Consider the following 144179-nt stretch of genomic DNA (forward strand, 5'->3'; position numbering starts at 1 on the left):
CCGTGTCCACCCGGTGCGAGGCCCAGCTAGGAAGGGTAACCGCCTCCTCCCTTCAGTACTCCCGCCCGCCCAACCCGCGGTGCCACTGGCCTCCTTCGCAGCCCGCCAAGAGCTCGTTCCGCCTAATACCAGCGGATTACGAGTCTGCGTGGAGACACAGCCACGGGACTGCAGGACAGCGGCATCCCGCCGCCCGGAACCGCGCCCGGCGAGCCGAAGAGGGCAGGGGGAAGGCGACGCCTGCTGCACACCGGACAGCCTGCCCGGTGCTGTGGCTCGCCTGCAGCGCTCCCAGGCAGCCGTCCCTCTCGTGCAAGTGTCCAGACTGCCCCGGTGCCACCCCCGACGCCCACCTCACCACGCAACTCCCCCACCGAAGAGCCCAACCCCACCGCACCCCTCACGAGCGGCGGCTGCTGGAAACGGCCCAGCAAGAGGGGGCGGGGCCAGAGCTCCCGCTGTGACGATTGACTGGAGCTCCAACCAATGGCATCGGGGCGCGGGGGCGGGCATGGCGCGGATTGGCCGTGGGGCGGTGCCGGCGGGGGGTTCTCCCGTACTGCGCTGACGGCTGCAGTTGCAACTTCGGTATCGTGTGCGAGGCTGGTCGGTGGTAGGCGTTCGGGCAGCAGGTACTGGCGAGGAGTGGGTCCTCGAGCGCTGCGACCCGCAGCCCTGCCTCCCGCTGGCGGGGGACGCGGCAAGAGGGCGCTGGGCAGCCGCAGCGCTGCGGCGGAGAAGGGGGGCGGCTATGCGCTGAGGGGCCGCTTTGCCCTGCATCCGTCAGCGCTTTCCGCCGTCCGATGCGGGATGCGGGGGCTACGGGCGGGGCCGGGCCGGGTGATCGTCCTGTGGGCCGAGTTGCCCCCTTTCTCCCGGCCCCGAGCGGCTGCTGGGCGGGTGGGAGGTCGGTCGGTCGGTCGGTCGGTGAGGGCTGTCAGAGCCGGGGACGGCAGGGGGCGGCAGCGGCCCTGAGGAACCGTGTCCGGAGCGGTGGCCTGGGTGGGGGAGATCATCTCGGTGCCGCAGCCCCTCCTCGCCCTGGGGCCTTTCACCTCTCCTGGGCGGACAGGAGTTTCTGAAGGGGCCGGCTTCTCCCTCCCGCGTCTCCGCCACGGGTTTGGGCGCTACTTCCAGCGAGTTGCGCCGCGGGCAGCAGCTCCTCGCCGCTCAGGTTCAAATCTCCCTCGCGGGGCTGCCCCGGCGGGCACTGCCCGCCCGCCGCTCTGCCCTATGAGCCTGCCGGGGCAGGGCCCGTCAGCGCTGGGCGTGCTCCCGCGGTCCCGCCCGGACTCGCATCTGCTGCCGTGTCGCGTCCGCCACTTCCTCGTCAGAGACAAGGAGGAGAGGAGGATTTTTCCCTGAAAATATGTCCCGTTTTCTGCTGGTTACTCTCCCGCACCCGTCGGTGCGAGAGGAGTGTTTAATTTTTTTTCCTTTTCCTGCTAGAACACCACTCCTCATTCTGATAACTTCATCTGTTTGCATCTTGGGCAGTTTCTTTCAGCTCTAAGTGAGCAACTGCAGAAAAATGTGCTAAATAGAATTCTGCACTAGAGCTGTTTATCGGTAATTAGGTAGGGGATGAAGTTGAGGAAGACTGTGCATTTGTAATTTTCTTAAGAGACTGAAAGTCAGCTTAGAATCCTATTGTGTGTGTTCTTTATCTATTGTTATAAAAAGTTTACCTTTCAACATGTGATGACCTGGCCTCTGTGTGAACATTAAGCACTGACAGCTTTAAAAAACTGAGGTGTTATTTATAAATTTAGGTCCAAAGTTCATCTCCTATTATTGTTCTTGGGGAGGCTTTGATTACAGGGCAGTAAAGTCTGAATACTCTCAAAAGAGCTATTAACTCTGTGGTAACATTTTTAGTGCATCATTTTTCCACAGATGAGGATACCGCTGAGTTGAAGATAATGCCTTCTGATGTTAATAGTACTGTGCATGCATGTGTATGGCTGGAATGGGCTTAAGGGAGGTTACTGTATGAATGATCGCCGATTGACAGAAAGGGAGTTGGTTTGAGGGTTTGTCATCTTAATGATTAGGATTTCCAGAAACAGCTTCTGAAATAAATCACTGACTGGGAACAGGTAATAGCCAGCTAGGGAGTAAACTTAGGTTAAGGTGCTTTGATACCTGTAATGACTAGCAAGCAGATCAGTTAGTTGTTTTTTTTTTTTTTGTTGTTGTTTTGTTTTTTCTTCATGTAAAGCTGTCTAAGACCGATTTTTAATTAAAACAGTCTAATTTATAGCCTTTTCATTGACAGGTAGTGCTTTACTTGGCTTTGCTGCCTCATTTTCCAGTCTGCTAGCATGGGTGCTTCCAGAGTGTTAGTGAAATGCAACAAGCACGTAGTTGTGCAAAACTTAGCCTTCAGCAAGATCTCACAAAAACACATTTCCAGACCTGGAGTGTTTGGAATAAAAAGCGGTGTGATATTTTTAAGTTTCAAACATCAGATAAATTCAGCTCCTAAGCTGCAGAGCTGTCCGGTTATAGAACAGACCTAGTTCAGAACCAGTTTTGTGCCATCCTGGGTTACACAGAAGCAGTCCTGAAAGGGTGTTCAGCTGAAGCATCCTGCTTCAGCCTACTCTACTCCTTCCCAACAAGTTTCCATTTCTGCTTGCCATGCTGTTTTCTATCTGGTCTTAACCTCTACGGTGGGAAGTTAAACTGCTTTCTCTTGCTTAAAGTTCTAATGAGTTTGATTCGCTTTGTGCTTATGCTGTGACCTTCCCTTTCATGTTCTCAGAGGTTATGGATCTCAACGTTTGTATCAACAGTCTGTACCCATGGCAGATGGGCTTGTATTGTAGCAATATCATTTAGAATGGTCCAGACAAGGCTTTCAAAAATTGTACATATTCTGTGCGCACACATCTTGCAGTAAAGAAGAGGGAGAGTTCAAACTGAACAGTCAGGGCCATGTGGAATAGACTTCCAGGCTTCAGTTCTTTGAAAATATAGCTGTTGTTCCCCTTCCAGTTTGATAAATCTCCAGCAATTGCAGTCAATTCATAACAGATTTTATTACCACTTTTTGATACGACTTAAAAAGTAGGAGGAAATGCAGTCCTCTGAAGCCCTTCTGACTTGTTGATGTGAATTAATGGAGTTTCAGCAGCAACACTGAATATATCTCATTTAGAGAGGGTAACCTGAAGAATAATTGCATTTCTTATTGTATTCAATATAATCTGACTAATTTAGTGAGGTCAGATATAGTCAAAATATGCATTTTTCATGTAGCCATCTCCTAAGCATACATTTAAGGATGAACAACATGGGTCATAGAGAATGAGAAAGTGTTCTGGGAAGTAAATACATTTGAAAGACATATTGTGGGTTGTGAATAATAATAATTTGCACATAAGTTCTCTGTAAGTTGTTGTTAAAATTAAACTAGGCATATAAACAATTTATAAAATACATGACAAGGTAATAAAACCTGTCTGTAGTTGGTGCTTTTGTGATTTGTTTTGGAATTCTGTGTTCACTTTTGGCATTAAACTTTACAAAGTGGAGAGTAATAACCTGAAAGAATTGCAGAAGTTACATGAAGGACTGGAAAGCATGTTTCAGTACAAAGATTCATCTATTTAAGGATTAAAAAGGGATGGAACAAACTAAAATGGTGATAGTTGTGCGTGTAATGTGAGTGACAACCATTAATCATGGCTATGAAAAGATTTAGTGACAGGAAAAGGATCTAAATGGTTTACATTAGTAATAGTTATGTCTCTAGTGCAGTACTCTAATTGTTGAAAGAGGACAGGTTTTCTACATTTTGTTTTACTGTGTGTAAATTTCAGTAGGCTCAAAATGGTTTTACCGAAGGTTGTTGTGTATAGCATATTTGCCATTAGATATCTTTAAAGCAAGATTAAATGCTTTCCTGAGAAAGATGTACTAATTCTAGTGGTGTTTTCATTCTGGAACTGATCATAAGTTGGGGGGATCAGGAGGAGGGAAGGTGGGCTTTCTCCTCATTGCATGCAAAATTAACCCAAGAAAAGTAGTGCTGGAAAATGATTTGTTGTATACTTGAACAATGGCGGGACACAAGAAGGGAGGATGGGAGCAAGAAAAGGGGATGTGGAAGTGTCTGATTGTGTTATAGCCTAGGTTATACAAGAAGTCAAACTACATTGTACGGGGTTATTTTCCGTTTTCTGAACTGAAAGACTTGACTTAAGAGTGTTAGACTTTACAATTAACTGCCACACTTCCATTTTTTTAGAAGGAGAGATAATCAAAGAGCAAGTTAAATGACTGTGTTGGTGGTTTGTTTTTTGTTTTTTTTTTTTCTTCCTATGAGAAAGGTCGTTCACATTTACAAAAGGTATTTCTCATTTTAGCACAGTTCAGTTTCACTTTGGTTTTCTAATTCACTCAGTGGGTGGGATAGTTTTCGATGTAATTTGACTCCAAATTTAACTCTTTCTGACAGGCAAAGAAGATATTGTGCTGTTACCCAGTTGTCACAGTTGACTGGATTCTACTAATTTTCAAGACTTCTACTGGAGTGAAAGGTAACTTGTGATTAATTTTTTTTTTTTAATGTCAGAAAATTCACTGTAGGAATTTACTAAATAGGTGAAGTTCTGTGTTCTGTTTCAACTTGTCCAGTATTTCTACTGTTGTAATAAATTTACATGGTTTAAATTGTCAGTTTTGTAATCTTATAGAGGAAAAAACATACTAGCGATACAGTAAATATTTAGATTTTTAGCAAATCTTACTTATTAATTAAAATGTTTGTGATATAAACTCTTCCGTGAAGGTAATTTTACTGGTAACTTATTTCCTACATAGACTTCACTTTGAGTGCTTTGTGAAGATTTACACTCTTAAGTGTAGGCCACATCAACAGATCATTGATTAATTAATATTGGGTAATCCAAAAATAGCCATTCTCTTTGGCTAGTCAAATAAGAAAAGAATGTTCTGTGTATGGTATGAGGTTATAGGCTTGCATGTCATGCAAGTGGGGCAGCTCAATGGGAATACAGGCTTGTTTATTTTAATTGGCATGGAGGAAAAAAAATGTTTGTTTCCATTGCAGTAGTGACTGATAGGTTGGTGGCACTGTGCAAACACTACATTACAGCAACTATGCAAGTGCTGTTGTCTGCCCAGCAAGCTGTGTAGGCATTGCTGACAGTAATGCTGAATGGCACTGTCTGATTTCAGTTTCCAGCTTCTGACTTCGTTTCTCCATTTTATATTATTCATGTAGCTCCTTATATCTGATATACTACCTTGAAAATAGAAGCAGTCAGGAGAAATCTATGGACTAGATATGTAAAACTTGAAACCCAAACAAAACACGAATCCTTTTTCCAGTAATTCTTTTCACCTTCTTGCCTTCTACGTTCCTGCATTCTGTGTTATCTTCCTAGTTCTAGGGGAAAACTGGGCTGCATCTCCTTTAATTCTTCACTCAGTTGTAGGTAATCTTTATGAGGTCTCATAAAGAAGAATTTCAGATGCTTACCTTTTGCTCTGCACATCACATGTTTCATGACTGGACTTACAAGATTCTCTGAAGGCCTGACCAGCTAGGTTGGCCTCTTGTATAAAAACTGATTTTCTGGCTCTGAATACTCTCAGAAGCAGGTAGTTATATTTTATTGGTTTTTGGTTATTTTTTTTGTCTCTCTAATGGAGATAAGGTCCTACTGCCGTTCATCTGTGTAGTGCTTTCATTAATAGTACCTTGGCTCTTCAGAGACCTTATTGAGAAGGAGCATTGCAGGAAGATACTCCCTGTAAAACTGGAGACTGTCAGCGTCTAGGGGGTTAACTGGATGTTTTACTTGATACTGCATCTACCATGGTGCGCATATTCATTTGTGTTGGTTTCTCTTCCCTGCATTCTTTCTGACCTGTCTTCTAACTTACCTTGCTGTTAAGTGATGCAGCCTGTGTGCTCTATGAGGTCATTGTTAGAAGACTTTGATACTGAATGGTAAAATAGTGTTGGCCAAGGGCAGTTTAAAGGGAACTGTGTATTGCCTTGGTGCTCCAGATTTGAATTTTCCTTTTGCTTCTACATTGTCTATATGGTTTTCTGTTTGCAAAGTGGTAGTTCTGGAAAAAAGTTCCGTAGAAGATGTTCAGTTACCAGAAAATAAAAATAGACTAAAAAAGTGTGGGCTCTTTGAAAGATCAGTTTCATCTTAAATTGCTTACACTGATGACAAAGCAGAGTTTAACCAAATATTTATTGTTGAAATTACTCTATAATTAGTAGTGTTGTACAGCTAAATGTAACACCAGATTTTACTGTAAATTACTGCTATCCCATTACTGTGGCTTGAGAAGTATAGACTTTAACTGTGGTATTCTTTTTAGTGGCCTGAATAAGAATTTGACTACAGTGTTTTAAGAAGATAGTTTTTATATTTTTAATAACATTCTTCAGTACATATTTAAAATGCATGATGTGCTGTCTTACCACAATGGAAAATTAAAACAGCTTTTTCTAATTCGAAACATTCAATTGTCCTGTATATGGGATTAAAATGTATATTCTTGTTGCAGGCTTTTGAATGTGGACTAGGCAAACTTTTAAATTCTGATTGACTCAGCATATATCCTGCTTCTTCTGAAAATCAAACCAAAATTAGAATATGATGATAAAAATACGTACTTAGGTTTCATGTTTGTGGAAAGCAAGAATTCATTAATAAAATATTTTAGAGTACACTGAGTCAAGCTCCTTTGAGTTTGAACATTTTGACTTTGGCACTGCAAGTTCTTTTTCAATTTCCAAATTGAACAAGTTTTGTACTTTGTAGTCAGTATATATAAATGAACTGTTTGCTGTTTCCTAAGCTGGAAGAAGCCTCTTTATCCCCTGTTTGGCTTACTCCTTTATGAAGTTGTACTTAAATGCTGTACTTAAATAATACAGTAACTGCTGTTGTTCCATCATCAATTGGTTAAAGAAATTTGGTGAAAGAGCAAGCCAGTACATCACTGATACTGTCTTAGGGCACTGGATCCTTTTCCTTGAATAGCTTTCTGGGTACTTTTCCTTTTAGGATATTACATTATTGGACCATGAATCTGAAGCAAATGTCTGGAGGAAATGAGGTGGGGAAGTGGAGCAGAAGCCACTATCAAAACCCAAAGAATGTCACAGCATAAACTTCATACTTAAGTGCATGTTTGGTCTTATGGCTGCTTTGTCCCCTCTGTAGCGAACGGTTTTGTGTTGCAGTGATCTTTGACAGCAAGCTACCTACCTAATGGTAAGAGGCAGCTGCTTGGATCAAGGCTGAGATTGCTACATATCAATACTACTACTTCTGTACAAACCCCAATTGCAAGTGATATAGTATTAAACCTGTTTTGACCTGTAGTTATCTCATGTTAATTAACTTCAGCTGTTGGATATTTGAACTCAGTTTCAGTGTGCTTTCTATACTGTTTGTGTACTTAAGGATGTGTCTTATAGAAAGCAATTAATGTTTAATGAGATCTGTGCACTTACAGTTTTTCTTTCCCCTCCTATCCTTGAGTATGACATTTGCTTACAATGAGACCATTGTAACTTTTTCTGAGTAGATTGTAATATTTTCATTCAGAAGGGTAAGACACATTTCTGAAGACTGAGATCCGTATTCTCAGACTTTCTCTTAATTCCATTCAATAGAAAAGGTGAAACATGTAGCATATTAAAACAATTTATTTTTTTTTTCTCAGTTGAATTTAGTCAGAATGTAATTTCAGAAAGTAAGGATGCTGTATGTAAGTGAATTTGGGAGTACTCCAGTCCTGCATTGCAGGTGAGAAAATGCTGGGTCGAAAAAGGTGCCTTCTCCATAAAAGTGTTCTATAAAATGACTTGCATCACTAGAGGTTTATGTTTAAAAACCTCATCCAAAACTAAAATGAAATCTTAATACAGAGCATGGTAGTGAATGACAGTGTTCTGACTTGGGGAGAGTGCCAGCATGATTGATTCAAATAGAATAGTTTTAAGAAACCACATATAACAAATTTAACTGGATATTCCTGCTTTTTGAAGACCTGAAGGGGCTGAAGATAGAGACCTTTTTACCATGGCACACCCCCATCCATCTCCCCCCACACCTGTGCGGACTTGTTTTGGCAAATTTAGTAAAACATAGAACCCTACATTTTACTTTTATCCGTCAATCATTCCAAGATCAATAATTCTGATAGGGTATTTGCAGTCTTAACTGAGTTACTGGCTGGGCTTAAACCGTGACAACTAGAGATAAAGTATCAAATGTGAGACAGTTCTTTATGGAGGAAAAGTTTGTACGATTTTGGCTTTGATAGAAAAGCATGATGCTGGCAGCTTCATTACTTGTCTGTTACATATCATAACTCTCTTTTTTGTGTTTCAAGAAAGCCTAATGAAGCCCTATAAAAATACCGATATGTTAGCTGAAGTGTATTTTACTATGCTGACTTATTCAAAAGTTGAAATAATTTAACTGTTCATCTTGAGGAATCATGGGACTTGGAAGTACTGGGCTAGGAATGTTTTATTTGTTGCCTGCAAATGGATTTTTAAAAGCCTATGTGAAAAACCAAAACATGCTTCCCATATATTGGGAGCAGATTTGATTCACTTATTTTTTTGCTTTTATAGAAATGCAGCTTCTTTGCTTTTTTTTTTTTTCAGACTTTTGTTCAGTTCCCCTGGTTTTGTTTTAATTTTTTTTTTTAGTTTTTTTTTTTTAGTTTTTTCTTCATTCTCTTAACTTTCATCACAGTGGAGCACCTATGAGGAAGGTGGTTGGTTTACCATAAAATTCCCCAGCTGTTGGTACTGGTTTAGAGTATGCCATATGCTTTAGATAAAGGATGAGACATATGCCATATATAGCAGCATTAAACCTTTGGACTGGGACCACATGAAAACAGTTTTTATTGGATGAACTGTTCAGTCACTGTCATGAGCCCTAATTTTCTAGAAACATCTTGTCTACATAAACTGTTGAATGATGTGGGAAGATTAATTTGCCTGGTGAAGTTTTTTTGTTGTTGTTTTAAGGTTGGTGGTTGGGTTTTTTTTTATGCGTTAGAATTTGTATTACATGGTGTATGAGGAAGTTATCTTAGTCCTTGCTTGAAGTTTTAAGCATCAGGAGCTAGCACAAGATGATATTATAAAATGCATTGACATTGCCATGGGATTTTTTTTTTTTTTTTGTCTCTTCCAACCTTAGTAACGGCTTACGACTTTTTTTACTAGGAGTTAATTGTAGTTTTCTTGAGTGCTGGTTTCTTTTGGTCTATTTGTTATTGGATGCTGTTCTCTGTTAAACTTGAATCCATTTTTAATTAAATTTTGCAGTTTCCCTCTTTGAAGTAATTTTTTAGTAGAAAAGGTAGTTTGTTATATATGTGGGGTTTTTTTGGTGTTTTTTTTTTTTTTTAAATTTTAGTCAAGTTAGTTGACTTAATATATATATATTTGAGCTGAAGCTTAGTGGTGCAGTGGGCACTTAGTGCTTCTGGAAGTATGTCCAGCTTTATCAAATTTTTGAATTGTACTGTCTTAGGTAGTTCTTGTGTGTTACCCACAGTTTCTGTGGCAGTTTGTCAGATCTTGATCTTCCACCACCCTCTTCTTTTTAGTATAAAGTGGATTAAAGATGACCCCTTTTTTTCTGGGGGGGGGTGAAACAAAGTAGTTTGCTTGTTTGTTTGTTTTGCAGGGGTATGGAGTTCGTAATTTCTTTCAGAGAAGGACAGCTTCTGCTTCAGGTTCTGCCTCCAACCAGTGTACTGGAGCTGGTCACTTATCTCCTAGTCTATTGCTGCTACATGTATGTGTGGGGAATCTGCGGGACAGCACTGTGTCATAACGCATTTGTCTGCTGTCAGCACCAATTCTTGAAATAATCTCTTCCTGATTTGAGGAAGAGGGTTTCTATATGCTTATGGAAAGCAACAGTGTTTCATGACACCTGTGACTCAAATTGCATCTGCATAACAAAATCGGACTAAAAATGTCTGATTTTGTACAGTTAAATCTTCTTTTTTTTTTTTTTCCCTAGATGATTTCATATGTAGTAGTAATCTCTGATAGTTTCTGATGATTCTGATACTTGAATGTGGAAATTCTCTTAGCGATGTTCCTTTAACTTTCTCACATGGCAGAACAATTTTCTGTGCAGAAACCAACTTGGAAAGTTTTACAGTATATACTTCTGTTATAAAATGAAAGAATAACAATTGTAAAATAGCAACTTTTACATCTGTTAAAATAAAGTTTTACGACTACTCAATATTCTTATTAGAACAGCAAGATTCTGCTATCATGGGAATTACACTTGTACCGTTTTTCAAGTTGCTTGTTTGCTGTTGTTAGGGTATTAAAAAATCTTTTTATAGATGACAAACCATGTTTTGCCAGTAGATTTTTGCAAGCTTCAAATTATTTCTACAGTATCATAAAGTAAAATTACAGAGATTTGTTTTCTTTCAACATATTTTTGCAGAGCATTATTAGTCTCAAATGGTATGTAAACTATGACAGCATGGAGGGAAAATGTGCCACTGTGTAGGAGTGAATTGGAACTGGAGGTACTAGAGACATTTCTAACTATGACACTATTTGTTTGCCTGGTTTATAGCAAAGACTGTGATTTTTTTTTTTTTTTTTTTTTGTACCTTTGGTCATACGTATCTGGTAGGTACAAACAGTAGAACGACAAATGTGGCCACTAATTAGATTGTAACTTTTTTTCTTCAATACTTAACTTGAGCATATTGAAGTTGTGGTATCGGTGGGAAGCTCTGTGTCCATGGATCCTTCAAGGACGGTACGTTTGAACTATTGTTCCTATCATGGGACCTTTAAAACAAGAATGTACTTGGAGATGCCTTTAAAATAGGAGGCTGAGTATATCTGTAGTCCGTATGGAGGTTATGTTACGCAACTGAAGTTGGGCTTCCATTTTCAGCAATAGATGTACTGTTCTGAGTGATTTCCCTCCCTTCCACTTCAGTTCATCCTTTAAAGGCATGGTTCCCTTCATCCTTTCTGCTCCAAGCAAGCACTTTGTAACCTTTCCTCCCCACTTCATTTTCTTCTGTTCTCTTGTCTCTTTTGGTCTCCCCTTGAATTAACTCTGAAGTAAACACTACTGTCGTTTACAAAGTTGTGTACTGCTGAAGAATTGAAGATGGCTTTTCCTCCGCTAGTCATTGCTAAAGAAACATTTGGCATGAGTTGAGAGTGGTCTGATAATATGATGCAAAGGTTGCAAAACTTTGTGTCTACTGTGAGCAGTAAAATGTTACCTGATCTACAGCTGCATTTTTAAATGGTACACTAATATGGAAGGTTTCCTGTTGCTTTATATGAAGGTAGTCACATTCAGGGTTTTAGCTGAAATTGAAACAGATGCCTCAGAATTCTTTGTTTAAACATAGGTAACATAACTATTGCTGCAAATGAGAACCTAATACAGACCCTTACATCAACATAATTAGAATATATTCTTCTCCTGCAAAACCAGGTTAAGTTGAATATCCTCCCATGCAGGACTTGTAAACTTTTGTTTTGAAAAGAGTTGTTGTGCCTTTCACCTGGCTAGACTAAGGGAGATGCCTCATTATCTTCTCAGGTATATCTTCCTTTGCATGAAAAACCTTTCAGTTTACTGACTTGTCTCTATGCTTGGGAACCACTGCCATAGGCATACTTACATTTCAACAATATGCAGTCATTCACATGACAAAGCTGTCTTTTGATGCTGATACCCTGAAGGGCTGGTAATTCTGCAGAGGGCTAAAATATTCTGCAGGAATTTTGCCAGAAGTTCAGTGCTTTTCAGCCAAGAGAATTTGTGTACTATATTCAGTTTTCCAATTTGATCTGGAAATCTGTCATCAGACATCTAGTGATTTGGTTATAATTACTTTTTTGAATCATTTGTATGCTTTATGTTTTTGTTGCTGTTCTTCAAAACACACTTGCAATTTTAGTGTAGAAGTTTTGAGGAACTCTTGTTTAAATTCTTAGCATGCTGCAGGACAAGAAGGGATGGCAAGAGAAAAGTCACTAGTGCGTGTGGAATGAATAGGTACCAGTCCTGGACTTTGACTTCCACTAGCTTTCGATTTCTGATTGCAGTGCTAAAGAGGGTGTTACTTTGGGGGTGATAAATGTGACTTCTCAGTTAAAAAAGTTCTTGCATGAAAATTGTTATTTAGAGTGACATTTATAGAGTGATTTTATAATCTATCACTCATATATATGAATCTGTAAGTTCACACAAAAGAAGGTGCTGATAGGAGCTGATAGGCAGACAGAAAATACATTTTTGGGAAGGATTTGTTGTGGTGAAAATCATGCTTCTTTTACCGCCAAAATGCAAAGACTTATGTATTGAGATACTTCTGAATGCTTTTGAATGATTTTATTTTTGGTGGTCTTATGAGTATTGTATCTATGTCATTCTGCAGCTTACATAAGCATTAGGAGACCCGAGTGTTACTAAATATGAGGTATCTCCTGACCTTTCAGAAAAGGTTGAGATGCCATTATGAGAGTTGTAAATCAGATGTGCTGAGTTTTTGTAATAAGATGCCAAAGATCCGTCACTTTTTTCTCTTCCCCAGAGTCTCAAGAGTATTGTAACTTGATTTATATTGTTTTCTTCCAAGTCAAGAAATTTATTTAAGCAGCTTAAGCTCTACACAGGCTGCAAGTGGACTTCTCTTATGTATTTTACCTCTAACATAGCCTACTGGACTTTGTATTTTCTTCAAAAGAAAAATATATGGAAGTTGGTATAGTCGGTTCCCTGGATGAGACTGAAGTGCTCTATGAATTGTCTGTATGTGAAGATGAGTCTGTGAACTATCACTGCAGTTTTGAAACTGTCCATTGGTGCTCAGATCAGAGGTAGTTGGACTACCCAGCTGTGAGTAAAGGTAACCTTCTGATTCAGGCCATGACACGTGTTTCCATGCACAGTGCTCTCTGTTTCCAGTCTAAGAGGTCACCATGCCCAATAAACTAAACTGCAGCAAATTCTGTGCCCTTGTGATGGGGGGTAAAGAAATGATGCCATAATTTATTTGTAGTCTGAATTGCTGCTGCCAAAATTCCAGAATGACTGTCTAAAGTTTTGCTTTCTCAGATTTGTGAGCTGCAGCAGTTAAGGTGTGTGGGTAACTTTTCTGAAGTAATTAAATTTATACACTGTGATAAGATCACCTGATCCCAGGCCTTCTCTTTCCCAAACAATCTCTGCGTTCTCAGCCTCTCATCATATGGCAGGTGCTGCAAGCCTTGAATCATCTTAGCTGGGCTTGTTCCAGTATATCCTCAGCTCTCTTGTATGGGAGAACCTAAAACTGGATGGACCTGCAAACTGTAATTTGCAGTGGGGGCATTGTGGCAGATAAGTCTGCTGTGAATCTATAGGCATCAGTTAGATATGGGGGAGGGTCCCACTAGTTTGTCTTGTAATGCTGTATCATGTATGGTCTGCGTACCTTTTGCCTGTGATAACCTTGGCACTCCTTACAAGAACATATGGTTCGTATTTGGTTCTCAAGACCAGCTTCCAGGCTCGTATAAGGTATGGTAGTAATAGGATACGATAGGATTAGTGAAAAGACAATCAACACAGAGAATGGGGTTTACTTTTAAGTATGTGTGTATGTATACATAAGAAGTTTGCCTTGTGATTTGTAATGGTTAAAAATAAAAAGTTACATGATTTAGCTTCTGTTTTGTTTCATTTTGATCATTACCTGTACAGGAATATCTTCAGGAGATGTCAAGTGGGATTTGAACTCTGTATGTGAGGATCAGTAGTTAGATTGAGAGCAATTATGGAAATTTTATGACTGGGAGACAGAAGTTAATGTTTCCAATTTCATTTGAGAATTCCAATTCACTTCAGCAGGATTTTTTTTTAAAGAATAGTGAATACTTCTGGTAAAAATGAGTAATTAGAGTGCCTTTTGCTGTCAGGCAAATTTTGCTGCTATACAAACTTAATCTGTGAGTTCTTGGAATCATAGAATCACTTAGGTTGGAAAAGACTTTTAAGATCAAGTCCAAGCATTAGCCCAGCACTGCCCAGTCCACAACTAAACCATTCCCTAAGTGTCACATCTACATGTCTTTTAAATACTTCCAGGGATGGTGACTCAGCCACTTCCCTGGGCAGCCTGTTCCAGTGCCTGACAACCCTTCAGATGAAGAAATATTTCTAAAACCCAATCAAAACCTCCCCTGGTGCAACTTGAGGCCATTTCCTCTTGTCCTGTTACTTGGGAGAAGAGACTGACGCCTGGTCACTGCAGCCTTTGTTCCAAAAACTGTCAACTTTTTTGCTATATCCTTTCTAAGCTTTTAAGTTCATTCATCTAAATATATCATATTTAGCAACTGAAATTTCTGACAGCTTGTCATGAGTAAAACGTCTTAATTCCTCCTCTCCTACAAATAGGAAAAGATGTTAAGTAGCAGAAGGATGTTGCAAGTTAGGGGAAATACAGTCATTATTGTTACCATAGCAGCACTTAAGTCATTTGCTGGGCACCTTTTAGTATGTGGAAAACTCTTTGTCTGTTAGACCTAAATCTCACCTGATTCTTCTTTGGAAACCTTATTATGAAAGTAAGAATTTTCTTAAGTGCCTCAAGATTATCTTTGGCGCGGGGTTTTAGAGTAGTTATTAATACCTCTTTCACATTTATTCTCCAACAAGATCTTTTGAATTTACTGTTAGCTGCTCTTAATTTTTCTTTAATGAGGAGTCTTCTGAAATCGTAGGGTGGGTTTGTCTTGTATTTTGCTAGTATCAGTTGTTCGGCATTACACTAAACTAATTACCAGAACAATTGCCTCAGTGCTGTAATACTGTCTGTTAGCTGATTCCCTGACCTTTGTATTTTTCTTTTCTACTTACTATCTTCTGTTGCCTTTTAAGCATCAGAAGTTATCCATTAATTTATATGTATCCTGTTATTTAATTAAAACATCTGGCAGTGGAAAGTTTGTAGCAGGCTTCCCTTCTAATTTTAACCAAGGGCATGTCATGATTCAAGTGCAAATCCTTCACGTTTATTCCTTTACTATTTCAGACCAGAAGACAACCTATTAGTAGACCACTCAGTAGAGCAGACCCAGCAACAGCTGGGGCCATATCCGAAGAATCTAACCCCCCAAGGTGTTTTGAAGTGTTTCATGAGTAACAGGAGACAGAGTCTCTGTGTTAAATTACAAAACTTGTCCTGGTTGTTGTCCTGAGTTGCTAAGAAAATACGGAATATTCTTAATCAAATGAAGCTGTGTATTCCAGGCAGAGAATTAACTAGGCTTCTTTTAAATGTGGAAACTGTTGTTTCTTTTTCTCTGACCTTAAGCACGTGGGAAAGAAGACAGTTTCTAAGCAAAGGGAAAGGGAAATTGTCTCATATTTATTAAATCCTTTTCCTATCAGGAAGTATGCACCAGGATTATATGCTTGGCAAGCAAGAGTACTTATTTTGGCTCATGCTTCTCTCTTTGTAACTTCAACAGCCTGCCAGCATTGCAGGCAACACTAGCAGGAGTCTGTGTCCCAGGCAGTTTTGATTATAAATCCCAGTCCCTGCAGTGGGGCAGAAAGCTCCATGGGGATGGGTACTGTTTGGTCTCCTTGTCTCCTTTTCCTTCCTTCGTGCACTTGGAGAAAGAGAGGGTAAGGGATATCTGATGAGGGCAAGAAGATGGTCATGCTGATAGTAACCCCTCTGCATCTTTGTTAAATATCCCGTGAATATTGCCTAAACTTGATGATGTTCCAGGCTTGTTGTGATGGAACCAATGATCTGCAATCTAATTGTATCTGAAAGATCTTCTATAAACCATTGTTTGAGTGCACCAACCGCCAGAATTACAAAGGGCATTGCCCACACAGGCATTCCAGAAATTTTGTATGCAGTCTTTTCTTGGTTATCAAATACAAAGGTGATTGTTATTTCAAATTCATAAATATATGGCTGAATCTTTTGTAAAGTTCCTCTGGGGCCAGCAACAGTTACGTTTTCTGTTAAGACTTCATGTGATAGTGATGGCAATTCTGTTAAAGTATCTTGGGTATTTTAAATGAAGTAAAAAATTCTTGCACTACCTTCACTTTCTGAAGTGTAAGGAGAGGCAAATGAAGAGAGTAGATGCACTTGTATGGGAGAGAATCTGAGGGGAAGACTGGGTGTCCAGTTTATGTGAACATTCCATCTACAAATATGTTTATCTTCATTCTGTGGAATGAATATGAAGGGAACCAAGAGAGGTTGTGAATGCTCCATCGCTGGCAGTGTTCAAGACCAGGTTGGACGAGGCCTTGGGTGATATGATTTAGTGTGAGGTGTCCCTGCCCATGGCAGGGGGGTTGGAACTAGATGATCTTAAGGTCCTTTCCAACCCTAACTATTCTATGATTCTATGTAATCATGTATGTCTTTATAACTGACGTCTTCAAGCAAATGTTATTGTATTTAAAACTTTTTTTTTTTTTTGTAATTTAAAAAGCTTACATCTTAACATCTAGGATGGTCCCTGTAATATTAAAGTTAATTCTTCTGGGGACTGGAGACAGATGTGTAAGGAATATTTTGAATAACTTACTTGACTGTAAACTGCTTTTATGGAGCAGTTAAATGCATACTCTGCTTTTGGTCAAAATGTAGTGATGCTTTTGGTTTGTGTGTTTTGTTTTGCTTTCTTTTTTTAAGAAAGGTTTTTAAAGCCAGTTTTCTCAAATACTAAGGAGGTATTTAGCTTCTGAATAGCATCTTAGCATAAAATATAACCTCAACTACTGACATTCTTTTTAACCTCATATACGATATGGATGGTGCTATATCTTAGTGGCATGTGAATTCCCTATCTATGTATTTGGTTGTGTGAAATGTCTTATAATGCTCCATCCCTGACAGTATTCAAGGACAGGTTGGAAAGAGCCTTGGTTGACATGGTCTAGTGTGAGGTGTCCCTGCTCATGGCAGGGGTTTGGAACTAGATGATCTTAAGGTCCTTTCCAACCCAAACCGTTCTATGATTCTATGTTTATAACAAATTCTCAGTGCTCAGCTCAATTTTATCACTTATCTGTTAGGCTGTGGTTTGATCTCAAATGCAGCTTTTTAAGACTGCAACAAGGAAACCTGAAGCTACGAAGACTGAAAACTTTTGTTGCTGTGCATATAGCAGCTACTCTCCGTAATCCAAAGGAATTGGATTAACACAACAACGTATTTGTTCAAGGGAGCACTGAAGTCCTGCCAATAAAAGAAATGTTGAAATAGCTGCATAGTCTTCCACAGTTTCATTTATATTGCCACATGCAAAGTGTTTAGTATCTTACTAGGATCAAGGTATTGAATGTGACATAGTCATGAAGATAAAGGAGGGTTGTTTTTTTTATCTAGCCTGAAATCTGAAAATTGAGTTCATAACTTCTGTAATGTCTGTGCTGCTTCCTGAAAATAGTCACAAGACTAGATTTTTCTGTACAGAGATACAAAAAGTGGATTCCCAAAGCCGGTACCACAGCTTGTAAAGCTTGATCTTAACGTCTAGGTATTTATTTTGAGTCAAGGATCCTGAATTTCTTTTTTGAGGACTTTGTATTTCACAAGCCATAGGCAAACAAAAACTACATTGCTATTACTGCTAGCTTTGATCATATCCTATAGTTCATTTGTTAGGTTGGTATTAATTAGCAGAAAAGGGTTATTGTTTATTTTTCAGATTGCAGCAAAGTCTCTGTTGTCTTTGTAGCGTAAAAACAAACAGAAAGGTTTGATTACTTGCTATAATTGCTTTGGCAGCAGTTCTTATTTAGGAAACTTCTGCCATTGTACAGTTTCCTGGTATCCCCCCCCATTACCACAGAAGAGACTGCTGCTTCAACTTTTCCTATTCATCCTACAAAGACAGAGTTATTGTCCCTTGTTTATTTAGCTAGCTGTTTAGGTAGCTTCTCCCTAAACCAAGGATGTGAAATATTTGATTTCTGACATCAGCTGGGGAGATGCATCTTAAACCAAAATTACACCTGTAGCCTTACTAGATGGTACTTAGCATGCTTCTTCCAGTTATGGAACTGCTTTTTATTCAATTTGTTATAATCCAGCTTAGTTAGGAATGGGCACACTTGATATGCATTGCAATGAAAAGTTGAATGAAAGAGTATTGTAAATTTACTTGTTTTTTCAAGGTTGCAGGTGATGCAAGATTTAACTGGATGAACATCATAGTTAAAAAAATGGTGCTATCATATGTACCAGTGCACTTGTATACCTGTTTGGTATTCTTGAATGAAAGTAGTAATGCTTCCTTCTTTAATAAGACACAAAAATAACACTTAAGAATGAGTCTATGGTTGAGACGTGCTGGCAAGTTGCAGATAGTGCGGGTATCAAGAGCAGTATTGAAGGGGAAATGCAGATGTCAGGCAATAGTTTTTAAAGTACATATATAGCCCGAGTCTGTGTAAAATGCAGGTAGCTGATGGCAGCAGTTCAGTTAAGTGGAACTGTAAACTGAGGGACAGCTGTCATGGGATGAAGAACTTACAGCGTAGCTTTGTAGAGTAATTGCAAGCTTAACACAGAAGAATTTCTCCTGAGGCGCTTCAGGAGGTTCAAGTGAAATAATTCCCAGTGAATTTAGCTATAGCTGGAAACATACTAATTTCTTTTTGTTTCAGTAGTACTATTAACCTGATTGCCTTGTCTACCCACTCTCACCACCTGAAAAATGTTCAACTGAAATGCTTAAAGTAAACCCCTGTAAGAGCTGATAGGAATGATTATACAGGTTTGCCAAACAGCTGCTTGGTTTGAACCAAAAGTTAATGTTGGGGACAAAGAAATAGTTTTAATGTTTTTGGAAGGAGAAAGTATAGACCAAGATTGCCTTTGTTATGTGCTTTGCTTAACTGTCTTTTGTCAAAGAACTGATATGTTGCATGGGGGGCTGATAAGGGCAGCAAAACCTCAGCATAAAACCAAAAGATGAGATTCTCTGGGTAGAGGCTCTGTGTTTTGGCCTGCTTTGGCACAAGGGCTGCTTGAATTTCTCAGGGAGCTGACATTAATCGAAGCATGCAGCCCACTCCTCTGCATCTTGCTCCATCCTGTACTGGCATTAATTATGGTAACAGGGGTTAAGATAACAGTATGTCTTTGCAACAGCGCTTGGTTGTGAGAGGCAGAGGCAAGTGAGTGGGAAGCTTGATTCTTGTCGTATCCTTGGTTCTGTTTGTGTTCTCCTGGTGTAAACTGGACAGATTTTTGGGAAGATGTCAAAGGTCAGAAATGCGGACAGAGAGGATGCAGTAACACGGTGTGACAGCAGTAGGACTGGAGTCACTGTGCAGTGAGGCTAGGCGTTGGGGTTCCTAAACTATGGGAGGAGGGATGGAAGTGGTACTGTTGCTGAAGAAAAAAAGAAATTGGACTGGAAAAGTTAGTCCTGTCAGTGCTGCTGAGAAGCCTTAAATTTGCACTGCTCTGTCCCTAAACTTTCAAATTAATTAAATGGTTAGTATTCTTGTTCACTCACATGACTGGTGACTTTTAACAGAATAGACAGATCTTAGAAAAACTGAATATCAGCTATGTTTAAGTGTCTGTGCGGTTTGCTTTTGAAAATGCATTCATAATAAGTGATATCATATATCTCCTCTGATAGCTTTGCTTTTCATTACAATAAGTTTCCTTTTAATTCTTTGGCTTATCGAGATGCTAGACATAGGATAAAATGTTGAAGGAAACTTGAAAAGCTTTAGTGTTTCAACAACATGTACAAAACTTAAAGCTAAGGTAATTTGAGAAATGTGGTGCTTGACCTGTGATACTGCTGCAGCTTGCTGTTGGAATCAAATGAACTAGCCAAACCAGTAAATCCACTGTGTAGAAAACAGTAGTCTGAAAAAAGGCCTCCTTCAACAAATAAATCAAATATGTTAACTAGCATGGAAGTCTTTCCTTTCTTGAAAAAAGTCAATGCAGAATAAGTAGTTTAATAATGGGATAAAGGTGGTTTCGTCATAACAATAAAAAATTTACCACTAGAAATTTTCACTTGTCATTTACTTCCTTCTATCTCTGGAGGTACTAGATGTTCACCTTTAAAAAAGTTTTCTACTTGTTCTGTAGTACAGCTGTTTGAAGAGAATTAATATTTGTTATGCCTGACATACTACTTGGAAGTCAGCCTTAAGGCTGCCCTGACAATGAGTTCTGAAATGGTGCATCCACTGTAATTTTCAATGCCTGTAGTGCCGTAGGAGGATATTTCTCAGATTCAGCAATACAGTGTACCTCAAACGAACTGACTATCGACTTACACTATATTCCAAAGGCAGCCTTGGCTTAGAGATACTGAAAAGTCAAGTCATTGCAAAGTAAGGTGCTGTGTGTTCTTGGATAAAATAAGTTTTCCTTGAAAATTTTATTTCTGTGGAATAATTTTCTTATTGTCCCATGGAGTCTGATGCAAACAGTTGCATTGTGTCAGTCTGTTAAAATTTTGAAAAGTAGATTAGGAATCTCTCTTCAGTGCAGGTATAGTCACCTTTTTTTTTTCTTCTTCCTTTTAGTTAAGTATTCCTTTATTTTGAAAATTTCAGAAACACCCATCATTTTAAATAGACATTGATTAGTATTGAAGCAGATCTTGATTTAACAGAAGGAGAGGGAAGCATCAGCAGTAGTTAATGGATGGGAGTGCTGAGTACAGTGGATCCACATGGGTCCACTGTGCCATTGCAGAGTCTCAGGATGATGCTGTAATGTCCCTGTGACTAGTGGGGATTCAGATGACCATGTTTGCCCCTGTGATAGCCCAGCATTGATAATTGACTTGGAAGGGGAGCCATTTCTAAGCTGCGAGAAGCTCCATTTGCTGTAGTTGTGGACTGGCTAGGACCACATTGTTGCTCAAGGGGTAAAGTGGAGTTAATTATACTTTTTATAAGTCTTATATAAATATGTTTGTCTTACACTTAAGTCCGTAGAGACATATCTGGAAAACAACATTACATTTCAGATTTCATTTTGAAATTCAAGACTTGATGTTTCTGGGAGTTTGTAGATAATCTTATTAAATATCTCTGTAAGGTGTATGTATAGTGAGGTACACAGTCTGGTTGCCATCACTGTTTTCTCATGACAAACTTGCAAGTCAGTGAAGTAGCGGGAGTACAAAGTTAAAGGTAAGCAAACAAACAAACCCCACCTTTTTTTTGTAGAGAAGCCTGCTAGCCTAATTTTGTGGATGAGGTTGCTGGGGTGGATTTTTGTGTTGCTTTGTCTTCTTCAGAATTTACATCTATTGACAAGTGTCAGGATTACATTTTCAGTGCATGAGTTCCAAACATGAGCATTTCTGAGTTAGAGATGCTAACCATGGCAAAGACTTGGTGTATTTGCTAGTTTTTGCTGCTTGAGGTGGTAGTGTGCCTGACCTAGTTGGGTTGAAAATTCCAGATTTGGTTCTCAGCCTTTTTCTGAGTATTTGGCAGACTTTTAAACTAAAGACTGCATGAAAATTTACTTCTCATTGACGCCTTTGGAAAATTCAACAGTAGTAACCTTTGGAGCCTTAAAAAGTTTCCCCTAAAGTATTGGCTTCAATTAAAATTACTTCAGTTCCTTTAGGCAGTTGTACTCTATTAATAGCTTTGCAGTTTTGACACCCAGAAGGTGAATGGTATTGTGGCCATTTGCCTTTTTTTTGCTTATAAAGAGAGAACTTAAGTTTATAATTTTCAGTTCACTGGGAAAAGTCATATTTCATGATACCAAACACTTCTAGAGGTTAAATTAAGTATCTTTTAATAAGGAAATAGGCATGATGCTTTTGGTATCAATTTTGATATAGATGTATATGTGCTTAGATATCTCTGATATGCTGTGGATTTCTTACGTAAGTCACTTACTAACTTTCATTGTGAAAGCAGTTGCATTCAAAGCAGGTTTGTTTCAATAGCAGCCAAAAATTTACTTGAAGGCAAGAAATATTGAAGCAGCTGCCTAGTACATTGGTTCTATTAATTAACTGGAGTGCATTGTATTAAGTGATTGAGTGTCTGTGTGGATGATTAATTACACTCTGACTCATAGTCAGATCTTATTGCAATAAACAAGAAACTTCTGCAGGTTTGTCTGGGAATCCTTGCTGGCAAAGTTCAAGAAATACCTAGTATCTCTACATTGTGACAATTACATTTTTGGTTTGGTCAGGTACATTGCAGAACACAGGGTAAAACAAATTGTCAGCATCTGCAGTACTACTGCAGTTTTTCTTAAGATAAATATGTGGGGCTTTGGCAGGATGTCCAGTGATGTCTGTTATGTGTTCTGTGTAGTTTAGCTCAGAGCATGATCCTGCTGGTGGGTGAGGCTTCTCTAGTTTGCCAAGGGTCTTTAATGGCTGAGTGTTCACAATGATGCTGCTTTAGTTGGCTTTCTTTTTTAAGTCTAGTGGTAGACCACTTCTAGTTTTATCTATACATCCTGATTGAAAATATTAACTCTGTAAATCTGGGCTTTATTTCACCACTCTGTTTTTATTTATACTCTTTTTAAAGTGGAAGAGATGACAGGACTTTAAGGAGCAAGGACTTGTGCAGGTGTTCTGCATATGGCACACAAGAAGGCAAGATTCAATGAATTACTCTATGTAAAATGATGTGTTTGTTTGTTTGTTTTTTTTTTTGTCGACCATACAATTTCAACAGTTACCAGTTGAAAACTGTTACAAAGCTTTAGTATTTATAATAATGTGAATGATTTTTCTGACCAGTCTTTATTATAAGGTACATTTGTATAACTTCTCATGTAGGAGGATATTTCCTGAGGAATCCTTGGCTGGTCAAGAGAGACAAGACTATAGTATACATACATGTGTGTGTGCAAACATTAAAAAAAAGTGTGTATGCCTGTCGTTTTTTGTGTGTAGCTTCTGTGGAACTCCTGTCTGTTAGTGACTACTGGACTGGCAATGGCTGCATTTCTGGGTGCTTGCAGCTATTACAGATATTACTTGCATGACTTCATTAACCTCACTGTGAATAGGGCTTGTTAAATGCATGCAGGTGTACTGATCTGAATTGCTATTTTGCACTTCCTGAATGTTTTACTGTGTAATAGCTCCTAAGCCTTAGTGTACCTCCTGCAGCCACAACTCCTACACTTACAATGTAAGCTGTGGTTCTGGTCTTTTGGCACAAACAGCTGTGCTGCTTATCTTGTATGTTTTGTGAGCTACTGTGATGACATTAAGATGCCATTTTCGTCCATGAACACCTGACTTGAATGAGATGATACTATTTCTGTAATTTAGTATTAAAATTTGAAGTTGTAATTAGCCATGCCTCACACGATCTGTGTGAGCATGCTTTGAAGCACTAGAGCTATTGCTTGAAGGCTTTCATTTGTTTCTGCTGTAAAAGTAGTATGAAAGGCTGTAAGACTTCTAGATGTAGCCTATGGATAATCAGAGGAGAGCAACTTGTTTGTTCGCAGACTTTCCAGCAGCTCTGTAATGAATCTCCTGTGGCTGATGCATGTGACTATGCTGCTCGTAAATTGACCATGCTTGAGTGCACTGATGGTAAAATAAATGAGTGGATTATTTTTCACAATAGGCTGTTATGACTGACAGTGATTAAATTATGAGAGATTGCAGAACACATTCTTTGGGTGGCTACAAAGAGCTGTCTGCTCAAAGCAATAGAGAAAGTACATTGCGTTTCTGTGTTCTTATTCTGACAGTAAAGTGGTGCATAAAGGAGACGCTGAGCACTGTGACAGCAGTGTGTCGACAAAATCCTAGTTTGAGTTTTGGTGAGTGTTAAGATATTTGAATTATTAGCTGTTAAAGACTTAGAATAGATTCCTTGGGTCATCAAGACCAAAGTAAACATCACCTGTTCCAAGACCTTTGCAAGTGCCATTGAGGGATTGCTTTGGTTTGTTTATCTTGCCTATGTTTTTGGGAAAGTGGCCCGAAAATCTCATTCATGTGTATGAAAAAACACTTTAGTGACTAATTTTATCATTTTTATTCAGAAGTAATGTGATAAAGAATATTCTGCAAGTCAAACATATTTAGAGACTTGAGAATTAACATTAATCATCTTAAATTTCTTGAGCTGTTTCAGTATTTTATCTTTTTTGCACAAATACAATTTTATTTTATTTTGGATACTACAGTGTATGATTTGCTGAGTAAAACTGATTGTTGTTGTGGTCACTAGTGGAAAAATACCATGACGGTTAATATTCATCCTTTATGAACTTTTATGTGGTTTTGTATTTTCTTTTCCCGTGAAACTGACAGAAGCAGGGCAAATGGAGTTCTGCACAAAGTGGGAAAATACTGTAGTCTGTTAGTAGAGGGTATTACATGAGCTAGGGAATAGATATCTAAGTTGGTTGATGTGGTATACCTAGAGTAATATTACTGTCACAGATGTGACTTAATTTGTCTTAGTAAGCATTTGTAAATAATTTTCTTCTGCTGCCATGTCTATTTTTTTTTATTTTTTTTTAATTTAACCTAGACAATGGGAAGAAATAGAGCAGAGCTTGCATGCATTTCTAGGTAAAAATGTTGCAAGTATAGAGTAAAGCATGAAAAGCACTCTTTTCATGGGGAATTACTTTTCCAGTGTATTTCCTGTCATAATGACTTAGCATGTGTTATGTACAATTCTCTGCCTAACTTGCTTGCTATTTTGTAGATGCTGTAGAAGTGTCAGGCTTGATGCCTTCAGTGAACTTTGTATATTACTTTTTTCATGTTCTAGATCTTGAGCAGACTGACAAAGATGTCCTTCCTAAAATTACTTTTCCAGTTTATGGGTATAAATTCAGTTCAGACTTAAACAAATGATGTGGGTCAGAACATGAGTCATGGTTGCTGCTTGGGGTGAGCCTGCTAGGCCTGGCACAGCACTCCACAGGCTGCTTTGTTGTGTGTGTCAGTCTCCATCCCATCCTGAGACTTCACCTTTCAGTTCCTGCAGCAGAAATGATGAAGCAAGAGGTGGACTGTGCTGTCCAGCACCTTGCCTTTCTCCTTTCTCACTTTTGTGAGCCATAGCATGTGTGCCATTTGGTGAAGTGCTGGAGCCAAGCTCTGCTGTGTGGAGAGGTGCTGTCAGCCTTGTGGAGAGTTGTGCTGGAGTCAGTACCTCGAGGTACTGAGGTGACATGAATGGAGGAAGGGAGTGCACTAAGGAGAAAGAAACAACCAACTTTTTTGCCTGGAATGTGTAATATTATTGATAGCTCTGGTGGTTATATTTTGATGTAACTGTTGGGAAATGCTAAATTTGTGTTGCATATTGCTAGTAAGGACTAATCTGCATGGTTTTCTGCACTGCACAGAGCACTAGAACTGCTATAGGAACATACGTGTTCTAGAGCTATGTGAATTTAGAAAGGGAAATTTTAAATAAGAAATCCATGGCTTTAACTTATTTTCAGCAGTAGCATTTTTTATTATTTTTTTTTTAATATGGGTAGATCAGCAAAAAAGCATGTCAACTATTCATGCTGTTCACTAGGTACCAATACAAATACAAGTTCATGTGCTGATGTAGGTGTTCAGAATAGCACTGTAAATTGTGATATAGCATATTCTGTTTTAAGCTGTATGTGGTTTTGTTTGGGAACCAAATCCTGTCTGCTGAGTATGACATGAATATAAATATTCAGAATGGCAATAGCTCAAAGTTCTGTTGGATACATCTGTACTAATAAACTAACCCATGTCAAGCTCCTGCAAAGCCTGGTAGAGTCCGTAATACATCTTCTTTCCCTTCACAGTAGGGTGACAGACTGTTAGTGCAGTGCCAGAGCTGTAAAGAACCACTGGAATTACCTGATACTTGTGCTAGAAACTAGGGAGTAGGAGTGGAGAAAAGACCTTGATGGTTTGTTAACTGTAAGTGATCATGTATTAAAATACTGTTGGCACTTTCAGTGTAGACAATTTTTAAAAGCATGCTGGAAAGCAAAAAGGAGAAAACTTCATTTTAAAGCTCTTGCATAATAGTTTTTATTTTTGACCTGTTGAGTTTATCAAAGCTAGTTTACCAAAGAGATTGGAGTGGAATGATTTAATATGAAAGTTTCTTGAGAAAAAACATATATGTGCAGGAATATGTACACAGTTTAATAGAGCATTACTGTCAGCCAATTGAAATCAGGGGATCTATTCTTTATTCCTGAAGGTTAGACAGAATACTGTAAAGGACTTCACAATGACAACACTGAACATTTTTAGAAAGTGGCTTTACAGAGTCTTATGGTCACTTCATTAACGAATTTGGAGATTTTAACACTTTAAAACTGGCCTTCAGAACTGTTTGAGCACCTGTGACTAAAGCAACCTAAAAGAATTTTAAGAACACAGCAATATTAACAGAGCCATTTCTTAACCAAATTACCTATTTTTTTTCTAAACAGCATTTATAAATATTAGCTTTTTTCCATCAGCTTATTTTTTAAATATTAAGGGCTTTTCTTGGATCACTCTCAGCAAAGTGCTCAGAAGAAAAACTTGCTCCAACTCCACTTCTTAAAATTTATTTGCATTCCTCTTATTCTTGCTGTGTTTCCTGAAGGGATTAAAGACTGAGTAGAAGAAATATTGCACAATTTCCAAATGACTTCAGTATTCTTTCTTTTTCCAAAGCCCCGTAATGCTAGGAATCACTGAAAAGACAAATGGCATCTCTCCCTCTAACAGTTTTTCTTTTGAGAATTGATTTTTTTTTTTTTTTTTTTTTCCTGTTGGGTTTATTTTCATTTACTAAAGGAAAGGATTAGTTAGAGCCAGTTTTTAAGATAGTGGCATGGTCAAAATTGAGAAGAAAAAGGTGGTATTTCTACCACCTCTCCATGACTTCTACAAATACTAAAACCTACTCTGAGTAATGCAGATGCCCTGGGTTCAGCAGTAGCAGTCATTTTTCTCCTCCTTGGTAGCTGGTGCAGTGCAGTGTTTTGACTTTCAGCTCAGGAACAGAGCTGATAACAATGATGTTTTGGTTTGGTCAAGGACTTTGTGAGCCTCATGCTCTGCCAGGGAGGAGGGGAAGCCGGGAGGAAGCAGAGACAGGACACCTGACCCAAGCTAGCCAAAGGGGTATTCCATACCACAGCACGTCATGCCCAGGATGTAACTGGGACTTAGCCAGAAGGGCTGGGAGACTGCAGGGTTGGAGGAGGTATCGGTCAGAGCTTGGTCGGGCTGGGAGGGGGGGGGGGGGGCAAGTTATCAGTCAGCTGGTGGTGAGATGTTGTATTCTGTTCCCTTGTTATTTCCTTTATCATTATTATCATTGGTGGTAGCAGTAGTGATTTGTGTTATACCTTAGTTACTAAACTGTTCTTATCTCAACCTGTGGGAGTTGCATTCTTTTTGATTCTCCTCTCTGTCCCTCTGGGAGTAGGGGGAAGGCAAGAAGGGGGGAAGTGAGTGAACAAGCTGTCTGGCTGGGTTTAAACCATGACAGCAGAGTGTATATTTTTCCTGAAATTTGTATATACATTTGAAATGGAAAATTTACTCCTTAAATAAACACAGTGCTTGACTAGAACAGAGATAAGGAATATTATTTGTCTGCTGGGCATGGGCAGATTGCAGCTCTCCAAGTATCTTAACTTGTAGACAGATTAACGTGGCCTTGTGCAGCACAGCATGCTGCTTAAACCCTGGCTCAGATTGAGCAGTCATAAAATGGATTGGTGATTTAGGCTATTCATACCAGCCATGACAGTTAAAAGGAGGTCACTGACAAAGTCAACAGAGCATACAATCCTTTTCTTCTAGATAGGCTTTGCCTTGGTTTTTTTTTTGTCAGGCAGATTCTTGCAAAAGTATTTAGGCCTTCCGCTTTCATCTCCATTAATAAGGGGTTGTTCTGGAAGACATTCCCTGTGAAAGGAGATCTAGTGTTGCTTTTCGACGCCTGTGATCTCTTCAGTTAGAGAATGCAGAGGTCTTCATAGGCTGTGGATCAAGAACATAATCAGTCCGTGTTTTTCAGAACAAGATATTTTGGGAGGTAAGAGCAGAAAAATCTGGTTCTCAGATTTTATTATTTCTTTGTTTTAAGAGGATTTCTCCCACTTTCACAATTATTTGGGATGTTGAAAACACTAACTGGAACATATGGTGTGCTCTACAGAAAAGAAAGAACTGAATTGCCTTTGTTTCAGCCTCTCAGCACATCCTTTTGATATATTGGCTATAGTGGTTTTCAGTTGCTTTGGGCAGAAATAAATCCCCAATCTTAGGTAGTATAGTTGTCATTTAAAAAATTAGCTGCAGAAATGCATTCTCTATTTCTGAAGCTGTTTCATATTATATATTTTGCCTGTGGCATAATTTGATTAGTTGAACAACTTTTAAGTACTATGTTGATTTTTTTTTTTTTTTTTTTTTATGATCAGTTGACAGATAAAAGCATTCACATAATTTCACAAACAGCTTATTTTCCTTGTTTTCCTGTGGATATGATTGAAAGAAAATTCCAGCTTGCTTTCTGAATGGCTTATGTTGTTTTTCTTCAGGTGAGATCCTAAACTGTCTGGATGTAAGTCAGGCTTTTGACAAAGTTTGGCACCTTGGATTTCTAACAATGGTTATGGAGTTGAGTGGAAAGTATAGGACTTAATCAATAATCAAGAAGGTCCTAAAAAAAGGCAAATAAGATTAAGCAAAAGTACAAGAGGGAAGGGAGAAGAAAAGAGAATGAAAGAGGGGCTTATATACATCAAACTGAAGAGTGTGTGTATTGCAGATGGTGAAGCCCACACATCACAGCTTAAAACAGCCTTGTTGCAATGTTCCTGGGAATTTTAGGGAAGCTGTGTCCCATTATGGAACGTTATACTCCAACATAATGTTTTTTCACCATTTCCATCTAAATGTCTTTATTGTATGGCTATATATATTTAAAAGGCTTATCTGTGCATCTGAGTATGGGGTATAACACTAGCTGGTAATGCATTTTCAGACTAAGAATTATTGATGTAACTTGCCAGCTTTATGGAAGTCTTTTGATAGCTTACCATATTGACATTTTATGTGAAATATGGTGTAATATCTTGGTTCATATAACCTTATGGGATGAAAAGTTATTTTGTCTTTTCAACAATTTGAAACTCTTCTGTGGAAGCCACCCTGAGCATGCTGTATTACTTATCTGTATATCTTGAAAGGAATGCCTTCAGTTTCATTTCTTTCCCTTTTCCATTAAGTTTGCTGTAACGTTTGCAACTTTTATTTCAAGTGTTGCAGTGTATTTTATACATGTGCTGCCTAAAATCCATTCTCCTTTGTTAAAGAAGACAATGAAACGTTGTTTTGATTGGCATAAGAAATGCATGAGAAATGCTTCAACTTTTCTTTGCAGAAAAAGGACAGCATATTAGTTTTGCTTTAAGTATTGAGTCGTTTCTCTGTAAATGTGCTCATGGAAATTAATGAAGTTGTAGGGAGTAATTTGATGACAGCATTGCCTCGTAAGAGGAATCTGCCAACTTAAAAGTCTTCACCTGATGTGGCTGAGAATTTGGTTTGTTTGTGCATAACTGTGGTGAATTCTAATTCAGTTGAATTGGAATGTATAGTTAGTGGTGTCTGTCTCCTCCAGACTTGAATTTGACCTCAGAATTTTAGTGATATCATACAAGCATTAATCAGCTTGGGTTGTTCAGCAAGAAAATGTTACATCACTTGACAAGAGCAAACTTTTAGCTTCTTTGATAGTTATTTTAATGGAAATTTGAGCTGGGAATACATGTGTTTCGGGGTTATAGTTTTAAAAGCAAAAAAGCTCATTTCAGAATTTTCTGTAGGTTTTGTAACGCCCACATAACCCTACTGACACTCTGTAATGTAATACAATTTTTGTGCATGTCTAGGGGGTCTAATAATAAAAACAGATCAAAAAGACTTACCGCAACTTTCTCTTTTCTGTATTGCCGTTGAAGTATTGCTATTGTCTAAGCAGTATTAAACTCTTCCTGTAGTCGATCACCCTTTTGTTTTGGAGAGAAGTGGCCTCTAGGTTTTGAGTGAAAAGAAATGAAAAACTATGATGTTGTCTTCTTACGTGGAACACCTAGGAGTATTTGATGTCATGAGAGGAGGCCTTGAGACCTGTTTGTGTTTTGGTTCTACTACTGTCCCAGTGTAGAATGTCTTGTATGTCACTTCCTCTGTGTAGTGCCCCGAATTTCTTTATCTGTAAAATTAACTTTTTGCTAAAATCAGAAATACTTTTAGAGAGACAATTTTATAACTACTGCAAAGCACTCGGGCTTATGTTTTCAGATAGTTATTTTAGACAGGTGGTTGATCTTTGAGTTCCCCAACAAAAGTAAATGGGGTATAATTCATGATGTGTTTTAAAACCAAGAAGAGGCTTACTGTGTAGGAACTGGTAAGCCAAAGATGTAGTTCAATTGTTGAATCATTATGCCTCAAATCTTCCTATTGAATGTAACCAAAACACTTATGAACATGTGGATGTGCCTGAGAAATGACGTGAACTAATGAGAATCCTGTCATTTAGGGATTTGGGAATACATTAACCAAATTTTTCCAGGAAGTACGACTTTTTGCTTAATCCAGGCAATCCAAAACAAGCATTTGCTGCTTAAAAATAAATACATAAATAATTAGAAGTGCAAAGGAAGGAACATTCTGTTTAAATCTGACAAGAGAAGAACAGGTCCTGAAACTTGTCAGGAAATTAACATTCAAAAATGAAGAGGCTACTGGAAAAGGGTTGAAAGTATTGCCCTTTGTGAGGCATTTGATTACATAGAAAAGAATTCTTTAGGTTCTTAAAATAAATTCTTCTGTGGAAACAGTATGGCATAAAGGCAACAGATTTAAGGGTTTTGCTTTTTCCCAGTCCTGTAGGTGGGTATTTGCCCTTTCTTGCATAAATTCTTTTGTGGTTAAATTTCTTTGCTGGGTAGGATTTTATATGTGAGGGTGAAATGACAGTTGCTGGATCTCCTCCAGCCAAGCGCTTGAAGATACAGCAGCACTTGGAGACTTTGTGGTCTGTCTGGTGCGCTCTGCAATATAACTTAGCCCATAGTGGGATTCTGGTGTCTTCCCACCCCACTCCCCTTTTGGGCCTCACTGCAGTTTTTTGGCTATTACACAAATCATGACCTTTTTTTTCCTGTTTTGTCTTCAGTGTCTGTTTCCTGTTTTCTCTTTCCCTCCCCCGTCCCATATTTTACTTCTGACTTTCTCTCCACTGGTGTCTTTACGTTCTTTAGCTTGTTTGTTAGCTTCTTTTTCCCAAGGTGTTTTTTTTTTTTTCATAATAAAATGCATAGAAAATTGAGAGCTATTCCTTTTTGCTGTGTTTCTGTATTGACACTTGTTACTGAATTTATTGAACATTAATTCACATGGTGTTCCTCCTGTTACCCAAAACTCACGTATATTATATGTATGTATTTCTTCCATCTTAACACAGATACACAGATGTACACATTTTCCAAGGGCTAGAATTTTTCAGTCTTACTTGTCTGCCTAAACATATGAGCTTCTACGTCTTAGACTAGCACATCCCAGACTTCATCTGGATGAGAGCTCCAGTTGGTCTCTTGACATCTCACTTTGGGAACTGTTGTTCAAGTGATCTTGATTTCTGAGAGAACGTGATGCAATTTTAAACAAAAGTCTGAGTCAGGTGTTCTTTTTGTCAATTTATACTTTCCATTGCTTCCACACAAGAATATGTTCCTTCAAAAAAATTTGTTCACCAGTGTACTATGGTCAAGAAGAATTTTAAATGAATTACCGTTTTTCGCTTTCTTGTTGCTTTATATTCTGAAGTACTTAAGAGTTAAGGAAAAATTAGATATTTAGGATGGAGGAAATGCATAACTATAGATTGGCTATAAGGACGAAGTTCTTTACTGTAAGGGTGGCGAGGCCCTGGAATGGGTTGCCCAGGGAAGTTCTGAATGCTCCATCCCTGGCACTGTTGAAGGCCCGGTTGGACAGTGCCTTGGGTGAGATGGTTTAATATGAGGTGTCCCTGCCCATGGCAGGGGGGTTGGAACTTGATGATCTTAAGGTCCTTTCCAACCCTAACTATTCTATGATTCTATGAGCTCTATTGTGGTGTTGGATCTAAGATTAAATGTGAGAGAAGCGTACCCATAGAGAGCAGTGTGGTAAATATGCTTTCAAACATTTGGTCAGTCAGCCTGAAACTGATGAGCCCAAAATAAGGCAAATAAAACCCCACACCAATGCAGATGGGGAGTTTCATTCAAAGAAAGAAGTATTTTTGATACGGTGTTCATAATGCTGTGTTGTGTGGTTTGTGTAATAAAACAGGTAGATGATGAATTGCTGTCAGCTTGGATTTGTGTTTGCCTTGGACTGTTTCAAGGCTTTGAAATTTTTCGGGATATATAGAATGAAAACTGAAAATATAGCCCAAGAAGGCAGAATAAAGCCTCTACTTAAATTGGCCTGAAAGCTTACTGTAATAATACAGCATCCCCATTTGTATGTGGTCATTGAAAGGCTTTCCTGCAATGGGTGAGGCCGCTTCAGTAAACTGCAGTTTTGATGTGTATTTACATGGGAATGTCATTGCAGTTGTGGTTTGGCAAGTCACCATCTTTTTTTCTTTGTCTACAGTCCAGTTCTAAATACTCCTCCCCACCTTGTTCTTGGTGTTCACAAATGAATTATTCTAAGTCTCTCTTATCTGTTGTCTTTCCCTAACTCTCCAAAGAAAACTTTGTTTAAATAGTTACTCCCTTGGGACTTTCATGCATATCCTGTTATCTGTTTTATATTACAGTCTTTCATGCTGGGAATGTCCTTCCAGAAAGCACAAAACAGCTAAAGCACTTAGATGACTAACAAACATGTTAAGTGCTGCAGTCGAGGCACAAACCCAGCATTATTAACATAAAATTATTTTGCTTTTCCCCCCTCTCTTTGTATTATTAGACTTGTTTCTGACCTCTGTGGAATCATTTCACTTTGTCTAGCCTGAAGATGTTGCCATGGCTTAAATGTTGTTAGTTGCGAAACCATTGCCATGAAAAGTGGGAAGCTTTTAGAAAGTTGCTGATATTTTCATTCTTCTAATCAGATACCAGCATTCGAAGAGCCTATGGGATTGATGAACTTTAGACTGCCAATTTTATTCGCTCAGCTAAGAGTCATCTCCCCGTCACTGCTTTCTGTTGCTTGGGATTGGCAATGTTATGCTCCCATAGGAACACCAGATGCATACATTCCTGAAGAGCAGTATTAGCTGTAGTTTCAATACTTCATTATATATTCCAGTAAACATAAATATGTAGGGAGATGTTTGCATTGTTCTGCTTTACATAAATCACTTTACGTGTATTATAATTACTGGGGGGGATGGGGGGGCGGGCATGACACTGGGCAAATTGGTTCTTCTGTTTCAGTGGAATACTTCTGTTCCAGTACCACACGAAAGACTCGGCTAGTTTGTGCTAGCTGCAAACATAAAAATGAAAGCGCCGACACAAGACATCTCAGATGGCTAACTTCTGAGGTTTGTGGAATGTAGGATGGCTGTCAAGGAATACGAAATACCATTTATTCTTTGTAGCAGCAGTTGTAAATTACCATGCTTTTAACTATTGTTTTTTTGTTTTGTTTATTTTCTATAAAATAATGCTGTACTGTTAGCAGCCTGGGCTTGCTTACTTGCATGTGTGTCATGATCTTTGCAGGTTCTTCAGCAGTTGATTCACATACTGATACTGACATACCCAGTACAGAGAGAGCTGCAAGTTAGCTGCAAAAACCCTGAAATACTTCACTGTATAGCTTGAAAATTTGCACTTACTTGGAATTTGGATTAAGCTTGTTTAAGATTAATTGCCAGGGATGCCATTTAATCAAGTATTTGAAAACAGACCTCGTTATTGGTAGTAAGTGGTGTCTTATCAATTTTTGTATTTCAGCTGGCATCCTAATACAGGAAAATTGGTATTAAGAAATAGTAGCATGAGAAGATCCTACATCTGTCACCTGTATAAAATAATTTATTATTTTAATGTCACTTTCATCCAAGTTTTTGTTTCCCTTGGTAATGTGCAAACATCAGCCAGTATTGTTAAACTGGGTTGCCAAAGAGAGCTGTTCTCTCTATAGTGCTTATCTTTGACTCAAGCAAAGATGAAGTGCACTTTGAAGTTGAAATACAGAACTGATGTTGCTGCCAAAAAAGGCACTTCTGTGTCTGTTTACACCCTGAAGCTTTGTAAACAATGTTTGTCTATTGAACTCTATTCTTGTACATGACAGAGCAAACTGTCTTAATGCATTTTTCAGTTGGTTTCTGGCCATTTTTCTTATGTTGGATTGGCTGAAATAAAAAGCTAACAGGAATTTTGAATGTGATCTTGATAGTGTCTGTATGACATTCAGCCACGGCGTATTGGTGAAATAAAGCTAATGGTTATATCTGCCTATGAAAACTACTTACAAATGTGTTCTGCTTGTAGGGGATTGTCAGTACTGTCACCAGTGTTCTACCAAAAGCACAGATTAGTTGTTTCTCATTTCTCTTCCTGACCTTCAGTCCTGGTGTTGTGATTATTTCCCTCTTTTGCATGCTGTTGTACATTTCCTAGACATGCGAGATGGTAATAATTTTCTGTATGACTCCCACTGAAGAGGAAATGGATACTTGTCAAAACAGTGATATGCGTCTGGGATTCCAGCATCTAGAGATTTATTTCACTGGGGCCTCTCAGTTTGCTGTTAAAAAAAAATTCTCAGGTAATAGTACATGATTTTTCAGCCTGAGTTGGAAAGTGCTTTGATTGCCCATGTTATTATAAGTGCCTTGGAAGCATACCTTATGCAAGAGTAAACTTAATGTTGTAAGTATGAAAAGAAACTGGTTTTAATCTTTCCAAGAGATTATAAACAGAAAGAATAAAAGTTGGAAATGAGAAATTTACTGTGGCATCTAGAAATCAATTACCTCTAAATCAGAACAAGCTAAATAATTTACAGAACAGAGATTCCTTCCCCACTCCCCTTTAAAAGGAATTGGAAAAAATTACATGTTTGCCTGTGCTTCAGTGGAATAGTAGCGCTGTTATAGAAACAGCCATTTGGAGAGGTCAGATGGGGTGAAAGGATAGGAATGGAGTTTGGAGGGGCAAAATTGCTAAAACCAAATGTTCAGTGCTGGTTTTAATCTCTAAAATTGTGGCTATTGTGAGGGTTTAATGTGAACAGTGAAAACTTGCAATGTTGATTTTAAAGATAGGGCAGAGATTTTTCTCAGACTCTGTTGTTCTTTGTTTGTTGGACAGATAACAGGAAAACAGAGCTGTCTCTTGACCCATGTTCATTTTCTGGCTGCTGGAATGAATTTGGAACTTAATCCCAGTTTTCCACTGAGCATGTCCTTTAGCAGTGTCAGGGCCTGGGTGGGGTCACTCACTCTTGTTCAGTAGAGCCTTTTTCAAAAAGGCTGTTGGGATTCTCATCAGCTTACAACATTTTTTTTCAGTTCTGGGGAACAGCACAAAACCAGTTTGATAAACAACAGATTGTATATGTGCATGTGTACTCTGGCAGAGAGAGATTTCTCAACTTGAAGTTGCTGTTTGAGATTGTTTTTCTTTTTTTTTTTCCCCTTTTTTTCCTATCAGAGTATTTGTAGATTGAAAATACAGAAGGAACAGTTTCCTGTTGCCTCTGGGTATGATACAGCTAGCAATGAGAGAGCTGCCGGATGTATATTTGCTTAAATGCAATCTCAAAGAAATGTTGATGTGGGCATCACAACTTGGCTGCATATAGAACTTGAATGGTATTTATGTTCTGGTTTTACTGAAAGTTTTGGGGTTGGTTTTGTGGTTTATTTTTACAATGAGCTTTTCATGTTGCATGAGTGCTATTACACAGATGATGCAGTTTCTCAATGCATTTCATTTAGTTTGGGACACAGGACTTTCTAATATTAATCTGTGTTTTTTTTACATGTTTTTAGGCTGCTACCCAGTGTAGTAAAGCTGTTTAAAGAACTGTCTTTCTCTTTTTAAAGAATTCTCTCTTGGTTTTGTGTCTCGTAGTATTGTCTTTGCTTTCTGGAGAGTTGTATCTCTTCCACTGAATTTTCCTTTAAAACAAATCCTTTTAAGTTGTATATGGATTGCGATAACTATGTTATTCACCAAACAAAATAAAGATGCCCTGCAGCAGGTGTTTTCTGAAAAGTTCAGAGCACTTCAGTGATAGGATATAGATACATGGTGTTGTCCTGCTGCTTTAGCAGGAAAAAGATTCTGAGAAATAGCAGTGTTCCTGGATTCTGCTTTCACTTTGCAAAGAGTTGAGGTCACTTCCCTAGAGATGGCTTTATAAGAATTTGACACCTTAATTGAACATTTTCACAATAAAGCTATCTAGATTGCTGATACTTGGCAATTTTAGAGAAAAATAGCTTTGTCTTCTTTCATTTGCTGTCTATAGCCTTGATTTTAGTTTGTTTTGTTTTCACAGTGATCTTCAGAATTACTCTACTACTTGTCTTATATTGCTGTTTCAGAGGTATCTTTTAAGTTCACACCACCCTATGTAGGGATTTATCAGAGTTTTTCTGGAGAGTCCCTGCGTGTTCTGTGTATTGCAGGGAATGATGAGACATCTGCAGTAATTTTCTAGCACTACAAAAATTAGTTTTAGAGACTTAATGATATTTCAGTATTTATATAAGAGTAAAAATGTTTTCCTAGTCACTCAGGTAGGCTACTGTATTTGGGAGGGAAAAGTGTGCTTGCAAACATCCAACTGTGTAATGGTTGTTATGAATGTAAACGTGAGGGCTAACAGAATACCTGTTGTTTTGAATAGTGACTTCACTATCTAGGTAAAAGGATGATTATCAGTGTAGTTGCATTAACTCTGAGGCTGCTTGCCACTGTGATGCACCTGGAATTCTCTGGAAACTGTATTTGATAGACATAGCACCCTTAGGGGAGACACCATTTTGTGCCATTTCTGCTCTTGGAGATAAGCTTAGATGCTGTGTGAATATGGGCATATACTTAGGCACACACATGTTCATGTACACATGTAACTAATTTTTTTTTTGTCATGGAGTAGTAATTCACTGTTTGGCTCTGAAGTTATATTTATTACAATATGTTACGTTAATACTCCTGTGAAAGCATTCGATTACTTGTCATAATTTGGGAATTACAGTTGAAATTGGAGTATTGGTGCTGTTGAAAAGTTCGACCTTTGAAATGTGGTACTGATTTTTAGAACTGTTATGGCACCATCTGCTGACCAGTGTACAGACTGGCAATGGCAGCTTGCTCGCCTGGGTGCCTCCTTGCAAATAAGCTTCCAGTTTAGGAGGCAGTTGGACCAGAATCATAAGGAGAAAGGGTGATTTTTTTTTTTTTTTTTTTTACTTGTCTTTGTGTTTGGGAAAAATATTTTTAGCAGGAAATACTGTTACTGCGCCAACAGTTTGAATTATAATAAGAACCTTTAGTTCTCTAATCAGCTGCATTATTGCATTAGGCTTCTCTGTGAACTGTGAAGCTTTATAAGAAATAATTTTTGGGTGTCTTTGACAATATGTGGCATAGGATTGTTCGTGGTAGTCTCTTGGTCAATGCATTACCTTCTAAGCCTCCAGAGAAGAGCTGTGATGGCATGAGATCAGTTCAGGCCCCAGCTCCGGTAGTGTTGTCACAGCATGGGAAACGGGTGGGCTCTGACAGGCTTCTGCCCTGTGGCTACTACTGAGACTCGCAAAAAAAGCCGAGTCTGCAGTCTGTTCAGTGCAGGGAAGGGCACGTAGACCTGATACTCCATTTCTCAAGGGGTGCATAGTTCTTGTGCCAAAATGAAACTCTAGAAAAAAAAAAATAATGCCAAGCTCGTGATAAAGAAGATACATATTTTGGGAAGTTTGGGAAGACTATCTCTTACACTCCTGGTCATTGCTCTTGTTCAGTAAATTCATCCATCACTTAAAAGTTCATTCGTAGACTACAGGGAGTATAAAGAAATCTACAGGCTTAGCAAAGAGGTGTGCTTTGTACGTTTTCCCTCCCTATTTCTAACCTTTTTTTTTCCCCTGGAAAAGCACTGAAGTTGCAAGCTTACAGGAAATAGAGCTCTTAAAAGAAATCACCTCCTGCTGTTAGCATCAAATAAAGGCATTAAATGAGCATGGACAGACCTGGTCATACAGGAGCTGTAGCAAGTTTCCCTTGCTTCTATAGTATAATGCCAAGTTCTCCTTTTAACTATACCTTCGATTATGAAGCCTGGACACTTGGAGATGCAGAACCTTTCTTTTATTATACTGAGCAAGTTTGTATCACCCACTGCTATCCTGTCTAGATTTAATCAGTTAAGATGTGTAACTTGGTATCCTCAGTTTCTTTTATTGTTAAAACAATACCATAGGGACATGCTTACAGGGTGATTTAGTTTGCTTAGTTCTAAGGAATTCTCTGGAGATGCCTCCTATTTGACTGTATAAACAAAATACGATCTTAATTTTGAGAGTGGGGTATAATATTATTAGTGTGTAAATTTATTTGTGCATATTTTGGAAAGTAAAAAAACCATGCAGGGAATGCAGTGATTTTTCTTTCCTGTAGCTTCTTTTAAGATTTATCACTTTTTCTAAAAGTTTTCAAGCTACTTTTGGGAAAGAAATTGGCTCATTCTTAGAGGTGCATGAGAAAAAAATCACCACCATGTCTGTTAATAATGAAATCTCCATTTGATTTTATTAAGTGGAGTGGATTGCTAATCTCTGATCAGCAGAAGTTTGGATTTTTCTCTTAGGGAAAGTAGATTATAGCTCTCTATATATTATTTTGATAATAATTTTTTACATTATTAAGATTGATACCTACCATTAGGAAAGGACAGCAACAGTTATGTGTATATGAAAGTGACAGCAAAATGGAATTTGACTGGTAGCAGCTTTAAAACTAACATACTAATATGTGGCTTTAAATAGCAAATTCAACAGAAACCTGCTTTTCAGAGGTCTATTACGTCTGAGATAAATAATACTTAAATATTAATACTTTATCACAACTAGCTTTATTAATAGTATTAAAACTTGAAGGGTTTTTTAAAAAGTGAAAGAAATGGCTGCATAACTAATACTTAAGTTTGACATGTGTTCAGAAGTCTAGTGTAGCAGTAAAGATACTAACTTTTCCTTCAGTTTCCCCAGTTGGCAAATGTTTTGCTTTAGACAGTGAATTTTAAAGTAAAAAACAAATAAATACCCGCAGCTTGTAGTTACTTTTGGTCTCAAGATGTTTGCTTAATGTGAGTTTGCCTGCAGATGGTTCAAAGTTCCCATGTCTAAGCTTCTTACTAAGGTAACTGTCAAGTTTATTTCCTTTGGCTTAGTATTGTTCATCCCTTTTGCCAGAAGGGCATATCTCTTGTATATTTAGGCATCTGTTAGCTTCCTAATGGCTTAGTCTAACTTTGTCTGACTACTTATGAATATGCTTTGGAAACCTGGAGGCAACGTGTTGCTGCCACCTCGTGATCTGAACTAGTTTCCAGTTGGCATGAAGTGCAGTTTAAAGTGTTATGCAAGTTAACTGCATCAAGCCTGAATTAGGCTACTCTCTCCTTGACTTTTTTTGGCAGGGGTAAGGGCAGCAGCTTTTGCGTTCTCAGCAGGAGTCCTGAACTGGTAGCCTCCTGATTCTAATGGCAGGCATTGATGACAATCGATTATAATAGAGAGCATCCAATGTTTTAGTTACGTGATTGTAACTACTAACATGCTAACCTTCAGGCCAGAGAGACCATCAGTTTAAAATCTAATTGTCACTGGTGTTTATTTACAACCTTCTTAAAACAGCTAATGGAATCTAACCACTTTAAGCTTTGTTCGTTGGATCCTGGTATGCTTATTTTTGTTGGCTCACTGCAGTAAATTGGAAAAAATAATTACTGAGTTTTCAAAGTAATGCAGCAAAATACAGTGCCACACAGCTAACAAAATTTGTTTATTCTAGTGATTTTTTTTTTTTTTCCAAGAAATACTAGTAATGTTAAGATTAAAGGGGAAGGAAACTATTGGCAGGTCTGTCTAGAGCAGTACTTTTGACAATATGTGCAGAGCACTAAGTTTTAGCTTATTGCTTTTACTTGAGTAGAGAATTTAAAAAGGAGTGTTTCTTTAACCAAGTAATTTTACTTTAGAAACTCTTGTGCACTATTACTACAAGTTACTGCAAATAATTTGTCACTAAAAGTAGTGATGTTACATAACAGAATTATTGTTGCTTCTTTTAGTGTTAGTTGTGACAATGACAACTGAAGTTGGCTCAGAGACTGAAGTAAAGAAGGATTCTGATCAGCTGGGACCAGAGAAAGCCAAGGACAAGCCTGAAGAAGCATCAGAGACTCTAGAAAATCAAAAGTCCAAGGAAACATTCTCTGAAGAAGCTAAAGATTCTTCCTCTGTCCCAGCACCAACTAGCCAAAGTAGTCCAAGTAGCCAGAAGAAGGAAAAAACTTCACCTGAAAGCAAGGGTATTTCTCGTTTCCTTCCCCCCTGGCTTAAGAAACAAAAATCTTACACCTTGGCAGAGCCCAAAGATGAGACCAAGAAGAGGATAGGGGAACCAATAGCTGAAGGAAGTGAATGCCAAACACCAGAGGGGGTGTCTCAGCCAAAAAAGAGCTTAGAAGTATTAGTGGCTGAAAATCGGCAAAATGCTAAAGCAGATGACAAAGAAGAAAATCACTCTGTTAGTAGTGCTGAAACACAGGTACGTGTGGAAAGGCTAAGAGATGATTTGGAGCAATTTTACTGAAACCTGATTCATGATTTCTGTAATTCATGTAAAGTTTTGTTAGATCATATCGGGGAAAAAATGACAGCTACTATCTGCCTTCTTTAATGTAGTTGGGTTGGTATGAGAAGCATACCTGGTTTTAAAGGTTCCCACTCTGTGGCAGTTCTTTTTCACTCCAGTTAATAAAAAAAAAAAAACAAAACTTCACGCTTTGGCAAAGGAACTTTTAACCTGCATCATTGTGGTAGAAACGAGCAGGGATCAGAGTAGAAGCTTCTTAAAGTCAGCTTTGCCTCTGCAGCTGTTGGATCACATAAATACTTCCTTAGTGACTTAACCACAACAAATAGCAAACAGATTATCTCTGAGTCCTTATAATCTCAATTTTTGTTATCCTTTACCTAGAAACCGTGCTTGTAGTCACTGTCCTTACTGATTCATTCTAAGAGGTTGGTGATGAGTGCCAAGCCTAATGCCACCTACTGCAGTGCTCCAGAGTCTTGCTTTTTGAGAAGTTGCATGCCAGTTCTTAACACTCAAATCTCACATTCTATGGAGGTGAAGGTGATTAAGGGCATAAAGAATCTTTCACATGCGGAGGGGCTGAAAGAACTGATACTGTTCAGCCTGGAGAATAGAAGGGTCAAAGAGAATCTTATCAATGTATATAAAATACCTGAAGTGAAGGAATGAAAAGGAGCCAGGCTTTTCTCAGTGGTATGCAGTTCAGTGACAAAAGGCAAGGGATATAAACAAAAACCGTGAAATTCCATCTCAAATCACAAAAAAGTCTCGTTTACCCTGATGATGAGGCAAACACTGAAACAGGTTGTCCAGAGTCTCCATATGTGAAGATACTCAAAACCCAACTGGGTATGGTCCTGGGCAGACTGCTGTAGGTGGACCTCAAGAGGTCCTAGGGCTGTAAGACTAGATCATCTCAAGATATTCCTTCCAACCTCAAACATCCTGTCATTTGGTGTAACCTGACTTTCATAATTGCTTGGGTTTTAGTTTTGTATATATCCTGGAGCTTAGATTTTTTTTCTGTTAGGGGAAAAAAAAGCCAGTAAAACATTAGAAATATTATCTCGTTTTAAATAAAATAAAACCAAACCCTCAAACCAGGAAAGGACCTTCTGTGGTTTGAGAGCAGGAATATCTGGTCCCCAAAGGAAGACCTTAATGCTTACACTGGTTATTGTGCTTCCCGTATGTGCATAACTTTAATGAAAGCTTTATGAACAAATTAAAAATACCCAGCTTCCTGAGTTTATTTTTTTAATTGGTTTTTGTATAGCCTGCCAAAGAAGATGGTAAAGAAACAAAAGTAGAGCAAGTTGCAGAGGAAAAGGAAGAAAAACCGGAAGGAAAAGAAAAAAAGGAGACAAAAGAAGTGCAGACAGCTGAAACTAAACCAGAAAACATTCCTCAGAAGTCTCCCAAGAAAATTAAAACTGTGGAGTGTAAAGTGATGCTTCTGGATGGCATGGAGTACAGCTGTGACCTAGAGGTAAGAGATCAAGTTTCTATAAGAACTCTTTTTTTTGATATTTTAAATCTATCATGATTCAGTTAAGTTGGTTGGCAAGAAATAAGTTTGATTATTTGTAATAAATGAGAATTTTCTGTAAGAACAGAAGCAAAATTAACTAAGGAGGGGGAGAAAGTGGAGTAGAAACAGCTTATTTTATATGTTCATTGGAATAATTTATGGGACATGAGCAGTGCTGACTGCAATTTTATAGATGAATTCATGTTCTTAAATACATGGAGAACTCTTTATACTCTGTTACTTTACCAAAATAATAAAGTCTCAGAAAGCTGCTTCAACTGGTAATTGAAATACCAGTCCATGATCTCTTCAGTGGATCCTAGTAGATCACTTTTTGATGCTGATCTTTTCTTTAGTCTCCCTTTAGTAATATTTAGTGTTTGGGTAAATATTTTAGTTCTGCCTTTACAAAGTAACATAAATTATACGAGATTTAAAAAGAAAATAAACAAAACCTCTGCAGTCTAAGCACAAAGCTGGAAGCCCAGTTTACCTCAGTTGACTTTCTAGTAATACAGTTTTTAGTTTGGAGCAATTTCCATGGCTGAGACATTCCTGATGCCTCTTCCAGTCTTTTCTGTACACTGTAGATGAACTTCATTATATTTTATTTGTGTTAGAGGCAATTCTTTAAATGTACTTGTTAATAAGGAAGTAAAACTGAAAAATACATTGTTTACATTGCTGTTATTTTACAGACTGTTTTTGCTAGAACCCTGTATTTTTCTAACTGCCATCTTAAACTTTCATGATAAATCAAATAATTATAGCTGTATTTTGCCATTGTAGAAATATAATTCAGGAATTCTAAGCACGTTAGTCTAAATTATTAACAGTTATATAACGCACATTGCACGCATACTCTGTCAAATAAAAACTGATGGCAGTGCCCATGGTATTAACATTAAATTATTATTAAGGAAAACTGAAAAAGTGCAAATGGAGAAACAACATAATTCAGTATAAAATATTTGTCATATTTTTGAGGGAAACTTTTTTTGTATGTCTTAGGTTCTCAAAATTGATAGTTTTATATGTGGTCCTTCTAGCAAGGTGACAAATTCTGACTTTTTTTGCTTGCAGGAAAAAGCAATTCCATAAAGTCTCATATGTTTTTCACTATTGTCCAAATGACGATTTTTCTTTAGCTTTTTTGAGTAAGACAATAAATTTCTAAATAATGAAAAACTTCCTTAGGCTTGTCACGCTTGTCCAATTGGAAGACTGCAGTTTGATATTTTATACTTTTTGGTACTACAGATTAATTCAGGCATATTAACCCTAACAGTCCCTGTTAAACAGTTTCTAAAATGGCAGCTCTCTTCTGTAACTGCTCATTGAATTTAGTGATCTAGGCCAGTTCTTTGGTCTGACACCTATCTTTTTATTTCCCTCTGTTTTCCTTCATTTAAAAAAGTAAGTATAGGTTCAGGTAGTAGCTCTCTTCGTGTGTCTCAGTTCTGGCTTTTTTTTTTGTTTTTCCTAAACTTTAATTTCCATTCTTTTTCCTGTCTATCTTGTTTTTCATTTTTCTTGAAAGAACAAAATAATCTCTGACAATAGGGTGTGTGCTTAGGAAAAAACTGCAATTTCAGTAGACCAGAAATTGCTCTCTAAGCTTCTACCCACGTGATAGTTAGATTTCTATCCAGCTTATCTTCCCTTTTGCTTTTTGAGCTTCATATAGTTCTAGACATATTTGTGGCTGCATTTCTTTAGCTCCAGTGCTTTAAAACACTTCAACATAATTAATTTTTTGATAACATGAGTTTTGAATTTTGGATATGGAAATAGTTGGACCTTTTTTCATACAGCGTCTTGTACAAAAACAGCCTCCCCATTCCTCCCAGTTGAAGCTGGTTTTGTTCTTTATTTTGCCAAGTGGCATGTTTGGTACAAATTGAATTGGGCTAATTTTTCAAAGTTGACTGGTTATAGAAAGTATATTATTCAAACTTAAAAAAAAAGTTCAACAAAATGCTAGTGAGCTTCTATAGAATGCATTAAATGATTGTATTGGAAAAGAAGTTACAGGTTTTAGTTAAGGTTCTGTTTAACAGAAGAAGTTTACCTGGGATTACTTTTTAAAAGTGTGTTATCCCTGAGATTTAGACTTAGCAGCAAAAGCTGTATAGAGGTTGGTCTGGACCAGGTTCTCTATGCCTCACTAGATGTTTTTAGAAATTTAGTATTTATCAAGAGACAACCTGATATCATAGAATACTAATTTGTTGAAAACCGAGTTCAGCTATAGTCCTTATCACTTGAATTCTGTATTACGAAGCTGAGATAAGTAAAGGGATTAATATAAGTGAATAGGTGAAGTCCTGTGGTTGTGATATGACTGAAGTCAGTTTGTGTATGTGGAGTTACTTGTTTTCTGCCGTCGCTACCACAGATTGGTTTTTGTAATAGTTCCGATACTGCTCAAGAATCTTTTTAGAGTTGGCAGTTGAGAGCTGTGTGATACCATGTGTGGCAGTGGCTTTGTTTTTAACTGAAGGAGTATGAGAGAAAATTTGTGTATGTTTTGTATATTGATAATTACAGAGTTCTTTTTTGCAGCCACCTAGTCTTGTTTGAAAATAGTATTATTTCTTCTGGCTTGTTTTTGCGTGTCTTTTGTGTTGCCCAGGGCATGCCTAACATGGTTGATGTTTGGCTTCCAACATAAAGTGCATCCCAGGTATTTCTCCATTTTGAGGGTTACTTTGTAAATTAATTTATTACTTCTGAGAGTAATCTGTTTGTTCTCTTCTCCTTAGAACTCTTTATTTTGCCTTATTAGGTTTTCTGACTGGTATCAACTTGCTAGTTTGAATTTTAAGTCCATAGTTGGGGTTTTTTTTTTCCACAGAACTGTTTAAGCAAGTATTTCAGTCTCTGTTGTGATGATTTCCTTCAGGTGTTGTTGTGTTTTTTTTTCTCATCTACTTTTACTTTGCTTTTGTAGATATAAATTTGAAGGACCTGGTTTGTAGTATTTTTCTTCAGTGTAGCTTCTCCACATACACTACTCCACTCTTGCCAAGAAAAGTCCATGAACTGTTAGTGTAATGAAACTAAGCCTTGTACCAGGTGAAATGTATTCCTCAGTTCATTGTAATTTGAAATTCTCATAGTGTTTCATGGTCTTTGATTTCTCAGCCAATTCTATCATCAGCATCTCTGCATTGATGTATTGGGATAGTTGATAAAATGGATCTCTCTGGCCTTTTACTTCTATCTTGGCTGCTTGCTCTGAAGAATTAAAAAATTTAAGTGGAAGTTGTGTTATGTACTTGCATGCCAGCCACTCTTCAAACATGCTTTATTTTGGGGGTTAGGAACCTGAAAGTTTTGTAAGGAAGCAAAATAACCTCAATTGGATTGTTATATTTAAGCTCTGTAGCTTTTACTCTAAAATATATAAAATTCCTTAAGTCCACAGGTTCCATATTAACATAATAGTTTTATTTTCTGTGTTCTGTAGCTTTAAAGATGTCCAAAGTTCTTTCTCTTTAGAAAACTTCTGAAGTGCATCACAAAAATAGTATTTAAGTATTCTGTTAAAGTAGATGAGTTACAGGTACACAACATATGCATACATAGAACATAAGCAATTAATTAAATTATTTCAGCACTATAATTGTAAGTCTTAGAGATCATACTCTTCAGAGTAATGTGTGAATGCTGGGAGAGGAGGAAGGAGGACAAAACTATTGTTTGAATAGTTCTGGAGGAGCATGACTTGAAACAACTTTCACAGGCTGTTAACTGTTAAGAAATTTCAGTTATATTTTACTACTTTCTTTAAAGAGAGTTCAGTTCACTTACACTCGTATGTTATTATTCCTGTATCAGATTTGTCAAAGTATGTGAGTATGAAAGACAGTGGTATTTGCCAAAAATAGTGAAAGACTGAATCTTTGTGAAATTACAGAACCTTTATATTAAAGATTCTGTAAGAACCTTTATATTAAGGGATAAAATAACTTCATGATTCAGTAGTGTAGTATTTGTGAGATGTAATGGCAGTTGAGTTTTAATAGTTTGAGTGAGTAGCCTGTTGGAATGTTTGAGATTTCTAGAAGCAGTTTTTAACTTCTGTATGAAAGACAGTGCACAGTGCAAGTGACATAATTTTGACCTACTGCTTTCCTGGTAACTGACATCTGTGGGAGCACATATAAGTTGTTTCAGAGTGATCCACATGTGCCTCTTGCTTTCATGATAGCGGAATCAGCTTGCTTTTTCTTTTTCTGTGGTTTCTTAGGTAGTTGAGAGGAAATTTTGTCTTATCTGGAATCTGAGGTAAACATTTGTTCAGATTTTCTGCTTTAAGCGTAGTCTGGGGTTTAGTAGATAACACAATTTAAGCAAACAAAAGAGTGCTAACTGCATAATGATTCTTAGTTAGAAGTAAATGAAGATCCTGTTGGGTTTGTTTACTGCATTCAGTCAGTGGTCTAATTAAATATTTATAACAGAAGGCATTTAAAGGTTGCCAGCATTGACCGCATTTATGCACGTATGAACAAGTGAAATGAATTGGAGTTGACATAGTTTCTGTGGTTACTTACAGTTTGCTAATACAAAGTAAAAATATGCTTCCTTAGTGTACAGTGATCAGTGTTTAACCCTGAATTAAGGAAAGTACGAATGAAATTCAGGGTTGGTTTCTGCCGTGGCCTGAGAGAAGAGTAGCAGCACTAAGTTTGTCCTTGGAAGCTGAATGGCACAAGAAGCTTTCCACTGCAAGGACAGCTCCTACTTGGGGCGTATTTAAAGCTCATTTGATGGACTGAAATCCTACCTCAGCTGTTGGGGAACAGATGCCATCTCCTCAAATGAGAAAAGGCACCAACACCTAGAAGTGTCAGAAGATAAAAGGCCTTTTTAGGCTGTATAGCAGTGGAAAGACCAATGGAATGCCTTTTTGAGGAACGTTGAAGAGTTTGCTGCTGTCATCCCCTGCAGAGCCAGGAGCAACAGCTGTAAGAAATGGGATGCACAAATGTTGCTTAGGGGATCGCAGTGCTTTGGAACACCCACTGGTGTCCTGCCAGGCAAGGGAAGGTTTCTTGCCCTCAAGTTAGATCAGGCTGGGGGAGTTTTGCTGCTCTTGGAAACATCTCTGAGAGACTCCAGGTTGAAGAAGAATTGGGACTGGGCATCTCCTGAGGAGCATGACCAGCCAGTGAGATGAGGAGTCAGGTCTATCCAGGAAAGCAGCTCTACAGTGCAGGCCCCAAGACTTCCAGGAGACAGGGTCAGAGACAGGCATACCTACAACATTGCTCAGGCATGGACTGAGACTTGTCTTCTGGGCCCTTAGGGTGGGGGTCCCAGGATAGGCTGCGATCAGCCATTGAGGCCTGTGACCTCCAGGACTCCAGGCACTGCTCTCCCAGTTTACACTTGTGTTCTTACATATACTTCTGGCGTTACTCTGTCAAAGGCTCAGAATTCAGCGCTTGTTCTTGTTAAATTTCATCCCGTTAAATCATAGCCCAGTGCTCCAATGTATCTAGATACCTCTTGTCCTTTGAGAGAGTCAGCAGCACCACCCAGTTTGGTATCATCAGCAAACTTGCTAATGGTGCATTCAGCTCCTGCATGTACAGATCATTGATAAATGCATTGAACAGGACTGGTAGCTGTGTTTATTTTGTATTTGTAGCTGGCAACTCTTTTATAGCCAAACAGATCCATGATACCTTATTCCAGTTCCCAACTGGGTAACAATTTGGATTCTGTATGTCTGCTGTGACTGCTTTGCTCTTGTTTGCCCCTCTTGTGAGAAGGAAGTAAACAACAAACTTTGTTACTTCTAGTTTTATGAAGTGGTGGCAACTGCGATGTCTAAATAGACTTTTGGAATGTGTACTGGAATAACTTTGTCATCTTTTAAACTACTGGCTCTGCAAGCCTGTCCTCACTGCTTGGACTGTTTGTATAGCTAGGCTGAATACGCTCACATTCTTGCAGGACCTGGGAATGGACGTATGCTTTTACTGCCATTTTATGTTAGAATCAGGACTAAGGAGATTTCCTTATTTTCAGTGCTTATGTCTGCTGTGCTGTATCCACAAGCATATATGTGTGAGTATACCTATGCATAAAGGCTTATCTATACATATATAAGGTTAGCAATTATCATTTTACATGTTGTAACTCCCACTTGACATATCGAAGAGCTAGTAGAAACAGAAAGAGAATCCCACTGAAAAGCTATGCAAACCATGATGTTGACTTTCTTAAAGTCCCCTGCTCTTCTATGAAAAAGTTTCTAACTTCTGAAATGACTGGATCACAGCGGTTGTCTTCTCTACTATCAGTTCTTCTTCAGAGACGCTCTCCTAGGAGCATGTTTTTTTTCCAGAAAAATTATATGTTACCATCTATTTTAAACTATGTAGCAATGCCTGTTTCCCAAAGGGATTGCAAAGAAATTTCACTTGAAAAGATTGTTTTTTCAAATTAAATACCCCTGCAGATTTTTAAAACTATATAACTATATGTAAAAAACAAACTAGGAGTCTTTTAATTTTATAAGAAGGATTTTATAATGAGAACTGTTGCTGATACTGATAGGCTTCTTATGCTTTCGAATTCACAACAGTTCTATAAATGTCATTTTCTGATGCTGTAACATCTTTGTATCATACCATTATTTAGAATGTAGACTAACATAACTTGGCCTTCATGACATGGTGATGTTTTTTCTTACATGGACTTAGAAGCTATAAAAACCTTTAAAGATACAGTGTTTATTGCCAGTGTATCAGAGTTCTGTTGACTATAACTACATAAGAAACTGCAATATTTTGCTGTTAAATTTGAAATGTATTTCCTGTAAATTTGGCCAGTTTGTTTCTGTATGCCGAAAGAGTTCATATTAGCTATGGGTTTTAGTTTATGAACTATATAAAGCTACATAATTAGCAACTCGCTCCATATATGGACTTAATGATAGCATACATTATTTCTGCACTAATCTCTACATTTCCTTTACTGAAATACCTATACCTGGAACTTGCCTTTGCAATGTGTGATGACTGATGTGCACAGTGATTTAGGAAGAAAAACGATACATGCATCTGAGCAGGCTAAGGTTCTTTAATCCCTCTCAAACTTTTCCTGCTTTCAAATCAGTTCTTTATATTTCTGATTTTTTTTATTAAGCTGAAGGTAAGGCTCTCAAGAAAACAAAGTGGTTACTTCAGACTCTTGTGGGAAATAGCCATGTCTCTTTGAAGAGTAAAATTTTTCAGAGTACCAAACAGAGCTAAGATTCCTAGCTCCCCATTTCAAAAGTGACTCTGACTTCTAACTTCCACTGCTATACTTCGATGCTTGTGCTACTAAATGTGTTCATTTTATGAGTTTGTGTCCTGGGTTAAGCAGTAGCAGTCAGTTTTTCTCCTTCTTAATAGCTGGTGCTGCGCTGTGTTTTGACTTTCCACCTGGGAACAGAGCTGATAACAATGATGTTTTAGTTTGACCAAGGACTTTCTGAGCCTCATGCTCTGCCAGGGAGGAGGGAGGCCGGGAGGAAGCAGAGACAGGACACCTGACCCAAACTGACCAAAGAGGTATTCCATACCACAGCATGTCATGCCCAGGAGGTAACTGGGAGTTAGCCGGAAGGGCTGGGAGACTGCAGGGCTGGAGGAGGTATCAGTCGGGTTGGGGGGGGAGGAGAGGGGCAAGTTATCGGTCAGCTGGTGCTGAGGTGTTGTATTCTCTTCCCTTGTTATTTCCCTTATCATTATTATTATTGGTGATAGCAGTAGTGATTTGTGTTATACCTTAGTTACTAAACTGTTCTTACCTCATGCCGTGGGAGTTGCATTCTTTTGATTCTCCTTCCCATCCCTCTGGGAGTAGGGGGAGGGCAAAAAGGGGGGGAGTGAGTGAATGAGCTGTCTGGCTGGGTTTAAACCACGACAGTTTGTCTTTGAAAATTTTCTGATCTCCAGGACTGTAATGTTTGCTGAACAATGCGATCTTGAATAAATAAAGGCTTAGTTTCTTGGGGAATAAGGCAACAATGCTTTCAGTATTTGCTCAGTGCATGCCTCCTTTTCTCTCCCTTCCTCCCCTCCTGGCCTTACTGCTTTGTGCAGTGGAGCTGAGCTGCAGGCCAGTGGGGCAGAGCTGGGGCATATTGTGAGCGTGCTGCCACTGTCTGTGGGGGACAATGGCTGCAGTGTCACAAGGGCCTACACAGGGGTACTTGATGGCGTTTCTGTGGAATTGCAATGGTGCTTGGCATTTACTGAAATCTGTAGGATGAGCAAATGCAAAAATTCCTTTAAGTTGCCAGGCCTCTGAAAATGCCATGTTGAGGCCTCATTGATAAATGCCCCGAACAGCAGAACAGTCATGAAGGAGTTGGTTCAAACTGGGAGACTGCATGCCATTCATGTTCAAATTTTAACTGTGGAAAGAAATTCTCATCTACCCCATCAGCGTGTGCTGTGGGCCATCTGCTCTAAAACTTCCATCTCCTGCCACCTTCCGTTTCCAGTACAACAAATCTTTTCCCTCATGCCTGGCCCACAGAACTCGGGCTTGAGCCTGTTTTTCATTAGCAGCACTAGGGAGTTATGGGATGCCCTTAATTACATTCTCATTTCCAAGGACAGGAAGAACAGGTAAAGCTTCAGGACTAATTGCCATTTGCTTAAGCTGTATTAATACTAAGCTACAGCAAGTAGCCTTTTAACAGTGTGTTAAAATGATGATTACTTTTCAGTTACTCTTATAAAGTGGCAGACTACAATATTGAAGCTAACCTCAAACAAAAAAAATGATTTTTTTTTTGTATTCTTTTGTTATTAACTACCACAAATATTTTTAGGAAGAATAAACTTCCTGAAGGCTAGTTTTTATTTTTGAGTACCTACTGAATTTATTGGGTACTGAGAGAGTTTATAAATCTGCAGGTAGAAGGCAACCCTCATGTCTAGCTGTCTATATTGCAGAGGTTTTGAGGTGCAGAACATGTTGCTTATGTTCTGCTGACACTTGTATGCTTCTTTGGCAGGTCTGATCACTGACTTTTAGTGGTTCGATTGTTCGTTTTGCCTCTTGAAGGTGATAGCATGCTTTATTTTCCTTGGGAGCTCATATCATGTGATTCGTAAAAGTCATCGAGATGAATGCCAAAATGCCATAAATGCAAAATTTAACAGAAATTAGCACCATAGGAAGTACATTAATTTTTAGAAAATAACAGTATAGAAAAAGTTGGCTCACGTGAAGGAATCTTACATTATTTAAAAAAAAGAGATCCAGAAAAACTGAAAGCTATTTATGGTGCACACTTTATGGTGCAAAATATTTGAATCAATGTAGGTACTGAATTTTCCTTGTGCATTCAAGCTGGTTTTTTTGTTGTTGTTGTTTTTTAATTTTTTTTATTAATTTAAAAAAAATTGAAATTCCTTTATATTTGTCAGTGATATATATACACCTTTCAAAATATGGTGAAAAAAAGTATCATAAGAAAGCTGTGGCTGTGTAATCTATTTTATTGATATTTTGAATTTTCCTAATACCATCAAATAACAGTACCCGTAATTAAGAATTTTACTGATTTACTGATAGTAACTTTTTCCTTTACTTTTTATTCTTTCAGAAAAGAGCAAAAGGCCAAGTGCTGTTTGACAAAGTATGTGAACATCTCAATTTACTGGAAAAGGACTATTTTGGGCTGCTGTTTTATGAGAATTCAGAGCAGAAGGTAAGCCTGTATAAGGGGTTTGCTTGTTTTTTGTTTTTCTAAGTTCAGTAGTTTAGTGAGATATTAAATTACAAACATTGGAGTAAACGATTGTGAAGTGCTAGTCTGCTAATTTTACAAATGAATATTGTTTTGATATGATTTCATTCAAAAGGATCTCTTAAATACCATTTGATAACTTATTTTCAGTTTTCTTTTGCACTTGCTTACATGTTGAATGGTCGAGTACACATAGATTGTTGAGCTGAGAAAAATCTTAAATCAGTCAGTGGCATGCATTCCGTTAATTACCAAAAGCTAATTTAGATTTTCTCAGCATCTGGACATTTACAGTCAGCTATGGGCTGGCTGCCACTTTGTCCGTGAAGTAAAGATATACCAGAGGTTATATATTCCCTCATAAAGTAAACGGACTAGTAATTACACGTTGAAGTGGAAAAATTGTATTTCTTTTTAGTCTCCATATTGTAGCAGGAAACATCGTTACATGAGTACTATGCGTGGTCTGGAAGGTTTTGCTTTTTTCTGCCATCTTTCTCAACTCACTGTTGTGTTTGAAATGCAGTCTAATTTAGTGGTCTGAATAGATCTGAATCTCTGACCCACTTCCATTCAAATATAGTAGTTTTCCAGACTTGCTTTGCTGCAAGCATTAAGCAAAATACTCAATTCCTCTCTGTTAAAGATACCCATATATAAAATGGGCTTGATGTATTTTTTACATGGGTATTTTATTTTTTGTCTTGATTTGTAAACCATTTATAGAAATCTGAAATTCTTTGATGTAACAATGAAAAGCATGTCAGTTGATCTTCAAAATAATTATTGTGGTTTAAATATCATAATTATTATTTGTTATTATCACATGTTGTCCCTTTAGTAGTGCTGCTCATTATTGAAAATCTATACTGTATACACACAGCAAAGTAACATAAAAGAGCAGTCTGATCTCTGACAAGAAAGGAAAAGTCTAATAGCAGACCTGGGATCCTTGAGCTGAACCAGGACATAGCCCACTTGAGCAGATCCTACAAGGTGGAATAGGGAGCCTTTGGCTTTTGAAAGTGCAGCAGGAAAGTCTGGATTGGCGTAGGTTTTTTTTAAATTTTATTTTATTTTTAATGTGCTTCTGGTTGGACTGATATTTCTTGCTGTTCCTCAGTCATGTCAATGGGGGAACAGCGCATCACACCTTAAAAAGATTCCATCTGATTTTTTTATACTTGACTGTATATGAGCCTGGGCAGTCTTGTCTGTTCCAAAGCTGGCTCTGCCTTGAATCACAGTTAGATCAGTTATCTTCAGAGGTCCCTTTCAGCCTGAGTGAGCCCCTGAGCTCCCTATCCATTCACTATGGAGGTTCTATTGTAGCAACACTCACAAATGAGGTACTTACATAAATTCAGTGAAAAGTATCCTGATAATGAGGTCCCTGTGGTTCCGTTATTCATATACCCAGGCTAATTCTAGCACTGTTCAAGGAGTAGACCACTCATCACCGTAATTATGGACAGCAGCAGGCTTTTGTTTAAGAACTTCTGGAGAAAGCTGGTCTGATTTTTTTATGAAGACTTAAAAAAACCCACAGTTGTTGGATTTTTGTCTTCTTCATACAAGTATTATTTGAAGAAACTTAAAAAGGAGTCTTCTAGCAGATTTGCATTTCCCACCTCCTACTTTCTATTGCAAGACTGAGCTTAATTTATGGTGAACTGCAGGAACTACAAGATTTTGAATGCCTATGAGTAGCAGAGAAGGTGGGGTTTATTTTGGGTATTTCCTGGCTGTATAGCCCATATGCTCTAGGTTTTACCCAAAGTACCATTATGTGGATGGTACTATACCCCTAGTGCAGCTCTACGTTGTGATTACCAGGTAAGTGGGAATATCCAGGTTTTCAGAGTTTGAAAATGTGGATTTTGGCAAGAACTAGTCACTTGGCTAAGTGCTTACATTCTTTACAGGTTGCATGGTGTACTGTAACGTACACATTGATACAGGCTTGCTTTTACTGCTGCTGTCACTCAAATGATTTAATTCAAGCTACTGTTTTTTTGTACAACACTGTGTTTGTAATTTCTTATGCAGGCTATGGTATAAACATGTCCTGATAATGTGAAGGGTAGCTACTGTGGTGTCTTAAGAAAGCTTAGGGACTTGGAACTTTTACTGGTTTTAGGGCCTTCTATTTTGTTCACCTCTAAGTTTTTGACAATTTTTTAATCTCAGTACCAGTTCTTTCTGATCCTTTTTTTCTCCTGTTATGACTGCCTCTTCAGATTAAAATGCCACAAATCTCTGACCTCTAGGCTGGTCAGTGCTAAATGCTGAATGATGTGTTTTTCTCATTCTTGTGCACACATCACAGCCACCCATTTATAAGCCAGCTGTTGAACTCAACGGCAGCTGTGGGGTGTGGAAACTGAATGCCTGGCTCTCTTTTGAATTAGAGCTGCTCCCTAATGCGCTATCAGGGTACCATTGGAGGAGCAGTCCCATTAACTTTTCTCTATGGTGTTCTGTGCAGCTGACAGAGATGTCATGTCTTCAGGCAGATTTTTGTTAGCTTCAATACACATTTTAAAACTCTTTAGGTCAAATTACTCATTAACGATTTCCTTCATTGTTTTGCAAATGTTAAATTTACTGGCCTAAATTTTAGGTAGTGATTTCACTGTATTACACACTCAGAAGTTCACAGATGAGCCATTCACACTAACCCGTCTGCAGAAGCATTAGAAAGCTTGTGCTCTTACGTTCTGGGCAGCAGCTGGAAATACTGTGTTTCTGGATTTGTACAAAATACTTTTGTACTGGTAGAGAACATTTTGTTCTTCTTTGACAATTCATTACTTTCTGCTCTATAACCGTATGAATCACACATTAAACAAATAATTATTGCCTACTGGAGGAAAGTTGTGTATATATACTGTCTTTTGATTTGAAAGACAGACCTGTCTGTTCTGCATCAAGAGGTCTGTTTCAGGGTAGACTCTTTCAGTAATTTGTTTTGTCCATAACAAAGGGCACAGATGCAAAAAGCCCACCTCTGTAATTATGTATATAAATGGAGGATAAGCATCTGACTTTATTTGACCTAGTAGTAATGGAAGTTGGTGAAAAAGTCTGCTACTCTACAATAAGCTCACTCTAAGGTTTGGAAAATCAGAAAATGAACTGTGTAACTTGTGGAAAGAAAAGGTTATTCTTCTTATCTTGCAACATATTCTGTATTATGTATGTTCTACTTGATAGTGATAAAGCGTTGAAAGTAGCATGCTCAGAAATCCTAGTTTTCTGCTGTATTTATGCCATGCTATATTCTATATTTACTAACTTTATTTTATACTTGTACTATAATTTAAGAGTTTAATCTACTTGCAGTTATCTTTAAGCTATTTGTAGTTATCTTTGCAATTGGAAGAACATGGCTGTGTCTCATTTTGGAATAAAACTCATGCCAAAACTGAAAACCTAGGGTAACTGTAGCTGAAGTGAGTTTCAGCTAAAAGCATTTGAAGACTTCTGTTGACTTCCAAGGCCTTTCCATGTCAAGGCTTTTCCACCAGATAGTAGTTTTTCTGACTTAAGCAGAATAAAGAGCATCCAGATTTTTTAGAAGGGTGTTTTGTATTTCTTCCTTTGTAATGATGGACTGTGAATCTCTGGAAGAGTTATAGTATCTGTGAAATGTGGATGTCACAAACTTCTTAAAGCAAGTAGAGTGAAATTAATTTTTTTCTTTTTTTAATTACATATGTCAAATTATAGAAAGGAGGTTTTGCATTTAATTTGAAGAGTAGTTATCTAATATATACATGCTGCATTTGTGATTAAATCAACTTTGACCAAGGTCATTTACAACAGGGAACTTAGTATTTTAGGTCATATTTATAGACGCCACATCTTTTATCAGCATGAAAGATGTGCAGGAGTGCAAAGCCACACAGTCCCACATTCTTTTAATCCATGCAAACTCCTAAAACTGTAGCCTCATGTTTTGTCTTCTTGAAATAAATCTGACTTTTGGTGGAAAAGCCTGTAATAATGCCTGAGGGATATGGTACTGGAATACAGTTGTTGCATCGGAAATTTGGTACCATGGACTGAAAGTTGAGTCAAATTATACCCAGTGTCTGTCGCTGGCTAGGTTAGGCGAGAAACATTGGTAGAGATAAAGGTTTAGCAACATTTGTGCTGGCATTGAGGTCCCTTCTGACTTTAAAGCTGCTAGTACGTGTAGTGGTTTGTGGAAACACACATTGTCTTTGACCTTACAAGTTTTCTTCCCTACTTTGCCCAACCCTGTGATGTGTGCCAAGTCCTGCTAGCAAGCTGACTGTGTGCATGCTTGTTTCTTCCACATATATGCATGTGTATGTGTGTCTGGCCATGTGAAATAAAGGTTCAAACACTGTATAAAGTAAATTCTCAGTAACTGCAGTTAAAAGGCTTATGTTTCTAATCTCTCATTCAATCTATTTTTTAACATCAATAGGTAAAATTAGTAAACAGGATTGCCCGAGTTAATGATGAATATACGTTACTGGTTTATTAGTTTTACTTCCCAAAGTTACATTTTTGGATGATCAGTCACAAAAAGGTGTCTTTCTAAATATCAACAGTAACTGAAATACTATGAGCTGTTTAATACACAGATGATGGGAAAATATTTTTCATATTGAGGATAAAACACATTTAAAAAAGTCATCTAAAATATGAAAATCTGACTTTATTTGCGTTTCCTAAAATAGAGCTGAGTACCCAGATTTGAACCTTGCCGGTGTATCACTGTTAACATAATACATGTTCATAAAGAACTTAGCTTTGGGGGAGGATAGAAAAATGCATGAAATTTGATTAGATTCAATCAAGCACCTTTGATTGAATGTTGCCAGAACTGAAACGTATATGCCTTGAGACAAATGATACAAATAGTAAGTCTCTGGAGTTCAAGAGAAATGTTATCTCGGGTAACTCTTATTTGGGTGTTATAAGCACAGGCATGTAGAGATTACGTAGCAATTCCTGGGAAGTCTGCTTATGTTCATAAAAGGACTGTGAGAGAAAATTGTGTTTGCCAAATGTCACTTGCTAGACCACCTCCACTGGACTCTTCAGTTTTTAATAGGGCATAAAAATTCTAAAGCAGTAAGACAACCATGACGGGAGTGTCATTGCAGTTTCATTTATGTGCATGGATGGGGAGACTTGCTAGCAAATCTCAAGTTCAATTTTAGAGTTCTCTGGGTTATTTTAAAGTAGAACAGATGTCTGAACAATACGAACTTTACTTACACTGAATGAAATTACTTCACCATCTTCAATCTGTAGTGATTTTAAATGCTGTTTATGTTGGTTTTTTTTTCCAGAACTGGCTAGATTCTTCAAAGGAAATTAAGAGACAAATTCGAAGTAAGTACTTCTGTATTCAGATATTATGCTCCTTTTATTTCCTCACAGAAATATTCTTCATAAACTTAGTAGCCTCGATGCTGACTACATTGTATACTTGCAACATTAAAATAATGTGTATCTGATAATGACATACTCAGTGTTAAAACAGAAAGCGAAGAATAGAAGCTATTTCTATCCACTGTCCACTCAGCCTTGTGTTGCAGAAGTTAATCGTTATACTGGCTGCTGCCTCAAAATTTTCCTCTTATATGCGACTAATAGTTGGTCTTTTTGCATCCTGAAACAGTAATTTTTTTTTTTTTGTTCAACTTTCATTGATATTTGTTTATGGGATGGAGAATATCATCTTGCAACGATGGTCATGGTTGTTGCGATGGACTTTCTTACTTAAAAGACTCACCAGAATATGAAATTATAAAAAGAGAATCAATATGTCTTACAGAAAATGTATATTCCTTAGTACTGCTCAGTCCAGCATAGCCTTTTTTGATGTTTCCATCATTTCTGGAATGGAAATGAAGTAGGGCATAATCTTGGAATGTCTCATTTTTCAGTCTGGATCCATGTGAAATCATAGTGCTGTTAATTCAGTTTTCTTCAGGCCTTTCCCAGTTGATGAAATTCCTTACTAGGCAGATGTGGTTTGTATTTTCAGAAAAGAAATTAAAGTTACAGAAGCTTCCTTGGAACCTATTTTTTTGATCCAACATGCTCTTGTGTAAGAAAGCTAGACTTATTAAAATGGTGAACGTACTAATATGCAAGTAGAGGACACCTTTTTAGGGATTTTAAAAAGAAACTTCCTTACACTAATTTGCAGGTAATCAGCATACTGTCACTTGTGTTCCTCATAATCAGTGCATTAGCATTTCCAGATATTGGAATGTACTGCAGATAAATTTTATCCTCCAGCTACTTATCAAGTAGTGAGGCTTTCCTTTATTTTAGGTTTTGTTCTAAATATTTGTCTTTGAATCAATAATGGAAGTCCTACATACAAAAATACTCATCCATAAAAAATATACTGGTCAATTTGAACATTTGAAATGAAAAACCTAATTTCTTTCTGTCTTGTACATCAGAAACTGAAGCAGTAGTGTGCTATATAACCATCTAGAAAAGTACATTGATCTGAGCACACAAAGGTGATAAATTCAGAAGTGGAGTTCAGCATGTCAGTCTGCAACTTTATAATAATCTCTGCTCTCTTTTATATGTGAGCAATACCGATACTCTGCACATTGGCCATACGTGTATCACCTGTTGCTGGAGAAGGCAAAATACAATCTTTTAGTTTCCCCCAAGTCATCTGGCTGCCTCTTCCTAAGTCGGTGACCTCAGGCTTTCTGTGTGACCTGTTATTTATTCAGGCTGGCCTTTGGCTAGGCAGTAATGTTGGATCTCAGCAATTACTGATGTTACTTTGGCTAATGAACGTGATATGCAAATTACTGGCTCTGTTCTCAGGGCTGCAAAGGTGGCAATAAGCTTGTTTTCTTTCAGCTAGTCTGATCCCTTCAGGAAAATTAATTCTTGACTTTTTTTGACTCATGTAATTGGATATCCACCAGCATGTGTTAAAACCTCTATTAAATTCAATTAGGGATAGGTAGGGTAATTACACTTCTGTCACTATCTTCTTGAAATTTGCTACATCTAAAGTGGATTGAGGCTTTTGCAAAACTGCCAAGTTCAGCTTGAATATTGTGATGGTACAAGCAGTAGCAACTGACTTTGGACTAGCCAAATCTCAGACTTCACAGGGATGTGGTGGTTCACCCTTATGTAAAGGTAATTTGAGAATTTATCTCTGTGAGATGTGCATGCTGTTAGTGTAGAATACATGCTGTTACACTCACTTGTTTTCTGTAGGTATTTTCATAACTCATTCTCAGTGTAACAGAACTGGATGAGTAAACTACATAAACCTGATATCATAGTGTTTATTGCAGTTGAAGATCAATCGTCTGTCTGCAATTTAGGTGTTCAACAGGTATGGATTAAGATTAGAGATGTGAATGTTATAAAGCATCTGTTTTGGGAGGTCTAATTATTTGCTTTTATTGTTTGTATAATTGAAGTAAATGGAACTGGGTTACAGACCTCTTCATGGTTCTCTTCATGTTTCTCTTCACGCAAATTTTGGAGCTATTTTTTTAGATATATCCTGGTTTTAGTGTGGATGTATTTAATTCTCTTCCAAATGGAAATTAGATTCGTATGCTGTGTAAAATGGTTTAAATCCAAGGTAATGTTATGTCAGGTAAATCTGTTTCTAGTCTACAGCACAATTAGTTCTTTTATTACAAAAAATACTTCCATATTGCTTATCCAGTGTTGTGTATCTTACAACAATTGGAGAGGATTTGGATATTCTGAGGTCAGAAAAGACTGGTATAGGGAGGTTTTTGTGCATTTTCTCCCAATAAAGGATATATTTAACCTTTTTGCTCTTGAAGTTAACTGTAAAATTCTCTTAACGTCTTCTGTCAAGAGAACACTTATTTAGCTTGAGCAATTCTAGAACTGGTCACTGTATCTGGGGTATGACTTATGGGATCTAATATAGGTTGACTGTGTCCACCTAAGGTAAATGTACTTGTGTTTTCTAAGGAACAGGCACTTCTAGGAGGTGACTGAGTTCATTCTGAAATACATGTCTGAGAGGGGAACAAAACTAAATGCCTCTTTTCTTCCATTGGTTATGAAGGGAGTCAGTACGTACATAATTACATCTCAGCAGTCTAGGGTCAAAAGAAGCTGTGTCCACTAGCACCAAAAGAGATAATAACTACAGTGATAGCAAAGACATTTTCCTTTTAGAAAAAGGAGTGATTAACTGAAGGACTGAAGACAGAAAACTTACTTTGCTTGTTACTTGATTCAGTTAAATTATTGAGGGGAGTAAGGGAAATAGTCCGTATAGTTCTATGGAAGTGAATTAGAAGAGATGAAACAGTGTAGGCAGCTTGTGACAAATCTTGGGTTACAAGTTTAAACCTCTGTTGTAGCTCATGCTCAGTATTCATGTTCTCTTAGCTCATGGTCAGTGCTCATGTTCTCAACATCCTTTTGTTAATGGGAAACCAGTCATTCTGATTAGGGAACTTGAAAACAGCAAAATGCAATACTGGCCTATTCTAGACATACTTAGCAAACAACCTATGTATTTCAGGGGCTTGTCATGGAGTTGAAATGGATTTTTTTTTTTTCTTTTCTTTTTTTTTACATTTGTGGTTCTATAATGTATTCTGCAACACAGCCTAAACAACTGCTGAGGAAAGAGGATGATACAGAAAAAAAATTATATGGTTAAGTAGGTATATTTTCAAATTATGCAGTGGACCAAATGGTGATAAATTCATAACTAAAATTCCATGAGAATAATGCAAACATGAGTTTAGAATTCTGCAGCACAGTGTTCTAAAATATTTAAGAAGTCTAAAGTTTGTATCTAAAGTGCTAGGGTAAGTTAGAATTAACAGAAGTGCTTGCATTTTAAATGTACATCTGTGACTGCCTGACTTTAATGCTAACAAAATGTATGATCAAGCTCAGGCACCAAAATATGGGGGTCACTGTATGCAGGGTCACTTTATTTTTAGATCCATATCTTTTATGTAAATAACTATGTATCTGTAAAAGTTGTAGCTAATTTTGATCTAAGCTAATTACACTAGAGTCTAGCTCACAGTTTCCAAAGAGACCGAACTACCTGTGCCAAGGGAAGAATTTTCCTGCAGAGGTACTTCTGTATGCCTGCTAATTATAAAGAATGATTTTGCAGTTTGGAAATGTCTGAATTTGAGAGTTGAATCTTGTCAGTCCAACCAGGACTGTCTGTATGCATTTTTGAAAATGTGGGCTGCGCACGTATCTTCCTTATTTCTTTAATTCTCTTAATGATAATTTTAAGAAAAATGATAGAAAAAAACTTCTTTAATTTATGGGACATTTTTTGCATCTGCCTGTGAGTAATGTATCTGTCCTGGTCTCACAGTACCCTAAAAATCTTAACTTGGCCAAAAGAAACATCATGAGTAAAAGCCAAAAAAGCCTTTACTGGAAAAAAGACCTCACTGATTTTCCAGTTTAAATGGGATGAATCATGTTATTTGTATGCTGCTTGCTGGTTGGTTGTATTGCATTCTTTTTCTCTCAGAATGTGCCTAAAGTTGCCACAGAAGCATTTTTGAGGTAACAAGCTGGTTAGAAAAATTTTTGACGTTTCTGTAGCCCATGTTATTAACCATCAAAACAGAGAGCCTTATCAAGGACAGAATGCTACGTACCATTTTAAATATCAGATTTATTTACTTCTTTTGTCTTGGCCACCAATTCAAAGAGCCAGTAATAGTGTGCATCATTGTGTGAAGACAATTCCATTTGTATGCCTCAGTTATGCGGCTATAAACAGTACGCTGTAGTGAGAAGTGTAAGTATAGACTGCTCCCATTGTAGTATACTTGCTAGTGTGTATTCAGGGGATAGATGGGCTTTCAGTAATCAGGCAAAATATAAGGTCACCAACTGTCCAGAAAATATTTAGTACAAAGCCAACTACAACATTTTTTCAACAGATTAGCTATGGAATTAGTATTTGAAGACATCTGAAATTTCTCACACAGCCTATACATTGAGTATTTACACTCTTTTTAGCTATTTGTAGAGAATACAGCTTTATTTCTTTTTCTCCTTCAAATGGTTTCTAGAACTCCTGGCTACAGTGCTTTCTGAAAGGTAACTGTAGAAATGCTGACAAGATAGAGGAACATGTTAATCAGGAATTCGTCTGTGACTAGTTTAATTGCAAGTTTTTGACCAGGAAAAATTGCTTCCAAACAGGAAATACTGTTTCATTCCAGGAAAACTTGATGACTGGTTTAGTATCTGTATAGAAGGACACATTCTTCATCCATTTGTCCCCATCCCACTGTCCTGTTAAGATAACAACAGTTCCTGAACTATTTTGCTTAGATGTTTTGGCCCAATTGCATATCTTCGTCAGTTTGGCTTGTTCCTTATCAGCAGCTTTTCATTAAATGATGAAAATTCCCTGGGAGATAAATGATTGAAGTAGACTAATCTATTCCAGATTTAATTCAGTTTGTGATGCTGCATGTATTAACTAGTGTTAGCCTTTTTTTTAAAGGTATCTTTGTCCCAAGTCTGTCTTACACTGCATTGCAGTGGATGATGCAATGAGGCATATTTTACCTAATTCAGCACTATATGTTCATCCAATAAATTAGGCTTTTCCATTTAAGAAGTCCTGGCTTGTTTCGTAAGCAAAGTAATCAATATTCTAACAAATAATTGATAACTGGGTTCATTAAGATGCGCTAAAACCCTAAACTCTCTACAGGAAGTAGTGATTTAGGGGCTAGGTGGAGAAAGAGGTTCACATGTAAGCAGAAATCGAAGTGCTCCAATGAAGAGACATGTTTGAAAATCTGAAATAATTTTTTAAATGTTGAAAGATGTAATTAGAAATACTGACAGAAAGCACCTCCTCATCTTTAACGGATGTGAAATTTTAAAAGGGGATTTTTTGAAAAGGAAAAAACCTGAAGCCAAAATGTCAGCACTCTTTACTAGAATTATGCCGGAAATGGCATTTCAGTGGGGTTTTTCTGTTGTTGTTAAAATACATGTTTTTCAAAGCATGGTTTATCTGTGTAGCACAGATATTTAAAATGGTTTACTGTCCAGAATTCATCATTAACAAGCTTTATAGAATTATTAACTTTGTACCAGCGATTATTTTTGCAAGACCTTTCACCAAAATACTAATTGCATTTAGGAGAAAAGGGGCAAAAGAAAGACAAAAATGGCTACTGAATTGTTTTGATTATATTTTCATAGAATCATGGAATGATTTGGTCTGGAAGGGACCTTAAAAGTCATCCAGTTCCAACTATCCTGCCGTTGGCAGGGACACCTTCCACTAGACCCGGTTTCTCAAAGTGCCATCCATCCTGGCCTTGAACACTGCCAGGGATGAGGCAGCCACAGCTTCTCTGGGCAACCTGTGCCATTGCCTCAAAACTTCCATAGTGCATAAAGTCCTTCCTCCTAATATCTAACCTAAATCTTCCCTTTTTTGGTTTATAGCCATTCCCCTTGTCCTGTCATTACAAGCCTTTGTAAAAAGTCCATCTCCAGCTTTCTTGTAGGCCCCCTGGAAGGCTGCTCTAAGGTCTTCCCTGAGCTTTCTCTTCTTCAGCCTGAATAACCCCAGCTCTCTCAGCCTGTCTTCACAGGAGAGGTGCTCCAGCCCTCTGATCATCTTTGTGTCCTTTCTCTGGCTTGTTTTTCTTAGTATTTCTTTACAGCTTTTAGCACCCCTACATTTTGGTGTAACTTTGGTAAGATGCAATAAAGCTCAACTGCATTTGCTTTCAAGCAGCGTGCAAAACCAAACTATTAAATTCTTCTCCTAGACTCCTAGTTTGTGATTTTCTGTTACATCTGTGTCTGCATTGTACTTAAAATCTGTTTGAATTAGCAAAATTCTACATTTTGTCAAGCTATTAGTACTTTCCAATGAATGTATTCCTCTTGCACATAATATTACAGTACTGGTAAAGTAACATTCTGAGAATGTATTTTAATTATTGGTGAGTGACTTCAGCTTTCACATCTTAAAGATTTATTTAAAATTAGAGCTGTGACTAGAGGTAGTGTTTTATAATTTGTCAAATTATTAATCTAGTTTTAAGAATGCTTTTGCTTAAAAATTGTATGTGGTCTTACCAATTCTAGTCCACGACAGTTTAAACTAAGAATATAATAGTTATTATAGTTGCTAAAGGTATAGTTTCTCAAAAAATATTTTAAAGGAGGAATGGCTAATATTTTTTTGTCCTGCATTCATACTGTATGAATATGAATATTTATCTTTATATATACAATGCAGACCTCATTTTGACATCTCAAGTTTGTAGTTATTGTACAGTTTTTCAAACTAACAGTCAGTCAAAACAGGAGGAGACTTGGCCTTTGAGGAGTTGGAACTAAACACAAATTCAGTGCAAGTGCCTCTGAACACAGAATATCTTTAAAGTGTTAATTATATTATGGTAGTTTTCAAAATAAAAATGTCTTCTGATATTTACATAACTTAATGTAAAACTTTATTTAAAAATTATTTTAATGTGCTAATCATTCACTGTCTCTGTATATGAGTTACTACCTGAGAATGAAAATATCTATGCTTCTTACTAGTATGTTGTAAAAAGGAAAAAAACTTTACTCAGGATTCAGTAATCTTAAGATTTATATGACTGCCTAACATTTTTTGTAAGGTTTTTTTGCTTTGCTCATTTTGTTTGAGATTAACAATCCAGCATTTCCCATGTTTAGGTTTACCTTGGATATTTACCTTTAATGTGAAGTTTTATCCCCCTGATCCTTCACAGTTGATTGAAGACATCACTAGGTATGTATAGTTCCTAATTTCAAACTAAAAAGTGCCTGTTAGTCTATTTTGAAGGCCATATTAAAATTTCTTCAGTTTCTGGATGCCATAAGAGGTTTGGCTGTTACTTTAGAACGCTATAGATGTTTTTACATCAACTTCTTTTGAACAAGGTTGAAAAAGCCAAAGTGAAAACTTCAGAAAGAAACCCAAGAACAAATTTAATGGTAAATGGGAATATGATTTGGCCAGGAGATAAGATGCAAGTGATCTTTTATGAAAGAAGCCAGTGGTTTATTGTCTGGCTGCTGCTTTATTATAAGGTAAACAAGGGTGTGGGGTATTGATACTAAGGACAAAGCTCAAGGGATCCAAGGTACTTCAGCAATAACCTAGACTAGGCTAGTGAAAAGCTAGTTTTATACATATGCATTAAATAGAAGCATTAGAAGCATAAAATTGTTTGGGTTAGAAGGACCTTAAAGGTCATCTAGTTCCAACCCCCACCACAGGCAGGGACACCTTCCACTAGAGCAGGTTGCTCAAAGCCCCATCCAGTCTGTCTTTGAACACTGCCAGGGATGGGGCATCCACAACTTCTCTGGGCAACCTGTTCCAGTGCCTCACAATCCTCACAGTGAAGAATTTCTTCCTAATATCCAACCTAAATCTGCCCTCTTTCGGTTTAAAGCCATTCCTCTTTGTCGTATCACTGCAAACCCTGTGTTGGGTAGGATATCTTCTGATTGTTAACTTGTTAAATTTGGTAAAAGTGTGTATGCGGTACCTGAAATATTAAATTCTAATACATACGTTTAAGGCAGGTAATTTTGATTTCAGTACTAAACCAGATTTCTTTTCTGTATTACATGACTTGATTAGTTCATGAACTGCAAGGGATATAAAAGTTAAAATTGTAAAGCTGAAGGGAAATGTCAAATAGGTTTTATTTTTAAATGTTAGATACCTGCAGGCTACAATGTGAAATGAAGGAGTTCTAAGCTGGCTTTTGTTACAAGCTAGATACAGTTTTTCATTCATTTATACTGAAAATCAGAATCTTTCCTGCTTTTCACATTATTTATGAAAGTAATACCAACTGTTAAAAATGGAAGTGAAATTTACTGTGTGGTAGTAGTACTCAAATAATGTAAGGTGTAATGAATTATTAATGCATTGATTTAATTTAAAATATATGATTACATGGATCTCGATAAATTCTGTCATATCTCATAAGCCTGCCATTAGTAATACTTTGTCTGTTCTTGGTTTTGTTTGATTATTTGATTATTCCCCCCCCTCCTTTCTTTTATCTTGCAGGTATTTCTTGTGCCTACAGCTTCGTCAGGATATTGCTTCTGGTCGACTGCCGTGTTCTTTTGTGACTCACACCCTCCTTGGTTCATATACCCTGCAGGCTGAGCTGGGTGATCATGACCCAGAGGAGCACCGCAGTGACTATATCAGTGAATTCCAATTTGCACCCAATCAGACTCAAGAAATGGAAGAGAAAGTAGCTGAGTTACACAAAACGCACAGGTGTGTCAGTGGGATTAAATGGAATCATTATGCTTTGTCATGTTTATGTCAATCCTTTTAAAAGTATGTGTAAAACTTCTAAGTTGAAGTTACTCTTACTTTGGAAATCTTTTTCTATGTTACTAGAGCCTCTTCCGCACGTTTAAAAAGTTTGGTTTTAAAGTAGTCGCTTCAGTAAGATCTCTGAAGAGAACTTTTAGAGAAAATGTTTTTATCTGAGCATATGAATTAGTTTAAGCAACATAGAGCCTAGACTATTTTGAAAGAGTGAAGGTGGATATCTTATTTCAAGAAATTTAATATCCTTTAAAAGAACACTTTCCCATTAGGGCAAAAATGCTATTGATACCTTACAAAATGAGGTTTTCTGATGTGCCTGGATTCCAGGATTCCACTCAGTTTTGATTCCCAGTTCTTTTGTCAATAAACTCAAGGCTTATTCAATGGTTTTAGGGGCTTAACTCCATCACAGGCGGATTCCCAGTTCCTAGAAAATGCAAAGAGACTCTCCATGTATGGAGTGGATTTACATCATGCCAAGGTACTGGAGATCGGTTTGGGTTTGTTCTGTTTTTTTGATAGACGTGCTTAGTATTAAAGAACATAGTATATATATGTATTTTCTAAAAAATGTCATACTGTCAGTTTTTAAGTATAAGCCTTTTATCTGTTGGTCATGATAATTCACAGTTTACAGCTTTAACATACTTAGAATTTATTTTAAATCTAAGCTCACTTAATGCATGATGTATGTGCAGCTTAGAAATAATATTTTATTTATAAAAGTGGCTAAATATATTTAAAATGTCAGGTTTTTGATGCCCAGGGATGTAGGGCTGTAAAATAAAGCCTAAAAGAACATGTAATTGTTTTAGTAATGCCATGAGAGTTAAAATCAGGGTGGGGGGAGGAGTGTGGTTTTTGGTGTTTTCCACTCTTCTGGGACGGTCAAATCAAATTTACATTTCTAGTGGGAGTTTTTTTTTTTCTTTTTTTGTTAGAAACCCAGCTAACCAACCCCTTCTCACTCTCTTGCACAAATCCAGAGCCTCAAATCATTAGGAAAATCAATGTGTTCTAAGCATAACATTCCTATATTTAAAAAAAAAATAAATAAAAAAAAGAGAAGAAAAGACGTTTAAGTACTGCAAAACACTTTTTTATTCTGTTTCATATGGAAAAAATGTGCACTTGTTTTTTGCAAATTTTCCATAGACTTTTCCTGTGTTCTCATTAGAAGCACTTGAAGCAAATACACATAAATTTTTATTCCTGTACAATTAACTATGTAACATTTATTCATTTTTTTAATATAAGTGCAGTGGGCAGTTCAGTTGGTCTGTAGTGTTTTAAGGAACTTAGATTTTTAGAGTCTTATTGGAGCTTTCTTTTGCTGTAGTGAAGTTATCTACAAGTATTAGAACTGCTGTTTTCCAGGAACCACTTGCAGCATTAGTTATGCCAATGAAGTAACTTCTTAATGACAGTGCTGGCATTTGATGTAGTTGATTTGTTATTGGAGAGGACATGAGATTCTGCTGTATTGTGTACCACCAGCATTTTGAAATTATTATGTTGATATTTTCAGCCACCTACCCACTACTTCCCCATATCTTCACTGGAATAGAAGGTGACTATCACCATGATCATCAACTTTTTCAGACTTTCACTCACTGTTTTAAGTTGGTTTAAGTCTTCTTTTAATATTTGTTGAAATTACCGGTAGCACATCCACCGTACATTTTCTTGCTTTTAAATTGTTAACTTTTAGTCCCTTTTATCAGAATATTGAAGGATTTCCCAAAAATGTGGCATATGCAATGGCATATGAGAGCCAAAGCCATTACTTAAGAGTCCAAAGCCTTTGCTATAAAATATATATACTTGGCAATTTCTGCTTTAAGAATCTCATTGTTGCAGTCTTTCAGGTTTAAATATGAAGTAAATTCCAGTTACATTATTCCCTCAAGGTATGCTAGCGATCATTACTTGTTTGGAATGTTGTTAAACTGATTTTTATGAAATTGTCTCATATGTGGTAGGATTCTGAAGGTGTGGATATCATGCTGGGTGTATGTGCTAATGGCCTGCTCATCTACAAAGATAGACTCCGGATCAACCGCTTTGCTTGGCCAAAAATTCTTAAGATTTCTTATAAAAGAAGTAATTTCTACATCAAAGTCAGGCCAGCAGAAGTAAGTCGCACCTTTCTGTCCTGTTTCCTTTGTGAGATCATTTCTGTCTAGTAACAAGAAAACATCCTAATTTTTTTCCCAGATGTTCTCAGAGGCTTTTGTTGCATTCGAGCAGAGCTTAAGAGCATTTTATTTTCCTTTTTGTATTCTACTGATTGTATTAAACACTTGTCTGGATCACTAAATGCAAACCAAGAAGAAAATTAATTTTCTTCGGTTAATAGATGCCATCTTGTAATTTTAAATTTTTTACAGCAAAAGCTAGTTATGCTGGCCATGTTCTGAGTGTTTATACAAACTTGCAGTCCTGGGAGAGAGCCAGCTTCTCTTCCTCTTTGGGTATAATTGTTTGCTAAATGTCAGTGCATCTAGTTTATGGCTGTAACCGAAGGCCTGAGTTTTCTGTAGGAGGTTATAACTTTTTCTGCTAGCTACTATGGAAATAGTGGATTCAACTTTCTTTTCAGATAGCCTTCTAAGTTTATGAGACTTGCTGAAGGGAGGGCAGGGGGATAAGTTTTGAACACATTGTAACTGGATATTTAACAAAATGTCAAAACCAAATGCTTTTTTAGATTATATTATAAAATGTTTAAAGCAGCTTTTACTGTGTGAATAAATAAATAAAGCAAAAGAGAAGTCTAAATACCACTAATACAATAGTAACATTGTAGTTTTGCAAGTTTTGAAACACAGATGTATTGTTCTTGCACTTGCTGTAGTACATAGATGCAATAGTTTTGCTAAGAAACTGTTACATAGTGAAATGGCTTAGGTGAGCTTAACACTGCACTATGGATTTCAGACATTTATTACATCCAAGGGAAATGTGCAACACAGCCTGCAGTACAATTACTTCATGCAGTTTAAAAACAAATATATCAAGCAGCTAGTCAGAAAATGAGCAAGGAGCACTAAAGCATTATTGGGTTTTTCAACAGAGTCATTAGTTCAGTTAGGAAGTGATTACCCATCAGGGCTAACTCCCCAAGTCTAATTTTAATAAAGGCTGGAAATTCTGATTATTTTTTTATTATTTCTAAATCTTATGAAGTCTTATGAAAGGAGAGTTAGAGCTTGTTACAGTAATGGAACTGTCTGAACTCCACTGCTAGTTAAAAGCCAGCTTAAGGAAACGGGTTAATTTATTTGTGGATTCTTTCCAGACGGAACAGTTTGAGAGCACTATTGGGTTCAAACTGCCAAACCATCGGGCTGCTAAAAGGTTATGGAAAGTTTGTGTGGAGCACCATACTTTTTTCAGGTAAATGATAATTCTCTGCTTCTTCCACTTTACCAGGTATGAGCATATCTTCCTTTTAAAGGATAGGAGGAAAGTAGAGATTTCCCCCCTTTTTTGCCCCTTATTTCCCCGTGTCTTAGAGAGAAGACACTCCAACGATCACTTACCCCAAACTGACAGTTCTGAAAGTCTGAATTTAACTGCTTTATTTAAACTTTTGAGTGCTAACAGGATGGGGCTAAACTAGTTGCCGTATGTTAAGACTTCCTGAGAGACTGACTCTTCAGTGACCATCTAGAAAGCCACTGTATGCCTTCTAAAGAAGTTCTCAGGGCTTGACAGTAATCTTTATTCACTTCACTTTTTAGAATATTCTGCTGAGTATAAATGCTTACAGCTTTTTAATATTCTGAACTGGTCATTAAAATTATAGTCTATTTGTAAATGAGCACTTTAACAAAAAGACACAGAGTAGTTTCTCTTTTTACTTCCTCCATTGAAAAGGAATTTGAAAAATCCTAATTTCATTTTTATAATAGCCCAAACTCCATGAGGGAGTGCACATGCTCCATGTAGCCTAGGAGTCACAGATTTAGGTTGAACCTCTTAAGCATTGAATGAGCACTGAATCTGAGTTTCTTGCTTCAAATGAGCACAGTAAGTAGGGTATTTAAAAGGTAAGCTTTCCATTCAGTAGCCTGTCTTTTTATTTTAAGAAAGCAATTGTGTATTAAGGTAAATACAATCCTGATGCTGAGTACTAGTGTAAGCTGAATATACTTGCTAGACAGAGAACCTGGGGCCATGAGATCTAAGCAGTTCATTACTGGAACTGTCAGATGGTTTTCAGTATTCAGATTTTCATTAAATGTATTCTTGAATGCAGTGTTAGAATTTGTGCCAAGATTGGCAATCAGTCTCAAAATGCTTAATTTGGAAGTACTTTTTTTAAACCCTGATCAAAGACTTTTTTTATTCATATTTGATAGAGTTCATTACTAAGTTTATTAAGATATATTCTATTGTTTAAAATCTTTTTTTGACTGGTGATGTGTGTTACCACAAATAGCATGCAGTTCTGTCTGCAGTGGAAAGTTTATCAACATTCTTCAAATAATTCATGCCATGATTTGCTTTGGTGGGAAACTGTATTTCCTATTTATATAGGAATAAAATGGACCTGAATAGGAAAAAACAAATCCTATGGAAGTCAAATATCCTAAACTGGCAACTACCATTTGAAAATATGTAAGTTTTTAGGAGCATTATCACATATTTGATAATCTTGCTACAGAAACTCTGACATAATAAAAATAATTAGATTATATTCCAATCAGAAGTGGCTTTTACTTCCTAGAAATGACATTATAATGAAATTTATGTAACGAATACTTGAATAATTCTGTAAAACCCATATACTTCAGTGATGTCACTGATAGAAAATCCTCATAACCCGTCATCGTGATTTAAAAACAGTAAAATAAATGCAGCTCTATTTTTCTTTAAAGATAAAAAGCAGACTACAACTGCGGTCCAAGAGATTATAGCTCTTTCAGAGCATGTGTTTAGTGGCAGGTGTTCCTGCCCATGGCAGGGGGGGTGGAACTAGATGATCTCAAGGTCCTTTCCAACCCTAACTCTTCCATGATTCTATGTGTAAAGCTTGTGTATGATACCACAGTAAACGGTATTGAATCCAGGTGTACATTTTTAGCTTCCAGATCTCTCGACATGCCCTGTGTAACATTGTGAGACTCCTTGTGTTGTCTTTTGCAATGTTTCATTTTTTCTCAAATAATTGCATTAAGATTCATCTTCTTCTAATGGATGGGAAATTCAACCAGCATATGAAGCTATTAATGAAATTGTCTAATGAACTATATTGAAATGACAACCAGAAGGCATTGGATTCATTTGTGATACAACCTTACAGGATTCCAGTACCATTTTCAAAGAGCAACAATCTACTTTAAGAAATATGGTTAGACTATGTAGCTACAATAATCTTTTGAGCTAAGTTTAGTCTGCAACTTACAATTTAAGCACTAACTGCAGACGCCTGCTTAGAATTCTGCTTTACCATGTTTTATTTGAAACTTTAGTGATTGCTTCAGTGTCTCCCCAGAATGTATTAAAATGTTAAAGGATAGTCTTCAGTTATTTTATGTAATTATGCTTGTAATACAAAAAAATCCATTCAGATGCCCTTAATCAGGAAGTAATAGGTTCTCTTGTTTTTTCCACATTAAAAGATTAAAAGTTTATCTCAGCAGGGTGAAGGATAAAAACTGGCAGTTAATGCTGTAGTCTTGCCAAGACTAGAAAATAAAGAAGAGGAATAACCTTGGTAAAACCCTTTTAGAGAGTGCATTATGCATTAAGAGGAAGAAGGCTATCTTGAAAATCATGCAGAGAAAAAAATTGTCACAAAGATTGCATAAGGTTGTTTTATAGAAGCAGTGAAAGTGAAGCTGCAGATACTAGTGATTTTATTTCATTAGTGTCCTTTGTGCAGAAGGTTGGATTAGATTGTCTTGAATTTTGTTTTCTTTAAAAAGTCTGTTGAAACATATTAGGATTCAGGTGCTTGCGTATCTGAATCTTAGGCATGCAGGATTAGATCTTCCTGGCTAGCACTCTGACAAAACCATAAACATAGAATGGTCATAGATGACATCCTCTCATAGAGAAGATGGTAACCTTCTACGTAGTGTTCTTTGGTTTGTTTGCATGGCAAGGTTTTGGTAGCAAGAGGGTTATAGGGAGGGGTGGTTTTCTTGAGAAGCTGCTAGAGGCCTCTGTCCAATACAGCCTGTGTCAGCCAGCTCCAAGACAGACCTGCTGCTGGCCAAGGCTGAGCTATCAGCAATGATGGCAGTGCCTGTGGCATAACACATTTAAGAAAAAAGGGGGGAAAAACCCCAAACCTGTGGAACCACAGCCAAGGAGAAGAGTTGAGCATATGTGAGAGAAACACTTCTGCAGACCCCAAGGTCAGTGCAGAAGGAGAGGCGGAGGTGCTCCAGGCACCAGAGCAGAGATTCCCCTGCAGCCTGTGGTGCAGACTGTGGGGAGGCAGGCTGTGCCCCTGCAGCCCATGGAGGTTTTACACTTATCTAGCTGCAGCCCATGGTGGACCCCATTTCACAGCAGTGGGATGTCTGAAGAAGGCTGTGGCCCCGTGGAAAGCCCATGCTAGAGCAGGCTCCTGGCAGGACCTGTGGCCCATGGAGAGAGGAACCCACGCTGAAGCAAGTTTGCTGGCAGGACATGTGACCCTGTGGAAGGGACCCACACTGGAGTAGTTCAGGAACTGCATCCTGTGGGAAAGACTCACAGTAGAGCAGTTCATAGACAAATGTCTCCTGTGTGAAGGGCCCCATGCTGGAGCAGGGGAAGAGTGTGAGGAGTCCTCCCCTTGAGGAGGAAGGAGTGGCAGAAATAACCTGTGACAAACTGACCACAACCTCCATTTCCCATCCCCCTGTACTGCTGAGGGGGAAGTAGGTAGAGAGTTTGGGAGTACAGTTAAGCCCAGGAAGAAGGGAATGGTGGAGAAAAGTTTTTTTAAGATTTGGGTTTTTCTCATTATCATAATCTGATTTGGTTTGTAATAAATAATTTTTTCCCCAGTCAAGTCTATTTTGCCCATGACAGCAACTGGTGAATGATCTCTCCCTGTCCTTACCTCAGCCCACAAGCTTTTCATTACATTTTTTTCTCATCCCGTGTCCAGTTGAAGAAGTGCAGTGATAGAACAGATTTGTGATGGTACCCTGGCATCCAGCCAAGGTCAGTCCACCACACTAGCTCAACATTCTGTTCGCTAAGTATCTGAAAATTCTTCAGAATTTCAGAAACTTGCTGAAGTATCTTTAAGAGTGACTATCAGTTTTCACAACCCACCATTGGATACTGTCTTAACATATCTTGGATTGGATTCCACTGACACAAACATTCCCTGTGCAAATGCTTCAAAAGAAGAGAACAAAGTCAGCATACTTTTTAAGTCTCACTTGCCAATCTGTGCTATCCTAAATACTCAAGGCACAGTAGCTGCTGGTTCTGCTTGAAAGACGCTGTTGTTCTGTGAGCTTCCCATTCTTTGCAGATCTCAAATCAGAAAGCTTTATCTATTCTGATGCTTTTATACAGAAGGAGAATAGGCCATGGAGGCAGGCAGGCTGGATGAGCATGTATTTGAAGTACTACACTGATCAGGAGGCAACATGAGGGGCCTTTCTAGAGGAACAGAGACTGGGAAGAGTTCCTGCAGTGATAACTGTTCTGTTCCATCAGCAGGGGTAGCACTGGATCAAACAGTTCCATCAGTGTTGAAGCTGATGGCTTAGATTTCAAAAACAAAGTACAAGCAATGAGGGTTAGCTGAATAAGAACTTTAAGTCCTCATACTAAAGGGAATTCACGCGTCATGCGTATGATGTAAAAAACTGATGGAACCAGAATTAATCATAGCAAATTCTGCCACATTGCTGCTTAGACTTCTGACATTGACTCTGATGCTTAGGTACAAACACACAGAATCCAGCATTAATAGTACTCATAACTGAATCTCTTTTTTCATCCTTTCCAGAATATGCCTTTTTCTTGTCCTTATATCCAGCAAACATCAACTTACATAAACCTATAAATGACATTGTAAAGAAAGTGGAATCTGAATCTAACTTGCTAAACTTCTTATTGTTGGGTCACACCTCTCCAGCCGTCCGTCTTTTTTTTTTTTCTTCAATTGATATAGCCTCCTATGCAGCTTTGAGATGCTATTGCCTAACTTGAGGAATAGCAACTGCTGTATTGATATGTCAGAATATAGAAGACACAGTGGAGGTGGGATGTATAGCTTCTACCGTAAGTAACATTCTAAGGAGTGAGATTTGAGAGGTATTTTACTTACAGTGGCCTCAGCTTTCTACAAAAAAATATAACTTTATATTAGCGCCAAAAGATACGGGTCCCAGATGCTTAGTCATACTGTGGAAAATATGATGGTTATCAGCATCACTTCAACTCAACTTCAATTAATAAATAACATGCATTGGTTTATTAAACTCTTAGAGCTTATTGCAATAATCCTTTCTTGGAGTGTGCATATCATGCATGGTGACCTGAAGTTTAATGAGCTTCAAAGTACCTTATTAAATACATAAAATAAGGTCTTTTTAACTGACTTCCTTCATATTCCTTTTTAGGCTTGTATCACCAGAGCAGCCTCCAAAAGCAAAGTTTCTAACCCTGGGTTCCAAGTTCCGATACAGTGGCCGTACACAAGCACAGACACGACAGGCTAGCAACCTCATAGACAGACCAGCTCCATACTTTGAACGCACTTCAAGCAAGCGTGTTTCCAGAAGCCTTGATGGAGGTATGAAGTATGTCTTACTTCTTCAGTGTAATTACGTTATGTGTTCTGGTTCTGATCTAACCAGCGCTCAAAATGTTGACATTATAGATGGCCAGAATGTCTACTGTCAAATATGTGAATTTCAGTTTCTGATGCGTGATCTGAGGAGTAGCCACTTTGGTTATTTGTCAGTTTTGGGTAACCTAAACAGTAAGTTTAGTCATTGCCTAAATTTTATGACACTGCTGTGAATATATGGAGAATTCTGTATCGGGCATGTAGCATCTGTGTTCACTACTCATATGTATATTACAGTGTATCGAATCAAGCAAGAAAGAAAAATAATTTAAGGCTTTTCACTCTCTTATGCTTTGACTCTGTTCAAGTATACATATGCAGTATTTCCCAATTTTTTTGCAAGCATGTCAGCAGGAAAAGTCTAACATTCACTGAGCTGTTGTTTCTGGAGTTTTGCTAAGAATGAAAATACTGTGACAGTTATATGCATAGATGTATACTATTTCTGTATTGCATTAAACCAGTCCTCTCAAAATAGTGAATTTCCACAAAACTGTGGCCTATTTCTCTCTTTTGTTATGCTGATTTACACTGTCACAAGAACAGTACTTTCAATTTTTCTTCCAAGACTAATCGAAAAGTTGATTATCAAGTACCTACCCGATACTGTGAGATTTTTCTCCCTTGCATGGTAAGTGCACATTATATTACAAGGGTGTATTACTGTTCATGATGAGAACCATAGACTTTCTGCAAAGGCAAGAAGCTGGAGAAGTGTGTTATTCAGTAAGTAGCCTGTATTGCTCATTCCTAACATCACCATAAAATGGTTATTGTTAAGAAGTCTTAAAACCAAAATGTTCCATCTTGCCTAAATTAACCAAAATTATTTTGCTCTCTAATAGCTCCCATGGGTATCTCAGACCTAAGTCTGCTAAGAGACTTCCATGCTACTGGAGTGCAGACTGCTGGAGGTAAAGGAATTGACAGTGAAGCTGCTGGTCAGGCCAAGTTAAATGAAGATGGCGGAGAAGATGGAAGCCCACTCAAAACTCCACAATTAGAACTGACTCAGGATGGAAAGGTATGGCTGACTTTCACACCAAACTTATTTGTTCAAGTGGTATGTGTCTGTGGCCTGTCACTTCTGGGCATCGTACAGAACACCATATTAAAATATTAAAGGAAAATTGTCAAGTGCTTTCTATAGATTTAACTTAATATAAATGTATGTAAGCAAAAGAGAATACAGACTTCTGAATTGCATTGACTTAGTGTTTCTTTTATTGCTAGAAATTTAATTTGATTTCTCAGTAAGCTTGCATGAGTTCTTGAAAAAATGTTTCAAAGGTTAGATAATGTTTTATTAATTTCCTTAGTTCATTTAGACTTAAAAGTTAGTATATCTACAGTTGTGAACATTCTACAAAGTTGGGTATATAACTGTATTTAATTACTGTAGGTAACAATACTGTTTTAGTAGCCATTGCAGAATTATTTCATCCTTCAAGAACTTTTATGTTGACTGAGGAGTAGATTGCTGGGAGAAGCTGAGTACTTTGGTCTGTGCCTGTTACAAACAACCATTTACTTGTCTTGTTTGTTTGAGCTACTGGGGGAATAGGTCAAAAAAATAAGTTTAGATCTTGTATGATTTGATTCCAGAGTGTCAGCTAAAATCTGCTGCTCCTCTCTCCTGGAGAGCCTTTCTTTTTCAGCCAGTTCTCCAGAACTTTGTCATATTTTAAAGTAGTTTTGTTTTCACACTTTTTTGCAAGTGAGCCACCCATTTGATTCCTAGGGGGAATGCTGAGTTTCTCTGTGCGGTTCACATGTTCCCACTGCATTCAAGTGTAGGCAGGGAACAAGTACCAATAGTTGCTTTTTTTTTTTTGTTGGTTGGTTTTTGTGGTGTTTTGCTTTGTTTTTTGTGGGGTTTTGTGGGGTTTGGTTGGTTGTTTTTGTTTGGTTGTTTGCTGCTAAGCTGAAATAATTTTGAATTAGCACAGAGTTTCTTTATGGGAGAAAAATGGTAAAATAATTTGCTCTGTTTTGACTATGGGCTTGTTAAAATAATGGTACACCCTTGTTTTCGAAGTGGCGGTATCTTTCAATATTTTAGCCAAAAGAAGAAGAGAAAAAAGCAGTATTTTGGGAAGTTGTTTCAGGAAGCTGTTCAGTAAGGTTTTGCTACACATGCCAATTCTGTGAACAGCTTTCTTTTCCCTCTAGTGCAGATACTTCTTTAAGTTTCTGGCTCTCTTTAAGTCTTAAAGGAAATGGCTGTAAACCCAAGAATCAAAGTGCTAGCTTGTCTTTTGTGTACTGCACTGTCCCCTGACCTTTCTCCCTTTGGATGTGTGTCTGCTTCCATCTGTTGTAAGTGACTATTACAGTTCAAAAGTACACAATTCTCTATAGCCTGAGAACAAAACATTCATAATGGGTTCCTTTTATAATCCACGGAAGTAAACAAGTTGGCTGCTTGTAAAATGCAAGGGGAGTTCTATTTTTGTTTGGCATTTCTATTGCGTTAGTAGAGCTATCCCTGCTTCTGAGTGAAAATTTTCACTAACTGATAATTTCTTTTTTCCCCCTTTTCTTGTGCCTTCAAACTCATATTTTATTGTGCTTTCATTTTCCACTGTGCACAGAATTATTTTCTTCAGCTCACTCATGTACACCCATCATCACTACCCATCCATTCTGTGTCATCCAGAAACCTGTCACCTGTCCCTGAGATGGACATGCTTTCAGATATTTCCGAGGAAGATCCCTTTGGGGAGCCCCTCCTGACCATCCCAGATGCCTCAGAGTGCAATTCCATAAAGGAAACACCAGATCATAATAAAAATGAAATAGCTTTGCTGAATAATACCTTTGAATCTATGGGACCTGTAGTTAGTCAAGGCTCCCCAGCTGTTGAGGGAAAAATCTATACAAAGGACTACAAACCCACTGACTTGTGTGTCTCATTCAGCTTTATCAGATGCTTTTCTTTTAGTTTCCATTCGCTGCTTGATGAGAATGGTTACATTACTTTTCCTAGCCTTCCTGCTGTTTGCATCTCTTTCCTCCCACCCGGGCTTCAGCACTATATTCCTATTACCTCTCCTTCTTTCATCCCCTCTTTTCTCCTTATCTTCCTGCTGCTTCTGTCTGCTTTCCAGTCTATTTATTTTTCACTCACATTTTCCTTTCCTCTCGCTCTGTCACTCTGCTACCTGGAGCCTAAGGCAACTTCCTTTAGTGGCTCTAATGACAATGACCTCAGTGACAAAGCAGAGGAAGAGGAGGTGTGTAATTTTGTTGCATAAATGTTGACACTTGTACATAGCTTTTATGCTTATTCTCCCAGAAGCTTGCTCAGTTTTGCACGCTTCCTAATATAGGGATATGTCTATGTAGATGTCTGTACATATATATATATATATAAAAAATACACACACACATAAATATGCACACATACACGTGTATATCTGTATCTTTCTAACTTTTCTCATTTGTGAAATTGCCATTGTGGTATTTAGTAAATAGATAGCTGGTGGGGGTTTTTCTTCCTGCCTGAAATCCTGCAGCATGCATAATTCTACAGATACTGGAGCTGCAGGTACAAAAAGAGTTGCTTTGTAGTTCAAAATGTTTACAGGCACATAAATCTGAATACCGGAAGTGCTGTACAATAATAAATACATCATTACTTGATGCTATTTGCAAGTTGTGCTGCTTGCATTATCAGCTTGTGTGAAAGCACATCTTCTGCGTGCATTGACTAGAACGCACATCTCCAAAATTCTAGTTAGATCCAAAAAGGGAAGTTCCTAAAAGCTAAATTCAGAAAACTCTGAACACTTTAAATGCTTTTGTTAATCTAGATTTCAGATGTTTCTGGTCTATGAGGGTGTGTGTAAATTTGAGTCCATTCAGGGCACTTTTTTTGGTTTTAAGTGCTTTGATTAATCTCTAGGAGCAGTTAAGGTGGAGACTGATGTTCATGAGCTGGGATTGCAGATTTTGTCAAATTTTAATCGCTGGAGCCTGAACATTGTTTGAAATACTCTGTTAATATTGCTGTACGGAAGCCTCAGCCACACCAATACGTTGCTCTGATCATCTGGAGGGATTGAAAAAAAATGCCTCCTTTCTTTATGTCTACTGTGCATGTTACAGCAATACCACTAGAAAAAAAGTGTTTATTTTGATCTTCAAAGGAAATACGAATCCAAATATTACAGAATCAAAAAAGGGGGAGGGTGTGTTCAATGATACATTTAACAAAGTTTGTTAAACTGATTAAATCAATACAATATACACATTAAAGCCGTACTAAACACAACATGCCATTAAAACCACTGATCTAAGTTTAAAATAATGGAAAATTACTTTAAAGGCTTTGCATCATTTGTAATATAAAGTTGCAGAAAATAGAACCCCAGATAAGCAAGAAATAAATTAAAACGTGATACGCAGTAAGTGAACCCCTCTTCAAATTTATGAACTTGAACAGTTTTGAATTCTAAATACATCTTTTCCTAAGACTAGCAGTTGATAGTGATACCTGTGGAAAAACTGTGAAGCTGTTTGCTTTTTAAACAGTTGTATTCCATCAGGCATTTCAGAATACTTGTAGGTCAGATACAAAGATCAGCTGTCATTTCCGATGAGTGCATTGCAGTTTGAGGAAGAATATATTCACCTAAAAATGGGGAGTGTGCAAATATGTATCCCAAGACTGCAATATCCTTAAAAAAATTAAGACACTTTGTAAATACTTTCTGTATATACATCTAGGTATTTAGGTGTTTGACTTGAATCCTAGACTCTCTTACCAAACTCTTGCATTAGATTCCATTTTCACATCAACTTGTTGCAGAGTTGAAAGCGCTTCCCACATAAATTACCCATATCATTATTCTTTTTTCTTTACTCATTCTTAACTTTCCATCTGGGAAAACACTGCAAAGTACAGCAAGAAAGGGACACAGTGTGAAACTTCCATTTTTCATGCCACCTATGCCAAATATTGCTTCAGCCATTCTATGACACATAGGTGAAGGAAGACCAAAGCCGCTTAATAATTTCAACATCTGGGGCCAAAACAGTAAAGGTCTGTAAATACAGCACGCTTTGCAGCATTTACAAAGAGATGAAGCCTCTGTGTTAGTCTGGAAGCATGTGTTACTAGTTCCTTATCCTGCTAATTTTGCCATGTGCACACATAGGTGGAATATGAAGAGGAGGAAGCACAGCAGAAGGTGCATGGTTGTATTTTTTTTGCAGTTAAATCTGGCTGTAGCTGCCTGCCTTGATAGCACCCTGAGCTTTTTTGTAGATTTATTCTAAGGGTCTAAGGGTCTTCTTTATTTATTTGCTGGTACATTTTATGTTATCTTTTTTTTTTTCCTTTTTTTTTTGTGGCTTAATTTCACAGAGCAGTTCCTTGAGAGTAGACGGGGAAAATATTTATGTCAGACATAGCAATTTAATGTTGGAGGTTTGTATATAATTTAAGCAACACTTTTCCTTCTCACGGGCTGCCAGGCTGCACGGGATGGGAGGTCACTTGCAGGCTGTACAGACACAGTGCATGAAGTGCATGGGGGAAAACCAGCTTGGAAATGTTGCATGTCACCATTCTAGTTTCTGAGGTTATATTCAAAACGAACAAAACTACCAAAAATATCCAAACAAACAAAACAAACTTCAGCTTTAAAGTTCAGTGTACATTTTTAGTATTTTTGCTAGGTGTTTTCAAGGTGGCAACTGGGAATAATAGCCCTATTTAGATAAAGCAGACGAGTCCAATTCATAATCCTAAATGAGATTTTTATACATTGCTTCTTAATGTGGGCATCTTCTGGTAAACAGGGTATCTAGTTTTTGCCAGTTTATTCAACCTTTATCACATACATTATGTGAATAAATGGAGTTAGTGAGGCACAAGCAGTGGTAGAAGTATGGAAAAACTAACCGTGGTTCTGATGTTCATTGATTGTGGGAGTTTTGAGAAATGTATGTGAGCATCAGATTTTTAAAGAGAATGTTTAGATATGCTTCTGAAATCTGTATTTTTTTCACTTTTCAAATGGAAGTAATTTCTGCTTCCTAAAGGTTGGTTTTCATTGAAGATGAGCAACAACAAAAGAGCTTTGAACAGTATGTTAATGCGTAGTGCTTTGTCACTGAATTTCCACATAGTTTGTTAGTCTGAATTATTTTATCAAAGACTGTAGTTATAATCATTATCATTTAACTTGTGGTTATTAACATAAGCTAGAAACTGAAGAAATTTTGGAAAATCTTTTGTCTAAATGTCATTCATTTATTCATCCAGATGGGGCTATAAGTAATTCCCTTTGTCACAAAAATTAGGTTTTTAAAAAAATCATTGGGTTTGTTCTGTAATAAGATGTATGGATTGCAATAACCCAACTAATATGTTTTTCTGGCTTTTTGCAGCTTCTGATCGCTATTGAAACTTTGCTTGTGTATAACATACTAAAGCACTTAGTGTGTGTTGCATAATTGTGCTTTAATCAAGTCCAAGAAATGTGCCTTGTGTCAGGTCTTAAAATAATGACATGATTGTTACGAGCTTCAGTTCTGTAATAGAATGCCTTTGGCATAAGGCTTTACTTCAGTCAGTACGTAATTTAGGGGCACATATCTGTTGTCTCGTTTGTTAGTCCTAGATTAAAAGTGAAGCATTGATCCTGTCACAATATGAACCTACAGAGTTGCCAGAGGGGGAGAGGTTCTTAGTGTGCAAGGTGCATGCAAGAATATTTGTAGAGTTAGGGAATAGATGTGCAGCCCCAAATTGTTTTTTGAGCTGAACATGTAAGTGGAAAGAAATCAGAAACTAACGAATTTGTATTGGGTTTGGATTTTTCATGACTTAAGACAAAGTGTCTTTGCATTGTGAGCACTGACTACAAAAATTCCAACCAAAACGTTGAAGTAAAGTTTCAAAATATGCAGTTACAAAGTATGTAAAATCTTTGTACAAAACCCAGCTGCTTTACCTAAATTATTGTATCTTATTACATTCTTTTGTTAAAAAAAAATTAATAATTGTATCTGCATTGATAGTATTCCATTTTAATCTTCAGTCTTTTCATTCTGGACTACAAATGGGTCTGAGGCTTAAATGTGGATTTCAGCACAGAATACCAAAAAAATATTCTTGTGTTAGAGTGTGCGTAACCAACACTGGCTTTTCACAAGACCTGGCATGCTGGAAGGAGGACAGATTATAAAAGCAGAGTGAAATCCACTCTTCCCACCAGAGCCTAGCATTGTATTTAAAGGATAATGAATTTCCAAGAAAGCTAAGCAGACAGATTTTTGCCTGCCTACCAGAACAGTTATGTTCCTGCATAGCTCCTGATCTTGTATCTGCTCCTGTATCTGGTACAAAGTGAAAGACTAGCTTGTAGTTATTTGATCCAAGGTGCTGCAGTTTGGCCTCAATCATCACAAAAAATTCAGTATTCATGCTGTGGTGTCCCCTTTGGCACTTGCCTATGTAGGTGCAGTTTAAAGTGAACACCCCTTTGATATCAGTGTGCACAAAAACTATCCCTACTTCAGTGGTGTGTCTGCTGTCAGGTTCTTAAGTTGGTAGATACCAGGCTTTAAGTCTCTAAATCTCATCCTTCCAGTAAGTTTAAGCCTACTTGACAGATACAATGAGTAGTCCCTCTGAAGCTGAGCAAATGTTAGTTACTTACATGTTTGGCCCTGTAGCATTATCTTCACAGTAGTATTTTCCATGGAGTTTGTAGTATCAAGAAAGAGGCATTTTTATAATGCTTCTTGGGATATACTGTTGTTTCTTACAGCTACCTTCAGTAATGTTTGTTGTGCAATATCCCAAAGTGTTTGCTTCTGGACTTACAAATTTTAGGTGAAAGCCAGTAACTACTGGAAATTATGGTTGATTCAGAGGGTTGGTAGTTTCATGTTCTGTATGAAAATATCCTTCTGTTAAATAACCATGCACAGCATTATTTTTCCTTTGCCCTAAAATATGGAAGAAACAGTGTGCGAGTGGCCCTTCATTACAAAAACAAACCCAAATAAATCTTGGCTCCCTCATAGCCTTAAACTTTTTTATTTCAAGGCACTCCAGAGAAGTGAAGCTCTTCAGACACAAGGCACTTTCCTTGGTTTGGTTTCTTTTTTTCCTTTTCTTTTTTTTTTCCCCCAGTTAAGTTTGCTTTTGTCGTTACGTTTTGTCCTACTTTGTTTTACGTTGCGGGTTGCTAGGACCTGGATAGGACCCAGGACGACTTACTGAAACACCAGGCTAGCATTAGTGAGCTCAAGCGCAATTTCATGGAATCCACACCTGAACCACGCCCAAATGAGTGGGAAAAGCGGCGTATCACACCTCTGTCCCTACAGACACAAGGGGTATGTCACTGCTGACACTTGTGCACATGAGTTTCATACAACCCTGTATGTAATATGGTGAATGCAGTTTGTCCTTTGGATTAACACTTTGTTTAGCTAATGTGATATTTGTATATACTAAGTATACATTAACTTTTTAGCACTTACTTACCATTGGGCCTGACTTTAAATAATGTGTGGAATTTTATTGTTCTACAAGAGCAACTTAATTTGAATCACTAGAAAAAATAATTGAGGCAATGGCAGTATTTTTTTTGTATGTTAAGGACAGCTGAAATTTTACTCTTACTTACACAGATTGATGGAGATAATATTTCAGTAACAGTAGAACTTCTATTTCCCACTCTTTGATTCTTCATACACAGCATGTGCACAAATAAACACACAGCCTGTGTGTTATTTCAGAACGACCTTGTACGATCAGTTAATTTACACTGACTTCTTTGGGATGTATTTAATGTACTTTTTAAAATTTAATCTCCAAAAGTCTGTAAAATGAATTTATCTACTTTTCCTCTATACCTCCTTCCTTCCTGAACCTTTAAACATCAGTTTGAAAAACAGTTTTCTACAGCTATCACCCTGAATACCTGTGGCAAGAAAATTACCCAAATTTCTCTTGCTGTTGTGAAACTTCTAGATTTATGTGGAGTTATTTGTTACTTCTTTCATAAAGTAAAAGAGCAAATCAGATTTCAAAAATAATCAGTTTATCTTCTGTTGTTACCCTTTATTTTCACCACTGTTCTTACCTTTCCCTCCTATATGTAATGTCGTCCTATCCCATTAAATTCTTAGGTATTCTCTTCAGTTCCTAGAGAGGTGAACTTTTACCGCAGTTAAGCTTGCTTGCTGTTACCAAATTATTTTTGTTAATAAGGCATTATTTCAATAAGAGATTTAAGGAATCTGAACTGTGAATATATGCCTACAGATAACAGTCAGTGACTGTATGGATCACTTCTTTAATGAGTATTTTGTTAATTTATGTTACTGCAAGGAAATTACCCCTCAAATTTCTGAATAGTTCCCAAATAGTTCTTCATATAGTGGTATATACATAGGTACAAAAGTTGGTCTAATTTTCAATTGTTTAAGATACATTGATTCATTTATTGTCTATTTTAACAAAAAAAATATTTATAGCCATTTATATAAAAACATAACTTAATTTTTATTATATGGTTGTATGTATTTTCCGTGTTGATTTCTTTGTATTGAAGTTGAAGCCCCTCCAAGTTACTTTATCTCAGTATTTTTGTTTATCTACTATGTTCTGTCAGTTTCAGATGGTTTGGTTTTATGTTTATGTATAGTGTATGTTTGTCTCATTGCTTGTTGATTTACACTGGTTTTATGAAATGAAAACCAAATAGAAAAAAGGAGACCACATTTTCCAAGTGAAAACGCTGCCTGGGAAGGAGATGCAGTGGAGTGCAATGCCATGGATTGCTGGAGCAAAACCAGAGGAAACTGATAAGGTGGCTGCCCTGAAACCTCCTGCCTTTTTGCTGTATCTGCTCTGGGCTAGCTTGGGCACTTTCTTTTTCTTTTCCGCCTGATGGAGACAACTTTTTTTTAAGCTAGTACTGAAAGCGAAGGTTGAGTTGTAAAGCAGGATCTCTGTGTATAAGCACATACACGAAAGCCAGCAACATTTTGCTTAAACACCATGAAGTTCTGAATGGATACTATTGAAAAGAAAACCAATTTTTCACTGGAAAATTACTGTATTTGATGGAGTTAGGATGACAGCAAAACATGTTATTTCCATTCTATATGGAAATAATTGGAGTTACTTGACAGCTTCACACAAGAGCTTTTGTTTTACTTGTACACAATGTAATCATTATTCAAATGAATAATGCTGTAGAAGCAGCTTAATTTCAAAGGCAACCTGGTTGTGAGTATCTCCACACTTCTGTACCTCTCTTTTCATCGGGGAAAAGAGGGGGGGTTCCTCACCATAAGCTGGTTTAACATCTATGCGGTGAAAAACACTAGATAACCAGTAGGGGGCTACTACCAGTGTATAGTGATGATGGGTGGCAATTGTGATGTTGCTTTTTTAAATCACCTTTGGACTATTTTCTGTCAATTAGGAACTGGGACAAAAGTATGTTAATGTGAAGCTGTTCCAGTAACATACATAGATACGAGGCTTGTGAAACAGAGTATTTCCAGCCTGAAATATTTGTGATGGATGTAGAGAAGTTTGTGTTCAAGTGCTTTGTTACTCCTGGTTTATAAACTTGCTGGCATTAGTAGGCAAAAATACATTGTTCAGTCCTATTGCTGGACTGTGTTTCCTGTCTTTTAGGATAGCTAGACAATATACCAGAATAAAACAGGGATACATACCACTGCTAGTGTTCTTTCTCTTTTTCCTTCTTTTGCTCCAGTGAAAATACTTGCAAATAAGTATATTTTTGCATATAAGAAACGTTATTTGGGGTACATCTTGTTAGTGCCACTATACTTCTGTATTGCTGTACTCCCACAAATGCACAACATCTGTGACTTAATTGTAAGAGAACTTGTGACACATTGATATGTATGCCACAAATGTGTGAAATGTTATGTCATGGGTGCCCGCAGTATTTTGCTTTCTTGTAATCCATACTCTCATGCCCACTGCTTGTACACAGTATTTCATGTTAGTGTTTATGACTATGTACCAGAAGGAATTTGCCAGGAATTTAAACAACTTCACAGACTGGTACAGTATTGCAACTACTGTAATTTGATGAAAAGTGACAATTCTATCTATACATTTTAATAATTTTTAGTATATGCCTCCTCAGGGAATGGGAATTACGTTATCAAACAAATTGCATGATTGGGGTTTTCCTTTTAAAAGATTATAAGACCTAAAAATTTGAATGTACTAAAATGCAAAAAGATGGGTGGTATGTGCTTCTCTTAATTATATATGTATTTATATGTGTGGGACAGAAAGAAATGCATGCAGTCTGACCACATACCACTTTGATAATTTCCCCCCATACCACCCCTTTTTTTTCATTGTTTTGAATGGCTAGAAATCATGAGGTACTAGAGTATAGTAGGAGTATCATGAACATTTTTCTTTTGGTGTAATCTGTTAATAAATGAACATTGGACACATTAAACTAGGCAAAGAAAGTGGGGCTGAGGAACACATTGCCCTGATGGATCTTGAATGCAGCAGGAGGGCAGAATTCAGTAAATCGCATTCAAGTTAACTCTTCTTAGCCACCTTTGAAATACACTTTAAGCTTTATTGTAGGGAAAAAAAATACAGGGGTTCTTTTTCTTTTCCTTCTCTGTTCTTCTGCATGCCATACGTGTTATTGGATACGCACAGTAGCATGTTGTAACTTATGTCAGTTCAGACTCTACATTGCTACTCACACGCTGAGTCCACATGGACCACAGTTGTCTGCATGGCACCTTGGCTTTCTTCTGGCATGTGCTTCTACCATGATTCTCTGTAGTACCATTTTCTAAGACAAAAATCTATCTTCTTGAATGTTGTCAAGATGTACGTTATGACCATGTTGGCTATTTTTTATATTACTGGCTTTTAATTTTAACTGGTTTTACTTCTAACTTAATAGAAGACCTTGTGGAAGGAAAACTGGAAGAATTTTAGCCTTTTCAGAGGCTTGTACCCACATGAATTTTAAAAGTTTGCTTCGTTACATGGATTTGTAATACTACAGAAAATAGACCAGACCATGAGCAACATACCCTTTTCATGTGTTTTATTAAACACTTTTTCCAATAGAATGGGGAAGGCTTTTTGAAAACATTCTTTGACAGAAACAAATTTGCTTATGTGATGTAAGCATTTGAAAAAAACAAACCACCCCATATATATAACATATAAAGAAAACCTCGTTTCAGTGTTGTGGGTGTGTATTATTTGGAGTATATATAGCTGAATATCCTAAAGCTCTGAGCCAGCTGGGCATCAGAAGGTTGTTAAAAATGGATTTTTAAAAAAGCAAAATGCCACTAGTAAATATGGAATTACTGGCTAAATGTTCTGTTTGGGAAGTCCACGGAAGTGTTAATGTTTTTAATGTTTATGGTGTGAGTTGCATGGTGGAGAGATGCAGCATTAGAGTACAATTGTGTGCTGTGGTGATAACTGTTCTTGCCCTGTCTGTTCTCCCACTGCCCGGGACTCTGCGCCCTGCAGTGCTCCTTCAGTGTTCTCCCAGCCGAATCCTTTGCTCTGTTACATTTCTCTCTTGCCAAACCTTTCCTTTGTAGGTCGCTGCCGCGCTGTCTGTCACTGTTTAATTCTTTCCTTTCCCTTCTGTGACTCGTCTAGAGCCTAGAAGAGGAGATTACGTCCATTTTGTTTAGTAAGGAGGGCTTTTGCGCTGGCACCAGAGGGCCATTCGCCTCCGCCAGCGTTGGGCCAGCAGAGGGCGCTGCGGGGGAAGAGACTGCCGCCTCGGCCGCGCCGCCGCCCCAGGTGCATCCCCCTGTCCTACTCTCAGACCCAAAGCATTAAAATGCCGGAAAGGGTGCCCGCATCTCACTTGTCTATCAAGACACTGGGCTGGTGTTAGAGGGGAGAGAGACCCGGCTAGAGATCTTAATTCTGTATCTGCAGCACTCAGGAAGTACCACTTACTGCTAGGTTAATCATCACCAGGAGTGCTGCCTTACACTTGGTAGGTGCTTTATTAGGATTAAGTCACAGATGGTGTTGATTTTTCATTTGAACTCAACTTTTGCTGCAAACTGTTCACTAAACATATATTGCATCAAAACCACTACCTAATGCATAATTTATCATGGGCTTTCTGGAGTAACCATCACATAGCATTCTATTACAGAGCAAATACTAATATAACTGCTTTAATCTTATCATTTTGGCTCCAAACTGAATCCTAATGAGATCAGCTCAGTAATTAGCTACGGCTGTTCTGATAGCATACAAGCCGAAATAGTTTCCTCCTTGCTATCTATTAGCTTTCATAAAGTAACAGACCAAAGATGAACAGCTAATGAAATTGTAAAGTATTTTTGTATTTTATGTGATGATAAATGGATAGTAGAACACTAAATGTGCTTGGGTTGATGGTTTGGTTGTTTGGTTTTTTTTTTACTTATTATTTATTCTTAATTCCTGTTTTAACTGAGAGAAATAACTGCCTCAGTAGGATCACTGGCCAGTGCATTCATGCTTTTATTTTCAGTCTTTCATAATTAAATTCTTATGCCAGTTAGTAATATCTGTAATTCATACTTTTGAGTGGAATATTTCAACAAAGTAGAAGGAAATGAGCATAGTTTTATGTGAAACTTGCAGTGAATACACATTATTTGTCTAGTATCACATATATACATTCTTAAAAGCTTGCTTGCAGGCACTGTTGAAAAGGGTTATGCATTGATTTTTATCCTCTGATTGCTTTTTGTTTCACAGAGGCATGCTTCCAGAGCAGAAGGGCCGTGTACTGGAGTCAGCGATGCTGATAAGGTTCTACTGATTTTTTTTTTTTTTCCATGGTTAAATTTGGCTCCAATTCTTCCAATCCATCTTCATTCTTTCTTTCCTTCCTTTTTCAGTTAACCATCACAACCATCTTTTGTCTCCTACATGACACGAAACAGCCATCAGCTAATTTTTTTTCCACCATTTTAATTTATTCATATACCCTACTTTTGTTTTTCCTCATCCATGTTTTTTGTGCAGAGTTCACATGAGACTCTTGACATAGTGGAGGAGAAGAAGCAGGCAGAGGTTGGGATAGAAGAAGTAATACTCATAGATGAAACCAACAAAGGGAAAATACAAGTTGCCACTGATGCTGGGGAAACATGTAAGGTGGAGCATCTGTCAAAAAAGGACTCTTCCTCATTGCCATCAGATAGTAGCAGCAGCAGCAGTAGTAGTGAGAGTGAGGATGAAGAGGTGGGAGAATACCAGCCACATCACAGGGCAATTGAGAAAGTCATCAGGGAAGAACAGGAAGAAGAGGAAGACATGAAGAGGAAAGAACATGAAGAAAAAATACAGCACGTGGAGGCCACACCAGAAAGCAGTAAACTACATGTACCAGTTGAGCATTCACAAGTTACAGCTGAAGATTTGGTCCAGGAAAATGCAGTTGCCATAGCTACAGAGGAGAAGATTTTGTCAGAGGAAATTAAGGAAGATATAGGTGAAGAAAAAGAGGAGGAACAGCTCAAACTCAATGGAGATGTGTCTCATGTTGACATTGATGTTGCACCACAAATAATTTGTTGTTCTGAGGTAAATGGTAGAACAGTTTGACAACTAGATTAAGCAGAGATATTTCTTGGGGTGAAAATATACCTGCCTTTCTTCTTCTCCTATTCCTCCAGCTCTTCAGGCATCCAACAAGATTCAGATCATTTGGAAGGGGAAACCATTGAGCAGTGAAATTCTGTCTCCTTCTGTCATGGTTTCTGACTTTTTGCTAAAACTGAGTGAGAACCACCAGTAAGGCAAACCTTCCGAAGACTGATATCTCCCTTTTTATGCCTTCCCCCCCCCCCCCCGCTTATTTTATATGCACAAACATACTGTATTACTTATGTGTTTCCAATGTTTTACGTCTCGTCTTGTCTATTTGTCAGTTGTTTTTGGCACGTCTGTGACATGTAATTGTGATTGGAAAACAGTTGAAATTAGAAAATACCCAACAAAAATTTTTATTACTTTTTCCCCCTCATTACTCAATGCTCTTCTTGCCACCCCCCTCTTCCCCACCCCCCCCTTTTTTTTTCCCTTTTAAAATATGTCACAGATTTATAGACTAAGTACAGTTAGAAACTGCATAGGTGAGAGCACCACATTGTAAAGCGATAAGGCATATATCACAATCTTAGGATGAAGTGTTCTGGTGCAGTAGATACGTAGGGAAGCATGCATGGGTTCCAGTCTCAGAGTCAGTTGTTTTAAGCCAAACAAGGTTGAAGGGTTTGTTACTGAGAAAACTGTATAAAGAAGCAGAAGGGGGGAAAAATGAAGCACGGGGATGCATTTCTTTCTAAAGTTGGCATGAGTTCTTCAACAGCTGGGTGGGTTTTTCCCTGGTTATCGACTTGCTTGTTGTTGTAATGGTGGCAAGTATTGTTTTTCTTTACACTTAATTTCCAGACTACTTACCTTGTTTCTTTTGCAGTCTTTGGCACACAAGGTGTTTTGATAATGATGAGAAAGAATTGGTTTATAAGACTTCGTGAAGTTGCAGGTGTTCATGCTTCCTAAAACCGTAGCTAGTTTGAAGAAAAAAGGGAAAGGGCTGCTGTGTGTGCATATGTGTGTGAGGGAACAAAAGGAGTACTTTTTTTCCCCTGGAATTTCTCCCCTGTGCATCCCAAATCAATGGGAGATGGCAACCCATGCATCTAGATAAATAGCAAAAGGCTTTACTAGATTTTTTAAAAGTTCTTAAATATATTGAAAATCTGTTCCAATAAGTTACAAGTTCACTGGCTTGTAGGCCTCAGGTTAATGCTTTCTTTGTGATACTGCAGAGAACACCACTGGTTAAAATGGCTTTTTAGGATTGTTAGAATTATTATGTTGAATACAGACTGCTTAAAATCCAGTTGTCAGAAGTAGTACATGTTTAAAAGTTAAACTTGGAATTCCTACTCCTTATCTATGGTGAAGGAGTAATGATAGATATTTTTTTCAAATGAAGTCTAGTATGAAACTTACCCATCTGAGCTAGCTAGCAGCTTCTTTATGCAAACTGAGATTTTTAATTTTTTTTTTTTGCTAGTGATACACTTTTGAACATTTTTCCATACCCGTGTTGCAGCTTGGTTTTAGCAGTTGCCTTCTGTGATATGTACTATTGGCTAAAACAGAACATTGCCAAGGTTGCTAGGACATTTGAATTTACTACCATGTTGTGTAGAAGTAACAGGGCTGGTTTATTAGTCTTCATTTCACTTTGCTTACTTACTGCAATCTTTTTCATTCTGAAGACAGTCAAATATTTATCTTACTGTTACGATTTCTTTGAATTTGTGGTTGTGTTTCCTTGGTCCACTTTACAAACCTTCTTCTGTCTTTTGAATTGATTATTTCTTGCACCACAGCCTCCAGTAGTGAAAACAGAGATGGTAACCATTTCAGATGCTACACAGAGAACTGAAATCTCTACTAAAGAAGTTCCAATTGTTCAGACAGAAACTAAAACTATCACATATGAATCTCCACAGGTATGATGGCTGGGTTATTACACTGCTTGCAGGCTGGTTTTTATTCCAGTTACTTACAGATCAGAATAGATAATGTACAAAAAAAGCTTTTCAAAAGCCTGTACTTTTTTTCTAGCAGCTAAAATTGTACTTTGGCTATGATTTAGGTAAGTGAAATGTTTGTAGACGCAGTATTACTTCTGAAGTTCTAAGCGGTTGTTTTGTTGGGTTTGGGGATTGTTTTAATAAAAGGATTTTATTGCTGTCTGTAAATGTATAATTTATGGAAACTTTGTTAAAATACCTTCTTGTTCCTGAAAAGAACCGGTAACTTTGCTCTTAAATTTTCTGCAAGAATGAACGGTATCAACAGCATTATATGACTTGGTAAACTTGGATGGGTTCTATTTAGAGTTCAGTTCTGACTGAACTGAAGAATGTGTTTCATAAGTAAACCAGCTTTTTCTTTTTGTGAAAACAAAAAAATACCTTTTTTTCTTTTTTTTTGTCTTTCCTCCTTTCAGTTTGATGGCAGTGCTGGTGGCAATGCTGGTGTGCTGCTGAGTGCACAGACAATTACATCAGAGTCAATTTCTACTACAACAACCACACACATCACAAAGGTAAAATATAATAACTAAAAAAAAAAAAAACAAACAACCAAACCCTCAAAATAAAGTCTTACATGAAGTAAGCCAAAACAAGCACACTCTGCTAATTTATTGAAGAAAGTTGAATTGAAATGGATTGGAGTCATTCCAGGCATGTGTTGAGTTAATCTTCCTGTACAAAGCTTATTAACAGAAGAGCCCTACTACACAAGCAGCAGTATCTGGGAACAGGGCAGGGATAGGGAGAAAGATGTGATTAGTTTTTTTAGTATTTAATATAGGTCTTATTTCTGTGTTTGACACAGAAATTTTTATGGTTCCAGTCCTGTCATCAGTCACTGGTATCTTACAGAATGTTTGTTAATGTAACTAATTTGCCTGAGGCCCCCAGGGGTGTTCTGCTAATGGCATCAGTTATTAGAATGAACTGAAACAGTGTTTTCTCAGCCTTTGTGTTGATCCTTGTCCTGCTAGGTTTAGAGCATATTTAAAAACAGATCATACCATTAGGTTAAGTTGCAAGCATATTTTGGTGCTGAATTATATGCTCTGCATTCCATGCTTGAAAAGGAAAGAAAAACTCGGTCTTAATAGAACATCACATCTGTTCCAGTCTTGTGTAATGTTTATGCCAGAGTATGTTAGAGCTAACAAAGTGTGATAGTGATGATGATGGTTATTGTAATTATTATGTAAATATTTATCAGATTTTAGGTATGCCCCAACAACAACACAGTTTTGAACTCTTGTCTTTGAATTCTTAACATAGTTTTCCAAGAAAATTACAGAAAGCATTGTTAGGGTAAACCAAAAGGGAAGAGGGAAATGTAAGGTGGGCTTTTTTTGCCCCCCTCAAGACAAGAATTTTCACATCGTCAGACAATGGAACAGTAATTCACGGCTTACTCGATACGTATTCAATTTTAAATATTTTTAAGATTGAAAATTGTATTCACAGAATGACAGTGGAAAGGTGATGTTGGAAAGTTGTCATATAAAATCACATGAAATAAAGTAAGCTCAGAATTCAAAGTGTCTGGGGTTTTATACAGATGAGACAACAGGTCCTTTACAGTCTCTTGCTTCCCTTTTGGGGGAAGCGTACATTTACTTATCAAGCTCAGATGTCAAATAATGCTGCTTTTTGGAAGGAACTATTAAAGAAAATGGTTCTGGTTTAGTCCTCTACTAAAAAATGACTGGGATTGCCATAATGCAGCAGCTCCATATCTTTTCTTACTGACTGCTTATCACCAATTCAATAGACTGAATTTTCTAATCTAATTTTGTATTTTACATCCAAACTGTTCATTATTGATAAAGGGACCTGCCAAAATAGTTTTAATATTCTAATGATGTTCTTAAAGTCATCTTAGACCTTTTCTGATATGGTCAGCGTATCTTAAATACTAGTTCTTTTCTCTAATACGGGCTTATAAAAGAAAAAACAGAATATAATGCTATTTCTGTGAGAATTTTTCTGTAAGCTAAAATTTGATCCTTAGTGTAAGAAACAAAGCACAATATTATTTCCATCAATGTGAAATATGTTGAAAATATCTCACTAAGATCCATGAGTGGCAGACCTGAAAACCAGATCATCTTTGTATTTAATGGCATAGGCTTCTTCAGAGACTGAGAAATGGCCCATTCTTGAAATCAAATGAAAGACTAGTGGAATTTCCTGGTTGCTAGATTTATATGGTGGAAGAAGCTGGAATTCCAGATTGTCTGCATATCTAGATCTGTTCAGACTTGGTCTCCAGTAACAGAAGGAATTCTCTATTGCTTTTTCATTAACAAGTTTAGCAGTAGGTGGAATATGACTTACTGTGCAACTGAAAAAAGAAAGGATATTTTAACACCGATAATACTACTAATTGTAACTCAGTCACAGAAATATATTTGCTTCAGTGCAGTAGGAAATGAGTGCTTTGTGGCAATATGGAATAAATACAGGGATGGTTTCTTCCTTTTTTTTTTTTGTGTGTGTGTGTGTGTTTGTGCCATCTGTAGATGGTAAAAGGTGGGGTGTCAGAAACAAGAATTGAGAAGCGCATTGTCATTACTGGAGATGCAGATATTGACCATGATGAGGTAAGTATGGAAGCTGTTATCACTTAGAGTGTGCTTTATGTAGCCCAGTGAGATTTACACAGTATTTCAGAACCTGAAAATTGGGCAAGGTACAGAAGCTGAATAAGAGGGCATATAAAGACCTTGAGGCTGTTATTGTGGCAAAGTTGTCGAAATGATCATGTTTTGTGAATACGTTGTACCTAAAGTTGCAGTGAATTCGATTCCAACTTCATGAAAGCTACATAAAATCTAACTTCATGAAAGATACACAAATCAACATAATAGGATTTAATTTAACTTCTTGACTGTAATATACTGAGAGCTCTCGGGGAATTTAATTTCACATTTTGATTTGCCTCCAGAAAGTGGCTCTTGACAAGCTGAATCTTTTCTTGAAGCTCATAATTAAATGACAGGGCTGTTCAGCATTGGGCATAGCTCTTGTTTGCCTTGCGCGTGCTCTTCAGATGTCTTGAAAGGTCACACAATATCTTTAATATACCAGACAATTCTCTAAGCCCTTCTTTGTTTTGAGATAAGTGGGTAATGAAGTAAAAAAATAATAAGAAAAGAAGTATAAAGTACAGTCACTGAAGTTGAAAGCAGCTGTGAGTAGCTTTTAACAGATTTAAGAAATATCTATCACTTTTTCTTCAGTAGATACGGAATTCTTTAAATGCACAAATTATGTGCTGAATGTTTATTCTTTGCCTTTTAGTTCTCTACATCATTAAAGCAATTTTCAATAGCAAAATAATATTTTAATTTGAAGTTTCTGAATATGAATGCTTGCATTGTTCTAATTTAACAATTAGAGATTTAAGGCTTTTTCATTGTTTATCGTTTTGGGTGAGATGGTTTAGTGTGATGTGTCTCTGCCCATGGCAGGGGGGTTGGAACTAGATGATCTAAAGGTCCTTTCCAACCCTAACCATTCTATGATTCTATGATTATAAACACTGATTCTTATGTCTCAATACTTGCTTTCTTTTCAGTCTTCATTTGTACTACAGGGATTATACTTGACATAGGTGAACTAATAAAAAACTGTTAGGATGAATACATCAGCAAACATCAGTATTGTTCCAAATGGACACTGTTCTTCTGTACATATTTCCTTAATAGGACTTCAAATTCATTATCATATAATAATTAAGGTGGCTAATTCTGGTGTTTCCAATCTCTTTTCAGAGTTAGGAATTTCTTCTCCCACTTACCACCTGTGGCTCAGGAAATTGTCACTTCTTAAAGTGACAAGATAAACCTTCAAGATAAACCTTTTTGTTACATTATCTTTTTCTTGCTGCTTTTAGTGTATTCAGGTTTTCTCCAAGTTGTGGTCGATGCTAAGGTGAACAGTGAGCTTACTGTTGCTCTGGAATGCCTTCCAGTTTATTCTTTTTTGTCTCGTGTTGTGTTCCAAGAGTAATACAGCTCACTGAAACAGGTTTTAGATCAGGGGAAAGAATAGAAGGTCCCAAGTGCTCTTTTGCCTGTTCTGATTCAGAGGGTGCTCTTATGTGGTTGGCTGTAAAACTTTATATAGCATAGCATAGATCAGTTCAAAGGGACCTACAGCAATCATCTAATCCAACTGCCAGTTCTGTGTATTGGTACATCTCTTAAGATGATAGATAAGCTAGAAAAGTTACAGGATAGTTTATAGTTATTTGTTACTGCCTTGAAATTTTGGTGAATTTTTAGCATAGTAGTTTGGCTTTTTTTGGTTGGGTTTCGTGTTTTGGGGGTTGGTTCGTTTGGGGTTTTTTGTGGCTTTGTTTTTCACTTTTTTTTTGTTGGGTTTTTTGTTTTTCTGTTTGTTTTTTTTTTTACCCCTGGGACCTCTGAAGTTAGGAATTTAGAATTCTGAACAATTACAACTATTATAACCAGAATTTCTTATGTTACTCTCCCACTCTCCCATTCTCTGTCCCCACATGAATGACCTTTTGCTGCTGCTGTTACATATTTCAAATACATTTGCAGGCCCTGGCACAGGCAATCAAAGAAGCCAAAGAACAGCACCCTGACATGTCTGTCACAAGAGTGGTGGTGCACAAAGAAACTGAACTTGCTGAGGAAGATGAAGAATAAAGCAAATACTTCAGGTAAGCTTATTTATGTAACGAGCATATTAAAATGCAGCATCAGTTTTCTGTTGTGTTCTGTGATAAAAGGCCTGAAAAATATAGGGTATCAGATTTCCTTTGCTTTTTGCACTGGTTGATGTTAAGAAACTGCAGTTACAGATTTTTCAGACTTGGTGTTTTTTTAATTGTAGACTTGGATTCAAGGAAAAGGGTTCATTTGAAAGGATTACATGAGAATGGGAGAGATTTAAAAATAAATAAAGTTTAAAAAGCAGTGTTCTAAGTCTTCATTGGGAGACAGTTTTTACTGATGAGTCTATGTATTTAGCTAAAAGAGCAGGGGTGTTACCTGTCATAAACTTCAACCTGCAGCTTCAGGAGACTTCTAGATATCATGAGCGCTATTCATGAAAAGCCACAAATATATGAAAAAAGAGACACTAACTCGATTCCAAGTTTTATGTAAGCTACTATAAAGAGAGGAGGAGGTATTCATTATCCTGGTAATTTCTCATGTTGAGAAGATCAGTTTTATTCCTGTGCCCAGGTTACCAAAGGGCTGATGGATTTCACTGTTGAGTATCAGTTCTTCAATCCAGAGAAGAAAAGAGGCAAGCATCAGGTTGAGAGGATATAAAGCACACTTTGTGAATCCTACTCTGTGAAAGGTGACCATTAAAAAGGAATCTGAGCCTTCTTGAACTCTGGTTATTGATCATAGATGTGGGGGTTTTTTTCAGCTGAAAGACATAGGCTAAAGCCTAGGTTTATTTCATCTACCCACAAGTGTGTTGTTTTTTTTTAGCAGCTGGCTATGAATGGAGGGTCTATGTGGCTGAGGAAAGGAGAGCTAATACACATTGCCAACTGTTGACATGTATATGACCAGTTAGAGACTTGTATGTTGTGTGGTACTGGGGAGAGGGTTTTTTTTTTTTGCCTGTGGTTTGGGTTGTTTCACTGGTCCCTTGATACACAGCAACATTAAAACGTGCACTCTTAAACCATCCTTCTCACAGTTTCAGCATTTACGTAGCGCAGTCTAAGGTAGAAAGATATACTAAAACACCAGAAGTGATCATTTGGATTTGCAAGCATTTGCAGTTGTAATACGTGCTATCATGACGTTCTTAATTTATAATTAATTGGTGTGAATTTAAAGGTCTTGGGAATAGGGATTGCCTCTTCTTTTTTATTTGTGCAGAATGTGCCAGTTTCTTCATGCTACCTTAGTCTAGAAAAATGTCTTTCAAATAGGTGTCCAACATAATCTATCCCATATATATCCCATAACAACGCCTTTCTTGAAGGGACTGAATCTTGGGAGGAAGAAACCATTTTGGCAGGTTTGCTCCACATTTTTACATTAGCGACCAGCTGCAAAGTTGATTCTGTGCCTTTATCAAATATTTAACTATTTTTTATTTGGGGGGAAGAAGAATTAAAAGGATTCCTTCCATCTGCTGAGGGTGTTTTCGGAGGTTTGGTTGTGGCTTTTTTTTTTTTTTTTTTGAGAAATATATGTATTGTAGAATGGTGTTTGCCGTGTACCTGAGAGTGTCAGATGCTCATGTCTGAGTTTGCCAGTTGCTTCACAGGTCTTGGTCTGAAATGCTTGTGAGAGAGTATAAGAGGCCTAGTGAAGACATTTCTCCATGCTCTTATATTTGAGACCTGGTGACTTGTTAGACTGATGATGACTTTCACTTACTAAGGAAAAAAAGCCTGTCTAAACACAGGCACCTGAAGTGCCTTGAATGTCTCTGTGTCTTAGACCAGCAAGACCCGTATTGCCCTCCTGTAGCAGCAACTGAAGGGCAGGTGGGATTGCAGAAACAGCTCTGGACAATTGTGTTTAGGCAATGGAGCCATACTATCAACTTTGATTAGTTGTTTCTAAGCTCTGCCCCCATGACTACAGCAGTATTGTTTTTGTAGACTTGTTTTCTCTAATAAAAGTGAAAGATGCTGCCCCTGATTCTGAGGAATTATTAGTTGAACAAGTAATTTTTTATTTATGCACTAGATTGTGGATAAAAATTTTGTGTAAATTGTGCGATAGGCAACTATTAAAATACCGTGACAATTCTGGTGAGGGGAAAAAATACAGTAAAGCAAGAAATGCACTGAAACTGAATTACTGTTTATCTCATGTTGCATTAACTGAAGCCCCCCCCAAGCAAATTTTTTTTTTTTTTAAATGTGAAATAACCTTCTTCCCAAATAACCTATGTGGAAACAATGACTTTTTGATTCAGATAATGCGACATTCACATAGTATCTGTTACAAATGCTTATGTAATCTTCCCCCAACTTTTTCTTACAGAAGTAAAAATGACACTGACCGTGATCATGAACATGAAGAACTGTAACCATTCCAAGTCACCACTACTCTACTGAATTCACCAAGCCTAGCAATGATGACCAGATGCTCAAGACTTAAATGCCAATACCAAACTCCATTTTAACATCTTTGGTCTATATTCCCTTAAAATCTTTCTTGTTTATTTTTATAACCACTTCTTAACAATCTTAGGTTATTTTTTTTAATGAAATTTTATACGGTATGATCTTCTTTTGCACAAATGCTTGCATTTTTGAAGCTGATTCTTAATTATATGAAAGTGAACAAAAAAGTCTGGCAAGCATTGTTCACTGGAGCAGGTGGTAATTGTGCAGGAAGAGGGATCTTTACTAATTTAGATATAGTTTTTTCCAAATACTTCAAGTGAAGTCTTTACTGGAGTAATTTACAGATTTTTTTTTTCTTTCAGATTATTCAGGTAAATATATGGTATCAAATAACAAAGATTTTTATAAAAATACAACATTTCCTAAAATTTGAAAAAATATATTTCTTTGGATAAATTTTATACTGATATCTCTGTAACTCTTTCTGTTCTAAGGTCCTCTCTGTGGAGCAGAGATGGTGTGGCAATCTATAGAGGAGAAAGAGTTGCAGACACATTGCTTCTGACTGAGCACTGTGTTCTTTTTGCACTTTGGTGCCAACGCTCAACTTTTTGCAGCCATTTTGCTGTCTGCAGCATTCCAGATAAGGAAAGAAGGAAGACAAAATCTTTTTCTTTTTCAAACAAAAGATGATCTAGGCAGCTTAAAACCTTAGTGCTTTTTTCTTACTGTGTCCCAGCTTCAGCACTTCCATTATTTGAATACATGTGTAGAATGCTCGCTTTCTATTAAACCTCACTGTCTCCATATTAGAACTGACATTCCTGCTATAGAGAAGGTATACATTTCAGATGCTTCATCTAATGGTTAATGAAGGTTTTTAGGGTACTGAGTAAAGGCATACAAGGGGCTCCATCCATAAAACAATAAGACAGTACCATCATTTGAGACTGCCATTGAGAAAACCTGTTCATTATTTTGGATTTTATTTTTATGTTGTTCTTGCAGGGGGGTTGTTTGGTTTGGTTTGGTTTTGGGTTTGTTTGTTTGTTGTTTTTTTTTTTTTTAATTTTTTTTTCTGTCAACTGTGCGTATAGTTAAAATGCCAAATTAGATTTATAGCAGCTTGAAGTTGTATTAAGTGATATTTTGCTTTCTGTAATTCTGTTATAAAATAAAGTTGTTTATTCTCTGTATGACATTTGGCACTCGGACGTAAACTTTGAACTTGCTTAAAGTGAGCAAGTCAGTTATGAGAACTGGAATTCTAGAGGTCACAAAACCTTGAAAAGCAAGCATTAGTACGAGTAGTCTCCAGGGTTCCTAGATGAGTGGCACTGTTATCTGGCTCCTCATACTGATACTAAAGTATCAGTGTTTTTTAAACATCTTCCAAAAAGCACCCTGGTTTCTGTGGTTCAGAGAGAAAATATTCACATGCCTAAACAAACGAGGTTTGGACAGCACAGTGCAAGTTCAAATGCCTCTCAGTCTGCAAATGGCTCTACTGAGTTCATTGAATTAGGATGTACTATGAGCTTCAAGTAACAAAATAAATCATAATACTTCTCACTATGTTCTTTTTCACTTTTGAGCAATGCATTTTTTGGTGCTGTTTTCAGTTTAGATTGCTGCAATGTGCCAGCATGCTTGCTTAACAGAAATTCCTGTTAGTTTTGGCTTTGTATAATTTGGATAACAAAAACCAACAGTAACCAAGATGTTGATTTCTATATTCATATAGGTGTTCTCAGTTACATCCCACACTACCCAGAAAAATAGTAGCAGATAACAATCTTACTTGACTTTCTTCAGAAACAGAGACATTCTGCCTTCAAAAAGGGGAAGAGAACTCCCCCCAGCCTAATGACATAAGAATACTGACACCTGTGAAAACAGAAGAATTCATACACTGAACATGAGTATGTTGGTTACCAAGGAAGTTGGAAGTTTGGGATATGTAAGTGGAGGTCAAAATGGAAATACATGGATTTAAGGGGATGTCTTAATGGATTTTTCATACAAAAGTATGTAAGAAAAGGCTCTATACATTTTTTCAGATATTTTTGATACATCATAATGTAATGTTAGTTGCAGAACTCATTTGAATGGTAGGAAAGCTTGTTACTTCAAATTCTTACTGATTTGGATCTTTCTGGTTTGTTAGACCCTAGATCAGCATTGGGTTTTATTGCAGTTATATTTAATTCTTAAAAGTGCAAATACAATATTCTTGAAAGCAATATTACTTTCACTGAGAGCTGCATTTCTTCAAAAACTAGTCAGAACCTTTTTGTCAGAGAAAAATTAGTAGGGCTTTCAGGTCGGCATATCTTGTGCATAGCTATCCCTTCCATTGATTAACATGCACTAATTAAACAACCATTGTCACACAGAAAGACATAAGCCCCGAGTGGGATCTAACCTAAAAATAGTCAAGTTTTATAGATTCTGGTTGTATGTAGTTATTCAATTGCTGTGGAACATTATGCTATTCTGAGTTTTCATCATTAATTTTTTTTTATATATCTATAGCAAAAACTGCAATAGGCAACAATTGAAATTGTTTTCAAGGCATTTCACAAGCTGACTTTATAATACATAGGTAATTTCAAATACAATTACAGGCCAATTTAATGAGAGAATATTCCAGTAATTCTGCTTAAATGCTTAGAATAGTGAGTCATGTAGGTCCTACACAGATATACTTAATCTTCTTTTTAATCATGATGACCTAATGTTGGAATCACTCTACAGATTGTTTTCTAGATTAAGATTTCATAAGGAACAAGTAAGCAACTTTGGTGACAGACTGGTAGAAAAAAAAAAAAGCTTTATTGCTCAAAGCACTGAGCAACTGCAATACAAAGTGTCTCAAAGTATTCTTTTATTTGACAACTCAAATGGCAACTTTTATTTTAAATCAAATAGATGGAATAAAATAAATGAAATACTTTGACACAGGTCAGTTTGAGATGTGATAGTGATCAGAATGACAACTAACTACTTTTGGCTGGGATGCAGTGGGAGCTTCTCGGCTTTTAAGCGTATTTGACATTGAAGTAGACTATTTGGAACAGCTGCTATCCTGTGCTGTTGACCTGACTACTCCTCTGGAAGGCTGGAAACCATTTTGATTTTTTAGGCTGCTTAGTTGTTTGGGGTTTGTATACTGCACTTGGAAAAAGATACTTGGATTAGTGATACTAGTACAAATTACAAGCATTACAAATGATGCTCATACTTGTAGCTTAACGTTACTCTGTTTGGCATGTAGCAAATAATACGAGAGGTTTTGGAGACAAAGATTATATGAATGGCTGTACTGGGCTAGGCTAAATGTCTTAACACTCCCGGATTCCTATCTCTGAGGGTAGAGATAGGAATTCTTATTGGTAGTTGCCTAGGGGTATGTGTAAAAATTAAGTACTGTACTGGCAAGTACTGCTTTCCCAAATATTCTTCCAGCTTTCAGCAACTGTCAAAGATTTACTGGTCTATCAGTCTTTCATACTTACCTGCCTTTCTGGATTTTGGGGTAATTGCTTTTAAAAAAATCCTCTATCAGGCATTTTCACCATTCCATATGCCTTAAGAAAAAAAAAACAAACCACCACCTTTCATTTCTCTTGAACCTGCCCCTGGTGGCTTCATTTGGTAGCACCACTGCAGATACCTAGCACTCATTCTCTTCAGGCATTCCCCAGCCAGAAGCTATTCCACAATTCTTTATTGTTCTTAGCACCTTCCTCTGTATGTTTCCTACTTGAGTGTTGAGACTTTAAATTCTGTTCTGGGAACTGGAGAGAAAGCAATCACTGATAGACAATAAGGTTTCAAACATGCTTACATGTTACAGGTGGAGTGGAATCAGATTTTTACATTATTGCTAGTGACAAGAAGACAGAGGTCTTCTCAGTGATAACAAAAATTGAAGGCAAATTATTTTCTTACAATCACTGTTTTCATATAGATTTAGAGAATGCTTTTATAATTTATCTAGACAAAGACTTAATTCTGTGGTGTTACTTAAATATATTTTCTTTTTTGAAGAAATTATGTAAGGTACCATGATGAATTTTATGCCAGTAGTGTAAAAAGTGAGATATTTCTTGACACTGTTCGGTAATGGAACTGAAAACAGCAAGACCTGAGGGCTTTCCTGACATGTTACTGAGTCTTGAATGTTAGATCACATGTTAGTGATTACTGCTCTGGAAGCAGTTGTATCAAAGGCATCCGTTGTATCTATACAGTAATCAGTATCCATACCACTATTTTACAGTAAAGTGCTATTGAAGAGTGGTATCACTTTTCAACATGTTAAATTTCTCTATTAGCAGTCATTTTGATCAACAAAATCAATTTTATGTTGTGGTAAGGCTTGCTAAACTTCAATTCTATATCTTTACATGTGGTCCAGGTCAGTATTTGCTTGGCAAATGGGTGTGTGGGATAGGAGGGTGGGATGGGTGGGGGTGTTACATTTCCTTTAAAGTTTCCTTTCATATTTCCTGATCAGTGTCCAAGATCACTGATTTTTCTGTTGGCAGCATCTTCCTTAAATGTAAAATGTCAGTTCTTTACAGTAGCTGTCTCAAATTACCTGCAAAGGGTTGTGTAGACTGGAATTAATAAAACCAGAGGAAACGATATATTACAGCATTTTGAAAGGTTTTATTTAAAGATACCAGTATCATTGAAGTTTATGTACTCAGGGTTTCTCTGCTGTGGCTGAAGAATTCACTCCTTTTAAAAGTTGTGGGTCTACTTAAAACAAAAATTTGTTATCTAAGGATTATATAGGAAAACATGAATTGTTCTGCAGCACAGGATATTAAATCATTTGGCAGTATGTCTGTGTCGCAAGGACCTATAGTAGCTGAGGGACATGTTCCTTCTGGGGACATGTTCCTTCTGAGGAATATGTTGGACTCTTAAATAGCAAATGATGAAATAACATACCTCTGGAGAGGTACAGAGCACAGACATGGCAGGAGGCCAGCAGGTCAGACTCATCAATTCTGTACCATGGGTTTTCTAGCTGAGACAGCTGTAAGCAGAGGTGGATCATTAGAATCACGCTTTCAGGTCTCTCTCCTTAGACCATGTTATACCTAGTTTTAGCTTTTGGCTCTCTACTATCTGTGGTCTATTTGATCTTCAAAATCACAGCTGAACAGGAAGGAAAATTGATGCTGAAGAAACTGTGGAAACAGGAGAACAGGCCTCTGCCCTTTACATTTGTGTCTGGATGTACTAGGTGTAAAGAAAGTGTGTGCTGCTTTGAACTGTGTTGTATTAGGCCTGCCAGGCAATGTAAAAGTCCGGGTAAGAGAGGAGCTCAGGAAGGAGGTGCTCCCTGATATCCTGAGTAGCTAGGCATGTAACATCCACTCAGCAGCTGGGTGATAGGGAGCTACTGTGATTTTTCTATTTGAGAGCTGCCTTTGGAATGCTTTTTTCATTTTGCTGTCTGAAACAGATCATGTTTGTTGCTAGTCAAGTGAAAGTATTGGTGTGAAGTTTAAGAACCAAAGGACTGCATGCTTTTCTCTTAGTGGGAAGAACAAGTATATATGAAAAGTAAAATGAGAAGAAAAGTGTCTTTATTCTTTGGTTGCAAAATACTGGGTAAAGACTTCTGGCATAATCACAGGTGGGGCATCCTGAAACACATGGAGAACCTCTTAATGTGCATCCAAGTGAATTGCCAGCTGGAGGTGAGGAGCGCTGCCACTGAACTGGAGATTCCTTTGCCAGCTGACTGAGATAAACTTGTTTTTACTATCTTTGCTCTTCCAGGTTTGGCTGTGGTTGTCTTACAGGGTTGCTTCGTTTGAAGTCAAGTTCCATACATCTGTCTTGTGTTTGTAACTTTTCATGTTCAAGTTAATGCTGTGACTTCTGAATAAAGGCTTTTTCCACACAGCACCTTCTGTTGATTTCAAATGGAACCACAAAGCACTTTGCACTTTCAAACAGGTAATTCTTTTGAGAACCTAAAAAGAGACTACTGGATCTAATCAGAAGTACTTGCATTTAAACATCCTAACTTTTATCTTTTTTATACAAATGTACAGGTACCTTTTTTCAAGTAACAGTTGGATCTTCGCCTGTTCAATGCAATGTATTACTTGCACAGATGTAAACCAGTGTGATGACTTAAATATTTTAGAAAATAAGATAGAATGTGATAGAGGACGGGTACAGGTAGTAAATGTACATGCTGTTTGACTCCTGTTTTCTTCTTGCAGACTTTGATAAATTACAGTTTCTTAAATCTGTGGTCATCACAGTATCACAGTATCACAGTATGTTAGAGATTGGAAGGGACCTCAAAAGATCATCTAGTCCAATCCCCCTGCCGGAGCAGGAACACCTAGATAATGTTACACAGGAATGCGTCCAGGCGGGTTTTGAATGTCTCCAGGGAAGGAGACTCCACAACCTCCCTGGGCAGCCTGTTCCAGTGTTCCGTCACCCTCACTGAGAAGAAGTTTCTTCTCAAGTTTAAGTGGAACCTCTTGAGTTCCAGTTTGTACCCATTACCCCTTGTCCTATCATTGTTTGCCACTGAGTAGAGCCTGGCTCCATCCTCGTGACACTCCCCCTTTATATATTTATAGACACTGATAAGGTCACCCCTCAGTCTCCTCTTCTCCAAACTATAGAGACCCAGCTCCCTCAGTCTTTCCTCATAAGGGAGATGTTCCACTCCCTTAATCATCTTTGTTGCCCTGCGCTGGACTCTCTCCAGCAGCTCCCTGTCCTTCTTGAACTGAGGGGCCCAGAACTGGACACAATACTCCAGATGCGGTCTCACCAGGGCAGAGTAGAGGGGAAGGAGGACCTCTCTCGACCTACTAACCACCGCCCTTCTAATACACCCCAGGATGCCATTGGCCTTCTTAGCCACAAGGGCACAGTGTTGGCTCATGGTCATCCTGTTGTCCACTAGGACCCCCAGGTCCCTCTCCCCTACACTGCTTTCTAACAGGTCGTTCCCCAACCTATACTGGAACCTGGGGTTGTTCCTGCCCAGATGCAGGACTCTACACTTTCCCTTGTTATATTTCATCAAGTTACTCCCTGCCCAACTCTCCAGCCTATCCAGGTCTCGCTGGATGGCAGCACAGCCTTCTGGCGTGTCAGCCACTCCTCCCAGCTTAGTGTCGTCAGCAAACTTGCTGATAGTACACTCAATTCCCTCATCTAAATCATTGATGAATATATTAAATAATACCGGTCCCAGTACTGACCCTTGAGGCACTCCACTAGTCACAGGCCTCATGGTCTCATTAGTGTTCTTAATCAAATAATTCAAAGGAGTTCTTGAGTCTGTGAGAACCAAAATTGTGCAAAACCACACATAATCTCAGGCAAGGCATTATCCACTTGTTTTTGCAGGGTGGGTAATGACAAACAGCTGTAATGGAAGGTAATTGCAGACAGCAGTTGCTAGCAGATAGGGATATTGAGTGTCATGGACAGAAGACTCGCTTCTCATTCTTCATCAGTTTGGGTTAAACTTGAGAATCAGAAACAGAAACTAAAAGGCAATAGTGCTTTCAAACAGTCTGAGTTATGTTTTTGTGGGCCATTAGCCACAGCTAATCTAGGGTGCACTAAAAATTATACATCTACAGCAAAGGGGGGAGAGGCAGATTTTTTTTGTGTGAGATATGAAATGCAAAAAAAGAAAACTCCATGAGGGTGTTTATTTTAAAAATCATCCATTTGTCCTTAAACTAGAATAATAACTAGCTGGTTTACAGAATACTGACTGCATCTTTTCATGGTTTCAAAAACTGGCATGGTCATTCAGCAGAGAGAAGTCCTTTTGTTTCCCGTCACTATTATATTTTGCATACTTTACAAAAACTTACGATCTCCCCCAAAGTGTTCAAACTAATGAAAAGTGAGCTCCCCTTCATTACCCTTCTCAATTCCCTGGACATCAGTTCTTGTAATGAACTTGCTATTTCTGCATCTTCAGTTTAATAAGACTGCCTTCCTTGTATGCGCCAGCTCAGCTCTCTCAGGAGCTTGTTATACAGCTTTCTTAGTAGGCTAGGGAGGGGCTAGCAAGCAAGGTGCTTTCCCCAGATCCTAACTGATACAGAATGTTGTAGGAGGTCTCTGATGCCTGATGAGGTCCATAAAGTACTTTGCTTGGCCTCATGTGAGAAAGCAAAACCTGTAACAAGACTTTTTGTACGGCAGCAGCTGTTTCATTTGTACAGCACAGCACTGATTTTTTTTAATTTTTTTTTTCCTCACTGATTTGTTTTCCTCCATGGTATTTATCTACAGCTAGTTATTTTTAAACCTTCAGAGCTGCATACTGGATTTAAGTTTGTTTCCTGAGATGTGAGACTCCCTGAAATGTCCTTCGGTTCCTCTATTTGTTCTGGTTTTGTCCAGATCTCCTGGGTTTCTGCCGCTGGCCCTGGTAATTCAGGAGGACATTTACGGGGTCTTCTGCCATGGCCGGTTCCTCATCCACTGAAAAATAAGCCAACACCACAAAATTCCGTGAGGATGGGCTAATTTCCTATGGTGAATTTTTATAAAGAAGAGGAGCTGGTGTATATTAGTAGAAGCTAATGTTATGAAATGGAAGGTACCTAAGTAGCACGTTTGTACAGTTTGCCCATTCTAGAAGGAAGTCTTCTGAGTTTGAGACTGGGACTGTGCTTCTATGGCCAGTGAAGATTGACATCAACAGAAATACACTATTCTCGTTTCCCTCCTCTAAGCAACACCAAGGAGAGCAGTTAGCTTGTACTGGCAATTCACATTCTGCTTTACTGGGGCAGTGCCATGAGAGCCTCAGACTGGCCTGGTCCTCCTGATGCTGCCTGTGGTACAGACAGAACGGAGAAATTAACTGCCCCTGTAACCTGGAATCTTCACAACGGGACAGTGTCATTAGAGATTGTCATGAGAGCTTGGGGAGTGGGATGTCAAAAAGTCGAAATGAAGAAAATAATAAGAAAAATCCAGTTAGCATAAAACGCTTTTTCAGGATGCATTAGCTTGGAGAATTGTGTGCTGTTTTGATGCTAAGGTGGAGTTTATTTACGTGAAGCCTCTCGCTTGCTGCACAGAGGAAAATGAACTTTGCTCTTAGTAATGCAAATTTGATTATTTTTTTTCTTTGTTTCTTTTTGAGATCTAAGGAAATAGGCACCTAAAGCCTGCTGAATTTCTGAGGTTTTGTCAAAGAGAGGAAGCGTTCGTATTTATAGGAGTCTGTTCTCAGGTTTCTCTGTGATAAGGCATTTGTTCACCTGATAGTCTTAAGGTGAAGCTGGCTCTTTTGCCTGTATTGGGAATGCTGCTGGGGATGGGCTGTGTGAGTTGGCTGGAGGACTACATGATAGGTTGGGCTCTGCCTATAGGTTAAGCAAAAGAAGGGCTTGGAGGTGGAATTGGGACTGTGGTGCTCAAACTATTAAATAGACATGAATTCATCCTGCATCCTTTTGAGAATCCCAGCCAGCACACCTGAGATCTGCAAGCTGAGAATCTCCTTCCCTGAGGTGCTGAACAGCCAGATGTAATTCCCTTCAAGCATTCAGACAGGTGAGAAGCACAGAAGCAATATTCCTTTGGCAAATTAGTCTGTCAACTACTTTATTCACCTTTCTCTCTTAAAGCCTTTATTGCCTTAAGAAAGTTTAGGAAATTCTTGCTTAAACTCACTCCAAGTGCAAAGCTAAAAATTCTGAGCTTGAAGAGAAGCAGGATTTAACACCTGGTTCTGCTGATTATTTACAGACCTGCAGAAATTGCAGCTATGGAGGATGTGGGCTCTGCAAAAAGGAGACAGACCAGTTTGCTTCAACAGTTGTTTGCACAGCATGAATGTGAATGCGAACGTATGTGTCTTTTCAGTTGGGCTCTTTTGGCTTAATGAAAGTATAGTCTGAGCCTCAGCAAAATACCTGGACTGATGGGATCTGGAACCCACCTGCTTTTCCTGTCTTGCTTGATCCCAGCTGGAACAGAAAAGCAAGAGCATCACCAGGGATAAATGAGTGTCTGGGTATTATTTTGTAATAACTAATATCCATAGCAGACAGACACAGATGTTTAATTCCTGCAAGGGAGAATCTGTGCTTTTATCCAAAGTCTAATGCATTAGTTGAATTAGTTTCCATTTCAACCATTTTAATGAAAGAGCTCTCAACATTTAGCCTTCCTATTCCCTCATAGATACTGAATTGCTTGGTGTTCTTGGCACCACACTACTTTTTGGTTGTTGTTTATTAGTGTGGAAAAAACTGTCAGCACCTTGCTGTAAGGACAATACATAACTAAAGTCAGAGCTGGGTTAGGCATACAGAATAGACTTCCCCAGCTGATCAATTCAGCATCTGAAAGCACATCTTGAACAGGAAATGTTTGAGTTTTAGCAGCTTGAAGGTAACTTGTGGTGTATGCCTGTATGCAAACAAACACCTTTCCCTCCTCTTTGTAAAAGGGTAGGGTCTAAATGCCTGGAGGTGTTACACAAAATAAGAAGTTAATTCATTCTGTGTTTCAAGGTGTGACCTTTTTACTTTTAGTACTGTGTTAAATTGCCCAATTTTTAGGATTTCAGAAGCTGCAGGATAGAACAAACTTAATGAATGTGCAAATCGCATTGCTTGATCTGGCATCTAGATAAGGGTTCTTCCCTAGCCTTGTGCTGATGGGTACACTTAGCCTTCTCCCGCGGGGCTGATGCACCTTGGGCCAGCTCAGGGTTTGTCTGCAGAGCTCTGTGGCCAGGATTGTCCTGCCTGCTCTAGAAAAGGCTCTGCTTTTGACATCACAGGTGAGCTGCTAGAGCTGAAACCTACAGTGCATGCATTGTGGACCATTGTCGTGGGCAGGGTTCTCACTAAGCTGTACCAGGAAGCATATGAAGTTCACAGAAGAAAACTAGGATGTGATCTTAGCTTCCCTAGTGCTCCCTATGGAGAAAAAGTTCAAAAGGCAGCCAGTTTGAGGAGCAAGCTTAGCCTAGTGCCTGCAACAACACATTTTGGTAAGGGCTGAAGGAAAGAAAGGATGAGGACTTTGATCAGAATGTGCACTGGGTCTGGCCTTGGCAGCTGGAAGCCTAAAAGAAGAGCAGAGCATGTGTGAATCTGCTGCTGCAGCTGGGACCCAAAGCTGGAAGGCATGAGGGTTGTCCCATTAAAACTGGATGGTCTGATGTACAGGGGTTTTCATCTAAAAGAAACTCCCTTCCTGCTGTGGTGGTAGCCCAGTGTCTTTTTTGCAAGCAGCCTTGGTTTGCAGTACCCGGGTGTGTTACACTCAAGCTGCATTTACTTGGGTGGGGGGTGTTTCTTCTTGTGTTTTTTCTCTGAAGATATAAGTTTGAAGTGAGTATAAGCTGATTTTAAAATAGAAGAGGTAACATGGCAAATGTGGATTCGGGTACAAAGTAAAAGCAAATGCATACCTTTGAGATAACAAAGATATGTACTCAATAACCATCTATTTACAGGGTGTAGCTTCTCTTGCCTGTCTCACTGAACACTTGCATGGTGAAAGCACAGGGGAAAATTAACTGTACTTTAACTGCCCCATTATTTTTCTCCATTTTGGTTGTCTTTTCTATAGTGTAGTGTAGTAAAATCTTTTACAGTATGGTACCTAAATCTACAGAGTTTTGAGTGAGATTCCAGTCCAAGTTGTGAGCAAATTCCCGTAACATTTTTCAAAGAGGAAATGATCTAAAATGCAGTACAACTTTGTAAAATATCATACTTCAGTTTAGTTAATGGTACAAGCCTAACAGCCTGTTGAATTGAGAAGTTCTCTCTGCCTACCCATTCAGTGCCCCCAGGTCCTGACTCACCTTCTGTTAGTTTGAGCCTGAAGAAGGCAATTAGCAGCAGGAGTAAAGCCATGGGCATAAAGACCCCAGCAAGGAGAATATAGCCAGGCAGCTCCTTCACAAACACCGAAAGTAAGTAACTCGTGTGCATTTTCCTCTGCAACAGATGAAGTGAGCAAGATCCTTCAGATCTTCAAGTGTGGAGCTTATTTATCCTGCTTTCTTCCTTTCCTCCCTGCATCCACGTTCTGCCCTTTGCTCAATCCATTATCTCTTTTTGGACTTTGGCTTGTTTGTATAAGCCTGTGATTCCCAGTGGGACCGGAGTTTGCTTGCAAAATTGCTCAGCCACAACGTTTAAAAGTGCATGTTGTAGTAATGTGGGTCTTTGAAACCTTTGGGATTCTTCTGGGAAGGGCTCAATATGCAAGGCTGCTGCCTTTTGAGCAATACGGGTTCTGTCATGTGCTAACTTTGCACAGGCCATACTGAACAATAAGCCCTCTCTTTCTAAAAGTATTATTAATTTTACGATAGATCTCAAATGCTCACTCAGGGTGAAGACCTTGTTATGAACACCACACGTGTTTCTCTGCTCTGGAGGGTTTTCAGACCTGACCATTGAGGCCAGCATCAAATGATGGAGTGGATGCTGTACCAACAGTATTTTTCCAAAGAGCATCTGCAGAACAGTGAAACTCAGGAAGGTTTCTTTCTTAGCAAAGTGGAAAATACGTGACTGTCTGTGTGTGTTTGAGGTGTGCCAAAGAGTTCAGGAAACTTTTTAACACTGAAGTAACTGGATTTGGGATGTACAGTATATTCAGTTTTTCCCATCTGGTCACCAGCCTATGGCAGAACTGTGTCTAGGATACACTGGTTGGTTTAAAAGATGATTAGTCATTTTATAGCCCTTCCCTACACCTTCAGGTTTGTAAAAAGATGTAGACCTGATATCTTGGAAGTGCTATTGTGTCCAGGTTGCATTGACTTCACTTGGAAGCAATGCAGAATCTCGCTGTTTGACCTGCCTGTGTGCTTGAATTCCAGCAGAGATGTGCTTCAGGTTGTTGGACATCAGGTTAGTCTACCTGAACATTCAGTCTCTGGCTTATCAAATCTGATGCCTGATGAAGGCACCAGGTGACATTAAGCATTGCGGGATTTGTGGCTTCACCACTGTGTTAGAACATGGACAACTGGGTAGGTAAGCAGGCTGGAGCCAATGGGAAATGCAGTAGATTTGTAGATTTTTTGGGGGAAAAGGTATTTCTGTGTTCACCTCATTTCCTTCACCTGAGGTAAACAACCTCAGCTAATAATTTTCTTAATTTTATAATATTCTTTTTGACTGCCAACATAGTTGAGATCCTTCCTTTAGCACTACAAGCGATGTAGAATATTGTGTTTGCAGGGAAATTCCTGGATTTGTTAATCATCCACTGTTGTGACTGATAAAAGGACAAATGAAGTGTGACTTACTTCTTGCTTTATATTTCTTTGGCTTTGGCTTCTAACCATTACATCTTATTCTGCGTTTTCTGACTAGGTGTTTGACCTCATTCATAAAGTGCTTTATGATTTACTCATGAAAAGCATGGACTAAAAGCCAAGTTGTCAGGGTATTATTATTATAGGGCCATCTGTTGCCAGATAATTCCTTCCTTGCATAGATACGTGTCAGCTGTGATCAATAAATTCCTTTAACTTCTGGTTTTTTTTCACATGAAAAGTTGATTGAGATTTTTTTTAGGCTATCATGAATGTCAGTATTCCAGTCTGCAGAACTGTTGCAATATTTTGATGAACCCTCTTCTGGATCCCTTTTAAAATTCCTTCCTAACTGATGTTCTCAAAAAGATATCTTGAGCCATAAGAGAGCCCAGTCTGAGAGTGAAGGTTGTGACTGAATTCCAAGTGCTGTAGCATTAAGAAATGAGTTGGGGGGGGGGCACCTGAGGTATTAGTTCTTTCTGTCAAATGCAAGTCAGGGGAGACAATGAAGTGCATATCTGCCTTGCTTGTCACAACTGACTGTCATGGGGCCAGACAGCTGATGGACACAGAGCAGGCAGCTTGGAAGTGGTTAGATTCTGCCTGGGAAGAGTAAGAAAATTCTCAACCCTCCACGTTTGTACAACCTCCTTGTGAAATGACAGGTGTCTGCTCCGATCACAGTGAGGGGCAAACCTCATGGCTGTTCAGTGCAACAGGCATGTAAAGCAAGTTTCTGTATTGAAGCAGGGCAAATGCAGGTGAAGAAAGTTAAGCATATTTTTACCATGAAGGCAGCTCATTTTCTACCTGAGTTGGTTGGGATGGCAGCCAGTGTGTGAAGCCGACAGGAGCTCTGCTGCCACATGGGGAGCAGCAGCCTTGGGCAGAGCTGGGCTTCTACATTCCAGCAAGACCTGGTCTTGTGGTGTGGAAACATCTACCACCGTCAAAGGAAAACTGGAAAATGTGGGCCAGGCATGGATTAGTAACGCAGGAACATACGTTTTCTTGGATGATGTGTGAACCTTGGGTGTATTTGGGAAAATAGATGGATTCATGAGCTCTGTGAGTATGTCATGATTGCTTATTGCTGCAGTACAGGGCAGACCTGCCAAAAGTTCACTTTCAGGCTCATGGGAAATCTGTCCATTTCAAAGTTTTCTTTTTGGCTTGAATCAGAAACTTCATTTCCTATGAAATGGAATCTAAGGAACATTAATTTTAGAGCCACTAAAACTCTTATTTCAGCTGTATCATTTTGATTATTTACATAAAATATGAACACACATGAATTCATTCAAACTTTAAATGAGTTCTGTTTCCAAAACCTGCCAGCTAGCATTAGAAATGGTGCACATCACGCCTACCTTGTTAGAAGGAATTGCTTTTTAACTGCTCAGCTTTGTGTGTGTGTGTGTTAAGCAACACATTCTTGTTGAATGTTTTGATTCAATCACAGTTGCCAAATGAAAACTTTCTCTTAAAATTTCTAGATTACTTTAGTAAGGGATATAAAAAGGCAAAGAAATACTGGAGCTGAGGGGAAGGAGTAAGATCTGCCTGTGAAGACTCAGCCACCATAAACAATAGAGCCCTCATTCTTGCAGATATTTGAGAGCCTTCTGAGCAATAACCAAGATGCATGTAAAGGCAAATTGCCAATGTGCATGGCAGCTGAACTGGCAGTGCCAAGGTTGCTCTTTCTCAGGGAAAACACTAAAAGGTTGCTGTGAGACTGAAACAGTTATAAAACCTCAGTATTTATGTAATTATGGTGGAAAGGGGAGGCAGTTGGTCTGGACAGAGCTTTCCAGCACAGACAGTGGATTGGGCACAGACTCCTGTTTTTCCCTGTGCCAGCACTGAAATTGGCTGGATATTCCCACAAGTGTCCCCTGGCCCTGGAGGGGTGGCAGTAAGCTGGGCCCGCTGCTCAGGAGGTACATTTTGAATGGAAAAAGGGCTTTAGTTTCCTGTGCTATCAGGCTAAAAAGCTTCCCAAAAAGTGTTTTAATGTTATTAAATATAAATGCTAAATGAACATTTAGATCTCATCTTTCTTCTGGATGTTCTGCTAGAACACCAACATCCTTTATTCTCCTGTTTCAACCTAAATTTGATAAAGGTTATTAGATTAGGTAGTTTGGTATCTTTATTATTACAAGCAATTTAATTTCCTTCCATGCCTTTGTAGAATCCAGTATATTGATTAAGTCTTGTTTTCCCCAAAAGCATTTAACCTTGGTTTGAAAACATAAGGAGATGGAGAATCACCTGTCCCTTTCCATGGCTGTTCATGATGTGAACCAACTTGTGTCTGGTTTACAGCTTGCCATGTTTCTGCTTCTAGCCACTTGTTCTGCTTGTCCTTTCCCTCCTCAGTGGGTCAAGGAGACTTTGGGGACCCGGTATTTTTTTCCCCTGTGAAAGTACTGATGTCATGCAGTGTCATTTCTGAATCTCTTTGCTATTAAACTAACACACCAGTCTTTTAATTCCTTACAGTAAGATTTCATTTTTCACCCATCTTTAAAACATCCTTGAAGGTTTTCTGTGTATTCTCTAATTTTTAAACTATATCTTTTGAAACATGGGCATACCAAAGCCTGCAGTCTCGTAACAGTGTCACCTGTGACACTCCTAAAAGTAAAACCATGTCTTTATTCCCACTTTCTGCTCTGCTGTTCACTCATCGTGAAGGGCTGATTAGGCATGATTTCTGGGTCATTCAGAGGCAATTGCTGCATTGCACACCTGCTCTGGGTCTCAGTCCTCTTTAGGCTTGTGGTTTCCCAGGACAATCTCTAGGGATGGCCTCTTAATCTTGTTTCTAGATGCAAACCTTGCTTTGGAAATGTTGGAATGCTTTTTCTTGTAATAAACCCAGCCTCTCACAAATGATGCAGATCACACAGCCGACATGCTGTGTTCAGTCCTTAGTAATTAGCATAAAGCCTTTGATCACCTGCACTTTTTAGGAATGCTGATTTTATATCAATTTCTACACTATTTGGGTTTGGGTTTTTTTTTGGTGGGGTTTTTTTTTGGTTTTGTTTAGCTGTTGGGTTTTTTTCCCCTCTCCTGCTTTGCTTTTTTTCTACTTGTTGCTTTTTTAGTTCAAGCTCTTGTGTATTCACATGGTAAAGTGGTTCAAGTTACTGATCATAGGTAGAATCATAGAATGATTTGGGTTGGAAGGGACCTTAAAGATCATCCAGTTGCAACCTTTCTGCCATGGGCAGGGACACCTTCCCCACTAGACCAGGCTGCTCAAAGCCCCATCCAACATGGCCTTGGTTGAAAAGTCTCATAAAACTGTGTCTGGGCTTTCAGGGTAAGGTATAAGTAGATTACTTTTAAACTGGATATGTTTTCTGATTGAGTTTATTGTGTGGGCACCCACAGGGAGATGCTGGCATAGCATGTAAGTTGTACAGAGGTGGCGATGAGCAGCTGTTTAGGAAAAAGCCCCTTCCCCAAAGTGAGGCAGCAAAGGGAAATGGCTCTGTTGCAAATGCTCAAGTATCACCACACCAGAAGCACTGCAGCTACTCCCCTGTGGATGTGATTTTTAAGATCCCTGCAGCAATTCCTAATTTGTTACTTGTGTGCTTTATTGACAGAGAAGAGTGATTACTTTTTAATGAGCACATTGCACGCTACTAATTCAAATGCCTTAGGACATCTAAGTGTATTGAAGCTGTTGTTGCCTTTATCAAACAAACTTGTAATCTCATTAACAAAGTAACAGCTATTTTGCATAAACCATGCTAAGTAGCTTATTTATATTCCAATTCTCTTTTTGAACAATCTTTGCATTCTTCCTGCCCTCTATTTATTTTTCTTACCTATAACTACGCCAGACCATTTGAGCCTTGGCACGAAAATAACGGGTTTTTAGTCTCCCTCATTAATATTATGCTTAAGATTTATGAAAAATTATCATACGTGAAATAAAATCCTGACAGTATCACAGGATCATGGGTCCAACAGTATAGTTATTGCAGTGACAAGGTGTATAGTAGCAAAGGGTACAAACTCAGAGAAAATGAGATTTGCTACTTCTGCTGCTTGTGGGAAAAAATCATTTCTAGGTACTGCCTTTCCTATGTAACCAATAGGGAATTTTATTCAAACTAATTTTTCTCCTTGGCTGGAAGATATGATGCTACAGAGAGTAAGTAAACGTTTCTCTAAGAGGTCTTACTTTTATTTCTCTTAAATGCAAATTTGTTAAGTATGTTGGATGTTTTATTAAGTTAATAAATATTTTTATTTTCCATTAAGCAATTCTCCTAAAAATTTTGGAAGTAGGTTTATTTCTAATACCCATTTTAGTGTGCATGCACTGTTTCTTGTTGAGTTGCTCACAGTTCACCTCTACATAATCAGACTAGTTTTAGAATCATAGAATCGTTGAATAGTTAGGGTTGGAAAGAACTTTAAGATCATCAAGTTCCAACCCCCCTGCCATGGCCAGGGACACCTCACACTAAACCATCTCACCCAAGGCTCTGTCCAACCTGGCCTTGAACACCCCCAGGGATGAAGAATTCGCAACCTCCCTGGGCAACCCATTCCAGTGCCTCACCACCCTTACAGTAAAGAACTTCTTCCTTATATCCAATCTAAACTTCCCCTGTTTAAGTTTTAACCCATTACCACTTGCCCTAATGAAGAGTCCCTCCCCAGCATCCCTATAGGCCCCCTTCAGATACTGGAAGGCTGCTATGAGGTCTCCATGCAGCCTTCTCTTTTCCAGGATGAACAGCCCCAACTTTCTCAGCCTGTCTTCATATGGGAGGTGCTCCAGTCCCCTGATCATCCTTGTGGCCCTTCTCTGGACTTGTTCCAACAGTTCCATGACCTTTTTATGTTGAGGACACCAGAACTGCACACAATACTCCAGGTGAGGTCTCACAAGAGCAGAGTAGAGGGGCAGGATCACCTCCAACCTGCTGGTCACGCTCCTTTTGATGCAGCCCAGGATACGGTTGGCTTTCTGGGCTGCAAGCGCACACTGAAGCCAGCTCATGTTCATTTCCTCATCAACCAACACCCCCAAGTCCTTCTCTGCAGGGCTGCTCTGAATCTCTTCTCTGCCAAACCTGTAGCTGTGCCTGGGATTGCTCCGACCCAGGTGTAGGACCTTGCACTTGTCATGGTTAAACTTCATGAGGTTGGCATCAGCCCACCTCACAAGTGTGTCAGGGTCCCTCTGGATGGCATTCCTTCCCTCCAGCGTATCAACCGAACCACAGAGCTTGGTGTCATCGGCAGACTTGCTGAGGGCACACTCAATCCCACTGTCCATGTCAGAGACAAAGATGTTGAACAAGACCGATCCCAACACCGATCCCTGAGGGACACCACTCGTTACTGGTCTCCAGCTGGACATTGAGCCATTGACCACCACTCTTTGCATGCAGCCATCCAGCCAGTTCTTTATCCACCGAGTGGTCCATCCATCAAATTGATGTCTCTCCAATTTAGAGACAAGGATGTCGTGTGGGACAGTGTCGAACGCTTTGCACAAGTCCAGGTAGATGACATCAACTGCTCTACCCCTGTCCATCAGTTCTGTAGCCCCATCATAGAAGGCCACCAAATTGGTCAGGCAGGATTTCCCCTTAGTGAAGCCATGCTGGCTGTCACCAAGCACCTTGTTGATTTTCATGTGCCTTAGCATGCCTTCCAGGAGAATCTGCTCCAGGATTTTGCCAGGCACAGAGGTGAGACTGACTGGTCTATAATTCCCCAGGTCATCCATTTTCCCCTTCTTGAAAATGGGGGTTATATTTCCCTTTTTCCAGTCATTGGGAACTTCACCTGACTTCCATGATTTCTCAAACATGAGGGCCAGTGGCTTCACAACTTCATTTGCCAGCTCCTTCAGGACCCACGGATGGATTTCATCAGGTCCCATGGACTTGTGCACGTTCAGATTTTTAAGATGGTCTCGAACCAGTTCCTCTCCTACAGTGGGTGCAAGGTCTTCATTCTCACAGTCCCTGCATCTGCCTTCCAAGACTTGGGTGGTGTGGTCAGAGCATTTGCCAGTGAAGACTGAGGCAAAGAAGTCATTCAGAACCTCAGCCTTCTCCAAATCCTGTGTAGCCAGTTCTCCCGAGAGCTTCCTGAGGGGGCCTACATTCTCCCTAGTCTGTTTTTTATTTGCTATGTACCTGTAGAATCCCTTCCTGTTATCTTTAATACCTCTAGCTAAGTTTAATTCTAACTGAGCCTTAGCTTTCCTAACCTGGTCCCTAGCTTCCCGGACAACATCCCTGTACTCTTCCCATGCCACCTGTCCTTGCTTCCACTTATTATAAGCCTCTTTTTTTCAATTGAATTTTCCTCAGGAACTCCTTTTCCATCCAAGGAGGTCTCCCGGCCCTCCTGCTGCACTTCCTTCTGGTTGGGATGCAACACTCCTGAGCTTGCAGCAGGTGATCCTTCAATATCAACCAACAGTCTTGGGCCCCTCTGCCCTTTAGGGCTGTATCCCATGGAACCTTCCGAACCAGGTTCCTGAAGAGGCCAAAGTCTGCTCTCTTGCAGTTCAGAGCAGTGAGCTTGCTGCACACTCTTCTCACTGTCCTGAGGATCTCAAATTCGAGCATCTCATGATCGCTGCATCCAAGGCTGCCCTGGAGAGTCACATTTCCAATGAGCCCTTCCCTGTAGGTGAGCACGAGGTCAAGCACGGCACCTCTCCTTGTCGGCTCCTCTATTACTTGCAGAAGGAAGTTGTCTTCCACACAACCGAGGAACCTCCTGGATTGCTTGTGCCGGGCCGTACCGTCCTTCCAACAGATGTCAGGGTGGTTGAAGTCACCCATGAGAACAAGGGCCTGCGAGCGTGAGGCTTTTCCTATCTGTCTATGGAGTGCTTCGTCCGCAGGTTCTCCTTGATCAGGCGGTCTGTAAACAGATCCCTACAGTAATGTCCCCCATCACTGTTCTCCCTTTAACCCTGACCCACAAACTCTCTACGGACTGCTCACCTGTCCCCAGACAGAGTTCCATACTCTCCAGCCTATTCCTAATATAAATGGTTCCCTAACATAAATAGTTCCCAATGACTGCTCTGAAAACAGCTGCCCTTCACCAGCCCCAGCCCCAGGATTATTTCACCTGTACATGGCATAACCCAGTCCTACATGGTTCCTCCCCACCACTGAATCCAGTTTTTGTTAGAATATCATAGATATTTAGAATCCATATGATGAATGTTCTCTGCATGATATTTCAAGAGTAGTGTATTAACCAAAAGGGGTACCTTTTTCTTTTTAAATAAATGCTGCAAAACAAACCCATTCTATTTCCATCTCACCTCTTGGACGCCTCAGCTGCCTCCCAGAGTGCTCTTCTCCTCGATTAGTAAAGAGGAAATCAATGTAACATATAGACAGTGTAGATAAGTGAGTGGTGGAAAAACCTGGTGCTTTGACATCCCAATAAGGCACTGGGAATAGTTGTGTAGCACAGTGCTGTCTGTCTTACCTGTAACCCGTGGCCCCAGCTATGATGGCAGTTTGCTGCATTAGCGTTTGCTCACTGAAGGTCATTTTTCACCTAGCAACAATCAAAGCAACAAGATGTGCTTTTAGAAAACAGAACAGATTCAATGTTCATCCGGTGTCCCAATTTGCAGCTGATCATGAAATCACCATGTAAAGTCCGTAGAAGTGATCAGATTGTGAAAAGTAAGCTGATTCTTTTAGCTGACCTGATTTCAAATGAATTATGCCGTTTATTGCCTCTTGGCTCGCTAATATTTCTTGATACGACTTTGCAACATCACTGCTATCTGAGTGTTGCCACCCTACCATACATCAGACAGTTGTGAGTCACCATATAACTGTGGGGCAATGTATCTTTTCTCACTTCCCAGCAGTAAAAGAGGGCAGAGAGCAGGCCATAGGGGCAAGATTTACAGCTGTGCCCTGATAGTTCAAGAGGCTCAACTGGATATACCTGTGGGTCTCCTGCGCCCCACCTTGGGCAGCCTGAGCCCATCCCTGGCTAATCCTGCATGGGGCCGAGATGCTGCAGTGACAGTGACAGCTGGCTGAGACAGCCACGGCACGGATAACAAGGAAGGCTGCCCAGCACTATGGGTAGTTTTTAACCCCTGTGAACAGGCTACACTGGGTGGCACTAATGCCTCAGCTGCACTCTGTTTGGTGGCTAAATGCGTGCATTTATGTAGCTGTGTTTCGTTGAGGCATCTTCCGAATCAGAGTGCTTTTTACAGTGTGTTAGCTTATTTGTGCCTTCTTGTGTGCCATAAAAGTGACTTGAGCCACGATGCCTCAGCTGCATTTCAGGATGGCTGAGGATTTTGCAGTATCTCAAAGCCTGTATTAGACATACTTGAAAAAAAGCCTAGGTTTTCACAGAGCTGTAGAAAACTCCACATTAAAAGTGTCTGTGTCACTGTTGCCAATACCCTAAGACTTTTAAAGTTATTCATTAAAGGTCTGGCAGACATTTTACGTTGGTTTTCCCAGTGAGATCTCCTCACAGCAAGGTGAACCCTGACCCCTCCTGTAGCACAGACTGCCTCCTTAGAGGAAGAGGGCTTCTCTCAGCCAAAGGCCAGGGAGACAGGCAGCTGGCTAAACACAGCTGAGCTATGGTTCCATCAGACACTTAGTGGGCTAAGGCGTAATGGAACCATTGGTGAGAATAATCCACAGTGAAATGAATAGAAAGGTAAGTAAATAAGTAATGGTGAGAGGTGCATGTGTGTGCACAGCTACCTCCTCTGCCACAGCGTCTGTAGGGAAATAAAAATCTCTGCGTGAGAGAAAACTGCTACTGCTTGCAAAAGCTATGGTTGATTTAATGCATTTTGTCAGTTATCTAGTACTCTATTAACATGACATGGAATAAAATGGCATAAGCATGTATCAGTCTCTGTTATAGATTCCTGGTGAATGCTAATTAATTTCTCATTCCACTTCCCAGGCTGTACATTTGCACAGTAATAAGTTGTAGCCATCTGCTGGCATGAAATGATCTTTTTTTTCCCCTTTTCTTTTTTCTCTCCACAGAAAGGAGAAAGGCAGACGGCCGTTCATGTTTTTTCCTTATACTGTAACATATCCAGGAAACCTTATGCTTAACCCTGACACTGGCATCAACAAATGCTAATTTATGCATGCAACTGTGTAAGACCAAGAGAAGAGGTTTTAACCCTACCTTGTTGGATGATTTAAAATAGTTACTGTGAATATTTTGTCCTGGGGAGCTTTATGTGATGTTTTAAGAGAGCATCTGCATTTTTTTCCGTGAATGAGGAATGCGCTCTAAGGTCTTCTACTCATTAGAGTGAAAGTGTAAATATACTCCATCCTCATCAGAAAACTGCCCTATAGGCAGCAGCTTCTCTAGCATGAATGTTACAATACACAGAACTGTGGCAGCAGGATAAAGGAGCTGCAAACTGATACAATGGAAAAAATCGGGAAATAATTGAGGCAAATGTTTCCTGTTTGAGAAAAAGTACAGCTGCTTTGAGCATCTATTGCTCCAGGCTGCTGACTCTTCAGATTGTGGACCTAGTTTGTATGGAAAAAGCTGATAGCCCCTGTAAGACCTAATTGATACGGTAGCAAATCTGTAATGGGGGGGTGAAGACTATTTACCTGATTTTTTACAGGTACTTCAAGACACTGATTGAATAGTTGATCCTGAAGGATGAGAGTGAGGGGAAATGAGAACGCTTTTGCATTAAATTGCAATAAAATGTTAAATGACTCAGGATTAGGGCATGGTGAGGACGCAGTGTTTTTATCTTGTGAAATCTGAAGCTCATAAATGCTCTTTTTCCCCTCTCTTTGTAATGTTAATTTCAGATTAGAACTAAGCAATAACCTAATGGTGATATAAGTATTAATTTGTGATAAAATGTTGAGGCATTTTGGTTTGACCAGAAACTCAACGTATCGGGCTTCAGAACCTATTGTAAAAACCTTCCATTGAATTGCAATTGGCTTCGGCAAATAGACTTTTTCCATTAAATAATATTTTGACTAGAAACTTGTCGTCCACCCCTATTTCAGTGCTTCGTCATTCCTTTCATGACTTCTTCCTGTTGCCAAGCCAGATGCTCAGAGACACTGACTTGCAGCTCACTTCAGAAATTTGTAGGAATTGAGTAATCCTGTCCTTTTATTCCTTTATTAGTGATTCTACTAATTTGCTTAGTACAGACATTAACTTTACCAGTTCTTTTACCCTGGAGTTCCCAAGGTCTCTCTTACAATTCAGTGTCTCTTTTGTACCATCTAATGCTAAGATACCAAGGCAGTTTTAACCCACCACTGCTGGTACCTATCATAGAATCATAGAATAGTTAGGGTTGGAAAGGGCCTTAAGATCACCAAGTCCCAGTCCCCCTGCCATGGGCAGGGACCCCTCACACTAAACCACATCCCCCAAGGCTCTGTCCAGCCTGGTCTTGAACACTGCCAGAGATGGAGCTTTCACAGCTTCCTCACCTATTTGGTCCTAGATTTCTCTTAGAACCTCTCAGGGAACAATGGGGATGTGTTAGCATTCATTTTCACAGCTTGTTCAGTAACTTCTTCTGCATCCACCTAAAATTTCAGATATATGTTGCCCCTTTATTCTCTACCAAGGAGTTACAGCATGGCTCTCCCCAGTTTCTTCCAAAGTGGATACTTGCAAAAGGAGTTCCTTTATCTTCCCTGTAGTGGATTGGCCAGGGGCTGCCCTCAGAGTGATCTCTGATCTTTATTTTAAAAGTACCTTAAGTACTTTGACTCCTCAGAGGAATAGAAGTCACAAATGTCAAGAAGATCAAGCTAAATGGATAGGCAGGAAGAGCTGCGGATATGTTTAACGTACTAAATGCACTGAGGACTCTAACTCACAGTGTGCTGTCAAGCAAACTTTAGTTCATATAGATCAAAAAGATATGAATGCAGAATAGCACTGAGGCTACTCAGTATGTACCCCCAGGCAGATTTTTACCTATCCTGTCAACATGTGGTGGCTTACCACTCTTCTGGTGAGCAAATGCCTGGGTAGTCATCAGATACTAGCTATGGATTCATAGCTTACTCTACCTGGTGACGTATGTTTGTGTATGTGTGTATGCACACATCTCAAGACTAGGATTTATCAGTCATGAGTGGGCAGTTTTATTGTTTACAAAAACAGAAGCAACATGGCATCTGCAGAGCTACAATCATCTATAATTATCATTGCAGCATGCGTTTTCTCTGGTGGATTGAAAGGCTTGAAAGAAATTAGCAAAAATACACATTTTTAAGCTTTCTGATTAATTTTCTTCCCTCATCACCTGTACAGATTCTCTCCCACTCACTGTTTCTTCTATTCGTGCTGTTTTTATCTTGCCAGCATTATCTGTTTTCACTTCTAGTTAGTCATGTGATAGCAACCTGCTGATTTTTCCATGGCTTCCAACAGCTTTTATTATATAGCACTCTTCTTCAATCAGTGGATTGCAGAAGCACAGTGCACTCAGGGATACTCAGATGATGAGTTACAATCAATGACATTACAGAGATATGTTCTCCTGTCTTTCTGTAGTGTTTATTTGTGCATTTGGCAGAGAGTCATAATACCAGCATTTGAAGTTTCTATCTAAGGGTGCCCAAGAGCTGTGCAAAGCACTGATAGATTTGCTTTCTTAGATGTGATGGGGAATTCAGCACCTCCTGGGAATGCTGGGATTAGTGATTCCTGTTTTCATAGAATCATAGAATACGTAGGGTTGGAAAGGACCCTAAGATCATCTAATTGCACCCCCCCCTGCTACGGGCAGGGATGCCTAACCTTAAACCATGTTGCCCAAGGCTCTGTCCAACCTGGCCTTGAATACTGCCAGGGATGGAGCATTTACCGCTTCTCTGGGCAGCCTGTTCCAGTGTCTCACCACCCTCACAGTAAAGAACTTCTTCCTTATACCTAACATGAATTTACCCTGTTTAAATTTGAAAGTATTAGTCCTTGTCCTGTCACTACAGTCCCTAATGAAGAGTCCCTCCCCAGCATCCCTATAGGCCCCCCTCAGATACTGGAAGGCTGCTATGAGGTCTCCACGCAGCCTTCTCTTCTCCAGGCTGAACAGCCCCAACTTTCTCAGCCTGTCTTCCTACGGGAGGTGCTCCAGTCCCCTGATCATCCTCGTGGCCCTCCTCTGGACTTGTTCCAACAGTTCCATGACCTTTTTATGTTGAGGACACCAGAACTGTACACAATACTCCAGGTGAGCTGTCATGAGAGCAGACCTCAGAGTGCAGGACCTTGCACTTGACTTGGTTGAACTTCATGAGGTTGGCACTGGCCCATCTTCGAAGTGTGTCAAGGTCCCTCTGGGTATCATCCCTTACCTCCAGAGTATCAGCTGAGCCACAGAGCTTGGTGTCGTAGGCAAACAAAACAAAACTAAGATTTTACCTTGTCTTAGCAAATTTATAGTAAGAAAACTGCTTCTCTTCTAGGCATTCCCTGAGACTCCCTTGATAGCTGGCAGACTTCTCTGGAGCTGTTTGGAAGCAGAGATGAATCTCATTTAATCAGACTGGCAGAGTAACTAAGCGTATCTTTATTGGTCCTATCCAAAGATCTAAGAAACAGCTCCCATGTCAGTAATCGGTGAGGGAAAGGTGGGATGGTGCATTGACAGAAGATAACAGGGGCTCTCTCTGGGCTCTGAATGTAAGAGAAAGCAATGGCTGTAGTTTAATGGGCCTGTCTCTTGAGTAGGGGAGAAGAAAAGGCAAAAGACAGAAATCTAAGGAGATGGAGTAAAAGTAGTCTTGGTGGCTCAGGCCTGAGAGCAATTGTATTAATGGCATTGTTGGCTACTGAGAAGTCGGAAAAATAAATAAAAGTCCTGTTTTTTTATTACTAAACAGTCACGTTTCTCAGAAGTCAATAAACATTCCTCTCCCTATTTCCCATCTCTAAATAATAATGTAGATTGGATATGTCCACTATCAGCTGATGGAAAGGGAGGAAAAGAACAGTTTCTATAACCTACTGTGGTAAAGAGAATGAGAAGCATATGTGCTGCTTCCATTGAACTAACTCTCTGCTTGCTGGGAGTAAGAAAACAAAGCTTAAGCACTAGTAGCCAAAATTACAAAGAGTTAACTGTTAAAACAAATCTTAAGTGGTCAGCTTGCTGCTCTAGACATATTTGACGTTACTGGGAGAAGTAACATTAAAAATAATGCAGGGGGACTACTCTATCTCAGATATTAGTAGTATTTCAGTACAATTTAGGGGTATTTACCTAAATGCCAAGTCTTCTGTCACAGTTGATTGTACCTAATGAAATCTGATTTAGCATCATCAGGCTAAAAAATGACTTAATTGAAGTAATTTACTGTACCTGTATAAAAGTTCACAGTGTATTGAGAAGCCTTCAGGGTAGAAGTGTATCTTATAGGAAAATTTTAATCAGAAAAGTTAGGCTTATTTTTAAAACAATCTTATAACGTGTTGCTATGACCTTCTTGCTGGCTTGTCTGAGTGAATATGGACGAAGCCTTGGGTGAGATGATTTAGTGTAAGGTGTCCCTGCCCATGCCAGGGGGGCTGGAACTGGATGATCTTAAGGTCCTTTCCAACCTTAACTATTCTATGATTCTATGATTCTATAATATGAAATAGTCTTCTCTGTTTATAAATTCTTTGTGCTGAAATGAAAAGGAAGAACTCCTTCCCCTATGGCATTGACTATTTTCTGCAGGTAGCTGCTGAAAGGGAGGCTGAGATGAACATCCAGTTTCTCTGGTAAACATTTTGAGGTCTGCTCTTTTACCTTGGTGAGCTTTTTTCTGTCTAAAAATATTTCTTCCTTCAGCTCCCTCCACCCAAGCCCTTACGCTCTATGTCACTTAGGTGCAATCTCTGGGCAGCTCTAATTCTCACCGGTGTTTGCTGCTGGTGTTTGAGAGTTTTGTTAGAAATCGAAGAAACAGCACTGGAAAAGCTTTTGGGAAGCTAACTGAACAATACCCCTCCTCTGAGACAGGGCCAGGAGTATCTGTGTTTCTTGAACATGTCAAAGTAACCTGTTCTTAAATGTCCTTAAAACACTCTAAGACCAATCTCCTGAGGTATGGCCTCACTGGGGTATTGTGTAATATATAGATGCTGAGACCTCCATACTGTCTAGCCTGAATGTCTCTTACTACATCCTTTTTTGATGCAGTACATAACTTTGCAGTCTGTTTTATGCATCTTTCCATTCCCGTTTTAGAGAAAGCCTGGTGGGTTTTTACTGTCTATTTGTATACTTCATTTTTGAAAACTTTATGGCTATTCTTCTCTGAATTATGCCTAGCCTTTCTATACTCTTTTGAAAATGAGCGCTTAAACTCCAACTGGAGGTCTCAAGTACTTTCCAGAGTATAATTTTCACTATCTCAGATAGAGAAAACATCTCTGTCTGTATCATAAATATTTCTATTGCGGATGTCTTGCAATATTTTTTGCTCACATAGGCCTTAGTCTGGCCAGAACTGTTCACTTAGGTGCGCCTGCCATGTCTGGCAATTGTTTGCCATCAAAAAGAACAAGCCTGGTAGTGCAAAACTGGCTAAGGGAGAGATCAAGAGGAACCCTATAAATGGGAAGTGGCCTGAATACTAAGGAACTGCTAGAGAGTCTTAAACTGTCTGGGAGCTAAGTCATGGCACAACAAAATATGGTGTCTCTGTCTTCAAACAAATTGATCTTGAAGGCACAGAAAGGGGAAATGTCTCAGTAACTGGGGTCATCCTCTACAAAATGGAAAGACAGCATCTTCAAGAAGAGGTCAAGTAGGAGAAAGCCTAATGAAGTGGTGGGAGTCTTACAGAAAAGACACACTTGTATGAATTCCTGGGAGGAGTCTTGCTGGGATTAGTAGCTCTGGGTTTTCCTACAATCCTTGAAGAAGGAGCTCCTCTAATGCAGAGCAAAAATTGAAGAACTGTTGCCTGGGGGGAAACTCATAGAGTTGTAACTAGAGAATGGGTAGCAGAGAAAATAAGAGGTGGAAAAGCGCAGAAGAGCCAAGCACATTGTCACTGACTGAGGGAAAGAAAGATGGTGTTGGTGAATTTCAGTAGATCCTTTTTTTTTTACAGCCGCAGCAGGATCTCTTCACTTTCGATTTTTGAGCCACAAAAAAACCCAATGCTGAAACATATCTTGACTATCACCCATTTTGTATGTATGACTTTCAGTTTTGGTTCCAGCATGGTCCTTTGTACATTGAATTTTATCATTTTCAGACTATTCCTTCAATTTCTCAAATTCAGCTTATATGCTAATCGTCTCATCTTGGCATGGCCTGCATGCTGACCCATCACCCAAGTCATTGAAAAAGATATGAAACAGGTTAGTCTTGGGACAGACTGATTGACCTAACTTGAATGACCTTTTCATTTGAAGCAGGTAGGCTAACATATTAATGTGCATTTACCTTATAGACTTTCTTTCAAGCTCTTTTCTGAGAGCAGAAATGGGACTGTATCAAAGGCTTGCTAACATTAAGACGTGCTGCATCAGTAGTTTCTTCCTCTACATGAGACTAGTCATCCTTTCAGAGAAAGAGGTGAAAAGATTTCTTACAGCTTAATCCTGACAAATACAGTGCTGCTGAGGAAGGACCTGTTTTCAGGGTTGGAAAGTCTGCAATGACATCAGTCAAAATGATGGAGCATCAGCTTTCTTGATAAAAAGTTAGCTTTTTTACACTCACAACTTTGGACAGAAGAGGTTTTGACATCCTCTTTCAGCTTAATTTCTTGTCAAACAAGTATACTAGCTGAACTACAACCATTTTCTGAATATGTTAGTGGGACCGTTGACATTAATGGGGAATTTTCTATTGCCTTAATTGGCCAGAACCCTAACTGACTGCAGCCAAAAGCAGCTGAAAGCATGTTTTCATGCCAGCAGGAAAGAATAATTATGCTCGGCAAATGCTGCATCCTGGCAGTTGCAGCTGACAATCTCTGAACCCTGTAGCTCAAGTCTATTTTAGTCTGTATCAATTCGGTCAACAGTTATTTTATCTTACAGGTAGTTATAAAGCTATTTTGTCCTTGATATTAACCTGCATAAATAATACAAATAAGCCTTTTTTTTTTTTAATAATACAGATATTCTGGCAGTAAAAACAAGTATGCAAGGAATTAAAGCATCTTTAGATGATTTTCCTGTTTTCCCTTAGCACATACACAAAGCATGCACTTGTTATCCGGTGTGCATGGCAGGATGTAACACTATAACTCTGGCAAATTCTAAATAATTTTGCAGTATATTTCCTTTTTCAGTTCTTTTGCATTGACCTTTTTTTTTTTTTGGTTGGTTTTAGCTTTCTTTTTGTTTCACTTTTCTACTGTTTTCTCATTCTCCTGTGTTTGAGTTAAATAGTTTGACTGTGGTCCATTCCCAGTCTGGCACAGTGGAAGAAAGGACGTACCAGGAGCTGGAAGAATGGCTTGCCAGACAGTAAGGTAGCAGGTTTCATACTACACTCTGAAGAGCATGGAAGAGCCCAAATGCTCTTCTGTGTGCTGCTGGAGTGTGGACAGCTCTGAAGAAGCCACTGACTGTCTGGTGCAACTTTGTGTCCCTGTCCCTGGTGCAGAGGCAGGCTCGTAACAGGGGCTTTCTCATTGCTGATGGACATGGGAGCCATCTAGACAGGGGTCTGCGTTGCAGGGGTGAGTGATTGGACTGGAAGTATCTGATGCAGGTCATTTTGCTCTAGAAGACAATTGTATTTCTACCCAACTTGATTCTGAGGTAAAATAGTAACAATGTGTATTTTCAAGATAAGTCTGAAGATAAGTTTGGATAGCTCATGAATTTTTCTATGTGATTCTGAAAGGTAGGTATGCTCCAGAGCAAGCCTATATTCTTGCCAAATAGCACATTGCTGCTTGGAGTAGCTTTTGCACTACTAGGTTTCTCCTATCCCAATGGGCTGTGCTATTATTATCTCTTTCTGCATAATATTTACCCTTTGTCTGTAATCACATCTGTTAGAAGGGACGTTACCCAGCCAACAATACTCTTGATGGCATATGGTGCTCTTTAATTAAATATAAGTATTCACAAAAGCATAGAGTGTGATCTAGTTTTTAGGCCTCCAGCTATTCCCCATGGCTCCCTTTATTCATTTAAATGTCTCATCAGAATGTTGGCAGTTTTTTTTCCTAATACAGTAGGCATGAAAAGTGGAACCTGAAAGCATAGTAATGGAACTACATGGTGTAGCTTACAAAGTTCAGTGAATTTTAATCTTGGAATGGAAACCTGCCTTCCCTTGTAAATAAAAAAGTATCAGTTAGGTAATTCCATATAGATAGGTGGTTGTCTTCTACTAAAAACTGAGTATGAGACAGTTGTGAGCTTATCATGGTCATGATATCCAACATCTGGTAAAATTGTGAGCAATAACGTAGTCACTTTTTATTTTTGAATTTTCTTTATTGGGTTGTTTTCTGTGCATGGAGTGATTCTCTTCTTAATTTTATTTTTGTTTCTTCTTGAAATACCTGCATTGGAAATTGGAATATTTTAGTTTTGCTCTCTAGTACTGGAAAGAGAAGCAGTACCAAAACATAGCAAAGCTTTACATTTCAAAAACTTCACAGGTGCGCCATGCTGCTTTTTTCACACCAACACCTATAGCACAGCATGCAATGGTAGTTGAAAACATTTTACCGTGTGGCATTAATTTACTGCCCAGCATGGAGCATACATACATTGTTCTGGAAGCTTTAAACAGAGCTAAATAAAGAGCCCACCTCAGACACTGTAGACAGCAAGACAACTAACAGAGACAAAGGACTACATTGGTCAGTGTAATAAGTAACAGAGTTACTTAGCATAGTAAACATGACTTCTGTTAGTCATCCCCGTAAGGGAAGTTCTAAGAAATAATCTGAATGTAGTTATTAAGGCAGTTTATAGGGTGCTACATTCTGGGTTACCTTCCAGACATAAATGCATACTAACTTGAAGCTCCATGGATATGTGTTGCAAACTGGCAACATGAGCCTATCAATCAGTCTCTTGGCATTGTTCAGAAAAACAGGTCAGTGAGGTGAAACAATACAGAATACCTTGGAAGAGTAAAGAAGTAACTTTATATATATGTGTGTGTGTGTACACATAGCATATGGCAGAAGCAGCATGCAAAACAAACTCCAAAGTTTACAGTGGCTTTCTGTGTTATAAACTTGGTTTTCCCCAGAAGGTCCAAAGTTTTCTGAATGAAATATAGTGAGAGGATAGGATTTCCCCCCTCCCTGGAAGGAGAACCGTTAATTCCTCATTGTACTTGTCCCATGAAAATTCACCAACTACAGCGCTGTAACGCAGGAGGGAAGAGAGCCCTCCTTCACTGTCTGCTCTTTGAAGCTGCTCAGTCAGTGAAAACAATCTCTTTAAAATGCTCTGGGAATGAAACCTGAGAATTAAAGGAAATTTGATATTAAATAGAACTTCTATTTAAATTCTTGTTTTCTTGTTTTCATTCGGGTAATTTTGTCAGCTCCCACATGATGTGCACATTGCTTTCAGCCACCAGCAGAGCTATCTATTGCTGTGCAAAGAAGCTGGCAGTAAATTAAATTATGCTTCTCTGAAAATGTGTTTTTATGTTCTATCCCAGTGGCATCAACCTACTTTACTGCCTCAAAGTGGAAAATGCACCACAGTTAATACAGAAATTCCTACTGATGCACGTAATTGGGAACAAGAGCTGCCTTTTGTTGTTGGTGGTGGGTTTGGAATTTTTTTTTCCTGATTATTTTGCTTCTTTAAGGTCTTGGCTTTAAAACAAACACCCCTCTGAAGATCTTCGTTGACTCAGTTTTTCCAGGTAAGCATTTTTGAACTGATATCTGGTCTCAGCTTACTGACCTGGATAAAGGTGTTACGAGCTGAAATTCCTTACCTTGTGGGATCCTTCTACCAGACTCTTCAGTACATGTATTGGACCAGCAGCTACTCCCATCACTGTCACATCAGTCTTAAAGGACTTAATATCAGTCTCTCCTCTAATGAGTATTTGTCAAATTAAGAGGCAGTGTGAAAACTTGCTGTTAAGCTCCATTTAGCTTAAACTGCTACTTACTTTGTGTTGGCTTCCAAAGCACTTAAAATATTTAGAACAGAAAAATTTCAGTAAACCTTGGTAGGAATTCACTGAGAGAAGGAAATTCAGCTCACATCTCTTCTAATTGGTGCTCTCACAGGTCAGGCTTTCAGGCCAATCTCTGGACTTCTCTAAATATTTGCAACCTGATTTGAGACATAAGCTGGCCCATATGAAATGATCAGATGAACTGAAAAGATGTTATACAATCTAGTACCACTTTCCTGTTGCATAATTTATGTTTTCCTTTTGAAAATGTTGGTGCTTAAAATTTCCAACAATTTATTGCCACCAAAGCTTTCTAATTAAATACATCTTTTAAAGTCACTGACTGACTTTGTTAAATATGGTTTGTCACTTAAAAGAATTTTGAAAACACACTTAGAAAGAAAATGAGGGAAATTCCCAAGGAAGGGAATGGGTTTGCAGTATCCTATGTTAGTAACTAATGATTTTTTTAATGTTACAACAATGCCTTGGGCTCCAACATAGTTAAGGAATCCTCTGTATTGAGCTGTTAACTGCTGTTCCCATTCTGGCTGCATTAAGAACAGACAGCAGAGACCAATATTTGAAGAAAAACGAAGTATTGCTATCTCCATTTTACATGCAGTGGACTGGTGGAGGGAGGCTAAGACTGGCCAAAGGCCAGATAGATGGACTTTGTTAAGGTCAGAAATAGAAGCATGGTGGATGGAGCACTTAGTCCCAGGACCAGCCCTGTTCTCTTACATCCTTGACTGCAGCCAAGATGTTTGTTTATAACATGAAAAACCTTGAAAAGTTTAGTTCAGATAAGCATTAATTCTTCTGAGTGCTTATCTCAACCTAATTCAAACTCTCTGACTCTTCTGAGCCTGCAAAATGGATGTTTCAAAAGAACTTTCTTTTCAATATGTTTCTGTATTTTAAATTCCAGTTAGAAGCAAGCACTAAGAGGGATGAAAATGAAAGATAACATGCAGTGAACAAATTAACTTGCAAATCCCAATATGATTTGATCTGGCTGGTTTTGGTGAAAGTCACTCTGGTTCCTCTTTTTCACTCCCACTTGCCCTGGAGAAAATCCAATTTCAGTTACTTCCATGTGCACTAGAATTGAAACAATCAGAAAGGAGATGTTTTGCATGGACTGTGTGCCTAAAAACTGCTGGCAAAGAACTCCAGTCCCCATAATCTCTCAAGTGACTGAAGTGCTTGTAAATATGTTATAAAAACATTTAAAATTGTATGTTTATGATAATAGATACAGTAAATCATGTGTAATGATTAATAAGTAGTGAGGTTGGGTTTGCCAGTAGAAGGCACAGCACTTTCGTTAGCAGCACAGGGGCTTTGCTCATTCTGATTTGGCTCTGGCTTCTGGGAAGATTAATTTTATACTGGCTATGCTTAGAAGTTCAGTGCAGGTATTTGTAATCTGTTTTCATGATAAGTTTTAACAGGCTGATGCTACTCTTCAGTGCTAACAACACTTGCCATTGCACAGCCCCTGTTTTCACTTGCTTAACCATCACAAACATGAAATGATTTGGGCCATAGATGTCAGTCTGAAATGGAATAGAATATGGAGAGAATAAAAATCTTCAAGAGGTCTGGAGAGTCAGGCAGCAAGAGTTGGACTTCCAAGGATGGAGTAGATGAACCTCTGTACACTCGAGCTGCCCTCTCACACAGCTGGAATGAAACCTGATATTCTCAGTCGCAGCTATTTGAGCCATGACCTGGCTTAATATCCCTCTGTGAGGCTAAATGTCCCCTGTCATTAGACTTCTCATTAGCTCCAGTAACGGAAAGAGTTCTGTGTGTGGTAACCTGACCATACAGTGGCCACGTGGATGTTTGATTGCAGCTCCATGATTCAGATAAATTTTCAAAGTTGGGAATAACATTTAGCTGCCCCATGTGAATGTATAAGCGACAAGTAAAATGTAAAAGTTACAAAATCCAGTGTGCAGGAGTGGAGATGTCCATGGAATTTTAATTAGTCCCTGTCTGTCCACTGTAGTAATCTTCAATTACTACAATTCTGGTTCTTTCTCAGCTTGGTTAAAACGGTGAAAAGATACTTCTTGATCTTAGAATTTCTTGGGGCAAACATGTTGTACTCAAGGACTTCAAAACAAAAGCAATATTCACGCATCACATTTAAAAGTAGGTTCATGTGCCAAGCCTATGCATTAGGCTTAATACATTAATGCAAATTGCATCATAACCGAGGGCAAGGATGCCTATGTAATTTTTTTAAAGTTGTGGGAAAAAAAGAAAAATTGAAAAATAATAGAATGTGAGATAAAGCGTTATTTACTGGTAAATTAGACCGTATAGCAGACCAGTCTAATTTCTGAACCAAATAGACTCTAAGGGGTGATTAGCCAGGCTTTTAAGGTACTTTCAAGGTTTCTGTCAACTTTCTGTTACCATGAACCAGTTAAGGCATTCCTTCGACATTAATAATAATAGTTTTACTCTGTCCAAGCATGTTACAAAATTATTTTCTTGTAGTGTATCTGGTATTTAAATGCACCTTAATAGTTTAACTGGAGAAACCTTTCAAGTGGTATTTTTACTGATATAAAAGCATATTTTTTATATTTTGCAGAATATTTTACTGTCAAGCCAAGATTTAGGGAATTATATTCACAAGGATGCTTGCCAGTACTTTCTTACTAGAGCTACAAATAATCCACTGTTCAGACCATGCTCTCCCCTGGAACGTTAATACAGATAAAGTAATTTCAGCTGTTTGGCTTTTGAATTAGGTTCATCGGAATCCAAAATAGTCCCATTTATTTAGGTGGAGTAAATTTGGATTTATTCAAGAGCAATTCTGAGCAGAACATAAGTCCATAATTTCAGCAGATCCAGATTCTCTTCAGTTTTGACTACCTCCCAGTTGTGCGTGTGTATGCATATTATGTCTGTATATGTAGGACTTGCTGATATCTAGTGTGGTCCAACTTAAATATATGTTGATTCTATCCTAGTTATAGCTTCATTAGTACTTGCAATAGTCTCTTATTTGAAGTCTGTAAATGCAATTTCTTTGCCCTTATAAACTTGACTAAAAAATTAAGGAAAATTACCATCATACTTATCTAAAGCAATGAATTGGCCAATGTGCCAATTTTTTCTTTAAAAAAAGGCATTGAGATTATTTGTCAAATGTCATTAAATGTTTACCACAACCATTATATTGTAAGGAACAGGTGATGTTCCGTGGTCTTGAATGCTTCCATGTGGTTAGTGATTGATGATTTCTAAGTGGTGGCAAACATTTTTCTGCAATATAGATTTAAGAATTTAGTGTCAAAGAGAAATATAAGAGACCTTGTGAAAAGTGGGGAGAAATTTGTTGAAGATCTACAGAAAATCTCTTCTCTCTTGTATTTTTATTATTTTTAAGATTTTGAGATTTCGAAAGAACTGAAATATTAGACATCTCTGGGATTCTGTGCTACCAGCTCTCCCCTTTCTTGGCCTTGGCCTCCAAGGGCTGAAGTTATGGCAACACACAGCAGTGGCAAAGCAGAGAAAAAGGACTCTGCACAGAGAAATTAAGAATCTGCTCTGCCTCTTTAAACCATTTCAGTCCTCACATATAGTCAACCAGTGGGCTGCGTGACCATCTCAGCCAATTCTTTTCCCTAAAGGATGTGACATCCCAGCCAAAATCTTGACCACTTCCCCTAGCGCCGAGCCTCATAGGTGAGCTGTTGCCCTATACCAGAAGTACTGACTGCTGTTACCCAAGTTAGCAGGTTTCAACTCAGCTTTCGTACCTTGTCTCAAAACACCCTTACTCCTCTTTTTAGGCATCAGAAATGCCATAGCAATTCCAAAGCAGATTGCTTTTCCAGAGGGACAAGACAAAGGGTAAAAAGCCCAGTTATGGGAAAGATATATAGATGAGTTAGAGTATTCATCCTTTTCAGCTGAGCTGTTCCTGGCAGGACTTCCCTAAGGGATTGTCATGGTTTAAGTCCAGTCAGTAACTCAGAACGCAGCCACTCGCTCACTCCCCTCCTTTTTCCTCCCCGTGCTCCCAGACAGAGGGGGAGGAGAATTGAAAGAATGTAACTCCCATGGGTTGAGATAAGAACATTCCAGTAACTAAGGTATAACACAAATCACTGCTGATACCACCAATAATAATAACGATAAGGGCAATAACAAGAGAAGAGAATACAACATCATTCACCACCTGCCAATCAATTCCCAGCCTGACCTGAGCAGTGATCTGTCCCTTCTGGGTAACTGCCCCCAGTTTATATAGTGGCCATGACGTGCTGTGGTATGGAATACCTCTTTGGCTAGTTTGGGTCAGGTGTCCTGTCTCTGCTTCCTCCCAGCTTCCCCTCCTTCCCAGCAGAGCATGAGACTCAGAAAGTCCTTGGTCAGAGTAAACATTACTGAGCAGCAACTAAAAACATCAGTGTTATCAGTGCTGTTCCCAGGCTGAAAGTCAAAACCACAGCACTGCACCAGCTACTAAGGAGACAAATGACTGCTACTGCTGAACCCAGGACAAGGATGTAGCATGACACCACTGCATTCCTTCTTTCACAGCCAAACTTCCAAGAACTGGATATTACTCTTTGATTTTTGGGTAATATTAGCCCTGAGCTTTCCTGTTTTCTTCCAGGTTTTGTCCAGTTTTTATAGATCTCTTCTTCAACCACTCTTGCTTTTTGTGTCATATTCTGTAATAGGTACTGGAATGCTGTGTGGTTTCCTGGGTAGGTTTGAGACTCTTGAGAGTATTTTTTGTCTGCAGGCCTATCTTAGGGAAAGTGCCTTGCTTTCTGTGTATTCAGAGCAAGAACCTTCCTTCACAATGCTTTTGAGGATCTAGAAGTGAGATGTGCTGTAGTAGTTGCTTTGCCATTCATAGTAAACTATCAAAGCTGGGCATTGGCCTTAACACCAACATCAAGATTTGCATGAAAATTGTGTCGTACCTTTGTCCTTAACATGCCTTTCAGTAACCTCCTTACATTTTCCATCCTTTGGATGCCAAGATCTCCTTTTCTTGCCTCTGAAATATCTTATTTACTTCACAGTCATATTTCTGGGTACAGACTTGTGGGGTGTTAAATGCTCTTAGGTTACTATAATACAAGTGCATTTAAATTAATAAAACCATAAATTCATACCCCTGACACTGTATAAATCTATTTATACGTGACTGTTTAAAGGGAAATACAACCCTCTTTAACAGTAATTTAACTGCTGCAGAACCTTTCTAACCTCTCTCACCTCTCCATTTTTCACATGTAAAGAAAAAAAAAGCATTTTCAGTGCTTAATTAATATTCTTTGCCTCAGACAGGTGTTAGCCATTATACTACACCTAGCGTATCTCATTCTCCTCGTATATCTTCTGAAGAGCAAGCAAGGTTATTCACAGAAAATTAAGTAGTCAAGGACTAGAGTTTGTCCTATAAAAGAGATTTATTTTGCTTAGTAAGTTGTTATTAGAAAGATGCTTCCAGAGTCAGTGAATAATCCCTTTGATTTTTTTCATGACTGCAGTGAAAGCTGAAGCTCATCAGCCCTAGATAAATCGTAGGCCTGCAGAGATCTGCTCTACTAAAAAGTCTGCAATTAGAGTGTCAGCATCCTAAGAGGAGCTCTGCCCACAGCTATGCGTTGACTTATCCAAGAGGAAGCCCCTTCCCCTGTCCTCTGACCTAACATTTATCAGCTGAACTACTTGGAAAGTTAGTCTTTGAAATCACATGCTTTGGCAGGACTGTATGATGAAGCCCTTGAAACTATATTTATCACTAGTGAGTCTGTATCTGCAGCAGTAATTTCTTATTAAGTGTTGCTCCAGCTTCTATTTAATTTTCAGGAGCTTTGCATCAGTATTAGAAATGCAGGCTGAGAAGAAGGCAGGATACTTATGTGAAAGACAATTCCAAATTAATGAACCATTGAAATACTATCATGGAACAAGTATCCTTAACAGGTTATAAGCCAGAAATGCAGCACAGAATTTCATATTTGTTAGCGTTAAGGAGTATTGGAAATAATAAAAGGATTAAATACTCCTATAGCTTCCTTGCAACGATCACATTACAGGTTTTCTTTTGCAGATTTTCTTTCTTTCTGGGCAAAGCGGTCATAAAGTCTAGAGCAATTTAGAAAGCTTTGATAATTGCTCTTGTGCTTTAAATAAATTCTCAGAGCAGCATTAGAACATTAACATCTTAGTTATGGGGTGAGTAGGGCAATTTACCATATGTATATGACCAAATGCAGTCTCAAAGTAATGCAAAATCTGTTCTTGGACCAGGGGATGATAGTACTGATATCTGGAAAGGCTCCCTATTGCAAAAACAATTGTGAACCAGGCATGTGCCTGTAGCCTTGTTTGTTGATTCAACAGGAAGGACCAAGTATATGGTTTGAATGTACATTCCCTAATTCTGGTCCCTAAGTTTGGGTCAAGGCACAATCATGTGCAGGGTAGAGAAGCTCCTGTTGCCATTAAAGGGTCTAGGGGGTCTGTCCCCACCGGGCCAGTCCAGTACCCTTACTGTCGCTGTTCCTCATAGTGGAACAATGTCAGGTGTAGTTATGGTACAACCCTATATCTCAAACTGCTTTTCTTCTTTTCAAGACTTATTTTCAGGTATCACAGTGCAACCACAGCTACTCCAAAGCCTAAGATGCCAACCTTCTAAACAAGTTTTAAGTTATTAAATTAGCATAAATGGCAGAGCTAAAAAAAAAAGTGGCTTTTGGATTAAATACACACAGCTGCTTTGTTTGTAATCCAGTTTTCCCTGTGGTATCTGGCAATCAGAGCATAAAAAAGCATTCTTGAAATTAAATTCTTTCTAGGAGTCTTATATACAAAAGCATCTGGATACTTGGGAGTTAAAAAAAAGGGGGGAAAATGAACATTGCTCAGACATTGCAGTGCTTATTGAAAGATACGTGCTTCCCAGGGATGTATTTCTGCTTAATATAATCCTGAAAAATCTTCAGAAGACAATAGATGTAGAGAACGAAGACAGTGAATGTAGCTCAACATTTCCTTGTAATCCACCCTTGCTTGAAGCAAGGCTAATATTTTAAGTTACTGATTCCAGCTAGTTTTGTTAGAAGATGGGGTTCAATTTACATTTATGACTGCTTGAAGCTATTTTGAGGAATCCAAATAAAAGAGTGGCCAGCCTTCAAAGCTGTCTCAGAAACGACACAGAAAATGTTAAGAATACCTGTGGCTTGCACTTGTGTCATTTGTTATTACCAAACCTACATTGCATCTGGTTTTGAAATCTCAGGGGAATATTTCCTCTGCAAAGTGGTGCCTTAAAATGTAAATGTGTTTTCTGAATTGCATTTTGTTATAATTTCTGAAATACTTTTGATTTTTTTTATTTCTCCTTTGAAAAAACAAAAAGCCCTACCGAAAACAAACCCAATCATTGCCCTTACAGCAGCACTTTCACACAGAAACAAACCAGGAAACCTTTTCATGACCGTGGAGTTGAAGCAATTGTTGTAGTAGCTCTTCAGAAAGGGCAAAATTTGGAGGTCTTTAAGAGATATGGACCTTGTTTAAAATATGCTGCAAAACCACATAAGCTCCCATACTAAAATAGGGCCAACTCACAGGGGCTGGGTCTCTGGAACAGGTTAGCAACTGCACACTGGCACTGCACCTCCTTTTCAGGAGCACAATAAACACCGTTAGGCCTGGACCTCTGCAAGCCAGTACCCCCTGCCTAGTCTTTGCCACGCAGAGCTGCTGCTGGAGTACCACCCCTTAAAGGACCTGGAGGGTCCATCCAGGGCGACAGGAGACTGAGAGGATAACAAGCTTTGACTTACTGAAGTACTAAAGTGAAAATACCTGCTCAGTGTTGTGAAGACAGCATTCGATACATGTGGCTGATATAATTCGCTTGAAAGGGTTGAATTTTTGGCAGATAAGGGAGAGGTTGGCCTGTGGCACTATATCTGCTGGCACATCCCTGTGCTGTGAGAATCCCTAAAGGTTTCAAGCTTTAACAAGCCAGTTGCTATTAGAAAACAAGACATGATTTTTCACACTTTGTTCAGAGAAAACTCTGGGGCTAAGGAAGAGATAACAGAAATAAAAGGTTTATAAGGCACTCTCTCCCTGATCTCTGCAGGACTGATGCTTTCTGCTTTTATTTCAGCCAGCTCAGTGGGTTTCTGATTGTAGCAAGCTCTGTGCAGCACTCTGTTGTCCCTAGGAAAGTTGTTCCTGTCACCTGTAAGGTGACATCTCTGTCCCCCTCAGCAACCTCTCTGCTAAACCCATGTCTCTCACTGATTGTCTCATGGTTACCTTCCATATTGCACTGTCAGGTCTTCCCTCCACTGCTCAGTTGCCTCTTGGAGGATGATCAATCTCCTTCCCTTAGCAGATTTCACACTACACCATTCCTTTTCCTGAGGGAAGAGCTTGGAACACACAGCTAAAACACACAACCTCTGCCACCAGCACTTCACCTGGATCTTGTCAGAGCCCTGGATGAACGGAAGTGTTCCTGGTGCTGCAGGCAAAGGGTACCTGGCAGTCAGTGTCCTGACCTTATCTCAGAGGTAGTGACAACAGTGTCCTGCCCTTATGTATTCCCATGTATAGCCAGAAATAAAAATGAAAGCCAGAGAGTGCTTCTAGTAACTAATCTTCCCCCAGCCTCCAGCAGGTTTAAGTGTATCTTTGAATTAGCTGGTAATAACCATCAACTCAGAGTTGTTATAGGGGGTAAAATTTGGACTTTCTTTATTTCTTCAAGGTCCTAAAGATAAGAAACATTATTACTAGCAAATGCTCTTGTTTGTTTTTGTTTTTTTTAGTCTGGAAAAGTACTACTTGTACCAATCAAGAAAGGCACCGAATCCTCTGTAATCTCAAGAGATATGAATTTGCAGTTTATGGGGTATCATAAAGCTCTCTGTACATTATCTTGAGCAGAAAAACACGATTAAGAATTTTTGTCCTCATTTATTCACAGTTTTTATGTATGGTAGGGATGGAACAATTAGTGTTTAGCTTTGGGCAGCAAGGAGCAGACAAGAGGAGGCAGGAAGTTTTGCAGCCAAAGAAGGTACACAAACCTGCCTGAATTTAGAACTTCCCTTGACCTTTAAAGAGAGACACCGGAGTTGAGGGGAAGAGAGGTGTACAACACAGCGCCACGGAATTGTCACACCTTCTAAGCTCATCTAGGCTCAATATCTTGTCCCCCAAGAGTATCAAACTCTGATGTCTCAAAAAGACTCTAATCACTAAATGTATCTAGTTGCACCTCTCCATGTTATTCCCAAGTGACTGGGGTAGGGCAGGGTATGCTTTCCACATTAACCCCTCAGTGATTTTGAAAGTTCACAGTAGCATTTGGAAAAAGGAAGTCAAGGGAATAATCCTTTCCTGCCAGAACTGCTAAAATAGAAGATAATGGACATTTCTGAATGCCAGTTATCACTGTAGAGTTTCTGATAGACTGTACTGGGGGGCCCACCTCATTTGCAGCTTAACGGCAGCTTGAAAACCCTCGCATACTTCTTTTTGAATGACAACACCCCTCTGAAACTGAAATCTCTGGAAGCGCCTTCCTTCCATTCCTGCCTCCCTCCCCACTGGCCTCCCCAAGCCACTGCCAAGGACTAAAAGAGATCCCGTTGTCATACTGCCAAAGTCAATGAACATGACTAACAGTTTTCCATAATAACTATTCAGCATTAAAGCAGTTGGTAATTAAAGCAATCCTTGCTACCTAGTGACACACGCAGCATGACAAAACAGAAGTAATGTGACAGCAGCAGAACCTGTCTCCTTAATTTACTCGCTTCAGTGCCTTGTTTTGCTGAGTGACTGATCTTCTATTGAATTACAGAAGAGCAACTGGTTAAATTAGAGCGAATATTTGTGGTGAAAATGCTAACCTGGAAGTATCTGCTGTGATAGCCCGTAAAATAAAATCAATATACTTTCAGATTCATCATGCCCCTCCTGGGGCTGTGGTTTGCTTTGCTGTGGTTTTTGGGGAAGCAAAGAAACACTGCTGGACTTCAGCTGGTAAACCCTAACCTGGAGGCTTACAGCTCAGAGACCAAATACGCTGCTTGTCACAGAGTAGGTTGCTTTGAAACCACCTTCACTCAGTGTTACATCAGCAGCTTTGGAAAAGGTACTTTTAAACAGAGAAGCCAATTAAAGTTTGAAAAAAATGGTGGTTTAAATTCTTAGGGCCAGGCTGGGTAGGTCCTAGCAGAGCGGTGCCTTCTGTAGGATAGTGTCCTGGGTAATGGCAGTGCCACAGGTCTCTGGAAGGGAGGTCTTCCTTCCTTCTGGGGGGCCAGCTCTGCTTGCTGTGTGCCAGGTGGTGGGGTTTGTCTGTGCTCAACCTTCCAGGCCCTGGAAAACCAGCATCTTATAACAACAAGAAGTTGTGCCTCTTGCCTCCGAAGGGCTGATTTACCAGAAAGATTTCTTTCTTGTATGGTTAAAAGCCTTAGTTTAAATAATAACATGAATTCAGAGTCAGTTGATGAAGGGCAAAGAACAGGCACATTTTTCATTTCTTTTGAGTTATGAGGTTTTGTCTTTTTGCATTAATGCCCCAAAATAAGAATGATGACACCTGGATCCTTTATGCTTTTGTATTGTTCCAGTTAGCATAAATGTATGCTGCAATTAGCAAATGCAACATGAAATGCTCTTTGTCCTGAAGAGATCCTATGTGAATCAGGAAAAAATAACAGTTTGAGATATAAGATAAAAAAGAAGCTTTATTGATGAGTGAAATCTTAGCCAAAAGTAGCTGCTTGCAAAGTCTTTGGAAGATGGAGAACACCTAGTACAGTCAGCACTGCCCTTCCTGTGGAGTGCTGGGCAAAGTGAGCCCTAGGAAGTACAAAGTGAAAGGACTCAGAAATGAGTTGTGGTGACAACACGTGGGGATGGGATTGCACTGATTCATTAAAATGGATGCAAGGAAAGGCTTGAAGCTCAGGAATAATGCCCCAAAAGCCATCAAATAAAGGAGCAGAAAACAAAGTTGTTTAATGTTAGCATAGTTTAGAGGGAAGATTAAACTGAGCAGACATGATCATTTCCATCTCATTGATGCTCCACAAGATGGTATGTCAGAGAGGGCAAAATCCTTATAACTGTCAAACTACATCTCAGTCTGCTCTGCCACAGCCCTTTTGTGTGGTTCTGGCAAGACTCATTCTCTGCATGCTTCTACCTTCTTCCAGTCTCCTGGTGACATAGGGGTAGTAAATTCCTGTGGGTCAGAAAGAGAGATGTGGATATGTGCTTCAAAGCTCTTGAAGCACTCAGACACACAATGTGCTCTCTGCTGCTAAAATTCCTGTAATAGTTTCTCCTTTTGCTAATTGGAGCTGAAGAGTTGCTGTTTACTCATGTAAGCTAAGTGGAAAATTGTTTCTCATTCTACATGCACAGCTCCATAAAGACAAGAAGCTGATTTCAAAGGCTAAACTGTGACCAGCTGTTAAGTATACCTGGGAAAAGAATAGCTACTATTGTAAAAGATTTTATTCTGTTGCCATAGAAACCTCTACATCATGGAGTGTCTTATATGTGAGCAGTATAGAAGAAGAAATACAGAAAAACGTATTATTCACAACCAATGAAACATGGTCTTTCTTTTTTGTACTTGTGGAAAACAGGAAATATATTTTCAGGGAAGAGTGCAGTTATTTTAAATATTTTCATATGGAAACATTTGTTCTCAAGCTCTACCTCCTCTGAGTTTTGAGAAGGGAAAGTGCCATCTCCACTCTGATTGCAAGCAGTATCCCTTAATTCTCTCTCAGGGACCCTTGAAAGACCTTTTAAATACTTAATATTCACTTCCTCTGCTCAGTGTTTCTAAATTATTTAAATGACACAAGGAAAAATGCAATTTAAATCACTTCTGTGTATGCAGGTGTCTGGACAGGAGCTCAGCCAGAGAAAAACACAAAAAAGAGAGTTTATATTTTCTGAGCTGCTTTGAAAACCACTTAAAATGCTCCCACTGTAACTTTATGGGTCCATATGTAGATGAACATGGTGGCCACAATGGGAAGGCAGCTCAAGCAAACACAGCCACACAAAAAAAATCCATTTTCCCCATTGTTGCCCTAATTAAAATCCTGTGGGCTTGGGGAAGACTGATGTGTCTCCTCAGTTTCAGCTCAGATCCACACATGAAACTGACTGCAGGTTGTAAATGCCCCCAGACTGAATCCTCCTAGGCTCAAACCATCAAGGAGACATTTGCAGAAGTTAAAATGTCCAGGCTATAGTTCTGATAGAATTCATGCAGCTGCCCAAGAAGCCAACCTGGCTATCTTGCTTTACACAGATTTGCGTTATGCTTTGAATTAGATCTGCAATGATTTGCAGCTTTCTGTCCCCAAGTGACCTGCAGCACTGCTCAGACTGGACAACACAGATTGCACTTCTGTCT

General features: G+C 38.6%; 1 protein-coding gene across 17 annotated transcripts; it reads left to right on the forward strand.

The window, feature by feature from the left end:
- Positions 1-4468: 4468 nt before the first annotated feature.
- EPB41L2 (erythrocyte membrane protein band 4.1 like 2) lies at positions 4469-99321 on the forward strand. Of its 17 annotated transcripts, none has more exons than XM_057408404.1 (23): positions 4469-4547; positions 40409-40887; positions 42215-42427; positions 52098-52202; positions 57575-57617; positions 64986-65061; positions 66361-66579; positions 67033-67120; positions 68622-68774; positions 69941-70038; positions 75228-75400; positions 76303-76481; positions 80829-80891; positions 83669-83815; positions 85192-85296; positions 88137-88283; positions 89244-89297; positions 89514-90074; positions 91898-92020; positions 92524-92622; positions 94627-94707; positions 96676-96797; positions 99106-99321. In XM_057408404.1, the coding sequence occupies exons 2-22, from the start codon at positions 40423-40425 to the stop codon at positions 96781-96783; spliced, it is 3300 nt and encodes a 1099-aa protein (XP_057264387.1). In that variant the 5' UTR covers positions 4469-4547; positions 40409-40422; the 3' UTR covers positions 96784-96797; positions 99106-99321. The 17 variants fall into 17 exon arrangements, with proteins under 17 accessions (XP_057264387.1, XP_057264488.1, XP_057264403.1 ...); XM_057408505.1 differs by lacking the exon at positions 89514-90074 and adding an exon at positions 34594-34675 and having other exon boundaries at positions 4533-4547; XM_057408420.1 differs by lacking the exons at positions 4469-4547; positions 80829-80891 and adding exons at positions 34594-34675; positions 80620-80652.
- The last annotated feature ends 44858 nt before the right edge of the window (positions 99322-144179 follow it).

Source organism: Pezoporus wallicus, unplaced genomic scaffold (genome assembly GCF_028554395.1).
Source record: "Pezoporus wallicus isolate ANWC-B61680 ecotype Strahan unplaced genomic scaffold, APGP_CSIRO_Pwel_v1 contig_3817, whole genome shotgun sequence".
NCBI classification, from domain to species: domain Eukaryota; kingdom Metazoa; phylum Chordata; class Aves; order Psittaciformes; family Psittacidae; genus Pezoporus; species Pezoporus wallicus.

Excerpts from the sequence above, each read along its gene's own strand:
- EPB41L2 (XM_057408404.1), top strand. The coding sequence starts at position 40,423 with ATGACAACTGAAGTTGGCTCAGAGACTGAAGTAAAGAAGGATTCTGAT. Across the intron at positions 57,618-64,985 it reads AATTAAGAGACAAATTCGAA|GTTTACCTTGGATATTTACC; the intron begins GTAAGTACTTCT and ends TCCCATGTTTAG. Across the intron at positions 92,623-94,626 it reads CAACCACACACATCACAAAG|ATGGTAAAAGGTGGGGTGTC; the intron begins GTAAAATATAAT and ends TGCCATCTGTAG.